We start from the raw sequence: 144179 nt of genomic DNA, 5'->3' as shown, positions 1-144179 counted from the left end.
TGTATGAGAGAGATTCCTAATAAATACATGATGATGATGAATAAAAGGATATCATGCGCAGCGTTAATTACCACCCCTTTGTCTCTCTTTGAGCGCATATATTTGACAAGAGCACTGTCTGCAGTAATCAACATGGACACTGGGAGTCACTGTAAGGACATGTTTCATATAATGGACACTTTCCTCACAAGGGGGTTCTTTCTTATTTTAGATGATTTATTTCACATTATGCTGTAGATAAAAACAGACACATTGAGTTCAAATCCTTACCTTCACATTGTTTTTTCCCAGTGGTTCCCAAACCTTTCTGCCACTGACCCGTCATCACGCGTTTAAATTTTGCTTGTAAGTATTTTTACAGAGTTGTATTGTAAAATATATGATTTCTTCTGTCACCACCAACATGTTTTATCTGGTTTCCTAGTCACCTAGCAACCCCTTCAATGTATCTGCTGACAACTTGTAGGGGCCCTGAGACCAAGGTTGGTAAACCATTGCTCTAGACTACCCTTCATGCTACCTTAAGGGTGAACTAGTCTGATACACAAAACAGCACAGAGCCATGGTCGGGTGGACATTGTTCAAGATAACATTAGAGATCGGTTGAAGATTTTGTTAAAACAATATCACGAAACATTCAGGAACCGTCATTGAATTGTGTGTGCTATGAAAAATGGTCTATAGTCAAATGTAAACTTAGGTGAAAGTAGAAATCCCCCTTGGAAGAGAATGAGTAATTAAGGACACAATTAGGTGCTTTAAAGCTGCTGTACTCGAAATGCTGAAGAAAAAGTTGCTTCCACGCAGTCCTCAGCAACCAAACCGTCAAATGCCGATGTTTTGGGACACCCCTCAGCATCTGATATCGATGCACAAGGCACATACAGTGGTGGATTAGGGTGGTCAGGGGCCCCATGGCTACTGTTTGTTTGCCCCCCCCCCCCCCCCCCCACACACACACACACACATTATTAATCAGGCTTTATCAGAAAAAAAAACACTAGAAAAGAAGAAGAGTCCGCAACCTTGGAAAATCCTGTCCATTTAGAAATTTTCTTTAGTAGATCTTGGTCCCGTTGTTAAAAAAAAATGAAAATAGTCTAGGTAATCCGGGGACCCTAGGCTGCAGCCTGGGCCAGCCTATGTATTAATCCACCACATACATGCACTAACATGCACGTGCAGCCCGGCTAACTATCATAAACAAACAACAGATTCATTCAGATGGCAACACACACACAGTGAGATAGTGACTTCCTTCTCTGCTCAGGACGCCATCACTCCACCATATCTTTACATAAGAAATATGTTTGCTGCTCGATTAGTAGAGTACAGAACTTTTACTTGTCATTCTGTCTCTCTCAATATACCCGTATTCACGCTCTCTCTAAAACGCTCTGTTTTAGTCTCCTGCTTGACACTTGGACCAAATATTTCGAGTCAAGTGTCTGGTTGTGTCATCACAACTGTAAAGACACAGTTTCTGAATACAGGCTGAGTGCATTTCTCTGTGGATTGAGTGTTTTGATACTTCACAGTATAGCACCTCAACCTGCTTTATAATAAACAAAAAAGACATAGGAGACGCCTATTATTCACTCCTTCACAGCCTGTGATCGAAATGGAAAAGGAGGCGACTCCATGAATCTACCCTATAGTCTAAGCTTTGCACTCAAGTGTACACAGGAATTTGTTTCATCATTTCTATGTAACCTTTCTGTTCAGACTGTGTTATGTTACATGTTACAAATGGAGGAAATTATGGACACTGGTGGCCATAGCTTCCTACTGTATGTGTGATAATCTATGGTTATATCATTTCCCTCCCAGCCATTTGATATGGATTAAGAGTGCCTACAATTGACATCACCATGGCACGCCTCTTTTCCTGGAACATATCAATTAACCTCAGTTGTACTGTTGGCAGTTTAGGAATGTGACCACAGGGTGGTACAGAGTGCAGCAGAGGACACCGAAGGTTGCATGTAGGACAGGGCTGTAGGATTATTTTATCATGGTTGTTAAGTGATTCCTGGGAATGTGCCATACTGTACAGGGAAGAGAGACAGGGGTCACAGAGGCAATCAAGAGAGAGCTGATGTCCTGTGTGATCAGGATACATGAAGCAGAGGCACGTCTCTGATCAGCCCTCTCACCTCCGGCTCATAATCCACGCTCACCAGCTCAGGGGATTTTCAACACTTCAGCAGAGTGTGAATGTCGACATCATCACAACAAGCGGGTAAACTGTCGACTGAAATGTTTATGAGGCAAAAACAAGGAATTTGCTTATATCTTGGTTTATGCCTGACACTGTTCGCACAGCACGAAGGGCCTCTTCTTGTCCCCACTCTTTTTTTATGTTGACTTTGTTTTTTTTTTTGTTTTTTTCATGGTTTCCAGAGGATGAATCTCACTGACTTTGGGGATGCTTTCACTTTCCCTCTCTTTCGCCACCATCATGTTGACCTTTTTTAGTCATTTTTATAGTATTAGAAATATCTCAGCAGCTATGGATTAGCATCTGGTCCCAAGATGATTAACCCCAAGGAGTCTTGGACAATCCCATGACTCAATTAATTAATTTATGTGGTAAAACATCTCAACATTTACAAAATAGATTGGCACTATATTTTGCACATTCATATTCCCCAGAGGATGCATCCTACTGACTTTGATGATCACTTGACTTTTCATCTGGCGCCACCATGAGGTTTTGTTTTGGAGTGAAACATCTCACTTTGGTGTATAAAATACAAAAACAACCCAGGCTCTTTGGCATTGGTCTTTACCAGCAGAAGTTCCTGACTCTCACCAGTTAGACATTTTCGTTGTGGTGTTTGTGTGAATTACCCTTCTTCTTCACCCTCAGATGCAATGGTTATGTTTGCCATAACTGCGTACAGACATAACTATAGACTTAAGGCTTATGATGGTTATTAACTTGAATTCTTCATTTATCTGTAAACCACACAAATTGGTGAATTGCAGACAATTAGCTATACTGCATTAATTCACATACAACATAAGTTAATGAGGAACATTTCCTAAATTTGTGTGAACTCTTACATACAGTGGGGCACTGAAATTACCATTATTGACTGGCATTTCAGTTTAGTCCCCCTCCATAGAAGTCACCTAGAACCAAAGACCAACCTAATCTTAAAAAGTGAAAGAAAACATACCTGCGTTGCATCAAATAAAGCAGGCCAGCGCTCCATGATGTCTCATAAATTTCATTTCTTGCCTATGAAGAGAAGATTGTTTGGTTAATTTTCTTAGCAACCACCTGAGGCAAGGCTGTGGCAATTTGCCTACAGTGAAACTACAATGATATCCCTGTGAATGAAAAAAGTATTTTTAAAAACGTGTCCATGGATTGATTTGAATCAAAGAATGTAGCTGATGGTAACTGGAATAAGCAAAAACTGAATCATGCTTTTCATCCCCAAAACACAAATGAAAAGCCCTCTTTAGTTGAGCAGATTTGTCAAATTAAATGTTATCATTTGTATCCACTGGTATGCTAAACTAATGGGTAGGGTGGCTTAATCCATCCATCCATCATCTTCAACCTCTTGTCCCTATTAGAGTCGTGGGGGGCTGGAGCCGATCCCAGCTGACATCGGGCGGGAGGCAGGGTCCACCCTGGACAGGACGGCAGTTTATCGCAGGGCACATAGAGACAAATACAAACAACCATTCACACTCACATTCACACCTACGGCAATCTAGAGTCATCAATTAACACCTGCATGTCTTTGGACTGTGAGTGGAAACCGGGAGAATCTTGAGAGAACTCACACAGACACGGGGAGAACATGCAAACTCCACACAGAAGGGCCCCAGCCCGGATTCGAACCAGAGACTCAATTCAATTAAGTTTCTGCAACTTATATTTAATTTAGAATCAGTTCACACAGAAGTTTGAGTTCAAATGACACACAAATTGATGTAGTTACCAACATTATTATGTCAACACAACTCTTGTTTGTGTCTTAAAAGTTGTAACTTAATCAATACATTATATCAGATTAATGCATTTAATTAAGTGGTAGTAACAGGTCCCCTGAATTACTTTTTAGAGTGTAGGCGCCACATGCTTCAGATGTGAGAGAGACCTGAAACTTTCAACCATTAATATTAATATTATTATTATTATCATTATTATTATTATTATTATTACTACTACTACTACTACCACTACTACTACTACTACTACTACCACTACTACTACTACTACTACTACTACTACTACTACCACTACTACTACTACTACCACTACTACCACTACTACTACTACTACTACTACCACTACTACTACTACTACTACTACTACTACTACCACTACTACTACTACTACCACTACAACTACTACTACTACTACTACTACTACTACTACTACTACCACTACTACTACTACTACTACCACTACTACTACTACTACTACCACTACTACTACTACTACTACTACTACTACTACTACCACTACTACTACTACTACTACTACTACTAATAATAATAATAATAATAAAAAAAAAAGGAGGAACTGGAAACTAAATACGAGTAAATGTTCTCCGCCCAGTGTTTGTCCCTGCCGTTTCTGTTGGATGGATTCCTGTATCAGTGGGAAGTTAGACAGAAAAAGAGCAAAGATGCTTTGGCTAAGCCACGCCTACGTGATAGTTCAGAATGGATCCTTTCAATGCCTCCACCAACTAGAAGACAGATGGCCCTGGCTCACAAAAAGCTTTCATTGGTTTTGTGCAATCAAAAGTGATGCGGTGCATAGCTCCATTGGTGTAAATGAACAAGTCCTCAAGTCTTGCCATCAAAACTCTGAGTGAGAGGACAGGCTGCAACAAGGCTTTTAAAACATAAACAATTCCCATAATCCAGCTCTCTGATGGCTTCATTGGACCCGATTGTTTACGAGGCAGCTTAGGAAATTGAAAATGTCCTGATTTAAGCTTGTTAAAACAATGGGTCATGAAGCGGGTCAAGGCGACATTAATGACCAGAATCAGTGAAGCTCCTCTATGATAAAATGCAAATAGACTGCCGCTGCAGAATCGTCAGACCTGTCTGTAGACTGCAGGTAATCAAAAAAGTAATTAGAGAAAATGAAAGAAGACGAAAGGAGACTTTGAGGAATCCTTGCAGAGGAGCCTGTTTAATTACATTATCAGTCTTTCACATTCATTCTCATAACATAATATGTGACACGTGCAACAAAATCCATTTTTTATCGCATGTGCTGCTTATCTAATGCCACTGAACGCAGATAAATCACACAAAATATTGTTGTGCAGAGAGCAAGTCTTTGCACAATGGCACAAAAGTTCCACACGTACACACACAGTTTGCAGAAAAAAACAGCTGATCAATCCGGCTGGCTTACACTCGGGCTTTGAAAGAGATGGAGAGAGCAGCATGGCGAGGGTACAGGAGTCATCATTATCTCTGCTCTGCATATCTTCAGATGAGGAATCTGCTCTGGCAAAGTGCAGCGGCGGTCACTAATTTGGCTGTCCCGTTGCAGTGGCTTGCTAAAGGCGGCATCAGCAGAGCGTTGTCTGTCCCTTTTCCCTCAGTGTGCCTTAAAGGAAACATTAATAATGTCTTATCCCTCTAGAACGCCATTGCAGATGTTACACACAGTGGCTAGGCAAAGGCACACCGCTGCGGCACCAGGCCAAAGATCATCCATCTTCTTAAGGCTTCTTATATCACACCTTTGAACAGATGTGTTAGGGAACAGAGACACGGAGAGCTTAATTCATGCAGATATACTGTAAATCATTGAGGCACAAGACCACCAGCTCCTCCGGAAACTGGAGCCAGACAGAACGTATTTGAAAAGCAAATGAGGCCCGTTTCACTCATGCACTACAAAACCTGAAATGATCTACTCTGCCAGAGCCCAAGTACAAAACCTATGTAACCTCTGATTGAGCCCATGTGTGAATAGAGCTGCGGAGAATTCATGGCCCTCTTAAGACAGATGCTTTAAAGCTGCTTCGGTCAAAACTTTAGCCCCCTACAATTAAAATGAAGTTTTGAACCTCATTAACATGCCTATACAGTGTTTTTTATATGCTTCAAGACGTATGAGCAAAATGAATGGTCAGGGACATGGCCGGGCATTTCTTCCCTGGAACTGCAGCGTATCAATGACTGTCTCAATAAAACATGGATTCAGACAGTCAGGGTTTCATATGTCACACACCTAAGGAACCAATTCTGCCAACCTGGGACTTTCTACTGGTATATCATTAGCCTAACGCTACAGCGTAATGGAGAAGCTAGGTGTGGCTACGTAAAGGTATTATGCAAGATAGATTTCACTATTTTAAAATGATGGCAGAGGCCTGTTTATAAATGTTTTGTCATGTAATAACAATGTACAATATGAAGGTCCGAAAAAAGGCCTTTGGTCATATTTTTTTTGTCGTTCTAGTCTCATTCGGATGGGATTAGTTACATTTGGGGTAAGGTCATTTTTACCAGAGGTTTTAGTCAATTCAGGTGATTTTCACCTTCTGTAAAACAGTCCAGAAAAATCCCTCAGGTAAAACTAATCCCATCCAAATACGACCCTCTGTAATAACACATGTTGATATACCGTCCTCATCAATATTTAGTTTCCACATTTATTCGAGCATGGAGGCGATTAAAGAAGCACTTTTAGATTATGGATTTTGTCCTTAAGTTTCGTGTTTACTTTATTTTGTGATATCATGAAGCTACGTAGCACGCACATGGCGACTAGGAGGTGATGTAGTGCGTAAATCAAATAACCCCTCCAACCTCAGGTAGAATACTGGGATTTCTAAATCCTGTGAGAATAAGCCGTCGATATTACAGACATCCTTAGGTCAAACTATTTTCCCCCACGTCCCCACATTAAACTAATCCCATCCGAATAGGGCTTTTGTGATCATTTTGTGTTTTCTTCAGCAACATGTTATGATTCTGGGCCTCTGGGCCTGTGTCCGGTCCTCTCAGTAATCCATCCAGGACCAGAGTCTAAAAGGACAGTGAATACTGGAGTTACATTCATCAGGTGGGCAAACATGACTTGAAAGAGACCAAGTTTGCTCCACATCTGTTGAATGTGTAATTAGGTTTGCAAACGAGTTCACCATAACAAATTTATACAGCGATGCTATGACGGATGTTTTCAGCTTCTTACACTGGCCAGAAAAACAAACAAAAAAAGTGGCAGTTTTAATACATTTTTCATGTTAATCTGCGACACGCTTTAATATAGTATAACACAAGGAGACGAAAGGCATTCTGTAACAGAAAAACACATAAAACCTCAATTAGGACACACACAAAAAACAGAATGAATTCCCAATAAAATATTAAAGCACAATATTTTTGTATGCCAGTCCCTTGAGACTGTACTCTAGATATATTGCAACCCAGTTTGAATGGAGCGACTTGTTGAACTAGCTCAAAATAAACCCCAAGCTCAGCTAGAGAGGCACACTGATCAAGTCAAACTCAGCATCTGCAGTTTTACTGCAATAACACAAGACAGGCTGTGCTTTGAGCTATGCACTGTGGTTACTTGAAGAAGGCAGGTGAAATCCAAAAAGAATTAGACATTTAGACAAAGAGTGAGACATTTTATTGAGCAAAGAGTACATTTTCCAGGTAGCAAAGGATAAATACTTTATTATAGTCATTTTATTTTGTTCACAAGTAGACATGGTACAAGTAACCTCCAATTACTCAAAGGACAAAGAACTAAAAAGAAAAAATGTGTAACGTTTTTCCCAAGTTGGTGTTTGTTGCCGTTGTGCTACAATCTATTTCTTTAGAGAAGAACTTTGTGTGATCTTGGGTCTATTTAATATCTAGACCAATACCTTGGCATGATACTGAACTCAGTGATTTAACAGCAGATCACAACTGCAATGTAAACGGGAAACTGACAGGAGGCTTACCTTGTAACCAAAATACAAAAAAATGTTCACGGCCATGTGCAGTGAAAGTGAAAGAGCTTGTGTGGAATTTGTGAAAACTGGAATGTTGGAATTCAGCAGTAAATACGCTCGAGCTTCATTCTGGCACATTTAGTGTGACGCCGAAAGCACTGAACAGACAGAACCTATAAAACAAAGTGGACAGACTGCGCAGCCAGAATGTGAATAACATGCCGGTAAAAGGCACCGTGTGCAAAAACAGACAGGAAGAAAGAAACCACATAGAATGTAGCCTCATAAATATCATCTACACCAACACAAGTTGCTCCTCATTGAACAAAGATGCATCTTTAAGCAAATACAGCTTCAGCATCGGAAACAAACCCTTAGATTTGTAATTTCTTATCCAGTGTTAAGGCACATACTATTGCTTAAAAAAACACAGAAATATAAATGATCTTTGGTAAATGATACACTTTATAAAAATGTACTGCAATGACACAAGAGATACAACAATCTTAAAATATTAAAGGTGCTGCTGCTTTAGAGGATCAACAATTAAACAAGATGTAGCATCTATCCAATTTTCCATACTTTTACTCGTTAGTTTGTGCATGATGAAAGAACATGTCCCAACCTTTTCATACTGCACAGAACATGGCGCCAGCACTAACAATATTCCATGGCAATTCTAAAATAATGCTTTCAAAGTGCAAATTTAAATCTTAAAGCCACTTCTTTTACATTTGAGCTTTTTGGTTTACAGCTGAACACCAGCAGAAAAGAAAGACTGGATTGAGATCAACTCGGCACGTGGAAATGATCCGTTCAAAAAGGACTTTCAAGTAAACGTGTTCATGAAACGTGATGATAGCTTGTTTTCAACCTACTGTACAGCGCTTAAAGGAACAGTTCGACATTTTGGGAATTACTTTTAGCTTGATACCACTCTCGTGTCTGTGCTCTAAATATGAAGCTACAGCTACGACACAGTAAGCTTAGCGTTAGCATGGCTCTGAACTGGGAATGACGTTACATCCAAGTTGCTATTAACATGTCAGAAAACCATTATATTTAACAGGGTCTAGCCATGTTAGCAATGCTAGTTAGCACTGTATTATGCAGTATTTTGCATATATTTACACGGTAGCAACATGTCCACCGATAGGAGTTGGACAGTACTTTGTGTAGGACTGATTTATTGAGACACAAATAAGACAGAAGTTCTAATAAACAGTATATTACTACAGCTGTCACAGCTGTCGATGCTTGGAGCAGCCATGTTGGATTGTGATGTTGGGAGTTGGTGAAGTTCTTCAACTTCCCAGTTCACCTGGAAAACACCAAAAACCTCCAAAGCACAATAGTTAACATGTTATATTTTGTCTATTTAATCCCTATAAAAACATAATTTTATGGTTTTACAGGGCCAGACCGTCTTTCGTCTTGGTACAGTGACTTCTAGGAGTTTTCAGTGGTTGCCTGGCAACCTCACAGTGATAACAAAATGTATGTTTTTGTATGAATTAGACAAACAAGACATAACATGCTGATAAGTGAGCTTAGAGGTGCTGGGGTAGCTTTGGAGAGAGCTAGCTGCTAGCCAGGTTAGCCTCTAGCTTCGAATTTAAAGAATGAGAATGGTATCAATCTTGTAACTCTTGGTAATAAAGCTAATAAATTAATTTTCTCTAAATCTCAAACTATTCTTTTAAGGTGAAACTGGCGGACACTGTTAAAACAGATTCAACACGCTCACACACAGACACACACGCACAGTACTTTTCTACCTTTGAGAGGACACCCATTGACATGCATTCTCTAGCCCCTTAACCTAACTTTAACCAGCACTACCAAATGCCTAACCCCAACCCTTACCCAAAACTAATTCTTACTGGAACTTTAAAACCAACCTTAAGGTTAAAAGTGAGGACTGGCCAAAATGTCCTCATTTTCCAAAAATGTCCTCACTCTGTAGGGACACTTCTTACGTTGGTCCTCACAAAGATAGATGTACAAGCACATACACACAAAGTTGCACTCAAACAGAGCATCATTACTGGTAGATTGTTGCTGTATAAAGATTGAAATTAAAATGTCTCAATGAATTCTCATAATGCACGGTCATATTTAAGTCAACAGCTCTCATAATTATTCAGTGGAATGTACTGTATGACAGCAGAGCAACAACAACATGCTTATCAGTCTTTAACATTTAGCAAACAAATGTTTGCAAACCCATCAACAAGACCGAGATGTGCACTGAGCCAATGCCACTATTTGCTGATTTATGTTAGGCTAAATCTCTTTAAGAATCTTCACTGACACGTTGCTGGGGAACTTATAAACACATCAGGAATATCAACCCTGATTCAAGGCCACGCTGGCATCTGATCCTGGTCTTAATGCATTTACAGGCAAAACTGAAAGAATAAACTGAGAAACAGTTCAGATAAAGAAATAAAACTCCCAAACAAGAAAGCAGTGGAATGTCTGAAAAACCTGCTCTTCCTTACATTAAAACCTGATCAACCACTGAGATGCATCTTAAAAAAAAAAAAAAAGTTCCAGGATTTAAAAAAAATGAACAGGAGATATTCCAGTTCTTCCATTTTCCAAACCTTTAAAAATATCTTTAGCTTTAAAACATCCAAAATATAAAGTACCTATTTGTATCTTCTATAAAAGAATCTCCTTGAAAAATACAATAAAATTATATATTTTTAAAAAACTATCGTGCAAATTGGAGTTTGAGTAACATACTTAAGACTGAAAGACATCACAAGGTGGTGTGCAGTGACTGTTCTGCCACCTGCTCTGTCCTCTGTGCTGGATGAACGGTGTGGTCAGACTGGAGTCTTTCCTCCGCGCTCCTCGTGTATTTGACACACTGGGATTCTCCGGCAGGGGGCAGGTTCAGCTGGATGCTGTCTGTCTGGGAGAGCACAGGCGTGGATGTGATCCAGCTGGACAGGCTCAAATCTGATGCCTCTAAAGTCTTATTGAGACACTCGGAGTCTTTGGTGGAAGGAGGCTGCGGCTCTCCTGAGAGCTTAAGAGCGTCTTTGGTATAAGGAAGAGTGTCTTTTTCTGTAGGAACTAATGTGTAGAGGTCTGAGAGGCCCTTCTCACTGTCTGTGGGCCCCCCTGGGCTTATACGGCCCTGTTCATCCGTTTGCAAAACGGACCCCTGTGATGTCTTGGAGCTGGGGAAGCTCCTCTGGTCTTTTTTATTGCATCCTTTAGGGGAAGGTTTGTTTAGGGACAGGAAGGGGGGCTTGGGGCTGAGCGGTGACCCCGCCTTGACCCTGCTGAGACTCAGAATGTTCCTGCGGGTTTCAGTGGGGAGTTTATCCAACTGTCTTCCAACTTGGACTGGGCTGGGAAACAGCGTGCCTTGACACGCCCTGTAGAAATATCTGGAAAGCAAAACAGAGCCAGACATCAGGACAGCACTGTTCCAAAGACGAATGCCAGGCTCTTGGGATGAACATGAAAGACATCTGGTACAGATAGAAGTCATTGCACGGGTCATAAATATTTGAGAAACGGGCTCGTGTATTCAGTCAAACAAATCATGCACAGTGTACCTGGGCAGCAGCGCTGATACAGGCGTGATGACACAGAGCAGGTAGAAGAGGGGGTCCTGCAGCAGCCTCTGCATGGTCCAGTAGGGGTTAGAGGGAGAGTAGCAGGTGGGACAAGAGGCATTGTAGCACAGAGCCACTGTGAAGAATAAGGCTATACTGAAGGCTATAGTCAGCCAGTTCATCCAGGTCTACAGGGGAAGGAAACAAGGACAAGAACTGTGAATTATTTTTCTAAAAAATACTTGATTTGGTTTCCTAGAATAATTACAACAGATCAGGCCGAACATCCAAATCCTTAAAAAAGATCTAAATCATAAAAAAGAAATACCCTATTAGTCACAGTTTTTTTCATAGTTCGGCCGGGGGTGCGACTTATACTCTGGAGCGACTGTGAAATTATTAACACATTACTGTAAAATATCAAATAATAGCCCGGGCTATTATTTATCTCAGTCACGTAAGAGACTAGGTGTATATCAGCAATCGTCACACACACGTCAACCAGTCAAAATTCGGCGGGGGCGGGACATGGCAGAAGTGCTTTGTGAAAAAAAAGATGCTACCTTCTACTTGGAGTTGGCGGAGTTGTTCAGAAGTGACACCGAGGAAGAAGAGTTCAGTGGATTTAGTGATTAGGAGTGACGGAGTGTTTGGTAAACGTATAGCATGTTCTATATGTTATAGTTATTTGAATGACTCTTACCGTAATATGTTACGTTAACATACCAGGCACGTTCTCAGTTCGTCCGTATTCAGCCTGTTGTTCTCTATTCAATTTTTTATTTTAAATTGCCTTTCAAGATAAAATGTCGTTTCTTGGTGTTGGATTTTATCAAATAAATTGCACCAAAAAATGCAACTTATCCTCGAGTGCGACTTATATATGCTTTTTTTCCTTCTTTATTATGCATTGTCCGCTAGTGCGACTTATACTCCGGAGCGACTTTTAATCCGAAAAATACGGTAGTCACAATTTGATATACATATGAACAACATATTTATGGTTAAATGTTAATCAGTCCAAAGCATTGCAATACTGTATCATTAAAGGTTACATAGAAATGATGAAACGCATTCCTGCGTGCACTCAGGAGTGTAAAGCTCAGGCTGTAGTGTAGATTAAACGAGTTGCCTCTCTCAGACGGAGGGTGAACACAGGTATATTCAGACAGACCGTATGATAGAAATAATGCTTTTTGAACATTAAAGCATGCAAACATGTTCTAGTATGTTCTGAAAATGAGCATAATATGAGATCTTTAAAAAATGCATTGCATTGACCTGAATAAATAACTACCATGGCAACTTTAACAAAGCATCACGATTAGTTAGAGCAACTTAGTCCACCCAGTGTCCATCACATATTCTGTATCATATGAGGATTAATAATTATCTATAAGGGGATGATAATATTTCATGATTTTTGTTGACTATATACCCAACATCACTGTGGATGAGCTGTATATTTTAAACCCATTCAGTCACAGTTGTGGCATTAGCTTTGACTGTAAAAGTTTCCGCCATCATGCTAGAACTATTACAATCAATCATTTGAGTTTTAAAGGGATTTTATTTTTTAGTTATCTGGGTCTTACTGCAATACTGTAAGTTATGATTCTGACATAATGCACTCAGCCGCTGCAAGATTCTCAAGACGTGGCACAATAGATACAGCACAGTCCAACAGGGCGGGAACGTGGCAGACGGTTTATCACACAGGTAGTAAACAAACAGTCATTTAGACATTCGATCCAAAACTAGATCAGAAACAAAACTCGAAATGAGGGCAGCCAAATGTCAGTAACAATGACTTATTGCTCCAAAAGCATTTGCACACAACTACTGTGGGTCAAATTTGAACCGGGAAATGAGTCTTTAAAATTTCATAGATGTGTCCAGTAACAGACAGAGAATATATAGTGACATAATTTGGAATTCATTTGTTTGTTGCCACTTGATGAATTTAAGTCACTCCTTAAGCTCTTTTTTAGTCTCCACCGACTGCTGAGGGAAACAACTGGCTCTTTATCTGCCAAATGCTCCACTATGTTCACTAACTAGTTACTAACTTAAAAGTTAAAGTAGGTTTATCAGAGCTTTTTTGCTGAAAACAGCATCTAAAAATAACGCTATGATGTGAAGAAAGTGAACCAAAACAATGAAAGATGCTAGACTGCTTCACCAGCTGAGGGGAACTGTAGAGTCGATTGCTCTCTTTGGGTTCGTCACTACAGACCACCTGTTCATATTACACAAACTCATTTGATTATTATTGATTGGTCCAGCTTTAAGCTTTAAAGAGGACATACCATGGTTTCCAGGTTCAGACATGTATTTTGTGTTTCTCATAGGTCATTTTTGCTTTAATGTAAATGGTTTTCTCATACTGCCGCACCTGGATTCACCATGTCTAAGACACTCTGTTGCAGCGCCTGTCTCTTTAAAGACCCCCTCCTGAAAAAAAACCCCCAGTCTGCTCTGATTGGTCAGCACTTCCTGGTCTCTGCTCTCCTGTTCTCCATGTCCATACTACTGCAGAAGACTGACAACAACTAAGTGTAAAATGTGATTTTCTACATTCAAACGTCACAAATAAAGCTTTCTAAACCAAACACAACACATATGGACATGTTGCAGCAGGACTATGATAGGAAATTAGGGAACAATGAACAACGCAAGCAGCCAATATTACAGCTTCGTCTGCTGTTAGCATGTAGCTACATGTAGTATAAAGCATGTTCTACCGAAGCAGTGCATAGCTGCCCGGCGTACCGTGCCTGGAGCAGATGATCTTATTTGAAAATCCGTTATTTGAAAAATCTTGACGTCAGACAGCCGAGAAAGTAGAAAGAACTGTCTGAAAGGAGGCGTTGACAGCAGTCTGAATCCTGAGCAGCTCTGCTCATGGGGGTTAGACTGAGTACATGTAAAGAGATTTTGGTCATGTTTAGCATGAACGACTTAGACTTCTCTTTATTGATCCTTTGGGATGACTCCCGCAAGGAAATTGAGTAACTGATCTGACATAATTACATATTTATTTACATCTTGTCTCTTCGTCTGACCACCTGTTCCATACTGGACTATTGTCCATGTCACCTGAAACTAACGCATTAAAATCCAGATTATATGTAACTGGATTTTACCTTTAAGCAGGAAAATAATAGCAAGGCATGCATTTAAAAAGGTATTAACATGAAAAGTCCGCACACAACAGATTTTATATGGACATATGTGCTCTTGCGCTCTTTAATGAGTTTTGGCAGTTACAGGAAAAACTGCCCTCATGTCACCCTGAGGCCTTGTTGAGTCGGCTGGCTGATAGACATCTGACAAGGTGAATTCTATAAAATGGTCCACTGGAGTATTGTCCCTCCTGACACATACACACACACACTGAAGCACATAATTAATTACAGCCTCACAGCTACTGTATGGTAGAAGAGACAGAGCGCTGCCTGCTGTCATCTCAGATACCTTTAATTGACTTTCACAGCCATTTACCCATCATGCATGCATTATGTTCCTCAGCAGCCAGAGAATGAAGCCCCTGCCAGCTGAGCATTTGGAAATGTTTACTTTCGGTCGATGCTGCTCACTATGAATACTTCTCTGCACGACGAGGGGGGCCATCATGTCCAGGAAGGTAGTTAGTGAAAAGGACATTTTTCATGTACAAAACTTGTCAGGCTAAATTTACAGCCTCAGCATAATGGAAAAGACTCTGATTCAATGCAGGGTCATAAATTTAAAATGGCTCATGACCAAGACTGCTGGACCGTTTACGAGAAGCACGCATGGTGGATACCTGAGGATAAAACCACGGCAGGAACAGAATGTGAAGAAACACTTGGAGCTCTGTGGCAGTGTGAAGTGGTGGTGTGTTGTGATGTGGTGGAAACAGTTTGCAGAGTGCCTGGATGGAGGCAGACACACTGTCAAGCTGATATATAGGCTCTGACGCTGCAGAGCTTTTTGGTTCAATCTAATCAGTTAGAGTTAAATATCCACATGACTGTCAGCCTTCACACTGCTCTCACAAAGCAAGATGCTGATTTGGGTTAGAAAAAGTAGCACTGAGAAAGAGGAGGCATTTCAAAGTGGAGTATTCATCAAGCCATCAATAAGGAGCTTCCTTACCCAGGTTTTGGTCTCAATGCCCAAGTGCACCAGAATGGTGAATAAGGCGAGGGTAGTGATGGGCGTTCCCCATGTAAACAGGTCCACGTCAGAGTCAGCGTAGGCCTGGGGAGGAGAAGAACGGGAGGGGACGGGGGGAAAACAGTGGAAGTGATGAGTAAGACAGAGCAGCAAGTCATTACTGAGTGACGACAAGCTGTTGGAAATTAAAACCAGACTCACAAAGTAAGGAATGAAGAAGCAGACCAGACTTTGGTAGAAGGCATCAATCATGTTCATCCAGAACATGTATGGCTTATATTCCTGCGAGATAAAACCAGAGATTTACAGTCACGAAACTCATCAATATGACTGAGCAGACGTTTAGATCATACCAAGGTACAGTATGATGTAGAATCCATGAATCATGAAGTTTAAGCTGAGCTGTCAAACATATGCTGTATCGAGTAAACACTAATGATTACTGACATATCTGCGAAAAGAAAGTGTTAGTTGCAGGTTTTCTCTCTTCGATTTAACAGCCAACAAAAACTTTGAAATCAGCTGTACTTAGGCACAGTGCAAATTAGCTAACCGCTAACATCAGCATGCTAACACTCTCAAAATGACAAGGCTAACAAGCTGATGTTTAGCAGGTCTAATGTTTTAGCTCCATCCACGCTTCACCTCTTTGCCCATTTCTTTCAATTAGCCCGGGAGTTAGGCGGTGTCTCGTCTAGCATTGCCAAACCCATCTCCACACTACTGGAGTATGATCTGGCTACACTGGCTTATCATTCTGGGATATGGGATGAAATGCTCTTGCATTGTATTTCTTTTTAAATCACAATTTTCTTGGGTGGAGCTAGGCGGACGGTGCCCCTACAAAAGGAAGGAGACATGTGCCGGATGTCAGTCGTTGTTACGACGCTGTACATCTGATGAACCGTGTCTGATGGCATGGACCAGAGCACAGAGACATCACAGAGACTATGTCCCTATTTTATACAGTCTATGGTTAACGTTTGCAAATTAGCCCTCAAGTACAGCTGATGTGGATCTCATTAATTTAGCAGGTATCTGGTCATAAAACTCTGGACATAAAAGTCTTGCGCAAATTGAAATTTTGACCTTATGAAAGTGCTACAAACATTAAGACAGTTAAGAGTTATTACAATTCATCCTGAGAGGGACAAGTCTATATCAAACTCAAAAAGAAAATAAAGTTTGGTTTGTATATGATTTAGGCAGTGTGTCTCAGTGTTAAAATGTAAACACCATAACCTACGACTAAAATTGAAATGTTTCATTGTATCATAACGTTTTTAAAATCGTAACACTTTTTACAGACATTAAAAAAAAAAGTTATGCCCCGGTAATGATTACAAGTTTAATACCCACATTAGATATTTGATAGATATGATGAGCTGCATCAGTTAAGGAAAAATACTTCTTTGATTTCACCAACAGCATCTCTAAACAAAAGATCTTTTCACACTAAAACAAGGACAAGGACAGAGAAACAAAAACACAAATAGACTGGACCTCGGAGTTCTGGCCGTTCACATAGAGCTGAGGTAGTTGTTGCAGAGTCTCTGCTGACACGTCTTTGTCCAGAGTCCCAGTGATGAGTTGTGGGAAGGCAGAGAACATCAGGTTGAAGAAGATAAGATACCACTGGTCAACCATGGCTGAACCGGAGAATCCGCAGTAGAACTGATACCAGAAGATGAGCGCTACAAACATCTGTGGGAACATAAGATAACGCAGGAATTCACACGAGGAGGCAGGACAAACAAGAGAACACAGTGGGAAAATACTTTCCTCTCTTATTTGTCTGCTGATCTAAATCACATATTTATAACCCTGTATAAGGAAACAATACATACAATAATAAAATTATGGAGCAAGGAAAGGAGGGAAATATTTTGATCGCAAATTTACGAAAAGAAAAACTTGAACATCCTCTGAGATTAATGTGGTAAATTAAAAAAAAATAAGAAATATACATACATATATATATATATATATATATATATATATGTATATATATATATAAATTGTGTTTTTTTAATTAATACATACAATTTCACAAGATTGGATTAACTTCATCACACCACGCTGCCACTTGCCGTGTTTTATACCTGCACTGGCGTGACTGAATCAAATTCTACCTTTCAATCAAAAATGTATGACTTTATAACCTCAGAGAATAATCAAGTTTTTTTAAAATCATAAATGTTTTTCCCTGTAGATTTACAACTTTAATATCCAATTTTTTTTCTGCTTACCCCCCCCCCCCCCCATGCTCTGTAATTGATTTAAAAAAAAAAAAAACTACAATAGCCCTAACACACCGTCGTACATAAGTGCATGTAACGGACTGTTGAGGTAAGGTAAGTGGAGTATGTACAGAAGTAGAAGTGTCTTACAGCATTCTTGTAGAAGAAATAGAGAATCATGTTAGCCAGTCGAGAGTAGCACCAGTGTCCGTGGACCAGCAGGAGCTTCTGGAGATACCGGAATCGTGGGAGAGCAAAGTCACTCGCCATCACCGCCTGCAAAACACCAGAGGGACCCACCGTTCAATCTCCTCCATCCTGTACTTTCTCCCTCACACCATCAACACACATATGGCTGGCTGACATGGCTGACTCTGCTACACACACACACACAAGCCTCTTTTTAATGGAACTTTAGTGGATATAATCTTTCCAAAGCAATAACCCTTAAACGAGTTGTCCACCTTTTGGGATTCACCGTTACGGCAGCAGGGAGTTGTCATTCTCATCCATCAACATCTAAAACAAAACCCTCCCTGTAGTCGAGACAGATTTATAACTTACATTTTAAAAACGGTGCAGCTGACCCTTTATGGCTCGTCTCAACTGTCAACAGTAGCTGTCAACAAGAAAAATAACAGCAGATGCCTCGTTGTGCGGCAATTTAGATTGAGCCGCGCTATAATTAGGGGCTCGTAACGGCTACATGGGGAGTGCGCTCCTGACAGTAGAAAGGTGTGTTAATCATAATGCAGTGTGTACTGGCCTGAGAGCAGAAATGTGCGTCTCAGCACCCTGTGGAATCCCAACGAGTGACCGCTGTCTCATTAAGAGCAGATTTGATTAACAATGATAAATCTAGTAGTCCAGGTAAGGACAGGATACGGAGACTTTAACAGATGTGCTACACAGCAGCGCGCCTCTGAAGCCTCCCCTGGAAGTTAATTGGGAATCTCCATCATTGCTATGCAGGATCACCTTTCTGGAACAGTGTGCTTGAGTGGAATGAGAAGGGGGGAGGGTCAGTGGAGCTTTTTTCTTTTTCAACCGTGCTATCGTCTACCTCTGTGGCATTGGCCGTGACCTCAGAGCAGAGAGAGAAGCTGGTGTGGATGGAGTCGAGACTAAGCGCCTATAAAGTGTACTGCTTCACCGCAGGATACGGGACAAGCTTCCTGACTCAGCAACACACAGGCAATCCTATTTAGAGGATGTGTATGGATGTGGGTTGAAACACACACTTAAGAGTAATGAAAAGCCATTAACTATCCTACGGAACGCCAGAGTCTTCCCTTATTCCCTTATTTACCATCCCATAGCTCCTCTCACTCTGCTCGACCTCTCAGGATCTCTCTTGCTGTATGTTTTACGATCCCGCAACAACTTCATCCACTCCCCCATCTCTGTGTCACCCGCTTCGTCCGTCCCTCCCATTCCCATAAGGTCCCGCCCAGGTTTGTCCTTACCTGCATGCCCTCCTGTCCCGAGATGCCCACGCCAACATCGGCTACCTGGATCATGCTGACGTCATTGGCCCCGTCGCCTGAGATTAATGTAGCGAGAGAAAGAATGACTACACAGCCTCGAGAAACATTAATACATAAACTGTAATCAGGAGATCAGCAGGGCGTCAGTTTGCCAGCAGCCTGGAAGCAGAAGGGACTTTATTGACCGTGGTGATGGCAAGATAGAGCTGTATTGTTGTGCATGTGGGAGGAACGTCAGGCTTTCACAGGGCTGTCAGTTTCTTCAACTGTTACATTAGCTAAGTATGTGTTTGTTATTCACTGCTTTTCACCACGTGCCCTTCCCCAGCTTGACTGTCCCTCTGGTTAGGCAGAGCCAGGGCTGAGCTGTGGTTTTGTTATTGCTCCACGTTGAGGACGGCGGATGGTTGTTGTTTTTTTGTCTGCACAGGTGGTGGTGTGGGAGATGAAGTGCTGGTGGGCAGGAGATTTTTGTTGCTGTGATAATAGCCTGACTAGAGTGGGGGCGACGGCTCAATAGGAGAAGTAGTTGGTTATGAGCTCCAACAGAGGTTTGTGTTAGCTGGCAAATACTGCTCCTGTATGACAGAACTGATCTAAACCCTACACACACACAGCTACAGCAGCTGAGTGTTAACTGGCAGGTGAACAGGCCCACATTAGATTTCAAATAGTCAATTCAGACTCACATTTCTATAGAGCTACTGTACAATATCCCCACTGCCTTCTATTACAAAGGTATCTAAAAACATTGGTAAAACACAGTAACCAAGGGTTACACAGTAGTACTTGAATGCGGTCTCTTGCACATCTGTGGACAGTGTTCAATATTAACTTAAAATCAACTGTCAGCAAACTAGCTAGCTAGCTCGATCGATCATGTTAGCTACATCAACCAAAGAGAAAGACCCTGTGTTACGAGTTGTGTCTCTTCAGAATAACAACGATGCTGAGGTTACGCTGAATTAACCAGCTCATTTTAGCCTCCTCGCTTTAATGCTCAGTAATAGATCCAAGTCAACCCAGCTAGTTAGATAGCATGTGCAGCATTGTTAAGCTAAATTTAAAAAAGAGTTTAGTTACTGTAGCTGCATACTGTTTTTTATTTTGCTTTTTGATGGTAGCTAATTAATAGTTAACTTGCTAAATTTGGTAGCCGCGTGCTAAGAGGCTGAGGGCACACAAGATGAAAGGTGAGGAGGGCAGGTGATGGCGACAATGCCACGCCAGATGAAAAGGGACATTGGAAAAATTACGTAATATAAACAGATAAAAATGTCTACATTTTCAATAAAATTACTATTATTATAATCATTTTTAATTGTAATAATAATAATAATACTACATTTAATCATCAATATGTTGCTTTATTGCTTTATTTAAAGTTTTTACCAATTCATATAATTATTTATTGTATAATCTCTTCACTATTTAATATTGAAAACTTTGGATTTCCAAATCGGGATGTAACTAACTAATTAAGTTAATTGACTAGTAAATAGTGAAAGAAAAAAATCACAATTTCCCAGAGTGATTTTGTCAGACCAAGAGTCCAAAATCCAAAGAGATTGTTGGCATTTTAATTGATTAACGACATCAATAACCATAATTCAGGTGACACCTTTTCCACCTTTAATCACTAGTGATGTGCATTGATATCATTGCCCTGTTCTGACTAACTATTTAGCGTGTATACAGGAATGTCTATATTATATCAACATTTGTTGGTTTTTCTGTCCATCTTCAAACAATTTGAATCGCTGCAATAGAAAGCAAAGAAATGACACACTGAATTGTTAAGGAGCAGCTGTCGCTCAGTGGCTGAGTGGATCCTCCTCCATTCGAGACATTGGTAGTTCGATCCCCACCTCCCACGGTCCACATATCCAAGTGTCCTTGGGCAAGACACTGAACCCCGAATTGCTGTGAATGTGGTGTGAATGGTTAGATTAGGTAGTATGTAGATGTCTACTGCCATCAGTGTGAATGTCTGTGTGAACGGGTGACTGTGACAAAACACTGTGCAAGCACCTTGAGTAGTCAGAAGACTAGAAAGGCGCTATATAAGTACAAGCCCATTTACCATTTACGGGAGGTAAAATATTGTTTACATATAGACTGCTGTAGGTCTTGTTGGCGTTGTAACTGCACATGCGGTCTAAAAAGGTGGTGTTGTAATAAGATAAGATGAGAGTATGATAGCTTCACCATCATGTGCTATCCCCACAGAGATTCATAATAAAAGTGTGAGGAGCTGTTTGTTTCCTCCACAGTACTGCTAACATAGCAATGACGGAAAAGCGCTTGGCTGGCAAAAACAGGATCCTCCTGAGTGCAGCAGGAATAAACAAATGGAAAAGACAGTCGTAAGTCACACGGTCATCCTCATGTCACCTTCATTTCTACAGCTTCATTAAGCCAAAGGGTATAGTCACTAAGGTGCCTTTTAATAACATTGTTTGTACTCAGTGGTCACAGCCAACGTGACCACGGAGTTGTGTATGATGATAGTGCACACGTTTCAAAGTCAACTCATATTGACATCAGAGCAAGAGGAACATCCAGGAGCTTCACTACATCTGTTTTATAGTGACACATTGAAGTGCCACACAGGAATACACTCCACTGATTATTGAACTGGAAAAGATAGATCTTCACGATGATTGTAGACTTGTTTGAGTTTGTCTGGTTTCCAGTAATAACTGCTGCAGGGTCATTTCATAGTGATGCGCTGTGGGAGCTCATTATGAATAATTAAGTTTCTACGATGGCCACAATATTTTAGCTTCTGACACTAAAATCATCAGCTGCTCAGATTTGTGTTTCGGACACACTGCCAGACCATAGAGTACATAAAAGTGCCTCGTAACCGGAAGGTCGTCCTGCAGTGGCAGGATAGATCTGGGTAGGGAAGGAGAAAGGGCAGCGCTTGCAGCTCTATCATTACAACCACTAAACAAAAAATGTAGTGGCTGCCAAAAGGTATCACTAAAGAGCAATAATTCCCCAGGAGCCTCTTTAAGTCCAGATAACGCCTCAGGATGTTTTGTGGAATTCTGATTAAATTCTGATGCTGGTTCCTGTTACTCCTCATAAACAGTACATGTGGAAAACAACTTTTGAGAATCATAGCAGGGATTAAAGGAAGAGATGATTTGATAGCCTGAAAGGTTGCCCTGGAAGAGATGTGTACAATTTATGAACTTAAAACTGCTCTATGCCTGAAATCAGGTATGGTACCTGAAAACGTTAATACGTTATAATTAGAAAGAGAAAATAGTTTTACTTGAGGAACTACTTTGATTAAAAAAAACAAAAAACCTAAGGTGAACCAGTTTTGAGCATTTTCTAAGTTGATACCTCTCCTGTCAGCAGCTGTGTGCAGGGCATGTTTTGATTTGTCTGGACGCTACTGGAGCTTACAAACAGGTGATAGCCTAAAGGTTCAAGACTACAGCATATACTATAGTATAACGTATTAAATTATACTTTTAGTTCCTTCTAGCCTCCATTTCTTATGAATCTGACACCAAAAACACCTACATGCATGACAAAAATTCTCAGACACATCAAACATGCATATCAACTGCAAAGGTCTAACTGATCTCCAGGGGGGCCATGAACATTGAACACTTTTTTCCCACTGTTTGACTTACCTATGGCTAGAGTCATGACCTTCAGCTTGTTCCGCACCAGTTTGACCACCATGCTCTTCTGCAGCGGCGTAGAGCGGCAGCAGAGCACCGAGCGGCAGCTCCGTGCAACAGCCAGAAACTTATCCTCCAAACTCTTATCCAGGGCATAGGCCAAGGTCCGCCCATCAATTACCAAGCCGAGCCGGTGCACCGTGAAAGGAGTGGTGTGGGAGGATGAGGAAAGGGATGAGGAGGGATAGATCTCACAGGGTGCAAAGTTACTGTGGAAGGCCTTGGCAGCTTGGTCAGTAGAGCTGCAGAGGAATTTGGCTTGGATGTAGTGTAAACTCTCCTCCAGCAACAACGCACATGCCTCCTGGTTCAGAGACAGGCACAGAGCGGGGCGGAGTTCAGGATCAGGTCGCTAAGTTGCTTAATATCAAACTGCCTGACCTGCTTCACATCTGGCAAACAGATGCTTCAGCAGCACAGAATTAAACATCGCTGGTCCTCAAATGACCGTGATCTTTAAGGTAGTGTTTACAGCGAGGAAAAGCACAATATTATTCTAAGGAAATGCACGTATTTACAATCTCTCACTGAGAGTAAGATAAGAAGATACAACTTTCATGTCTGTGCAGTAAACATGAATTTATTTTTGGATAGAGCCAGACCAGCCGTTTCCTCCTGTTTCCAGTCTTTATGCTACGCTAAGCTAAGCTAAGCTAACTGTCTGCCGGGAGCTGAAGCGTAGTATTTACTCAGGGTTCCTACACCTTTTCCAAAGTCAGATTCAAGCGCTTTGCAAGCATTTCAAGGTGAATTTGCATGCTTTTCAGCACCTTACAGCTGTGGTAAACTACGTTTTTGTATACTAGTACATACAGTATATTCAGATACTGATTATTGCATGTGTTCATCACATTAAATTATAAGTTATTGTGCTATAAACAACCAAAATGATGTATCATGACAAAGGTTTCATGTTTGTAAATAGACTTGCTATTAGAGCTGCGACGATAAGTCAACTAATAGATCAACAGAAATTAAATCACCAACTATTTTAATAATCTCTTAATCGTTAAAAGTAACTTTTCATGCAAAAATGACAATGCTGTTTTCAATCTCTTAGATATGGAGATCTTCTTTTCTCTATCATATATGCCAGCCGATATAGTGTTTTCAAGGATTCCCTGCACCTGTTAGAGCCCTGTTTACTGCCCAGGCATGTGAGTGGTATCTTCTCATCCAACACAGAAAGTGCCATTCCTAAAATGTCAAACTATTCCTTTAAGCACATGTACATTACACAGTGGGAGACAGTAGCATGTGTATCAACCGTTTTATTAAACTTTATTTAAATATCCAACCCGGGGGTTCGACTCTGACCTGCGGCCATTTGCTTCAAGTCTCCCCCTTTCTCTCACAGCCCATTTCCTTTCTGTTTATATAATGAAAGGCTTGAAAACTGCACCCCCAAAAAATCTTATATCTCCCACCCAAGTTAGTTTTTTGTTTTACATTTATTTTGGACGAAGAGTCTATGTCTGTGAGCTAAACGCTAACATGGTCACGAAGCACAAACCCCCCCCTAAAAAAACACTCTTCCTATGCCGCTCACCTGGGAATCAGCGTTCAGTGTCAGGATCTCCTCTTCAGGGTCCAGCAGCTTGCAAGCGTACGCAATGTTAACGGCCGTCTCCTGTTTGTCGCCCGTCAGCACCCATATCTGCAGGCCGGCCTTCCGCAGAGAAGCTATGGTTTCAGGCACGCCGTCCTGCAGCCGGTCCTCGATGCCCGTCGCTCCTGTGGGTGAAGAAGCAGGACGGTGACATACGCTCCAACATCCACACAATGGCAGTAAGACAAAATACACATTCAAGTCAGCATAATGAAGTGTAATACATAACAACTACCCAGAAGCTGGAGGTTTGTCTCCAGTCGCAGGGCCGAGTCAAAGAGCAGCTCCTCTCTTCCCTGGATGGCCGTCTCAGCCTCCAGGTGACGCTGCAGCCAGCAGGCATATTGCTCCTTGCTCAGAACCTGACACATGAACACAGACACACATATGGTCTGTTAAAGTATTAGGGGGAAGTTTAACAGTGGAGCAGCTTCTCCTCCTTTGCCTACATGGCAGAGGAGGAACCACAGGAGAATGTGAGATCTTGAGAAGGTGTTTTATCACATCGCTTTGGTAACGAGCTTTGCACAAGCGAGGATATAATGAGCCCGGCTTGTCAGAGCATAAATTAACAGCCTGGGAAAGTGACACAGATTGCAGCTGAGTCACGAAGAATGTCACTTTGGAAGGGCCTGTCCATGTGATCATCTGTGCCGGGCTACAAACACAACCTGTCAAAATCCACTGAGAAACATCATCGCCGACTAAGGCTGTTTAATGAGAGAGGGCGTTTGTTCAGCGCTTCTTAAGAGGTTTACAGATCCCCGTTACCTTTTTCGCAATGCAAAGTGTGCGAAGGCCATCTGCAGCATACAAGTTCAGGTAGTTTTGGGTCCGGCTGACAATCTTTTTCTGGCGTTTTCCTTTGGAGTTTCCTTTGAACAAAAAGCAGAGGAGAGAAGAAAAGATTTTTTAGGGAAATTGGATGAGTGGTTCCAGACTGCCAAAGGCTTCTTCCAAGAGGCACATGGAAGCCATCTGTCTTCACACCTAAATTAAGCATGTATGCTGCCCCTCAATATTTTTCCTGTATTCATATTACTCATCAAGGCACGTCTAGACTTCACTATGCAAAATGCAATCAAATAATTCTTATTTTACAATAACTGTCTAAAGGATTTTACTATGATTGAATATTACATTTTGTTTTAGATGCTTTCAAGTGTCATGTCTCTCTGGCGCAGCATCTTTCTGGCAGGGGGACGGTGTACAGACAGATTGGCTTTATCAGTCTCCTGACACAGATGCACCAGCCAACACTCTGATCGCAAGCCTTTCACTAATAGCGCAACAGCTTGGCAGGCACTGCTACACATGCACCGCCACGCTCAATTATTTTTACTGAAAAGAACAAATTAACACAATTTGTCAGAAATCTGGCGAATTCAAGCCTAAAAATGCATGATTATTTATGTTCACCGTGTTGAAGAGCAATTCAACACTAAAGGATAGTCGTCTCATATAGTAGAGTAAGTTAGACGGTAGTTTAATCTCATTCACAAATGTTCTTGTTGTTTGTGACAGAAACTCTTTCCTCTTTTGAAAAAGTATTTCCAAGAAAACAGGAGTTTTCCCTTTTGGCAGATAGCTGCAATGACCAGACGGCCTTACAGGCAGACAGAACTTCACATAGTGTTTATTTTTCCTATTACAGAAAAATGGGGAAAATCCACCTAAAATAGGATTTGTGTCCTGTATGTAAAAGGTTCCCTGAGGAGTTTTGGACCACTATAAACGTTAAAGAGCCATGTTTTTATGTGCAGCTCCCTGTTTGCGTCCAATAGAGTGACGTGGTCGTCATTCCAGCGAATTGTTTCACGTGATTCCACTGGGCAAAAGAAACACAGCAATGCGCCAACAAAGGCATTGAAGGAGGAGACTTCAAGCAAGTTTACATGGATTTAAACAATGTAGGTCTCAAACGCTGTACTATGAGGAAGGAAATACATGAAGCACGTTTGTTAGACCTCAAGGACACACACTCTGTCTTAGGGAGTAACACTGAATGCAAACAAAGAGCAAAGAAACACAGCACCTTTAAAGCTAACTGATGTTCTAGAGCCATGTGAGGGCAGCAGAAACGAGCTGTAAACACAACTTCTGATGAATGCAGTGCATTGTTTACTTTCCCTTTAGCTCTGGTTGTTCCCTACCAGCTCTGGAAGGTAATCTGGCTATGTGTACCTGCTAAATGTTTACCTGCTAGTTGCTAACTGTGTCCGTGTAATGTCTTAGTATTATGTTATACATAATACTGTTAATATGCTTGTTTTTTTGCATCAGATAAAATACAACTATTTAACAAGAAGAACGAATTAGACACAAAATTGCTGAACTTAAATGAACATTTATCTAACAGTTATGTCTGCACTGTCTTCCATAAAAGGCTTCACACTTGCTTACCGTCCAACAACCATCCCGGATGATAGATCGGATAATTGGTTTAGTCGTGGAGAGTAGCAGTCAGGTCTGGAGAATAGATACCCTGCAAACTCGTTTAGCTGGCTGAAGGCTTGTGTCTGCAGACATTCTTGTTAATCTGCCTTGTGAGCGCAGGAGTTGGCCGATGCCAATTATGTCAAAATGGCAATAATCGACCAATTGATTAATCGGTCTATCGCTAGTTTCTAGAGCTGATTTGACCAAAAAAGCAGTTTGCTGTGGCTGAAAACTGAATGAGAGTTGTGAGAGTGAACCAAATCAGTAAAGTTGCAGCCGGAAAACTGAAAGACGCTTAAAACACAGAGAAGAGTGGAGCTGAACTACATTGGGTTGAAATTATCTCTCTTTTTTTCACAATACAGTCATTTGATCCACTGTTAATATGGCAGCTTTATTGTAATAAATAAATGATCATAATTAGATTTAGTTTATTTCAGAGAGCCAAGATCAGAACACAGAGATCTGCAGTGTCATCACAATCTAATCTATTTAAATGTACTAAAAGTAAAAGATTTTCTATCAGTGAAAATGGCAAATTAGGATAAAATAACATTAAAACGTAAATTCTGTTTTAAGGTGGAATTTGCTATTAAACAGGACCCTGCAGAAGGAGCGAAACTAGGGTTACATCATGAAACACACACTCCAACTTCTAAGCCCCGAAGGTCTGCCCCACCATGTTCACTGTTATTAGAGTGTCACTGAACAACTCCCTCATCGCCTGAATGGAGCCTTTATGGAGGTCTGCGTTATGAGGAGGCCCAGCTCACGCTGCACTCTAATTGGCTGGTTTTACCCAATGGTAAAACAAAGTAGTGAGTTGTCTGTGTGAACACACACCCAGTCGGCCACTAAAGTTGCTGAACTAAGACACATGGTGGAGTAGGTGTGTGGGTGTGTGTGTGGGTGTGTGTGTGCGTGTGTGTGTGTGTGTGACAACTGTCCTGATGGAGTCTCTCTCCTCTAGTGAGCCGCTCTGAATTTTAAGTAAGAAAAAGTAAGTAAGAAAATACCACACCTTCCCAGCTCACACACGGCTCTATAGAGAGCATTAAAAATGAACAATCAGCACATCCCGCAACCTCAACGCATAGGGAACTCATAATGGAAAATCAATACAATAAATCATATTATAATTCAGAGTTCCTTTAAAGAATAGGAATGCACATCAGCTGGAAAACACAGAGAACACGATGGGAGTGCTTTCCTCCACTGATGTGCTGCAGTTAAGTATTCATTCAGCAAAGCCGAGCAGCCCTGTTGAGATGAACTGCCCGCATCTAATAATCAGGAAGGAGACAGGCAAGCAGGCATGTGAAATAAATGAATTACCCATATCACATGACACCACGCTTTTACTGAAAGGTCACACACAAGTTATGTGAAATATGTAGAATATATATGACCGGTTTAAACAGGAGCTGGGAATTGTTGTGTGCCGTTTTGCCCTTAACAGTTAGTTGTGGGTTATTAATTGTTGTGTTAAGAGTCATAACCATGAGTAAGAAGGGCGGTCAGTTAACAATACACTCACAGCTTGCATTGGCCGTAGCGCTCGATGTGGCAGTATATGAAGAAAAAAAAAATTAAATACAGAGTAGGAGTACTTAATTCCTTTTCACTGTCTGAAAATTCTGCACATGTTGATGTGCATACCATGGATAACCAAATAAATTATCCTATGTACAATCTCTATATCATTGACCAGATATCAGGGTTCATACACCTTTTCCAAGGTCACATTCAAGCACTTTTCAAGCAATTTCAAGGTCCATTTTCAAGGTTTTCTAGCATCTTACAGCTGTGGTAAATTACATATTTTTACAAATACATTCATATTGAAAAATGCTTATTTCACTTTTAAAAAATCATGTTAAAGGGACGATTTTAACGCTATATACAAATCAAATTGTGTCCAGTACACAGAAGGATAAGAAATTAAATTAAAAGTCTATTCTGTAGCTATTTGTTGCGAAAGAAATGTGGATACATTTTTAAGCATTTTCAAGCACTTTATCCAAAATTCAAGCACTCTTTAAATCTTCAACACACAACATTAAAATTCAAGTATTTTCAAGGATTTCAAGCATCCGTACGAACCCTGAGACATGGAGATCACCTACCTAACAATTCATGATCAGAAGATGGATTTAAATTCCTAAAATAAATATACACATATAGAGATAGATATATATGTATAATAGATCCCTCTCTTGAGTTGGTCAATTGACAGCTTTAACACCAGCATGAAACAAACCAACCCATATGAGCAAACACACCAGAGTTCATTCAAAGTGAACAAAACAGATCAGGTGTGAAAGCACCTCTAAACTTTAAGTGCCCACTTCGTAAATCATACTCCAAGAGTTCCCTCACAGAAGCCACACAAAACATTATACAACTGCCAATGACCAGTTAACTACACTTCACGTTTAAAAGCAGTGAAGAGGTCCTTTGATGTCTAATTTTTACTTAAAAAATGTCACCAAGAAAGGATTTCAAAGTGGTGTTAAAACTATTAATAGATTGACAGATCTTTTGAATTGAACTATTTTGATAGTACATTAATTAAACAGTCATTTGCAGCACTCCAAACTGTGTGTTGTGTCAAGCATTCAGTCTGTGGGGCCGAAACAGTCCCTGTTAAGTACCCCTGGGCTGATGTCTGGTAACTGTGTACAAAGCATTAGTGAAAAGTGCCTGTGTAGCTCTTTGTGTGCCTGGAATACTAACAACCTGGTACACCTTTGCCATTAGGATGCGGAAGAACTTGAAGAGTATGGAACAAGGTTTTAAGATCACATAGGGGGAAAAAAGGAAGTGGAAGGAAGTGTTTTTTAAGGAACCAATAAAGATTGGCATTGCGTTTTGCAGCGGTGACATGTTCTAAAAATACTAGTTCTTGCATAACGCGTTACCTTACATGCATGAAGGTTTAGGGGACGAGGGGGTGAAGTTAGTCATGTTAGTCCACAAACTCAGTGTGATCGCAAATTTTCCACATAACCTAAAGCAGCTACAACTAAAAAACACTCCATCTGGGATTGACCAGAGTTTGCTGACATGTCCGGCAAACTGGTGTGCCATGTGGAGATTACATCAAATGATTTGTAGCTGATCACAGGTTCACAGCCACGATTCATCAACTCTGGGGCAGAGGTCTGCAGACATGATACAGCGCCGGCAGCACACCGCTCCAAACCGCATCATAAGACCATGTTGACAGCAGTGTCATCATCTATCAACAGTGTACCAGCACTTTATTCACCTTCATGTTATGATTAATTCATACATGGACATATGGACGAGAATGGGCCCCTAGGTGAAGACATGAAAGAGGTCCCCCCTCTGTCCACGTAGGAACAAGATACTAAGATTCTAAGACTACTTTAAGTTGTTTTGTTGTAATTTTGTTTCTATTTGTGGTCATTTAACGTCTAGTTTTAGTTGTTTTTGTATGTCGTTTCTTTGACATTTTACGTTTCTATATTCTATATATTCTATTTAGTCAATTTACATCTACTTTTCATTATTTTGTGTGTCTTGTCATTGTTTTTTGTCTCTTTGTGGTTGTTTTGTATCTATTTTCAGTCATTTTGTGTATATATATATATATATATATATATATATATATATATATATATATATACACATTTACACACACACACAACTATATATATGAATAAATGTTATTTAGCATCTCTGTGTTTGTTTTGCATTACTGTCTTTGTGGTCATTTTGTATCTGTAGTGACTTTTTGTCTCTTTGTAGTGATTTTATGTACCTGTATACTTGTGGTCATTATAGCATCTCTTTGTGATCAATATGTGGGTTTTTTTTCAGGAACATTTTATGGGCTCCTGGCACTGTACCCGGTGTTCAGCCATCCATCCATGACTGGACATAAACTAAGGAAATGCTAAAGCGACTTTATGAAGTGTTTCTTACCTGTGTCTGGGGGTTTGATGAGGTCCATGATGACAGAGTCTGCCCCTTTAGTGTAGACCGTGATCTGATCCGTCAGAGGGTGTCTAACCACCACAGACATGCGTTTCCTGGTGGAGTCGAAGCCCAGTGTGTGCAGCAGCTCAAAGCTTAACTTCCCCAGGTGTGGCAGTTCAACGGTCACCTGGTCGGGGAGGCGTCCAACGAGGGAGCACTTGTAGGCCCTTGCAGCGTAGACCAGCGCAGCCTCGTCAGGGGACTCGGCCTCATAGCGCAGTTCGCCCTCCTCCAGGTTCCAGGCCTTTCCGTCGTAGCAGAGTGGGATGGTGCTAAAAGAGTTCTCCAGGCCTCGGGAAGTCTGCTCCTCTTCTAGTTTGGTAAGCGTGCTCTCTGCAGAGGGCGAGGACAGCAGGCTGGAGCATCCCTTGTTGGAGGAGCGGTTGGTAATGAGGCTGGAGGAGCTGCTGCTGTTGGAGCCTGAGGTCAGTCGGCTGGGCGTGAAGCGCTTAATGAAGTCTTCGATGGTCTTAACTGGGGACTTCAGCTCAAACCTCACCCGGACCTGGATGGCAAGGAAAACTGAGTCAACCAAGTAGCAGAACTCATTCTCAGAATTATACAACAACAAACATCATTAATATGAAGCTTAATGTTCATCCTTTTATAGTTCATGTTACTGGGTGGAAGTACATTTGATCCATCAGCTGCTGGCTAAAGGTGCCAGTATACTCCATCAGAACTGCTTGAATATGTAATGTCTGTAAAACGGTCATTTCAAGCAAGGGTGGGAACAGCAGCATAATGCTGAAACATCTTTTTATGCATGGGCCCAACTGAGCAGCAATTAATATCCTGTTTATTACCGTGCCAAGCAAACTAAATTGTTTTATTCTGAATAAATGCTATTCTCTCATTTTATCTACATTGTGTTCAGACCTGTGTAGGCTGACTTTCTTCCACACAGGATTGATCAGGAATCAATAAAGAATCGGGTCGATATGCAGAATCAATTTCAATCCATACTGCGTACGAACCATTTTCGTCATTTTCAGACCTTGACACCCTGATTGGCGTGTGGGGTATGTGTGTGTGTGTGTGTGTGTGTGTGTATATTAAACCTAACATCAGACTGTGGCTGTTATTCTAAGTTAGCTGCGTCATTGAAGGCCCACTGTATTCTGGTTTACCAGCACTGGGGTAAACACTGTGGTAAACAGCATAAGGAAACTTAAACAGAACAAACTTGTGTCACCTACTACCATTAATAATGAACAAACAAGAAAAACTTCAATGCAACATTATATTTGATTCCACCTGAAGTAGGGGCTACTCATGAATCTACTATTGCGACATCTATTTGGTAAACAAATACTGAGCTTAAGAAAAAAATGTGTTTTATGATCATTTAAGCTTGTGAGAAACCAGGCCCAGCTTTAGTGTTACAAAAGACTTGAGTACTTGTTAAAGTGCCCCTGCTGACTACTTTCCTCTAACCAATCCTATATGCCAAGGTGGTGAAGCAGTACAATAGCAGAAAGAGTGACTCGAATTAAGGACTCCTGGCAGCAGGAGCCACGGTTCTCACATATATAGATATAAATCATTCAGGGGCCGGGTTAGCCACAAGGGCATCACAATAAAACAATTACATTGGCACAAAAAAGCACAAAAAATAAAACAGAAGGTAGACTGTATCAAAGCTGGTGCTTCAGTGCACATTTACATTTCCTCCCATCTTATCAGATAACCTCCAAACAGAAACACAGAGACCATAAATAATGTGTCACTTCGTAAAAGCTTAATCTGAACAGTCTGATTTGTGCCTCTGACTTGCAGGACAGCGAACCGGTGCTCACAGTGTGTGTCCAGGAGAGGATATCGCCACAGAACAGGACAACCACACCCAGGCTTGCACAAAAACAAAACACGGATACACAACTGGGACTGGACCGAGCACATGACAGACACAGGCAGCAAAACAGTGAAAGCCATTTGAAAAAGCAGACTTATAATTTGTTTCAAAAGATCAATATTATTCCCATGTTCAAAATCATATAAAAAAGAGGGGTTAGTGCTTTGAAAGGATTTCTGCAGAATCAGTTCCTAATGAATCCTCTACTGATGCTCCTGATAATACATCCCAGCTTTCTACATATTATTCTTGTTCTACAGCCAAACTCAGCAATACCACCAGAATACAGAGCAGCTTCTTTCCTCGGGCTGTAAGAGTCCTCTATCATCAAAAATAGATTTTGTTTACTTTATTTATTTTTTTGCAACATAAAAGGGACTACAACTCCCATTTCATTGCTCAACCCTGCGTTGTAGAATGCCATTATACGGTAAACCCTGTAAACATTTTCATTTTAGGCGCTTATACACGACTTGTTATTCACATACACATTCATACACTGATGACAGAGGCTACCGGGACCTTATCTTATCTAATCATTCAAACTGAACGCACAGTATTAGGAGCAGCTTGATAATGTGCAAAGACAAGCGGACCGGAAGACCTGGGGATCAAAATGCTGATTTTTTTGAATGGAGGACGACCCGCTCTCCCTCTGGGACACAACTCTTGAGATATTTTAGTTGGAAAATGGCGAACAGACCGACTGATGGATCAGAGGAAAAAGACAGGCAGGAAGAAAGGCAAGAGGGTCAAACCAGAACCAGGAAGTGTTAAATATATGAGCTCCAGAAATAGTTACTGTTACGACTACCTGGCAGCCGGTCTGACCAAATCAACCATCTCATTCATTTTTTAATGGTAAAAAGGTAATCCCTTATTAATAGGATAGATTTTTTTGAGGCGACCCTTACCTTCTGCCTGGGCTGGTTCGGGGAGGAGACCACAACCGTGTTGCAGATGGTGAGAGCAATGAAGAAATCAATGATGTCAGCGAGGTCAGAGGGCAGCTGGGACATGGGCTGGCTGTGGAATCGCATGAAGTCCATCTGACTGCTGCATTCATTGACTTTGTCTAGGAGTTGAGGGTCAGGGGTGATATCTTTCTCCTGGAGGACAGAGGAGGGTTTATCAGAGAAGAGCACACAGTACAGAGTACGAGGACGACATGACAGTGAGGCGCACTGACCATGGGGCTGCTGAAGGCCGTGTGCTTAGACAGGATGCTGGCTCGCTTGGCCTCTGCCCTGCTGCCCGTTCTGCGGTGGGACTTTGTGCTCTGGGAACGCAGCACCACCCGGGCACTCTGGTGGCTGGTCACACTGTCCCGCCTGGGCAGGGTCCCACCGTGAGACGTACACTCTTCCTCCTCAGAATCCATCTCCTGGTACATAGCAAGTCTTCTAGCTGGATAACAAGCACACACCATTAAGAGCAATTTAAAAATCTGATAACTGATAAGGGTGTTTCTGTGTACGTTTGCTGTCTTGTCTCACCATTAGCATCATGGGAGTACTCAACCCCTGCCACGGTGCAGCGGCGAAACACCATCTTGTTATCCGTCAGTGTGCCCGTCTTGTCAGAGAAGATGTATTGCATCTGGCCGAGATCCTCAGTAATATTAAGAGCTCTGCACTGCAGGTGAGAATCTGTCTCCTCGTCGTACAGATCCATGTCCTGATGGATGAAGTACACTTGACAGATCTTGACAATCTCAATCGACACAAAAAGGGAGATCGGTATCAGCACCTAGGAGAGGAAAGAGTCTTTGTTAGAAAATATGTTATCAGATGTTTCCAGTCGGCTTTGTGAGACTTTTACAGTATTTACATGGAAAGAAAGTGGAGTGTCTATGCTATAAAAAATATAAATTATTGTGTATATACACACACACACACACACACACACACACACACACACACACACACACACACACACACACACACACACACACACACACACACACACACACACACACACACACACACACACACACACACACACACACACACACACACACACACACACACACACACACACACACACACACACACACACACACACACACACACACACACACACACACACACACACACACACACACACACACACACACACACACACACACACACACACACACACACACACACACACACACACACACACACACACACACACACACACACACATATATATATATACACATATATATTGAGGCAGCTGTAACACATGAACACTAAAAGTTGTGGCTGTGCATTAACCAGCTAGCAAGCATGTTGAAACACTTAGCTAAAAGTAATGAATACATTAGTTACTAGTTAAATGTATTATGTTTGAAATAAAAAGCTGAAAGTTGCAGAAATAGTTTGGGAAAAGTATTGGATTAAAATCTGAAAAACCTATAAGCATATTAAACTATTAAGAAATTGTGAGCTAAAACTAGATAAACAGTTAAAAGAATTAGCTCAAATTAATGGGTAAACAGCAAATAGTTAAATAGATGGTTACAATTACTAGATAAACTGTTAAAATAGTTAGCTAAAATAAAGGATACACTGTTGAAATACTTAGCTAAAAGTAATAGATAAACTGTTGAAATAGTTAGCTAAAAGTAATGGATAAACTGTTCAAATTGTTAGCTAATTAACAGATTAATGGTTACAATTGTAAGCTAAAATCTAACAGTTAATACAATTAGCTAAAAATAATTTATATACATATAAATACTCGGCTAAGTAACAGATTGATGGTTAAAATAGCTAAAATTGAAATAGTTAGCTAATGTTAAAGGTAATGGATAAACAGCTGAAATTGTTAGCTAGTAACAGATTAATGGTTAACATTGTTAGCTAAAATTCAACAGTTGATACAATTAGCTAAAAGTAATTGATAAACATAAATAGTTGGTTAAAATTAAAGAAACAGTTGACAGTTCTGGTATGTAATAGGCAAATCCCAATTTTCCATCTCCAGGTGATCTTGGGATCCATCAGAGTAGATCTTTAGACAATGTTTCCAACTGCTTTGTAACATTTTCTTCACCATGTGCAGTGCTCTCATGTGTTCTTATGCTTTTTAATATGCTGAAGTCTATTTCTGGAGTGGGTAGAATCCACTGAGGTTTCCACAATCCCAGCTTATCCACTTTTTTATTCATATCGTATATGAAACACTCTTTCTTCCTTTTCTCTGTACCCCACTCCCAAGCATTATCCAACACTACTCTTGCTCTGTGCTCTCCGGGGGTCCCTTTGGTTTAACCATGTACTGCATTTCTACTTTTACTCTACCAATTGTTTGTTTAATATGTCTGCCTCTTTTCCAAATTGCTCCGTCATCTGTAAACAGAGAGAGTCCAAAACCAGCCCCAGTGTCTCGAAACATATCATGTATCGCAATATTGAATTTTACTGGGCCGATAAGACTTCCCTGGGGTTCTCTGTCAATCTCTCTACAATCAGAAATGAGTATCTCCAACTTTAACTTGAATTATCCTGTTCTCTAGGAAGTCATGAATTCAGTTGAGCATACGCTGCTCGTATTCCTGCCTAATATAACTTTATATTTAGCCCCTCCTTTGTAGCATTTCTTATGCCTTCTCAACATCAATAAATACAGCCACTTAACCTTCTTTATTTACTAATGCTTTCTATATCTCACAGGAAAGCACAGAATCCATAGTGTTCCTCCCTTTACGAATGCCTCTTTGTACTGGTATAAACCAACCCTCCTTCTCCAGCTTATACACTAATCTATCAGTAACCACTCTTTCCATTATTTTGAACAACACTGCTGTCAGTGCAAGGGGCCTGTACGCCTTCGAGGCATCTTTCCCTGGTTTTAAGATTGGATCCACCGCTGCTTGTTTCAAGGAGCTAGGCAGAGTTCCTTCTTGCCATTTAATATTTATAAGAGCCAATATTTCCTTCAACCCTAAATCACTCACTAAACCTCTTAAAAATCTCATAGCTAATGCCATCCTTTCCAGGCGCTGTTCTCTCCCCTTTTTTAATAGCTCTATACAATTTCTCCAATGAGAAATACAAATTACAACGTTCAGTGTGATGTCTCATTCCTTTTCCCTATACCTTCTTCACCAATGTCTGCTCCCCTGTAGCCAGCCTTAAACTTATTTTCACACAATTTAGCTTTTTTCCAAATCACTTTAGCCACCACCCCACTCTTCCTCTAATACTGGTATTTGTTTTTCATTACAATTTCTGACATACGGTGCAAAGCCTGCCATATCTCAGCATCCGATGTCTCTACACCTATAGTTTTCCACAATATCTTCTCCAGCGATCTTTTTTGGCCATCTTAATTACTCACCCAGCCTTTGCTCTCAACCTTTTATACTCTATTGCCCTATTCTCTGTCGGGGATTTCCTCAGTGCTCTATAAGCAGGATTCCTATCTCTGACTGCTTTATCGCATGCTTTGTTCCACCATGGTACACTGTTTTTTTCCTTAGAGGGATGCATTCATATGCACTGCACATAATCATTTCACATAAGCTGTAATTCCAGTCATCTGTTGTCCGTTCCTCCCCCGACTTTATTACATCGATAAGATCACTTTTCCCAATCTGTTTTGCTGTATTCAAAGTATTTTGGTCTTTCCTGCTCGTCAGTAACTAAGGTTTTCCAAAACTTTAACAGTATTGGCAAAACGATCGCTGCCTAATGTGTACCTGTCCATAAAATCCCATTTACCGACCTTTGCCAGTTCACTCGATGCTATCACTGAGTCTATGCATGAAAAAGCCGTTTGTAATATCAAGCCTTGTCGGCCTAAACATATTACCCCCATCTGTCGATACACTCCTAAAGTGTTACCATTAGTATCCCTTATACCACTGTTGTGTGCATTGAAATCACCCACACAAGTGACTGGAGTCCCCTTTGCTCCACAATCCCCTCTAATTCACTGATTTTAATTTCCAATATTTGTAATAGTCGTTCTAAACATTTAAACACATCAACAAACCTGTAACATTCCTACGCACTGGCAACCAAACTCCTTTCATTACATTGCAATAAACATCAGCAGCTTAATAATCATCTTGATCCATTGATCCATCTCCTTTCCCGTCTCCCATCCTTATATACTTCAAGCCTCTGCTTCATCTACGAATAACTCCTGTGAAGATGATGCCCTAGTAGCCACTGACCCGGTAGGTTCCCCTAATCCCCTCACATTCATAGGGGCAGATTCTGCATAAGGGCACTTTCTGTTATCTCAGGACTTGCTTACATCACCGCTTTAACATTTTGAGCTTGGCCAGGTTTGTTTTAAATCCACCTTCCTCATCAAATGCATTTTCCTCATTTTTTGAGCACCATCACTCCCATCCTATCTCTTTTCTGACTGTTTTGACTTGCAGTAGCTTTAAGACGTTACTAGTCTTTCCCCCCTCACTTTGACCCCCTCCAGGTGCATTAGTAACCCCTTGCGGGAAAACCTGGCTATAAAGTCTGTTATTCAAACTCGTTAATGTGGTATCAAAAGCTCCAAACCCGACCGCCACTCTTGAATGTAGACTGTATTTTGAGAAATGTTTGCTGGAGAACTACCAAGCTAAAAGTCACAGATACACTGATGACAAAAATGGTAGTGTCGATGAAGGGATAAAGGGATAGATTGAGTTGATCTGAATCTCTGTTTTTAGATTCATGCTTTAATTATAACTTTTCTATCACTTGTTCTATTGGTCAAGATCTTAATAATTGAAGAAGTTATACACAAGTGAACTGAGTATTTGTTTGATTGTTTAAAAATGTTGGTGTAATCCCCAAGTGAGACATTTCCAGGCAACATTTCTGGAAAGTAGCTCCGGACAAATGAGTCATAACTTTTGGGAGGGCAGCTCAGCCCGCACTCTTAGTGTGCCTGGACGCAACAGTCATGTGTTTATTTGAACGGGTATCAAGCAATGTCTGGTAACCCTGGTAGGTCTCCAGCCTCCAACAGTTACTGTTTGCACAGTGCGACCTAACTGCTATCTTCACTGACTTCTCATATATTGCTAAATTTACCTGATACCAGGGGAACTAGGTGCAACTTCTGACACACTGGACATGGTGACATTTTCACTGACATTTCTGCATGCAAGCAAAAAAACAAAAAAACACACACCAAACAAAACAAACAAATCAATAGCTGTCAGGTGGCACTTCTTCCTCTTGTTAAGATTATTTTGCAGTATGAAGCGAGTACTTCCTCACTGCTTTTCCAGATTAAATGTGACGATAAAGATCTAGAGGTCACACACCCGGGGACTGAAATAACTGTAAATGCTTTGATTTACAGCAATGCCTGTGTACAGTGGGATAAAACATGTTAAACTTAATGAAACTGTGTGTCTAGTTTATGTCTTTATCTGTGCCTTTGTTTCATTAGGCTTCTCTCTCCGGTTCGTACCTGAAAGACGATAATCAGGGTAAGGAAGAGATAAATGGCTGACATGATGGGTGATAAGTCTGTCCCCTCTGGACTAAGAACGTCAAACACAGGTCTCTTATCTCCGTACTGAAACATCCACAGCCCATGACCTGGAACAGCAACACCACAAGGTCAACTCATATAAACACTGTTATGAGAAGACATAAATAAAAAGTACAGTCGGTTATTTACTTTACACATATGTAAAGATATTAAGGTTTTAAATAAGTTTTAAAAACCACCATAGAGCTTTCCAAAACATTTACATGACTGTGAACTGTTACGCACCAACAGCAGCAAACAGGCACATGACCAGCAGGATGATGACACACCAGAACACATCTACATTCATCTGTCTCTCCAGTTTACTGCGCTTGTAGCGCGGCCCGTTGTTGTTTAGCATGGCTTTGGTCTCGTGACCTGCGAAGATACACGGTGTGTTAGCAGGTCCGAGGTCAAATACGCAGCGTGACACCTTACAGCACGGTTATTTTCGGGGGGCCAACCTGCGTAAATGACTATCCCCACAGCCTCTTCTGTGTTGCGGATGGTGCAGCCTCTCAGCAGCAGGTTGTCTTTGTAAAGTGCATCTCGTCTGCCACTTCGATGTAGTCTGTCAGGTTAGAAGATGCATGAATAAAATCATTATAAGTGCATGTCCAAAATGTTAACAAACAAGGGCAAAATTATCATGGTTATGTCTTTGCACTCAGGTGAAAAATACTGATGCTGGGAGAAATTGAATATCTCTCTGTACCAGTGCCCCCAAGACAACATCAGTTTATTCTACTGAGCACCTCAATCGATCACGCTCCAAAGCATCATGCTCTTCTCTCACCAGGAGCCCTTATCTCAGCACAAATTCCCTCTGATACAGAAGCACTGACTGTGCTGCCGCTCCACGGAAACCCCTCGGGCTTAGAGTCAATCAGGCAATTCACTGCTTCATCGCTGACCCTCAGATCTCACTTCAGACTCTTAAATTTAAAGCTTGTCGGGCTCATCTAGAATATGGATGTTGTACAAAGACCGTATTCAGCTGTTAGCCAGCCCACTGTGGACGTCGAAACCCCTCTTAGAAAAGGCTTTGTAACTAGAAGTGAGATGTATGTCGGGCTGTATTAACTGAGGGGCAAATATGCCTGTTGTGGGGGAGAGCTGAGCTTTTAATGTCAGTCTTAATCCTATTACTAAATCAAGGATTACAAGTGTGTTAGTTAAACAGCTCCGCAATCTTTAGCTGGAAGCGGCGCTTAATCATCTCGGTTGTAGCTTCTTTCAAAGTCACGCAACTGTCAGTGTGTTTACTAACTCCTTTGGCCTCTGACAGCAGGCCTGGCTGACATGTCACCACCATTAAAGATTAATAACTGTGTCCCTGAGCTCTGAGCAGCCATAGTTCACACACTGCTCGTCCTAGTTCATAGCTCACACTGTTCAAGAAATTGATAACACTCTGAGACGCAGAGTGCTTTCTCTCCCAGAAAGGTAGTGAGATTAGACTCGGTGCCATTGGCTGTAATGTAATAAAACACTGCTGAGACAACTGCCCCCCCTTCCTCTCAACTCGCCGCTGTGCCCTGTGCTCCACTGTAGCCTGGCAACTGAATAGCTGCAGCATCTGTTCTCCTTCTGAGCAAAGAATAAATGTCATAATCATGTGAGTGCGGGTCAGTACGGACGCTTTACTGTAAGCTCAGAGGACATTTCTCATCTTCTCACAGTGAGGAGGGGACAAAATGAAAAGACAGAGTGGACACACATGGCATAAGCCAGGTTTCTGAGAACTCTGACAATGAGCAAACACTCTGCACCCCACTGATAAACTTGACCATGAATAGTTCAACATTTCGGGAAAGGCACTAAGGGCGCACTCACACTGTCCTTCCTTTCGGCTAAAGCCTAGTGCGTTTGACCAGTGTGAGTGCAACAGCTCTGCGCATAGCTGCGGCCAGCTGGCCGTCCACGGCCCGTTTGAGAGAGGTGGGCTTTTGTAGAGCGCGTTTGCACGAGCACGAGCATGTGTACGAGCACGAGGCCTACGGCGGTTCTGACGTCATTTATGTGCGCCTGTTCGGACATAGAAAATAGAAGGACGGACCATGCGCGGACATTTAACAACAACAACAATGGCGGCGAAAGGTTCACGTTGGTGTGATGCGGAGGTGGAGTGTTTACTGCAGATTTGGTCGGATGAAAATATTCAAAAACAGTCGACAAGACGCACAAAAACTAACTCTGAGGTCTATGGAAAGATTTGTAAACAAAGCGACGCATTGCGATGACGTCATCCATGCGTGTGACGTGTTACAACGTGACGATGTATAGGCAGCAAGAAGCATTGGCCGAGGCCCAGGCAGTGTGAGTACAAACGGGCTGGCAAGCGGGGGGAGAGGGAGGGGGGGACAAGTACCCTAAAGCCCGGGGCGCGGTGTCGAAAGGACAGTGTGAGTGCGCCCTTATTTGCCTCCTCGCCCAGGATTAGATGAGAAGATTGATACATTTCTCTCACATGTCTGTGTAATATATATGATTGGGTTGGCTTAGCTTAGCATAGAGACTGGAAACGGAGGGGAACTGCTAGCCTGGCTTTGCTCAAAGGTAACAAAATTCCCAGAATATTTAAGCTCATTGATTAACATGTTTAATCCCATTTTCTAAAAACTAATAACTACAGGCGGAGTAGAACTCTTCTTGGCCAATATAAAAACACTACATGTGGATGAACAGACGTCACTAGGCACATACTGGTTAGAGGGTAAGAACTATAGTACTACAACAGGATGGGCTATATCAAGCTTTTCCTACTTTCCCATGTCATCTCCAAACATTTCTACAGCCAACACATGCAAAAGGAAGCAGGTTGTTGCTGCTAAATCCTCAAGGTGGAACCAGGAACTACATCTTCAGTAACCAGGGTGCAAAGAGCAACTCATGCTTCAGTTTATTCTGCTCACGAGGAAGCACACACATCTTCACAAGTGCCATGGTCAAAGGGGCAAAAACCGCGCTGCAACCACATCCCAAGAAGGCAAATCTTAATCCTGACTTGGAAAAACCGTTTAGGTCATAATTATAAGTTGGAAACTCCTGGCGTGTCAACAAAACGCAGTTTCACATTCGTTCATTCTAGAGCTAAAAATGTCACTGCGTCACTTGACAGTTAAACTTGTACTCCGTAACATTTCCATCTATTTAATTGCCTGTTAAGTTCCTATCCATCACAAAGTGAGTTAAAGCAATTGTGATTGATCACATGACCCACTAATGAAAGCACTCCACTTGTCTTTTTGCCAAGTATTACAATAGCCGTGTCTGTGGTGAGATTTGCGGGTTAAATGTAAATACGCCGTCATGTTAATGACGCTGCTGACAGCAGTTGGTCTGCCAGCCTGCCAGCTGCGTTCACTTGGAATTGGAAATCGGGAACTTCCTACTTCTGAGTCAGGCTTGTAGTAAGGGCAGAAGTATAATATGAAATTGTGTGTGTATGGATTTAAGAGGGTAACATATAGGGGGCAGACTGGAAGTAGAGAGGTGAATGTGTGTCAATAAAGTTAAAACACAGAGTGACCGTGAACGTGACAAGACGGAGGCACCGTAAGAACAGGCTTGCAAATCTTATGGAGTACAACTTTAAATGAAAGTGAAACTTAAAACCAGTTGACAAATAAAGTTGAGCTTCTTTGGGTTCAAAACAGTTGCTTTTAAAAAGTTAAACCACACTGTACAGAGCTGGCTACACAGGAGAGTACTCACATGTAGCCTCGGAATCTGTTCAGGTCGTTGTTGGGCTTTTCACATTCAATTATGCTGTTGTACTTTAAGGGGTCAAAATCACAATCCTGTAAAGAGACAACAAACAGCTGATTATTCAGGCAGTGGCTGCAGCTTCTTATCAGATAAGCGCCAATTAAAGAAAATGAATGGGACCCTGTTCGGTTTTGCTACAAATACATCTATTTACACAAAAAGATCTACCTTGTGGAGCCCATATGAAGTGAATCATATTAGTGTATTTCCTTATTTACCCCTCTTAGATGACCTGAGGTACATACAGTATACTGATAGACGCTTGTTTTCCATAGGGCAGGTAGCATGTCAACAGCCTCATAGTGTCTTAAAAATATATATATTTTATGCTTTTCAAGTTTGATATTTACATTTGATTAATTACTAATGGATTTACTGGTTATAAACACAATTATGCGTACCGTTCTACCACTTATACTGAAGGTCAATGTGAGGTTCTGAGCCTACCTGAGGGGAGGGTTTTATACAGGGGGTGTCCATTGACCAATCACAACAAAAGAGTTAAGGAGCGGTCGTCTCACCAGGTCAAAGAAGCTGCGGACGACCTGCCTCTGCTTGAGGTTGGTCTCTCCGTCCAGCGTGGCGGTCTCGATGTGGCACAGGTGGTCGGGGTCACTGGAGCTCAGCAGCAGAACATCGGCGGGGAGGATCTCGTTACATCGCAGCCTGATGAAATCGCCCACCCGCACCTCCTTCCAGTACTTCTCCACGTATCGTCTCTCCGCTCTGCCAGAACAATGAAAGGGCAAACGGCTGGCGTAAGCTGCGGGGTGAAAGATGTGGAACTATTGTTTTCAATAATTGGTGGTTCTATAAACAGAAACTTCAGCTCCACTTCCATAAATCTGTACAGGACAGTAAACATGTTCTGCATAAAAAGAGGACAGACCGTTTGTTGGTGCTCAAGCTGGTGTCAACAGCTGCCAAACTCCTTAATATGTCTATCAAAATCCACTAAAAAATCTTAGCAGACCTTGAGACCTTTCCAGAGTGTTAAAGCAACTGAGGAGGAATAATCTCGATTGTTTGTCACAACACTGTTTTAAGTCAATCTCATGATGGTTTTCTTTTCTCTGTCCGAGTCAACACAACCAATCCAATATTGAGTTTGTGGTTTCACGCTGGGATACTGTAAGTATGTTAGTATTCCGGGGAACTTGCTACTCTCTAATGTGAAAAAAACTCATGAATGGACAGGACTAATGGTAACCATGGTTCATTTGTGAACAATGTGATATTCCTGGTAACAAATATGCTAAATAATGCATACACCCAAGCTACAAACAACAGAGGTGGAAGGAAAAACACTCATGATGTTATTTATTCATTACAACCCCCCATGACATTAACAACTCACATCAGAGTATAGAAAAACATTCCTTCCCTTGAATTCTGTGACTGAATAATGTGTTATTCAGTCACAGCATAAAACTTTTCCCATGCACTGTGAAATCAACTGGACAACAGATGGTGACGGACTAAAAACGTATTTTGGATTGTCTGAGAATGGATCGATAACCTGAGAACAAGGAATAGACTTGCCAAAGTTAGAGCACATAATTGTGAAATAAATGACCAGATTTGTAAAGTTTGTTTTCGCAGTAAAGGTAGTTTCAGAGCAGGGTGTGAGGCATTGATACAAAGGTAATCTATATAAACAGATATCTGCATATGAACTCAAATTCTGTAGGTAACGGGACGAGAATTTGGCTTCGGAAGAGTTCTGGTTTCTGTTTGAAGTCCAAGGCGTATTGACCAATCACTGGGGGTCATTTTTTAAAAAGACTATACCAGTACCCTTCAAGGAGGTGTCTCAAACTGATCCAGTAAAGGACCGCTGCGGCTGCAGGTTTTCATCCCAACCAAGCAAGAACACACCTGACTCGCCTTATTCAATCATCTGAATTGTCTTCACACACCTGCCTTAAAGTGATACCAATAAAGAACTTTGTCTGATTTTTTCCCCCTATTTTATTAGATACCCATCATGCGAATGGAAACATTCAGTTGCATCAAATTCCACCAACACTTCTCCCCATCCAAATAATTTTTACACAAATACAATTGTTCAAATGCGCTCGACTTCCCCACAAAGCACACGCTGTAGGACTGTAGTTGCTGAGGTAGTACGCCAATAGCATGCTGGCTGCGGGCAAAAACATAAACAACAAAAAAAAGGATGTAATGCAGGTATCGTTTGATTGTTTCTCTATAACTTAAAAAAGGTACAGAGTAATGATAATGGTAGAAAGTTGGGAATGGGCCCTGGCCCCCAACGCTACGCCCCTGGCCTGGTATCCTAGCCCCGGGAGACCTTCTGATCTCACGGGCTCCATTGTATTTTACTCACAGATCAGTCTGGTAACGTTCAATGTAGAAAATTTGGAGAAGTTTGCCAAGCGACCAAACCAATCGCCGTTGGTTTTGAGGTGGGTTTAAGTGTGACGAAACAAGAAGCAACTGTTCAGTGTAAACAACACGGCAGTTTCCACGGATAAGATGAGCGCAGCTATGGAGCAAGCCGCTCACTAACACTTTTTTATCTTGGATCCTTCTCTTGGAATATGGACCGGGCACCTGAAATTGTGCCTTTTATCCGTAAAGTCACTTTACAGAAACGGCAAATAACCTTTACAGACATGTTGTTTACTCTCCGAGGTTTGCCTCAACGTTGTTAGTACGTCATATGCTTTTTTGATCTGATTGGTTGATTTGTATGTTGGTGATAGACAGATGGTTTATCCAATTAACAACCAGTATTTTCACCCCTTCCCAAAAGATCTCCAGATGAGAGTTCCCAGATATATATGCAGAGCAAATGAGAATCATGTGAATCAATCCATCTGGTGGAGTCAGGTTACCGATATCCCTGCAAGTTGCAGTGTGCAACTTTACAGGTTTGTAGCTGGGATCAAAATGAAGTTCAAAGGTGGGTACGGTCCGAGCAAAGGCGGTGGAAGTAGAGAGATACTGAAGGACGCCACAAATATTCACCAACTAAACCACAATAAAAAAAAAAAATGATTGGATGAGTTTACATTTTATATGCATGAATCTAAAGAGCATGTGTTATCTTTGACTTTACACTTTATTAAATTTCCACTGTAACCACAACATACCAAGATGTATATCTATGAAGACTATGTCGGTTGGAAATACCACAGGGCCCTCTTCTTACTGGTGATCTTTGTTTAAAAAGGTCACAGCTACCGCTTAATCTTTACTGTTAAATTTAGTCCTGAATAGATAAGAAATGACTGATCCTTTTAAACTCACCAGAAATATTCTCAGAAATAAGACGATCTGTCCTCAACTCAAATTTATCTTCCATTCTTTGTGCACGACTAAATAACAACTACAGTAAATAGAGCAGAGAAAATATGGCCCACACACTCACTAATTAATTTATTATCCAGTTATGGAGGAATAGATCAGCATAGATAGAGAACAGCAAGTTAAGCTGTTGCAGTCAAACAGGAGTCGTGCTGGTTTCTGGTCAGCACCAGCAGATGTTGTTAGCTCTCTGTAAAGCAGATTAGGAGAAAACTGTCTAAATTCCAGTGAACTCAATTTATTAGACCAAATGCCTATTTGACTGTGTGTCTCTGCACTGTTGATATCTACATCTAGGAGGACTCCTTGGAAGTCAGTCTGTCATGATAAAAGCGAAGGGATTTAACAGCACATGGCTGTTTCCATCATTCTGACTTTGTAAATATTAGCATTTTTTGATAAAAAATGGAATCATAACTAGAACCTCTCCTTCTGATGTGTCTCAGCGTAAAGATGAAATGTAGGTAAACCATTCAGACATGGATCACCTGCAGATTCAAGTTCTTCATAAGGGAAATAAAGTGACAGTTTAGGCGAGTGTGTATTTAACCCTGAGAAGAATGAAATAACACTGCCATGTCGTCAAGTCAGCAGTTACCAGGGTGAGAAACAGGGACGTTTTGCACAATATTGCCACAGCACAAGAAAATTCAATTATGTTCAACCTTGACAGAACAACTTGGGTAAAGACTTGGCTAAAACTGTGTCGCCACTAAACACTGAGCCTTTTGATTACCATGAATTATGCTCTGTACATGGACGACAGTGCTGCTTTTCATTAGCAGAATACACTCTGCACACAGACGAGGGAGTATAGGTATTGGTAGGAGAGAAACAGGTTATGGGGTAACATAATGTCTCGATTAATACGGAAACATCCGTATTATCAGAAAAACAGTGTCATGCCTCTCTGACAGATAGGTGGGCAGACAAACTGGAGGTGTTGTGGATTTTAGATTCCACATGTGATATATACGTCTTGTGTGTTAAGCCAGGTTTTACTCTCTGAGGCCTGACATGTTATTTTTTCCTCCATCCTGGACTCACAAATGATGAATATGTGACTGTGCGGCTGACAGCTGGGTCCAAGCATGAAGGCCAGTTTGAGGCATATGGGCGAGGAAGTGAAGAAATTGTGACTGTTTTCTATCCTGGAACAATCTGCCTTTATCAGCTGGTGTGGACGTGTGTGAGATGCATTGAGGGAGGACAGTTTGTACACTGAACACTGATGGAGAAAAGCACAAAAGTTTCATTTGGACACTGCTGACTGCTGGGACTTAGAGCCAACTTACCTGCTGTAGACAAGACAATCCATGTGATTGATTTCTTTATCCGACCTGTGTCGTCTGTAGTCCTCCCATAAGTCTTTGATGGCAGTGACAGACAAAATGAAGACTACAGGGGCCAGGGCCAGTTCTGGCTGAAAGGCATTGACGACTGGGACAAAATTCAGCAAAGCGATGAAAACAAAGTAAACATTGGCGAACCTATGAAACTGTTCAAAAAGGTTCTTTGGCAGGAAAGACAGCACGGTGTATTTGGTCGTCTTAATCTTGTTGTTTGCATAGTGTCGGTTTGGGTTTTCCTCCCCTTTGGCGTGGTCATACAGTATGTTTGCGTGGACAGTCCTGGTTTTGTTCTCTTTGCTTCTCTTCTTTCTCTGCCTTTTGACTTTAGCAGCTTTGGCCATCCCGGGGTCGTCGCTCTCCCGCGCCATAGCCAGCCCCTGCTCGAAACTTTCCCACAGTTGAGGTTTTCGTGTCCTCTCATACAAAACAACACAGCGTGCCAATGGCTATGTTATCATTCTTTTACCGCGTGAAGCATTGTCCCCGTCAGTCTTCTCGTTTTTTCACACAAACAGTTCTTTTCCATCCATGTCGACTCCTCTTTTCGCGAGTCAGAGGAAAACTTTTGCTTGTTTGGCTGCTCCTTTTTCCCCCTACTGCTGGGAAGGATGCTGAGATAGTAGGGAGGGATAACTTGGACTTCCCACAGCCCGGCAGATGATTTATAAATCATGTGGATAGGCCTCTGCCACTTGTTGCGTGCTGGCGCATTGTGTGTAGATCAGCGCATGCGCGCAAGCCGCGCAGCAGCAGGACGCTCGTCAGCGGTCAGGGGTCGCACTCCTGTGGAAATCTGACCCTCTGGCCCCTCCTCATCCGACCTGGGTTTTTTGTGTCTCCAAGTGCCACGCGGTATTATTGGAGTTTACACTGGCTCACAGGAAGCGGCCACACATCCAGAGTGTAGTGGATGGATTCAGGTTTTATACAAATAAAACAATTTAATGAGAAAAATACGAGTTGGACCACATATAAAGGGTAACCCGTTTTCATTTGTATTTTTCTGTCTGTGACGTAAAAACGCTGTGTAGAATTTGAGTATTAATATACCACTATAATATGAATGGACCTATATGGGCCAATTAATAATGATACTCATAATAATCACAATAATGTAAGTTAGATCGAGGTATAAAGCTATTAATAATAATATCATAGCCTGATTAGAAACTGAACTAAAACTGTCCAAACTCTCTGCACTAAATAACAGTAACACACTGAATGTAAAAATACACAATAATGGTAGAGTTCTGTAGATGATACCTGTAGGCTACTAATAAATGATCAGCTGATAACGGGAAACCTATATCATCATGTATTATTCACATAATTAAATTATAGCTGATAAATTATCCGCCAATAATAAGAAGCCAAATTGCTTTTATTGACATAACAAGCACAACATCTACACACTGCAGTACGGTAGGTGACAGTTTGCACCTTTAAAGTTGGTTTGCCATCCACTAATTACACATATTGAGTTTACATATTGAGCACTGACATGTCTGATTTGATGGATTATGTCAAAGCCTTTATTTTGAATTTTGAGGCAAAGCGATCAATAAAAGCTATAACCCTTCTCCTCCAGTATCACCTCCAGCAGCAGAAATCACTTTCTTAATCTCAATCAGGTGTTAAGATAGTCGTCCGTTTTTTGTTTTAATCAGCTACAGTAGGCACACTAAGATCCGGTCCTTTCTGTCTCCCTTGAAATTGTCATTCATGCATCCATCGCATCCCAGCTTGACTTCTGTAACTCACTCTACTCATGCTTGAGCAGACTTAACCCTCTACCCTCTAGTTAATTCAAAAGACTCCTCTTTTTATATTTTCATTTGATTGTAATTTTACTGTCTGCTCTTACTTTGTCTGTTGTGAAGGACTTCGTAACGTAAAAGTTTCATTTTCAACATTAAAGAAAACTGTGGTCGCCTGCTTACACCTTTGGCCTCAGCTGCTCTGTGGCTACTAGTGGGTTGCCAGGTTTGCATGCGGTGCACTTAATCACCCAATCATGTTTCAAAAACACAAAGCAACTTCCCAATACCTAGAAAATGCAAATATTTAATCAAAAAAAGTCAAGTCCTTTCGAATCCTTTCTGTATCAAGTCTCGAGTCGTGAATACCAAGTCAAAGTCAAGTCGAGTCTTTTGTTGATGTAATTCAAGCCAGTTTAAAGTCCTCAAATTTGTGACTCGAGTCAAATCATGTGCTAAATTTTAGCATGCGAAAGAGCTACAAGAGTGAATGTTGGAAACACAGCTCCAGATGAATGCTAATGTTGCTCCGTGTGGGCTAGATGTGGAAGTCGCCAACAGTTTGATAACATGTTAGCTATACTAATTAAATCTGTGGAACCTATTGGCTGTGTACCTGTCAGTTTGTTTTGATGGTTTACTGCCCCCTAGTGGCCAAAAATTGATGACTGCAGCTTTAAGTGACAAAGACTCTCTGAGGCATATACAGTATATACCACAATCTACCTGATTCATTATCCTGTGGTCCTTTTTCACACGCTATCATGTACTTACGTAGAGTTTCATGCCACTTTGCTCACTGTTTTGCCATTTCATTGCATCATATTCACACGTGAAAAATTATTTAATTTCAAGAATTATTTACAACTTTACCCCATCAAAGTCAACAATCAAACTTTTTGAGCGGGTATTACTACAAAGGCTTATACGACTTTACAGTCTATAAGTTTATCACATGATCATATCATATCATATCATGGGAAGACATTCCAAAAGGAAACGTGAACTTATGAGCCCTTTAATACACTGAATGAACATGAGAAATATCAGCACCTCCAAAGACCAACCGGCCACTCAGCCAGCAGCAGGTTCCCCAGAGGAGATAAATCAAAGGCCTATCCCAGGGCAGTCTACAGCAATTTGCCACAGGGGCATCCAGCTGTTGGGCTAAAAACTAATGGTGGCATCTTGGCATGGAGAACAATCCAATTTCCCCGTGATGAATGACCAGAGCGAGGTGGATGTGAGACAACAGGCCGACTCTGGCCTCAAAAAGCCAGCCACGGAGCAGACAATAAGAACAGAACTAAATCAGGTTGTGCTCTCAACCGGAAATAAAATCATCCCATACTTTTGTTGTCTTCTGGAAAATTAGGTTTTGTGTATCCGGTGTTTTTCAGAGGATCAGACATCACAGGGTCGACTCATCCTCGTGTAGTTTTATTTTCTTCCTATTATCTGCACGTTATGTAGTTGAATACACTTTCATGTTCTGTGTGTTCAATCTGCTTTTTGAGTGTTGATACTTTTCATTTTGTAGCTCATTTTTCATGGTTTCTGCCTCTTCACCATCCTTGCTGTGATGCAGCTGGCCTCATAAGTATTTCAAAGCTATTAAAAAAAGATTAATTTCTTGTCTGGTTGTCGACATCGAGGCAGAACATTCAACAAATGTAAGTCATATTACACAAAGTGCTTTATTAATGAATATAAAACACTCTCTCAGCGTGTCTCCATGACGACATGAGATGAGGTGATGAGAGGCTGACACTTTTCCAGTCCTGTTTTAATACCAGTTCACTCTCCGTATGTGTTCACATGGACTTCATCCTGGTGTCCTTCAGTGTAACATAAAATTCCATCATCAGCACTGCGTCCTCCCTGAGAGATCTGAAATGCTGCCCTTGGAGAGAAACTCACAGCTCCTGGTATTACCATAGACTGTATAAGTTTATGGGTATTACAGGATATCATGAAAGGCATGTGCGTATGTTCACTCATTCACTCCCCGTTTTATGATACAGCGAGGTAAAGCTGAAGGAAAAAACATACTATGCAAAAAAAACATACCATGATTGGATTCCATCCAAACTATAAACTTTTACGTCTCTTACTTTAACTATATAAGGCCTTCATTCACATCGGACAATATAATAATGTGAACGGCACTAGCAGAGCGTAGTGTACAAAATGTAAGAGTTGATAACTGTGACATACATAAAGATGACACATGAGGCCTCAGACACAAGGCTGTAGCCACTATTGAGGACACTCCGCTGTATTGTTTTAAATAAATGTTTTTATTAATTTGTTTCTTGAATATTTTCTATGGTGGCCCTGAGAGCTCAATGCACTGCAGCTAAAAAGAAAAAAAAAACCCACACAAATAGACATACTAAATGTTACAAGTTGCACAACCGAACAGAAATGAGTTTTTAAAAAAAACGGTTGAATCAACTGGATGTAAATGTGCTGTTTTCCATGAGTGTTTTCTGTGCAGCATTCTGTATTTGGTTGCGTTTTCTCTCTTTGCAGCTTTATGAAAATGCCTCTTATGTGCTTTCAAACTGATGAAGATGTTTTCTTGATTTAGTTGTGACTGAAGTTGCGTTCAGCCGTCAGGTCCACTGTAAAATTTTGAGGTTTTAGCAACTTTGTGGGAGATTACATCGCTGGGTGTTTTATGAGATTTTTAGACTTAATATGTTTCATTTTTCTTAACAGCTGTTAACCTGACAAAATAATTAACAAATAAATGTACCAGCATTTCCCCCACAATCATATATAAAATGTACTTTTACAGAGGGGCAATTTTCAAGAGAATGTTTTATGCTTTAAAAACAAGGCTGTTTACAGTCTTATTAAAACCCATTGATCAGTAAAAACATCCAAAACCAACCAGTGTAAGTCTTAAATGTGTTACATTTAGCCAGACGTGGATAACTACTCGGGTTCTTAAGCAGCATTTCACCGTAAGGTTGAGGTGGAGCTTTAACTATTTACAGTTGGGTAGTTCAAGTCAGTGGTTCCCAACCAAGGGTCAGGCCCTCCAAAGGGTCACAAGAGACATCCGAAGAGACATGATGATTAAAGGAATATTTTATCTTTTTTTTCCAGCTCTGTGTCATGGCAGCGTGGTCATTGTGTGCAGATGACACATCCTTTCACCTCAACCAACCATTTTTCACCCTTTTCATTAAAAAGTTCTATAAATTCAATCATCTGAGAAGTTTGCAGTAAATGTCTGCTGAAAAGGCTTTCAGCTCATAGACATTTGGACAAAGAGCCTTCACCAGACAGTGCTTTTTGTGTGAGTTGTCAATAGCGTAAACGGTTGGTTTTTTTAGCATTGTTTTGTATTTTATTATCATATCAATTAGAATGTAATAAGTAAATAAGTAAAGTAAAAAGTAGAATGTTTAGGAGGTCTATAAAAAAGTACAATATTTCCCTTTGAAATTTAGTGCAGTAAAAGAAGCATAGCATAAAATAAGCAATTATAATACCTAAATAAATCACAAATTGTACAAACTTATACTTAAGCAGTGTACTGCACTTGAGTGAATGCACTTCACTTGTTCTGAGTGGTACTGCACAGTAGCCTCAGGTCAGACGGTAGGTCAGATACAGGAAAATAAACAAAAACAACCCTATAATAAGACTAAAAACCCCAAATTGAGAAGGTGTAAGAGGATGCTTGCACATGAAATACACCAAGCAGACTGGAAGTTAACAGAGACAACAGCTGTAGCTCATTCCCTAACAGACAGCAAACAACCTGAAGAGGGCATGATACTCACTAGTACGCACTTGGTGCTTCACTACTACTTTTTTTTGTGTGTGTTTGTGTGTATGTGTGTGTGTGTGTGTGTGTGTGTGTGTGTGTGTGTGTGTGTGTGTGTGTGTGTGTGTGTGTGTGTGTGTGTGTGTGTGTCTGTGTGTGGGTGCAGAGAAGGTAATGTTGTAAATGAGCATACTTTGGGTGTAACTGACAAATGCAATATCTTCCATCATAGTTCTTTCTTTGTTGTATAAAACCTAAGTCAACTCATTAAGAAGTCGATCTGATGATCCCATGAATATGAGGTACAGAGTGAAGAGTATTCAGATCACCCCAAGTCACACAGGTCAATGTGAGAAGTCTCAATTCACATTTCTGCACTCCTGCAACATTTGACCGTGACAAATTAAGAGTGTCACGACATGAATTGTCATTGTGTGAAATCATCATACAATGTCTACAATGAGAGTAGCATACTCCTGTTGCCTAGAGACAGTGCAGTTTTTGGCACCTCAGCTTGTCTGAAGTAATCTGAAGGTGTTAAGAAACCACAGGGAAGCCATAAATGTAAATTAAGTGAATGATATTAACTTCTTGCACAATAACAACTTTTTTTTTTCTTTACCATCTGTCTCACTGCTGAAGAGGTGACAGAACTCCCGCTCTCTCTATAAATTGAGGCAAATGTTAGTAAGGTCCTTTATATTTGGTGGTTACGTGTACTTTACATGATTTCCTCTAACAATATGAAGTCTAGTGTTGTCCGCTGCAAAACAGATAATCCCCTTTCACAAATGTAGTTTATCCCCGGAACATTTCCTGTATGGGGTCATGTGTGAATGGGAGAAGGGATTGATATTCAGGGTAATCGATACCTCCAAATTCCTGGAATAACATTTCAGGGAAAATGCTGGTACGGCTGGGATGTGAAAGCTGTGAAGTACGTAAAGGGTTCTATCAGTCTGACCAAAGACCCTTTCATGTGGAGCGAGCGAACCAATCACAAGACTAAGCTGATAACGTATTTGCCACCAAGAAATGGCCGTGTACACGTACATGGGGCATTGCCCCATTTTGTTCTTCTTCTAGTTTTATGGTGATTGGCATCCATTAGTGCCGCATTACCGCCATCTGCTGGACTGCCCCTTGTCCCATATTGTCAGGCATTTCAATGGCAAGTGTGAAAAGGCACAATATGGAAATATTCCTCAATGCACTGTATGTGTGAATGGAGAGTATAACTTGCGGTGCCTGAAAGGTTTTCCCAGTAATTTACAGAGAACTATGTGCGAAGAAGACAGATACACAGGTGAGAAGGTGCGACTGAGCATCTGTCTCACTGACCTTAAATCAACTTATTCACCCTCTTTTCATAATGAATCCACAGGATGGATATTACCTTTGTCACAGGGATAAGCAAGAACTGTCTCGCCCACTGATTTCTGGGTAAGCCATGAGCAAACCTGCTGATTCTGTTGAAGCTGCAGATCAATCTGTTGGAATGATGTACAGTGGCTCAAGGCCGTTGTAACAAAGGTAATCAGTTAGTGCAGAAGGCATCCATAACCCAGGAAAAATGACACTTGTGCTGCAGAAACAGCAGACGGATGATTAAACTCCCTAATGTAACTTCCATATGCAGTGTTGAAGCAATTATGCAATGTTTTGTATGTGCAAATACATGCTGGCTAATAAATTATGTAAATTCTGCCTCTTACACTGCACACACTGTAACTGCAATAAATGGTGCCAGCAGGGGTGCAGTTCCGATCTCACAAAAGGGATTTTTTTTTTGCCCGTATGCAACTCATACCATCCCACCATAAATCAGAGTCTCGGCATATCATTAAAAAGTACTGCACAGGGAATCATTTACTGTCCTTACCTTTCTCGTTTATTTGTCCTAAACAGCCAAAAGCGTATCACTGCTTACATAACTGTTATGTTAGTAAATCATCATTTTAAGGGGCTGGGTCATGTAATGTCTCCTCAACACACATTCTTCTCACCATCTTCCTTTTCTCCCAGTGTATGGGATTAATTTATGATTAATTGATATGGATGAATATCAAAATGTGAAGCCCTTTTTTGAACCCATGGTTGCCAGAGAGGGTTACACCAACAGTAAGTGTTATATGCGGAATTGGTAAAAAGAAACACACTCCCTAATGTTCATTCTGTGTGTATTCATATATACAGTAATCAAGTATTAATACTTGATTTATTATGAAGTACTGTTATTTTTTACTGTTCAGAATTTGATCATTTATCCACTGTTGCTATACTGTTTTTCACTCACTGATGTAACATTCTTGTTCCGCTCAGATAATACCAGCTTTATGCCTGCTGTTTACGGGTCCAGTGCAGTGGCGGCTGTTGGTCTTTCAAGGAGGGGAAGCTCGTTTTTCCAGCCTACATCATGAATGTGTTTGTTTATTTATATATAAACTCTACTCTTCGTTCCTTTACAAGAAAATGGTCTCTGACCTTTATAGTCGACCAATCGTTAGTCGACCAGGAAGGTCACTGGACGCACCATATTTCAATGGTCGCTTGGTCGAAAACAAACAAAAAAAACTTAATGCGGAACTGTGCCTTGTCAAAATAAATCAAAACAATCTTGTTCGACCATGGGGGAATTTATTTTGAAAGGACACATGGACACATCAACTAGGTCCTCGCAATCAAAATATGACTGACTGATCAAAATCCTCAGCCTGGTTACCTGGTCACTAATTCGTAAAGGCCACCTTCATTCTTTGGCCCAAACAGCAAAGATCAGATTTGTATAGCAAGAGGAGATGTGCTATCCTCTCATTGGCTATAACGCATAAACATGACTTTAAGGAAGTGACAGTGAGTGTTATCATTTAAGTCTGCAAAGTCAGATTGAAGGCGCCAAGGGAATCATGGCCTTGGCAGGTTTCAGGGAGTTTTCAGGGCAGCCTGACTGACACAGAAATAATCCAACCTAACTGACAAAGAAATAATCCGAACAGAAGCCCACTATACTGACGAGAATTGGACATTAACCCAAACTGTCTATAGGGAAAAATGTAAATCTCCCTATCAACTTCCATACACCATATAAACCTTGTAGAACTGGACAGAGGCTCTTTACAAATCCTTGACACAGAAATGATAAGCAGGCTTTTATGACCTCTGAACATCTGGATTAAAATATAATGTCAACTAGACCATCGACACCATTCCCACAATCACAAACACCTATCCAACTATGTCCCCAAGTTGCTCTGGGAAACAGGAGAAGCTTGTTTGGAAATTAACGTTAAAATAATCACAAACAGAGACCTCCACGAGGCATTACCAGAAAACCCTCAGGCAGAAAAGACTGATTAACAGCATGACATGAATTTTAATAAAGTCAGGGACGTCTTCTGGGTTTTCTGGACATTAAGGCTACAACAGCATGCTTTTATTAGCAAATATGAAGTGCGGCAGTATTAAGCGAAAGCCTGTCCACAAAGAATGCAGGGCCTGATTGGTGTTTAATGAGAAAGCTCATTGAATGAACATTTCTCTTGAGAGTTCATGATGTGGATACTGGTCTGCCTAATTAAAGAGACATGTTGCCATTTTGATGATGATGGGTTTAAAATTAGTATCTCCCTTCGAGATCGTAGACTGATGCGACACAAACAGGCTGGAGAGTAGAGCAGTGATCATTTTGTGAGATGAAATTAAGCACGGTAAAAGTACTTTGATGCCTAATGGAGGGAGGCCAAGGAAAGATGGAGATTCAGTTGATAATTTCTTGTTGGTCAGTTATGAGCGACACCTTTATTGCAGAGGTTTGCACATTTCGCAAGACGTGGTGTTTTGGTGCAACATCGTCCAATGAGACCAGGACCTGGAGCTTCAGGTCAGTCTCTAATTAGTTCCAGGTAAAGGGAGCAGAAAACTTTGTTTATTTACACTTGATTATAAGATGTCAGTTGGGACCTTGTGTAGTTAGACAATACGGTTACATTCCATATTTTATTATTATTAAAATCACAATACTTGATTTGGACTTGCAAACGGGGACTTGTGACCATCTCTGCTAAGATCCTAAGTATGGAGTATAAAGGAACAAGTCAAGTACATCCTCTGCTAATATTGGGAAAGTATTTTCTATTACAGCTGCTGTAGGTGAAATGTATGTATGAGTATGACAAAATCAGAAAAATGACAAGACTTACATATCCTTTTCTCCAAAACTGCAATATTGTGTTCAATGTTGTGAATAAACAGTTTGTTAACAAAAATGTGACGTTTTAAGTTTTATTTTTGTTTTTCAAGAACCCGGAGCACCCGGAGAAAACTCACAAAGACACAGGGAGAACACAATCACTGTGTTCTTTGTTAATGTAGGGTTGGGGGGAGGATCAGTGGGGGTCGAGGAGGTCTGAGCGGGGCGGTGTGGTACCCCTACATCTGAAGAGCCGGCAGAATCTTTTCCACAGAGAGCGCTTTTTAGGTTTCTCCTCCACCTGTTGCTTGAGATTGGCGATTCTTTCCCTCAAGTCATCTCCGGGGGTTTTCTGCTCGAGGACTGGCTGCTTCTGTTTGATAGACTGGAGGAAACTGGTCTTCTCCTCTTCCCACTGGAGTGTCTCCTTCTTTAGGTTCTGCTCTGCCTTAACCAGCAAAGCCACCGCCCTGGCTTCTTTTTGATGTGCCAGGGTGTCCACTTCTTTCTTTTCTCTTTCAAGAGCTTCCTCTAGCTTTCTGGTTTTACCGGAGGCCTCATTTTCGGTGCTCTCCCTGTCAATTAAATCCAGCTCAAGGATCTGGACCATCAACGTCGTCGGTTTAGGATTTGCCTCAGCATTCAGAGCCATCTGAGTTTGTAAGTTTTCTTTTAGATGCTCTACCTCTTCCAAAGCCGACGGCTCATTATCAGGTTTGATAATCTGCTCACCTTTGTCTCCCAACACCTCGAGCTTGGGGGCTTCTGCTGTTACATTGAGGGCCTGAGAATCACCTGTCTGATTTCCCATTTGGAGGTTAGTTCCAATAGACTTTACTGGCTGGGGCTGTTTCCTCTCCACTGCCTCTGGACTTTGCAGTATTTTAGCCTCTGGATGGGGCAGTTTTGTAACTGCTTTTGGGCTTTGTAGCATTTTTACTTCATCAAGCCTTTGTAGTATCTTCACTGCCTCCAGACTTTGTAGCGTTTTCACTTCATCAGGCCTTTTTAGTACCTCCAATGCCGCTGGACTTAGCAGTATTTTAGCCTCTGGATGGGGCAGTTTTCTAACTGCTTCTGGGCTTTGCAGTATTTTCACTGATTCTTTGTTTTTCAGTATTTTCGCTGCCTCTGGCCTTTGCAGCATTTTAAGTGCCACAGGCCGAGGCAGCATTTTAAGTACCGCTGGATCGGGCCAATTTTTAGCCTCTGACCCCGACGGTATTGTCACTGCCTCTGGCCGTGACTTGGGCCGGGGAAGTATTTTAACTTCCTTGGGCCGTCGCAACATTTTGAGTTCCACAGGCCAGGGCACCATTTTAAGTACCTCTAGATCGGGCCAATTTTTAACCTCTGAACCCGATGGTATTGTCATTGCCTCGGGCCGTGACTTTGGCTGGGGAAGTATTTTAACTTCCTCTGGCCGTCGCAACATTTTAAGTGCCACAGGCCGGGGCAGCATTTTAAGTACCTCTGGATCGGGCCAATTTTTAGCTTCAGGCCGGCACGGTAATTTCACTGCTTCAGGCCGTTGCAGTATTTCCACTGCCTCTGCTTCCTGTTTTACTACCTGTTTTTCCTGGGGGCCAGGCTGTGGTTTCTTGGTCTTCTCACAGAGGAAGCCATCTCTGCCATCCCAGGAATTGCCAGTCATCAGGACGTTTCTGTTTGAAAGCATGTTCCTGCCTTTTTTGATTTGTGTTTTTCTAGATGTGTCCATCTTGAAAATGTTTCTCGATGCTCTGGTTGGCTGTGAATGTGTTATTCAACTGTGTGTCTCACTGAGGAGCTAGAAGGCTGCTGTGTTCTGTCAAAGGTTCTAGAATGTTGTTTTCAAAGAACAGAGCCAACTGATAATTTGATTATAGAATGTTGTCTGTACCGAAGCCTGATTTGCATATTCAATATGGCCGTTCGAGAATGATGTATGATGACGAATCATTTTTTTCGTAAAAAGTCTTCTTGTTTAACAAAAAACAAATATTTTCTCTCAGTCCAATGTCCAATTTCAAACCCACAGTTACAATGACCAAAACTAATTGAGTTTTTCTTCTCAAACCAAAAATAGTCCTCTTAAAACCCCAATAAACAAAGAAAATAATCAGTCAGTTTCAAAATAACCGTTGGTCGACAAAAAAACCCCAAGTGATACATCTAATGTCTAATAGACCAGCTACGTAAATCTCTGTTTGTTGGCTGCTTGCCTTGACAGCTGTCTGACTGCCTTAATCACCATTACCTTAAAACTGGCACTCCTCAGTTGTCGGCTAACTTGGTTGATTCCTGAGTCACTTTTGTCGGGACGACCACTGTATCTCTCCATCTTTCAGGCCCCTGTCCAAGGGCGGGTCCAGAGAATTTTCTGGTGGGGGCACAGGGGATAACAAAAATCCATCTAGGGGGGTCGCCCAAAAGTAACAAAAATGAAAGCTGCCACGGATCGGCCACCTCAATATGGGCTATCACTTCAATTATCTTTGTGCAGCTAGACACTGTTTGTTTTCACTGCGTATTGTTAACAATTCAAACAAATGTATCTTGCCATTGCTGTGTTTGCTCCTGAACAACCTTACAAATGCATCTATATCCAAGGCCTTGGCTCTCTTGGACTCAACACCAAGATCACTCAGTCTTTCATTGTTCATGGTAGGGCACAAATGATTTTTGATCAGTTTCAATGCAGAAAAACTGCGCTCACAGGCAGCTGTGCTTACAAGTAGGGCCAAGGCAGTTTTGCAGTACCTGAACAGTTTGTAGAAGACCTTTTTAAATGGCTCTGTAAACTCAAGCAAACTGATGAGATTCTTCATTCCAGCTACCTCCTTTTCAAGATCCGCTTGGCTTCAGTGTGAACACGTTTCAGTCTGTAAACGTTGTTTCTCTACAAATTAATGAAGGCAAAGTTTATGCCCCTTCAAACTGATCATCTCTTTCTCTCTCCTTCTCACCACCACCTTTCCAGTAAAGAAAATGGGATTCCGTATAGGCTTCTCTACATGCTAGAAAACTATTTTTTTTCCCACTTGCAGTGTGTAGAGTCTAGTACTGGTCTGACAAGACAATTACTAAACATCTGTAGTTTAGCAATATTTTAGGGAACATGTTATCATGCTGGTTATATCTCTAAGCAGCCTCACAGAGTCACTAGCGTGGCTGTAGAGTCTTGTTTTCACAAAAAGCTATACTGGTAAATTATTCACAGCGCTCCTGTTTTGTTATTACTGTTGATCCATAGCATTCGTAAAAGCACCAGTCACTCTCTGCTGTGTGTGCACGATCTGGTTATCAAAGGATTTAGCTGACTGCTTCTTGAATGTATAATGCATTCAGAAGTTCACTGTGCAGAGGCCCAAATAAATCAAAGTAATTAACTCAATAATTGATTTGATGAATTTCCCCGCAAAATGCAGACATTTCTGCTAAATCTGCAGAAATGTGCAGCTGGTGGGGCTCTGGGAAATCACACAAGAGAGAGATCTTGCATAAACAATGGGCACATTGTGCCAGAGGGTAAGACACTTTTAATTACAAGACAATGGAATCTACAGCCACGTTATGACCCGTTAATCAATGATTGAGTAGTAGATACATGCCTTTCAGATGTGAAAATTAAAGAACAGAATGGACGACACTTGCTGTCAAGCGGATAATGATCATTCTCAAGTGTAAGTTTCTTTAAAAAAGCGTATTCTAATTATTAACGCAAGTTATATAAGTTATATGAATATGAGAACGTAAGAGAGTGTGTGTGTGTGTGTGTGTGTGGGGGGGGGCTGACAGTTTTAAGATGATTGCTTGCTTTATAATGTTATATTCTGTATGATATCATGATGCCTTTCCCTATGACACACACACAGTGGAGAGCATCGAGACACCCCCATGCATGTACAGTAAAGAATAAACATAATAATAATCATGGCAGTGTAATGAATTTAAATGTTACTTTGATGTAAATTGCTTTTTTTCAAATGAAATATAGCATGGGCACTGTTGTTGTTGACATTGTTGAATAACTTGAATCAATATTTAATTCCAGATAAACAGCAGTATGTTTTTGGGCAGGTATTGATCGCATAGACCTTAAGAAGAGTTATTGCACACAAGTCATTAAAAATTATTTTGCTATTCCTGCTCTGATGGCCCATTGGGGCAGGGTACTGTGGACATATGTGACAGCGCAGTGACTTTCCAGGCTGAGCAAGGAGGATTGTATTTGCATCCATTCAAAAGTGTTTGACCCGAAAGGTAGAAAGGCAGAGGAAATGGCCACCCATTATTACCAACAAGGAAGTGCACTGAAGTCACCATTAGTCATATTATAAACCTGAAGTGCCCCTCATTGTGGTATATTCTCCATGGTATGCAGTGTTATTGCAGGGATGTTAACGGGGGAGCTTCTGCAAACTAAACTAAGCCTGGATGATTACTTTGTCTTTCTGGTCATCAGTCTTAACTGTCTTAATGCCGCTCTTACTTAATGACACTTTAGATGTCATTATGGTTAATCTAACATAAAATTGCTGAATCTCATTTGTCATGGCGATGATGGAAGCTTTCCATTTCGAATGTCGGTGTAATGAGTGGAAAATCCATGCTTCTGGTCAGGGCTGCCATCTATGAGAGGCTGTTGAGGCCATAAATCATTGCACTCACGCACAGCATTGTAATTTGGCACATACGCCGCTATACTCTCCCAAACACTGTAAAATCTCACATGCACTTTCATACTTACTCTACTAAATAAAATGAAATTTTTTCCATAACAGCAAAACTCTCTTTAAGAGTGATTACAACCTTCTGCTAGAACCTGTTGTGAGAATGGATTTCTTCAACAAAGATCAACAAACAGGTTTCAGATTTTTCTCCGTGTTTTTTTTTGACAAGGTATTTTCCTCTGCAGACAAAAATGCGTTCACCCCTGCTTCCTCACAAAGCTCGGAGTTTAGCAGGAATGACCCTGAGCCCACTGGTGCTCAGCCTTTTAGAGGAGGAACGAGCTAAGCCTTGGTTGGGTGACGTCATTAGACATAACAAAACACGCCTTAGACATTACAATCCCCCTCTGAACTTCTCTCATCACAAGGTCTCTAAAACAGGGTCCACATAAGCCGTAAAAACATTCATGAGTTATCTGCAACAAACAGGATGTACAGAAGCACAAATATGCCATTATACCGTCATGAGGCAGTTTTTTACATTATATCCATTAAGCACAAACAAGCTATGTACTAGAGATATGATAAGGTTTAACAGAGGAGACACTGAACTGCGATTATGAATTACAAATATCCAAAATCCCCACAACAAACCCGAGCTCCAGAGACATTAGAAAGTCTTGACTATTGTGCCATGGTTAGAGAGTGGCGACAGAATTCAGCTGAAACCCTTGCAACAGGAGTCTGTGGTCACATGACTACCAACTTTTGTGCAACCAAAATAATTTTAAATACATGATACAAATGGCAGTCACACAATAGCCTTTATGCTAGTACAGCCGACATTTAAACTAATCTGTCTAAATCTGCAAGTTTGTGAAACTTTGCATTACTAAAAAATCCTAGTGTGTGAGTTCTCTGTCCAGTCAGCACATCTTAAACACTGGTGCTCTACTCTCCATCTGTCGCTCCTGTACTGTAGCAGTTACAGTTTTACTGAATGCTTCCTGTACATTATCATGTATCAAGTACATTAACATCCAGCCATTATTACATGCATAACATAACATTACATTACATTTCATTTAGCTGACGCTTTTATCCTCTGCTTTACCACAAGAAACCAAATCATGTGGTGTGTGTCTAACTCTTGAAGATGGTATAGAAACATTAAAAAAAAAAAAAGAAGAGGTGCGACCAGTATAAATCATCAGCAATCGATAAGCTAGCATACTTCATCAAGTTTCACAAGTTTGAACTCTGGATACTCTTTTAATGCATTCTTAATCTATGGTCCGTGCAACCAAAAATACTCTACAGCTAAAGATAGCACATTACTAGTCTCACTTTGCCACACCCTACTCCAGTGCTGGAGTTTGGGGATATTTTGTTCTGGGATAAGGGGGAAAACCCCTGGTTTGTGTGCTTTCCTTTAAACCAATCACACTTGTTTTTGGGTGGAAGTTGCTAGCTCTGGATGTAGTGCAGTGCCTCTGCAAAATATTCTGTAGGAACTGAAAATGCCACAAAAAATATTAAAATATGTATGTCAACTGTGTGGTGAGACTTTTACAAAAATAAAAGACATAAATATAATAGGATCATTGTTCACCTAGAGGGGAAGACTGCCCATGCTTGAGCTTGGGAGGAGCTCACTGGACTCCTTAAAACCACAAATGATCGCTCGCACTTACAGAAACTTATCAAACTGTTATGCAACTTGTGTAAGTGATGGAGTCTGGCCTTTTCCCAGGTACGTTCACAAGTTGTGTTAGTCCTGCAAGTGCAAACTCAGATGCAAAGCATGGCGTGATCCCATTCCTGTTCTTTCATTGAGCCAACCTTGTGCATTTCAGGCTGTGAAAATGGTATTTAATTGTATACTCTGTCAGGCGCAACATAAGTCACCCTCAGTCAACCAATTGCTAAATAACATTCAGTGAAAGTAGGAAAGTTAATCATACTTCCAGAATACTGTTAGAAATGTTAGAGGTGAGGCCTACATAATGCAGTAAAATTATAATAAAATGAATTTTACAGGTCATTTATTGGCATGAAGTCAATAATTAATGTCTCATTTGTGAGCCAAAGGGAATATCCTTTCTCCTCTCCCTGTACTCTCCTCTCTGCTATTCCTCTCTTCTACTTTTGAGTTATTTCCTGTTAGACAAGTAGTAAAGGAAAAGACAATATTTTATTTTGACATACTTCTCAGAGAAATTAACTCAGGGTCAGTTAACATAGTATATTCTCTGTGCTGGGTTGTGTCATGTAATGTGGAGGACCTGCAGAAGCCGAAGCATGGCTGGATGAATACACATATTAAGGGCAAAATGTCACACTGAGGAGAGTCCGGGCCCTTGGGGCGTCTAGTAGTCATTATTCCTCAATGCGTACTGGGAGCCGAGCTTATATGGAATGGCAGGATGGGGATTTGGTGGCTAATGTGAGGTTCAAAGAACTTAAACATCTTGTAGAAACACACAAAAGGTTTCAGAAGTATGAAAAAACTTCAATAGGTTTTTTGGATCCATAGGTAAAAGAAATTCCATAATTATAATATTCAGCATTTCTGGGTATGGATGCCAGCGGCTGATTTGTGAAGGCAATCATTCCAGTGACATTCTCTTCTACTGAGACACAGAAGCTTTTACCTGAGGGAGACGTAGCTTTGCACTGCAAGACTTTCATGTGAAGTCATAGAGCAAGTGATGCAGCATAGGAAAAAAGTGGAAAAACAGAAACTACCTCACACCTCTAACATCAAGCTTTTGGCTCTGCTCTGCTGTTTGTGCTGCCTCAGAGGCAGCAATATTGATACAGTAACCTCTGTAGAGGCAGTTTTTGACTGTGACACGTCTCAGAGGAGAGGGAAGAATAAAATAAACTCTGCCATTGCAGACCGCTGCTTACAGTTAGTTGTGATGAACAAGTACAGTCATTTAATTAAAGGGTTTTGTGTTTCCAAATACATAAGGAGTACATTTGAGACTTTATTCAGGGTGACTACTACAAGGATTTCCAACCTCTTTGGCTTGTGACCTCCTAAATGAATGACCATATCTACGTCCCATGTCGTGAACAGCTCATTCTCAGAGTATTTGTATTTTCCCTTCTCAGACTTTACTTGGAGGCAAGGTAAAAATATCAGTATTTGACCAAAAAAAACAAAGCAGAAGTTTTCCAGAGCTGGGAAATTCTGACATTCCTGCACAGCTGGAACGCACCATTAGTTGCACACAAACGCTGGGCTCTCAATTTACCGGCGATGTTTGTCGCCTTATGTAGGGAAAGTGAGGGGGTCACTGTGAATCTGAGGGGGTCATGTTTAAACATAAAACATAAAAATGATTACAGCCGGTACAAAAACTATACTTTATTTGCCTTTTTGGCCGTTTCTCAGAGATGCTTGTGGGTGAGGTTTGGCAGTGTGTGATAGAAGACGTCACTGCCAGAGCATGTGGCAGTTAGGCAGTAGGAAAATGAACAAGGCGGACGTGAACGGCATATAGAAAGGCTTGCTGTTGAAGACGCTATTCAGACCACACCACAGTCACACCGTTCCAGCCTGTGGACACCGGCACTATTGTTTTTGAGGATCCATCCAACAAAAGCCTAAACTGAGCTGAAGCAAAGCCATGGAGCTCGCTGCTCACAAGAGCTGACACCAGCTGGCGGGGCCTGGTTGGAGAACGAGCTTTGCGTCTAAGCTAACACCGGCCTGCTTACCTGTTAAGCCTACCTGCCTCAACCTTCTTTCTGGTGTTTTGCTTTGTTTTTAACCTCTTCAGCTTGGAAATGTGATAAGAGCCATAGCTAGCCCCTAAACCAAACTAGTTTGTAACAACAGGTGTTGAATTTTTATATAACTCACTCGTTTAAATAATATAAAGGCTTAAATGTATGCATATTAAAGGCAATGGGCGCTTTGAGTGACAGGTGAGTGTCATCACAGGTGGTTAGCAAAGACTGTGGGTTTCATTTGAATTGTCCATTTTTTGGATTAGCCAGGTGGCTAATCAGGTGGTGTCCGGCACTGCCAAGATGGAGACGAGATGGAGCCACCCACTTTGAGTTTCATTTTGACTCCTCAGGCACCAATGGATGACGTCACAGAGACTTGTTCTATATGTTAATGGGAAATATTGATTATAGCAGCTTTAAATTTTCGTACACAGCCCTACTTTCTTACATGCATAAGGACTATACCTGATAATTGATATGTAAATTCCCTTTTAGATCTCTACAAAGTGAATGCTGTAGGAGAAATGCGCACTTGCAGCAACAGCGCAGAGAAATCAGGTGAACACAGCATATGTACAGTTATCTCATTAATTTAAAGGGTTTCTGGGCGTCCCGCCAGCTCAGATGAAGTATGCCAAGGTAGTGGAGCATCATAGAGCTAATGTTATTTAGAGGTATTACAATGATCTACAGTATGCTTCATTACATGCAGGGTTAAGGGTGAATGTTGTACAGGGACGACTGGGGCTGGAATTGCTGCTGTTAAAATGATCCTGTTATCTGGTGTCGTAGGATCGTTTACAGGCAGGACAACAAATCTGTGATCTGTTGAGTGGTGTTTGCTCTCCCACACCACAGGAAGTTGGAAGTATTTCAGTAAGATATCCTCTTAAAGGTCAGGACCCAGGATTAGATCAATATGGCCAGTGGCAGGTCGAGCCTGAGCAGCTGATATCAGAGTGTGGTGAGCCTTGAGGTTTAAGAGACAAAGTAGACCACGAGACACACTTGAACTGCTATATATGCTAGGCCTTCTATATCAGTGTGTGTGTGTGTGTGTGTGTTGATAACTTAAAGCCGGTTTCTCATCACTGAAAAAGCAAAGTCAGACTCTTGTCATTTGCATTTATTGGATAGAGGAAGTCCTTTACGGGCTGTACTGTGGCTGGAATCTTGGGATGTTATACACTAAAAAAATTGCAAAAAATGCAACGTAAAACACAAACTATATTGCGCTTTTCTTTGTATATTGGTGGCTTGAGAGAAAATGTAATTTGTGGTTTATGTTTCTATTTTACATGGCAACCAGGATGAAGTTGGTTGAATAAGTTATCTCTTTTGGTGGATTTGTGTTAACTGCTAGTAATATAGCCTACATAGTGCCTGATGTATAGTTGCTTTTTTCCCCAGCACCCATGTTGATGGGTTGGAGATAGCCACACACCCACATTTACTACAGTTTCAATGTGTATTGTAAATGTCACAGACATCAACAAAATATAAATATTGATATTTATCTCAACTCTTTCAGATTCCGGTTCAAATTAAAACCCTCTAGCGTTTCTGTGGACATAATCTTAAACTTCTCTGTCTAAAACAAATCTAAATGACATTATATGATATATTTATGGCCATTATTATAGGCAAACTCATGTGAGCTGCAGTACTTTCAAAGAGACTGCTCATGCGGCTATGTGGCTTGGGCATAACTAATCCAAAAATGGGCTGAAAGGGTGAGGATGGATGGAGCTGAGGCAGGCTGAATGAAGCCTACAGTCTCCTGTGACAGCACCTGCCTGTCACTCAAGGCCACACGCCCGGGTGAAAGTGTTTTAGGACCCATCTACCAACCTAACCTATCCTTAAACGGAGATTTTCTGTCTTATACTACATCTCCTGTTTTCAATATATCTGGAACACACAAAATAAATACGTGGAATACACAAAAATGACTTACAAAAACTACACATGAAAGAAATACATTGAAAATGCACAAATTACTGCACGTTACTTTTTGTTGTTATATATGAGAAAAATGCATGAGAACAGCATGATGGATCCTAGAAGAGCACACAGACGAGAAATCTCAGAAAAGCCGTGCATTTGAAATGTCTGCATCAGATTCCAATGAAGTCAAGTCTTTTCTGCTGGATGTTGATGTTTCCCTGAAGGCCAGTTTTCTGAGCGGGCAGGTTGAAGTTGGAGGAGTATCTGAATAAAAAGAAACCACCATCAGAGCAGAGGGACACTTCAGTACAAAGCTACCACTAGGCTAGCACCACTCAGGACATCCAGGGCAACGTGGAAGCTGGGATAAAGGAGATTTCTGAGGATTTTTTGAGATGTTGAGGGGGACATTGATATCAAGCTTACTGACAAAGAAAAAAGTCTGGCAGAGAAATTGTCCTGCAAGTTCTGGGGCCTTCCTTCATGAAAGCATTCCTGCAACATCTGAAAGAAGCATACAGAATTCACTGTGTATTCGGCTAAGGGATGGATTGTGCCTTTAAGAATACAAACTTAAGTCAATCGTATTATCGCAGTGGTTAAAGAAGCTCTTACTGTACATGATACAATGAATTATTGAACTCATTGTGCTACGTTTTGTGATTCTGGCTGCCTTTAATTTAGAACCACTTGATTAATCACATTCATTTTGCCTTCTGCCAATCAGGGCAAATGCACAAAGTCGAAGACCTGGGCATTACTGCTGATTGTAATAATGACTGTATCGTTAAAAGCAGGAGAGAGACTAAGACGATAGAAAGGATGTATTGTAAAGCTGAGACATTGTGCTGGCCAAAGACTGCTGACGGCGCACAATCAAGTCCAAAAAGGTTCCACATTGAGGCGTCGAATCAATTGTAAAGGAGAAAAGGGGGGAATATATCACAGTAGCAATGGTATCGCTTTGCAAAGATAATGGGATTTTACAAGAACACCACCACTGTATCCTAATCTTTTATAAGCTGATTTAAATTCTACAATGAATAACTTTGTTTCCTCATCAATGAATTGTGTGTGAAATTCATTAAAAAATATTAGCAATCACAGTCCACTTGCTATGTTGGTTACTGACCTTGAACTAATGGTGAGTTTTATGGAGCGCACTGACTGCTTGCCAAGCCTTTTCCAACTCCGTGCATGAAATGGATGGAAACGTGAAAACTGTGGACATTCTTGTTTTTCGTGCTCTGACTGCTCACGGACACTTACCTTCACGTCAGCTTTAATGTTTTCATCCTAATAAGCATGTTTTTCATGGTGTGCTGATATAAGCAGGAACAGTTAACCTGTGCTACATCATCTGAATCTTAAATCAACACAAACAAAAAACAAAACTCTGCAGTTGGAAATAAAGGAGGATGAATGTTCTAATCCACAGACAACAAAGGCAAACACTAGTCCTGATCCTTCACCATCTGGATATTTAAATCACATGTTCTAGAGTATTTTTAGACTGCCAAGTCATTGAATATAGAAATATTCCCACTGATAATCCATAACTAATCCAAAATAAAAAAAAATTCTAAGTTTTGTTTCATGCAGCGTTTTTTCCTATTTGCTGAAACTGTGTCTATATCCTGACGATATTCTGACGATCTGTGGAAAAGTAATGTATCTCTTCCTCCACATTCTGTTCCTGTTTTGTTATCGATGGTAGAATTTAGGTCTAAATCCCGAACTTCACTCTGACACATTTTTTTTTTGAAAGGGATCACTGCTGTCTTTTTTGTGTTTGTTTAACCGGAGGAGGTTTTGGAACAATCACTGATACATGTGAAATGCAATGGTTTAGCCTTCAGTTGACCTGTATTGTGTCAGTGACACCCCTACAGTACATTTCCCAGTCATCTGCATAATTACAGTAAGACATGCTGTGTTGCATAATTTGATCTAGTAGGAATATGTAGAGATTAAACAAAAGAGGCCCCAGAATCAGTCCTTGGGGAACTCCTTGGGGATTGTGTAAATAAGAGTTCACTGTGTTGAACACACTGAACTTGGTTTGCCACAGTCAGTCATTGAAAGCTTCAACAAGAGCAGTCTCAATGCTGCAGTATGATCAAAATGAAGATGAAATTATAGCAGAACAACTGTTTGATGCAATTCTTCCTCACTTTCTTTTTTTTTTTTTTAAATCTAAAAAGCATATAGAAGAGATTCACTGAAATGTGATAGAGAACCACCTGTGAGGGGTGCATGTACTTTGTTCAAATATTAATTTTACAATGTGTGTGAACACAGTGAATATGTGAACATAGTAGATGCATGTTTTAACCCGGATTTATCTCGGTGGTGCTGAAATATGCATGCACACAGATATACACTCTATAGATCAGTGTCAGAGAAGTCCGATGAAGGGGAGGGTACAAATTGTTTGAGTTCATGGGTTGTTTTTCAGAAAAACACACACACGGACAGATCATTTTTCTTTACCCAGCAACAGCAAATGGGCTAATAGTTATCAGATAGAATGTTTTGCATTATATCACTGATTAAGTGACACATTTATTAGAATAAAATGAGATTTCCATTTCAGCCCTCAATGCATCTATAACGATGGACTATATATCTGGGTGCAAATGCAGCAGAACCATCTGGACACACCGCAGCCCAGCTGGGGAGCAGCACTGCACTCCTAACAGCCAGCTGAGGTGTGCTAATAAAATACTAAAAGTGATGAGTTCAGGTGGTAAGCTGTAACCAGCGTGGCAGTGATGCTGTGAACCTGCTGTACATTTGTCTGAATAATTAATTTTCTTGTCAGTTTAATGCTGTTCTTGGTAATGGGAGGGCGTGGCTCCACATCTGCAAGGGCATTTGCATGAATCACAGAAGGACACAAGGTCATTAAAGCTTTAGCATAGTCAACGTAAAGTCAGGGTGGCATTTTTACTGTTTTGTTTTTTTATTAATGATGATTGGACATTTTTGAGCCTTGCATTGCTTTGCTTCACTTTGCGTCGACTTTTACCACATGACGATGCTTTAAAGAGGCACTCCAGTGATTTATTGTTGCATTTTCATAAAGTTGGGAGGATCACAACAAGAAATTGTCAGTGTTCTGAATCGCATACTGACGTACAAATTTAAGTATGACATAACACTGAGTAAGAAATGCGTTCCCAGATGTAAACTACATGAGACGTGTGCTTACCAGACATACTCAACCACCCCAAAATGCATTATGTCTCTTCAGACTGCACAATTGAGATTTTGAGCCAGTCAACATGTCACTTTATAGAGTGCTGCAGGATGAGTGCTAAAACCCAGAAATTAGTGAGCATTTTTGCAGTGAATGTTTTTATTTTTTTAAATGGGTTTTTCGGTTAGATGCCTGAAATAAGGTCTAAACTTTAGAGATTTTCACATTTCGTTCTACAATCCAAAATGTGTTAGTAAACACGTCAATTGTGAACCCTGAAGCTTGCACGTGTCTTTTAAAAAAACTTGGTTGCAAAAAAAAGTGGTTCAATAAGACTACCAACGTCATCACGCGGAACACTGAATTCATTCAGAAACTGGTGGCGTCCCTCATGCGACCATGGTGTAGTTTGTTTATAGCCTAAATTTTAGCACTGTCGCCTCACAGCAAGCAGGTTTCTGGTTTGAATCCCGGCTGGTGCCCTTCTGTGTGGAGTTTGCATGTTCTCCCTGTGTCTGCGTGGGTTTTTTCTAGGTTCCTCCCACAGTCCAAAGACATGCAGGTGTGAATTGATGACTCTAAATTGCCCGTAGGTGTGAATGGTTGTCTGTCTCTGTTCGTCTCTATGTGCCCTGCGATAGACTGGCGTCATGTCCACAGTGTACCCCGCCTCACGCCCAATGTCAGCTGGGATCGGCTCCAGCCCCCCCACCCCCCGCCCCCACGACCCCGATAGGGACAAGCGGTTGAAGATGGATGGATGGATGGATGGATGGATGGATGGATGGATGGAAATCCTAAAAGAAAGAGCTAATTTATGAGGATTTTCTTGCAGAACAAAACGTATAAGTATCCTCATATTTGATTGTTTTTCACTTATTTTCTGCATTAATCCAAACTCCGATGGAAAAATCCCATCGGCTTTCTGTCGAGGGAACCAGGGAGATATTAAGTTCTTGGCCAGCCTACAAAAAGACATTGAAATACATTCATCCCTGCAGTACTCTTTCAAGTTTGAATCAGGCGAGAAAATAACCATTTAGATTCCCAATAACATGTTGTCATTTTTTCCCCAAATAAGACAGTCAAGTAAAAGTGAATAGTCTGACCAAGTGTTTTTAAACAGTTTGGGGAGTTTTACACCATAATTTCACCAACATTCAGAATGGAGCTGCTGCTGTTATCAATATCGTACATCTTCGTTGAACGTTCACACTCCGTTGGTGATAAAGAGCTTCTTTGATGAACCTGGAGATCCAATTTGTGTTGGCAACGTTGGCTCCTGGCTATTGGTCCACCTGCTCCTGGGGGGGTTACTCACACGGCAGCTGCTGTTGTTGCTCCCACCTCCAGTTTTAATATCGCTCATTTAGGTTAATTATCCTGTGTGAATGTACAGATATTCAAATTGTCTGTCTCATTATACCCAGAAATTTATGATTGCCCCGGTCTAATTATCTTCTTCATAGTCTCTGGCTTGTTTCCTTTATTGCTTTTATTGCACACACATGCCCCGAGGTTCATAAGGAGAGAATCTTAAGACACGGACGTGAGAAACAAACAGAAAAACTATGTTTGCATTAGAAAAACTAGTATAAGTGTATATATGTATTTATATATATATATATATATATGTATATATATATATATATATATATACATATATATATATACACACACACACACACACATATATATATATATATATATATATATATATATATATATATATATATATATATATATATATATATATATATATATATTTAAAAGAGTATTTTTTATTTTATTTTCATGGTTAAACATACCTGACGACGCTGTAATTTCTTTCCTTCTAGCCTTGCATCATCTGATCCATGATTTAAATGCCAATCTGTAATGTCTGACTTTTTTTATGAGAGACACTGTTTCCCCCACCCATCTGACGTCTCCCAGTAAAAAAAAAAAAACATAATTATACAGTCAAATCTTCAAAGCAGTGTTTTACAGTCTAGCGTCCTCTGGGATTTCTCAGGGGACCCTCATCTCTGAACATACTGCACGCCTGCTTTGATGTTGCAACTTTATTGCATTTCTATTGTCACTGTGCAGTAATTGGTTGATGGTTTTCCTGCCTCGTTCCATAATTTAAATCTCAGTTGGAACCAGATACTGTTTGTTTGTTTGGCAGTAAGCTGTCCAAATTTTAAAGATGAGACAGTGACCACTTTTTGGACACTGTTTGTGTCGATCTTACTTCTTACAAACAGCACAAAGCTGCTCATGAAGTGCTGCAGAAAGAAACATAACTTGGCACTATAAACTTCAAGTTATCGGAGTTTAAAGGACAGGTTCACATTTTTTCAAGTTTATCTTAAAAAAATACTCATGCATATATGTACATTAAAACAGTTGTTGGCCGTCGTAAGTCTTCCTCGTGTTAACACATCCCATGACTTCCTGCTATTGCCATGCAAGTTGAAGTGATGGGGAATAAAATGGGATTGACAAAATGGCGGATGAAAAAAGAAGCCAACACGGAAGTGCCAAAAACTGCAGGCTTATTAATTGGTGGCCCCGGTCCGATCTGGCCCACAAGGGAATATTTTCTGGCCCTTTGAGTAAAAGCCTCTGTGAAAAAGTAAATCATGGCCGCTGTCCTTTCTCGTATCTATCTAAGTGCAACTGTCTCAGGGCAACATTCTCAGTGCAACTGTCTCAGTGCGTCAAATACCGGCGCGCGGGGGGACTCCCTGTAGCCATGGCCCCAACGCTCTGCACGCTCCTGCTATGTTCTTCTTCATGGGTCTCTGAATTCTTTTGGCAAGACCACGCCAAGCTCTGTTGTTTTTCTTGCAATCGTTTCAGTCTGGTTAAATCCCTGGTTAAATCACCACAACAATGTCTCTTTCTACTAAAAAGACAATTGGCAATTAAGAAATTCAACAGAGAATTGACAGAAGTTAATTTTTACAACTATTACTGTGAAGCCTGCTTTTACTCCATCATTACGTTTTCTTCTGAGATCGTAATACGACTTTAATGTAACGTTAAATAGTTCAGGAAACTCGGACACACAATAAGTTTTTCCTCCATCTTTCTAACTGGCCTGATCGCTCTCTGATTGCCTAATGTAAACGTCACACTCAAAGCTTCGATCTCATTGTTTGCGCTTCTGAAAGGTCAGCGGCAACAAGGTCAAAGTTCAACTGATTTGAACTTTGAGTGCAGCGGCAGAGAGGGAAATCTGAGCGCCTCTTCCATAGGAAATGAATGGAACGGCGTATCATGCGTAGGGGCCTTAAGATGTGTACAGTATACATCGAAATGAAGCAGAACATACTGTAAATATTCTCTACACATGATCTGGAATGAAAACACACCACATGTTCAGCACAAGTGTGCAGAAACCTGAACATTACACTCATTTGAGAAGCGGTGTCTTAAACCATATACTGTATGCATCAAACTAGATTAGACCCCCCATGGCAGCGATCCATTCTCCTCCACTCTTCTAGTTTCAGGCCCTCCACATGGAACCCGGCTGCAGGGATTCACTCCCATCCAGCCACAAGAGCGTTAGAGAGGTAGGAAACTGATGTCGGGTGATAAGGCCTGACTCCTGAGTCTATGTTCCAGGAGCTGGCTCGGTGCACCTTCCCCAAAGTCGGAAGCACGCTATTATCTAAAATGTGATCGTATATTGTAGCATTAAGAAAGAAAGGGCACTGCTACATGTACGATATCCCTGTTTCATTCAACTGTTATTAGTCATTACATCCAGGAAGTGTTTCACTGGGCTGATTAATCTCATCTGTCACCAGAACAAAGCCATTTAATCAGAGTGCAGGGGACCGGAGGTTGCAGGATTAAGATTTCATGGTAATGTAAGAGAGAGAGAGAGAGAGAGTCCTAAAATCTGCCACTCGTGTGTCACATCATCATAATGTAAAGCACACAGGGAAACACACACCTGCTTTTCATTTATCTCAGATATGCCACTATAAATCAGATGAAATTTGTAATTTGAGTAACTGCAGCTCAAGTGTATCACACGGACAAATTCTCCAACCAATTCATCCCACATTGGAACGGGCTGGGGGGCAGAAATTAGATTAGAATGACTAATGTTTGCGGAAACATAACACAGCAGAGAACGAACGAATGCAAATGACTTATGAATGATTACGTTCATGGTTACAGTTGTCTTGCGGTTTATGAAAATGATTGCAGTGTTGCTAATTCAGGAGCCACTGTGCCATGGTCTCACTGGTCTTGGTACACACACATAAAACAGGGATCATATTTCTGTTATGGTCGTTCCACTCGTGTTTCTGCTGACGACGTTCCACAAGAAAATTGCCTCTTGTGGCTGGCTCATGAGATCCTCTGCTGAAGAAGATATCATTTATGCTTTGACTTTATTATGCTCTAACAGTAAAACCATGATATATGAAAGGTGTGATCCAACTCTGGATTATGTCGGAGTATATTTTTGGGATGTGAAATATATTTGACATGCCAGAGCTTGTTCAAATGGAGTTTTATGCCAGCAGTGTTGGTGGGTCGGACCAACACTTTAGTGCTGACTGAAATATCTCAACAAACACAACTCCTGGGGTGGTAGGTGGCACAGTGGTTAGAGCAGTAGCCCCACGTAAAGAGGCTGAAGGTCCTCGAGGCGGCGACTGCGGGTTTGACTCCAACCTGCGGCCCTTTGCTGCATGCCCCCCCCCTCTCACCCCATTTCCTGTCTGTTCTATACAATAAAAGGCTTGAAAACTGCCAAGAAATAATCTTTAAAAAAACTACTGAATGGATTGGCGGTAATTTTTTATAAAGGCCTTCATGTTCCCCAGAAGATGGATCCTACTGACTCTGAAGATCCCCCGATTTTTCCATTCTATTCTAATGTTATCACTCAATTAAATGGGCATTATCACACCACACACACCAAAGCAATAATAACACATTTCTCAATGTGCAATAGTAATATTTTTTCCTCTGTGCCTTGGTAGGATTTTTTAAATATTTGAAAATATTGTATATAATGTTCCTGTTATTCTTATTTTTTACATTTCCGTGTGTTAACATTGTTCAAAGTTTTTTCTACAATTTATTGTTTCTTACTGATGCTGTTTGCTATCCACTTGCTGCTGTATAAAGGAAATGTCCCCTTTGTGGGACTAATAAAGCAACATCTTATCTTATCTTATTAAATGGCCTACTTTATTTAGGTTTATTGTTAGGCACCGCCCTCTATTCAAGTGTGAAAAGTCACTATATAAGTCATTTAATTATCCTTAAAGTGTCCCGATGTATGAAGGTACAGTAACGTAAGGTATTTAATCCAAACCATGATATTTTTTCATAAATTTAACCACATAATCCACATAACCACAACCAGCCATTTAATAAATATACCTTACTGTAAAATATCCCAACATCTATAAGATGGATTGGGACAAAATGTTGTAGAGACATTCATGGTCAGCATGCTAACGTAAGATAGTAAACATTTAACCTAGCATTGTTATTGTGTGCCGCAGTCCAGCCTCATTCAGGACCTATACCAGTCCAGAGTGAAGAAACGGGCAGGAAGGATCGCTGCAGATGTACACTAATGGTTTGAACTTCTTCACCTCTGGTGGGCGTTACAGAGCTCTGTATGCCAAGACCACCAGAAACAAAAAAACAGTTTCTTCCCCCAGGCAGTCTCCCTGATCTCCCCATAATCCCCCTGCCATTGCATGCCCATTTGCACTAAACACACACACACACATATATATATATCTTTCATCTTGTCTTCTTTGGTAAATACTTAAAAAAAATTTTCTGTGCTTTTTGTATTTTTGTGTATTGTGTACACAGAGGAGAGGAAAACTCCAGAGTCAAATTCCTTGTATGTTTGCACATACATGGCGAATAAAGCTGATTCTGAATATCAAAACCCTTTATTTTGCATTTATGAGCAAAATAAATGAATATTATAATGTAATGTTGAGCATATAATTAACTTTTTGTTTAGTAATGCATGTAAACAACTATAACTTTTCTTGTGAAGCACCTGTAACCAATTAACAAACACACATTTCTGATCACAGAAAATTTGTCTGAAATTATTGATTTTATTACTGATTTTATTAGTTATAATATATAGATTCATTTAACAAAAATGCTTATTACGTTTAATTTAATTTATTTATTTATCAATATTTCTTCTTCTCTCTCAGTGGGGACCAGGCAAACACCATCCACTGATGTAAACCATGAGATGCAGCTGAGAGATTTTTATATATGCTATATCAATATATTATTGAACTATTTCCAAGGTCAAGAATGAAACACTCAAGTTCTACATGTCTTTAAGAGTTTCAAACACATTTATAATGGTTTAAAGATGCCTGTGAATGATTTGTATATCCATCTATCATCCATCATCTTCAACCGCTTGTCCCTAACGCGGTCGCGGGGGGCTGGGGACGATCCCAGCTGACATCGGACGTGAGGCGAGGTCCACCCTGGACAGGACGCCAGTCTATCACAGGGCACATAGAGACGAATAGAGACAGACATCCATTCACACCTGCAGGCAATTTAGAATCATCAATTAACCATTGGGGACACGGGGGAGAACAACTCCACACAGAAGGGTTCGAACCAGCAACCCCCTTGCTGTGAGGTGACAGTGCTAACCACCACACCGACCTGTTATATCAGCTACAAATGCTTCATAGTAGACGTGTGATTATTGGAATGCATTAATATCCTTATATCGAGTTGCAACTAGATTACAATGTGTGATAAACATCATGAGTCTATTCACTGCTTATACATGCTAAATAGAGGTAGTTGAAATAATGGGTGAACGTGACCCATTCAGGTTTGTCAAGTCCAATCTGTACTCTTCTGTATATGACCCACAGCAGTATGTGTTTTTGTGGAGTAAACCCAGAATGTGTGGGTATTAGAAAACCGTAAACAACAGTGTTAAAGGAGCATGTAGGAGAGTCAAGTGTAGTGAAAATTCAAGCATGATACATTAGTTGTGCGTTTGATGTATAACGGGATGTTGGGCTCCGTCACTCGGCTGCACATGGGTGCCGCTGAGCTGAGTGGACTTCTGACAGGTGGTGTCACTCCTACGCGCTGCGAGTTGCTCAGCCAAGCAGTGCAGATGGTGTGTCGCAAGTTGCGTATGCCAACAGTTGTTGCTTTGGAGATACTACTGTATATACGCCCCCGCTTCGTTCTTCACTTATGGTATTTCACATGATCTACTTGCTTTTTTTTTAGAAAAGAATGAAAAATAATCACAACCTGTGATATTGTGTTTTATATTTACAACACAACTAGGAAATGATAATGTCGTAAAGAAACAAAACAAACAGCCAGGCCAGAAACCACTGAGCAAAACACTGCTGACAACAAAAAGGCATGTGATTAATGTGAACTGAAGGAAATGCAGTTACAGTATGTACAGTAAATTTAACGGATAGTCAAGAAATCTGAATGTGAAGGTTGATGCAAATCTGACATGTCTGCAAAAATAAGTCTGCACTCAGTCCCCGGTACAACATGCAGTCTGAAAGAAAAAAAGGAGTCGCCGTGTGAATGATACTGTATTGAATACGTGTTTCACAATCTCAGTAAAATATTGTGACAGCAGTCCTTAAAGCACTATGACAAAAGAGTGAAATAGTGTAAAATGATCAGATATTGTCTACTTAATATAAAAGCCCGGGAACATTTTTCCAACTGTCATTTTCCACTTGTATGTGACATTCTTTTTGAAAACTGAAAAGCAATATGAATGGGTAACTGTAAATGTTACAGGAATGGTTTGATATTTTGGTAAATACTCTCATTCACGTTCTAGTTGAGAGTGTGTTAAAAAGATTGATACCACACACTCATGTCTGTAAGGTAAATATGAAGCGACAACCAGCAGCAGCAGACGACGGTTAGCCTAGCTTAGCATGAAGACATAGCTAGCTTGGCTCTGTACAAAGTTATCAGAGTTACCCCACCAGCACCATTAAACCCCACTAATTAGCATGTCAAATCTTGTTTGTTTCATCTGTACACGCACAGAAATGTTTAAAAGACAAAGTTGTAGAAATCAAAGCTTCGGCACATTTAACATTTTTTGTTCATGAATGGATTAAACAAATAGAATTGAATGTGTGAGCTTTAGAAGTTCGTATCAGTGGGTAATTCCCCTTTGGACAGCGCCAGGCTAGTTGTTTCCCCGTTTCCAGTCTTAAGTGCTAGACTAAGCTAACTGACTGAGTGAGTGGTATTGATCATCTAAATCTTGGCAAAAAAGCAAATATGCACATTTCCCAAAATGTCTAAGCTTTCCTTTCATTAATGGCAGTGAATGACAGAATGACAATTTTCTAAAATGCTGGTATGGATTCCGTCGGCCTCTCTCTTGTAAGTAAACTTTGAAATCCGAGTTAGTTATTGACATCCTTACACAGTGTTGAACCCCTGTAAATCAAGGAGCAAGGTCACAGTTCTAGTGTCCACTTCAAAACAACCAGTGAACGGTCCGGCATCAACTCCAAGGCAAATTAAAGGAACGGTTCAAGATTTTAGGAAATACGTTTATTGTAGCGGTTTCCCCCGGGCTTCCAGTCTTTATGCTAAGCTAAGCTAAGCTAAGCTAGCAGACTGATTGCTATAGCTTCATATTTATCACAATACACAAGAGTGGTATCAATAAGTGTATTTCCCAAAAGATTGAACAATTGTAGTTTCATTGCAAATCATTTCCGGATCATGAACTCTGGTCTGTTTACATGATCATATTAGTCCATGTGTAGCTTGACAGACAACTGTAATAATACAGTGGATGTCAGATGTCTTGTCATTAGCAATACGTTGTATTACAGCCACTGCGTTTAATTCTTCAATAATGGGTAGAGCTAAAACTGACCTAAAGCAGTGTAAATAAATGGATTTATAACACTGCGAAGTGGCTCAACCCACGAGGTACAATGTCCCAGCTCTTCACAGGGGTGAGAGCACAGAGTACTTTACAGCTCATGGAAGTCTTTGTAAAGTATCTTCTGTAGATAATTCCCTGTGCTTGTCTGAGTGACAGTTCGTTCATCAAAGTCTACGCTCGCTTTGATTAAAAAAAAAAAGGTTTTGACCATGTTATGTTCTTTAAATAAAGAAGCCAAAAATGACACAGAGACAGAAATGGGTTTAAAAAACATCAGTGCGTTAGTTGACATAGTAAAGCCAGTAGATTACGTTGAAGAGGGAGAAGCTGAAGGGGAATATTATCCGGGACCATCTGTCGATGGTGTTCACATCAGTGAGGTCTGGGATTTTGATTTTGAGTTGCGATGATCGTCTCCGCAGACGGGTTTTCTTTGGATGTGTGTTCCTGTCCAGACTGTGGCGGCCCGCGTCGTGCGGCCCGCTCGGCTTCCTGCACTGGACCCCCGAGTTGTCAAACACCATGGAGGAGGAGTTGTGGGTCTCGCTCACGGTGGTTGTGATCTCATTCGCTCCCACCTCGTTGTGGATCTCCAAGGTTGTCAGCAAAATGTTCCCCCGGGAGTCGACCTAGGCACAACAGACAGGAGCGGTGTTAAAAATGGACTGAGGCTTCAGTGACTGATGACACATGCAGCATGCGTCAGGCCCCGGGGCCGACGTCTTCCAACAGGCTGACAGATTACAGCCTGGGAAACAGAGAGCAGCCTTCAAAACCAGGTTTCCTGTCCCAAAGTTAAATCACTTCTCACAAATCAGCTCAAGGTTGGACTGGATGGCTCTAATACTAATGTCATGACAGATACTGCTTCCCACACCAAAACACACAAAAACATACATAAATCATTCAGACGTATGTGGCAAAAATAGAGGCCCAATATGTACACAGTCATATAACAATGTGTTATATAGTATTTATTTTCTGACTGTGTCAACTTCAAACAAGGGACAGAAACGGGTCTTTTTCCATAATATATAAACATCATGGGATCCACCATGTATATGATGATTTAAAAGCTCTGATTAAGTCCTTCAGATGATTATTTGTAGGCCGCATGCGTATTTAATATAGAGATACATTTTCAAACAGCTTTCAAACCGGGTCAAATCCTCACCTACAGATCAAGAAAAACATCCACAACACTGACACTGCTGCCAAACAGTGTTCAGATTTGGAAACGGTAGCAACAAGCTGTGAATTACACTGAAATACTCTCTCCTTTGCTTCATTATATGTAATGGTGATGTGTTTGTTTATAAAATAGCATGCTAATAATAATAATAATTGATACATCTCATTTATTTAAAGGTCTCATATGCTGCTCATTTTCAGGTTCATACTTGTATTTTGTGTTTCTACTAGAACATGTTCACGTGCGTTAATGTTCACTCTGCGTCTCTGCACCCTAACGCAGCCGCAGAATGACTGTAACGTCATTGTAGCAGCACTTTCTACAAATGTTTAGTGTAGTTGTGACATCACAAACGTACAGAAGTCCTGACGGCTCGTTTAAAGACACAGTTTCTGAATACAGGCTGTGTGCATTTCTCTGTGGATTTGATACTCTCACAGTATTTATATAGTACCTCCACCTGCTTTATAATTAAAAAGACATGGAAATCTCACTTTTTACTATATGGGACCTTTAAATAAGACACACGATTAACTCCACTAAGGGTCTCTTAAATAGCCGTTGTCTTTTAGTCGGTTGGTTGCTTTCTTCATAACCGGGAAGATAAGATCACATTAATATACAGTAATGTGCATTTTATTAAACATACATCAATTCTATGAGCAATTCTTGGCTTTAATAGCAATTCGTGCTGGCCAAATAAAAACTGCCAAAGACATATTTCTGTCTCAAAGTTCATATAATTCACAACTTAAGATGCATTTTATGATATGCAGCAAAGGATGTCTTGCATCCCGGAGAAGACACATACGGTCCACTGAAATTTTATTCTTATGTCAGTGTTCTAAGGAGCAAAGAGGTGGTTTGTTTTGGATGTTCAGATGGCTATTATGATATATAAATACTCGACTTTGCTTATCAGGTAATAAGACAGTAGGAGTCACATGAAAATATATATTGATCTAGAACTATTGGCAGCTACGACATGCATTGCATCCTTCAAAGAGGTCGATTGAGTGAAAAAAAAGGAGAGAAATGAATTCAATCTTGATATATGGATGTCAAAGTAATACTTATTATTGTTAAATGTATTACGTGTGTATCTGTATACAGTAATTTGTTAGTGTTTGTGTAACTCACTTTTCGATTCCCTGTGTACACTGAAGACCTTGTGTTGTGCGCTTTTGTTTTTTATGGTTCGAAGTAGATGTAAGTACTTAATAAGCTAGATGATGAGTGAGCATTCGGTGTGTTCTACAGCAGCTGTGTATGTTGTAGGATATGTCTGTTCGTTATAGAGTGTTTTACATTAACGGTACAGGATACAATGGACACAAACACATAAAGATGATATACCACAGAGGAAAAGGGAATGTAAAGAGAATTGTATTTATATGAGATGGTGATTCTGGCACAAATGAAAGCTTCAGATGTGATGATAGCATGTTCCTTGGTTAAATGAGGAGGTCAAACTTTGCCCTGCAGGCTGCAGCAGCGAAGTTTCAGTGGAGGTTTCACAGATGTGACACAACAGCCAGTGACAAACACTCACCCGCTGTGAGTGACGACGCCCTTGTACCTGATTGGACTGTTTAACAGACGGAGACTTGCAATTGCCTCCTTCCAGAGCGGACTAGCCAGGAGAAACACAAATAGAACCCCCCCTTTGTCTGAGCTTTGGTCAGGTGTTAGCTGAGACTTTTTAAATGAAATGCACACACAGAGCAATAAAGACTTGCTTTACTGAAGTGAGTTAAAAGCTTGAGCTCTTAGAACAACCGTTGTTCTGAGTGTCACTTGATTCTTACCTTGGGTGCGTCAAATTTATCCCGGTCGTTATTTGCCTTCAGTGCCTTCTCGGCCATTCTCTTCTGCATCTGAGGACCTCTGCCAAAGAAGATGTAGTTGACAAAGGCATATTCCAGCAGAGCCAGGAAGACGAACACAAAGCAGCCCATCAGGTACATGTCGATAGCTTTGACGTAGGGGATCTTGGGCAGAGTCTCTCTCAAATGGGTGTTGATGGTTGTCATGGTCAGAACAGTGGTTATCCCTGGAAGACAACAACAAAAAACATTTATTAGAATCACCAAATTAAAAAAAAACACACACAATTAAGCTCAAATATAAACACTACCGTTCTGAAATCATACAGACGCAATCTTCCGGAGAAAACTTTGATGAAGTCCAAACGTTCATATATGGGGCGAATGGTCTGCAGGTTTAGATTCCAACCCAGAAGAAGATCCTGGCTCAATTTCCTCCATAGACCAGTACCATAATAAAATAAAGACCCCTAGTGGTAAAGCAGGAAGTAAGAAAACTTTTTTGGCTTTGATGTCCTATTTTGAATTAAGTTATCATGGGGGAATATATCAATACTGTGTCACTGTGATCAAAGACGAGAGGACATCAGCTGCTATGGTGTGACAGTGATACGACTCGTGGTATGTGGGAGACTTCACAGGTCGTATTCCTGCTGACTGATCTCCATGTGAAAAAGTCAAGCTTGCCAGGCAAACAACTCTCTTTAAGAGTTTCTCTAATTAAAGCTTTAATTAAAAATCCATTGGTGTAGCACTGCAGGGGTTAAAATGAAAGTATACTCATCAGAGTGCTATTAACCAAATGAGAGAGTACAGTCTCACCATGAGTCATTTTCATCAAACCTGATTATAATGTACGCTAAACGGTTAAAAGCTTTTAAAAATGGATCTGATGAAAGTCCCTGAATCTGGTTCTTGACAAGTTGGAATTGACTTTGGTTGGCTAAGCAGAAAACACTCTACTATGTGACTATCAGCTCATGTAGCGTACAGCGAGTGAACAGAGTCAGCAAATGCACAATAAACAGCAGCGTAGTAATTCTCTCGATAATGTGCACCATCAACAATAAATGCGTCTGTGTTGTTTTGTGTCTCCTGGATGGCTAACCAACCTGTATGGCGTGTCTATTTCTGTCGACTCAGGCTTACATAATATAACCAAAAATGTTGCCCTGTACAGTGCTGTGTGTGTGGGGGGTGTTAAGAGCGCTGAGGGTTTATGGCATTGATTTCTGCAGAACAAAAGGAAGAGCAAGATTCTAAACTCTTAGATCTCAGAGGAGAGGACTACTCAACAAATCCCAGAAATAGTTTCAGTGCAGCACCGTAGAGTTTCCTCTGTTAAAATTACAGGGACAGATTACGAAAGGATAATCACAGATGACATTTTGTAGATGACTGCGGCTCAACTGTTAACTCATCTGCGGCAATAGTAGACGCGCAGAGCAAGTGCTTCAGGATTAAGCGTGACAAGGTCGTGGTGGGGGACACACCGGACTTTAACCCAGAAGACCTGACTTTGTCTCCCGTTCATGTGACGTGTGCCACTGTAATTACCTTACAAACACACTTATTCACCCCACCCACAATCTTTTCCTTACCAACCCTTACCAATTAGTTTTGTTGGAATTCACAACGTTAACCATACATTCCCTTTGTTTACTGTCACTGTTTTATACACAAGGCTACCCAGTACATTGACAAAAGACACCAAAGCGTCCCGACAAAATAGTAATGTGACAAGTTGATGAGAATGGGCTGGACTTTTACCCAGGAGACCATTCCTAACTAAGATCACATATGTAAGATACGTAACAAATGTGCTTGCCTTAACCTAACTCTACCCTGCACATTGATGCCAAAAGGGAACCCAGTGTTAAAAACTTGACACCAAGGGGTCGGTACCAAGTGGCCTTAGTGCATAATGTGTTAACCATAACTAGGCAGGTCGGTTTAGCTTTGCATTTGCTAGTGAAAAAAGCACATGAGGGCTAGCACTAACACCGCAATGCATGGACGATGCTGTTTCTGTATTTCCATGCCAACGTGTAGTCATTAAACATCATATCATGTATGTAGCAACAAGGTTAATTCAAAACCTGCTTTACATGATTCTCATTTTAAAATGAGTCAACAAGAAAAAAGACAAAAATCAGCCGGAGATAATGTGTGCAGCATGGAGCGAACATTGTCGTATTAGCGTGTTAGCTACAGCTGTTCAAACCTTCCAGCAACAGTTGCCATTTAAGCAGCAAAATTGATGGCCACCGACTTGAAATGAGAAGGTTGTTTATCTCAACCTCACTCTGTTATCAGGAACGCATTGTCAAGAATGTTGATATCAAATTTGCAAGCTGATATACTCAATCTACTTGTATACACAACGCAGCAAATGAGATTCCAAGTAAATAAACAGTAAGGTCTAATTTTCCACTGCTCACATATAAAGGCTGATGCGTAACCCTGCAAATGTAGTTTCCCTCAAAGCCTCATAGTGCCATGAGAATTGAAACCTATAGAAAATCATCACATAGACAGTGAATTTGGATAGTACAGTAAGTGTAAATGTCCTCTATCTTCATTGATCTCACAGTGTCTCAGACAGTGGTCATCTCAATGTGGAGGCCTTACAGCAGCACACTAACCATCCCCTCTTTGACTGACAGTAGTGTCCCTGCCAAATTGAAGACCTGATGGTCGACAATCTGGAGTTATTAGAATCCATTTGTAGCACAACTAGCCCCAACTGCAACGCCTGTCTGCATCCAAAGGGAGCGTTAGTCTGTGAAAACGAACCATTGTTTTGATTCACAATACTCTCCCTCTCTTAAGTTACACTCTGGGGTCTACTGGCAACATCCCGCAAGATCAGCACTTTTAGTGGATGTATATTTGCGAAGTGCAGGTGTTCCGTTTGATTACATTGCAGCCTGGTTCACAGCGTCCAGGCTGCAGCGCCAGGTTAAAAAATACAGAAATTCCCCTTTAAAGGCAAATACTCCAACAAAGATCAATGCAGTTAGAGATGGTAGGGTGTTTTCAAGTGGTGAACCGGCTCTCACTCGATTCCTCTTTATCCAGCCTGGAAATCCACACACACATCTAGAAAGACGTAGGATCTTTCAATGAGTGATAGACCTTCGCAGGAGGAGGAGCGGCACCAACACATGTTCAAATACCACTGCATGTGATTGGATAGCACTACAACCGACTACGACCAATCAGAGCAATAAACAACGCAGCACTGTCGTCATACAGCTATACCCGCCAATAACAGATACGTTACGATTAGTACGATTTGATTGGTGATTAGGGATTTTCTCACATAGTTCATGAGCTCCGATGGTTTATGCCCAGAGGTCGGGATTTCAAGGGTGGTTGGCTCCCATTCTGCTCTAAAACATTTGAGTTGAGCACACCAGTTCTTTTGTTTGAGCCCCCCTAGACATGTCTTAAAATGGCAAGGCTAACAATTTGAAGAACAGACTGAGACACGTATCTGTAAAGGGGGCTCAGAGACAGATTGAACCGAAAAACCAAGCAATAAACTAAAAGAGGCTAAAGACCCTCTATAGAGTTAAAGAGGACTACAGATTGGGGTTGATGATTCTCTGTGGAAGTGGCATCTTTCATATTTTACATGTTTGATCCATTGTTAATATAAAAATATTGAACAGAAGACTCGACTGTCCTCTTCACTTGCAGTCAGAGATATTTATTCAAACATTTTTAGTACACAGACCTTCACCACCATTGTGTTATTTGAAAATATACAGTATGCATTGAAAAATACCTGATGAGGGTCTGTATACCGAAATGTTGTTAATAAATATCTCTGACAGTGTGCGGGAGTCTTCTGTTCAGTATTGTGCACCCATGGTCCTCTCCTACGCACCTGTCTGCCTCCAGGTGTGCAAAAGCTCTGCCCTTTAATATAAAAATATTTGTTGGTGCAGCTTTAACTCCAAACACTGCTTTGAGGTCTAAAATGCATGATGAACTTTTAGAATAAATAATAAAGTTAAGCTCTGTCCTCATTTTGCTATGCACTCCTGAGTCTCCACACTAACAGTGGAAAGGAAAAGATCTTCCAGTCCGTTTTAGAAACATAAATAAAGTGGAATTGTAAAGGTCAGATCCTTTGTTTATGTCCCCTGCTGGCTGACAACATCCAACATATCATCCTCTTAGGTCACAGGGCGGTAAATGACATGAACTTGACATGATCTTCCGACAAACACTCAATCAACTGGGCAGCATCTCTGAGGGGGAAGAGAGGCCAACAGTCATAACTACATCACACATAACTACACAATTTATTTCTTGTTTTTCTATCTTATTATTCTAACTAGGTTATTAATCTATCCCTTACTACCTGTGTGAGTGAGATGGTGTATGGCAATAGTAATGTATTGGCAAATTGTGTCTTTTTGTTCTTCTTATCGACAAGTTGAACATAAAAGTATAAAAGTGCTTTTGTCAATGTTTATCACGGTAATCTTTCGGCGGGTAATCTATGATTTTTCTTTTGACACAGTATGTTAAGAGTATGCACTGTAATACCTTTCCTTCTGAGATCTGCTATGTGTCTGATTTGTCTTTAATTTATTGCCTGATCCTTCCCACCTGCTCTGAATAGGCTGAACTATGACAGTCATTGAGTTTTATACTGAGGAAGATTAAGATTAGCTGAAACATTTGGCATCATCAATAAATAAATGTGCAAGTAAAAAGAGCTCTAACATATTTGACCCAGAGATGTTTTAAACTGACCCTTCATTTGACAAAATTGAAGACTTGTTATAGAGAATGATTTAAGAAAACACTACACAGGACCATATATAAAACATTGTCTTCTCAGTCGTAATGTTTATCATATATCGTTTAAACAGCTGTGCCAATCACAATGAGCATGACAAAAATTGCGTAACATCACTACAATTGCTACAATTTAAATACTGTGTTTGTGGCACTCAAACTCACACATGCAGTTACTAACTGTTTGACATGTACAATTAAAGTAAACATAAAATGGATATAAATCATTTTGCAGGTTTCAGAAAAACTGTTTCCATTGGTAGACTCAACTAATCAACAGGTATCTCTGTATTGATGAATAAAAAAGGAGACGTTATTTACTTTGCTCATTTCATCCAAATATGTCAGATTTTCTTTGTTTTTGGATCACTGGTGCCCCACACTCTGTATAAAGCACCCAAAGAGTGTTTTGTGCCTTTTAAATCCATTCTCTGTGGACTTCGATGAAATCATAATTTAAAGTCTGTTTCTAGCTCTTGGGCAGATGTCTGGGGGTCATCCCTATGGTCCCCTGGTCCTATGTTCCCTGGTCGCATAAACCTATGCCTCCGCTGATTTAATTTAGCATTTTGTTAGGTTAGGAGGTATTGTTAGGGTCTTCATAGGCCTATTTGCCGGGGAATTCGGCACTGATTGTTCCCCGGTCACATACAAAGCGGGGAATATAGGACCCGGGGAACAAAGGTACGCTCCCGATGTCTGCAGGCCCAGACTATGAAACACAAAAGACATCTGACTGAAGGTGAAGCCACAGAGCTGAGGTCAATCTACTGCACAGGACACATCATACCTAATGCAACTCTGGCAGCCGAGGCATCATAATTTATCCAGAACGACACCCAGGATAGGATGGTGATTAGGATGGAGGGCATGTATGTCTGCAGGATGAAGTATCCGATGTTTCGCTTCAGCTTGAAGCTCAGAGACAGTCGAGGGTAGGCACCTGCAGTTGAAGACAGCCAAGAAGAAAAAGCCCTCTTTAATTCAAGAGGAACAAGGGAATGTCTAGCACTTTGTTTTGGTTCCTATGGAGATGGCCTCATGAACAGGTTTCATCACCATGGAAACAAGCAAGCGTGGTTCAAATTGCAAATCCTTTTATGAAACTTAGCCTTGAGATTATCTGTGTGCAAACGCCATAATGCAGAGCAAAATATAACAGAAACACATACAAAATGTTAAAGACATAGTTTGGCACTTATGAGCTTTCTTGTTTGGAGTTAGGGCCTGTGTCCACATTTTTCCCAATGAGAGAGCATATTTTTTTCCTTTTTCAGAAAACTTCCCCTTTTTTGGGCGGCCTCTGAATGCAGCTTGTTGCTAGATGTCAAGTCGACACTCTGTTAATGTAGAATAAAGCTGGCTATCTAGCTAATGTTAAAATTGTTGTCATAGGAATAAAACCCACGGGCAGCGCTTTGAAGTGCTCCACAGCACCCTGCACGCACCTTTCTGCCAGAGAAAGACACTTTGTGGACACAGGCCCATAGAGAAGTTCACCACCACTCTCACCCCTGTAGGCGGAACTACAGGCCTGAGATAAATATGCATCTGTTCCCCGCTTTGTACGTGAACCTAACCCTGACTGTAACCTTTAGCCCTTAACAAAATGCTGAATTAAATCCACGAAGGCAGAGGCTTATGGGACCGGGGAATATAGGGATGACCCCAGCTACAGCTAGCTTAGCAGTTAGCTTAGCTTAACATAAAGACTTAAAGCACATTGGAAACAGTTAGCCTGGCTCAGAAGTGTTGGTAGGCAGATTTTTGTTACCTTTGGACAGAGCCAACATAACATTAAAGCTACATTTAAGCTATTCTACGGTAGCCCTAAAGGGTCATACATTACATACATTTGATTTCCTCTGTTTTCCCGTGATAACGAGATAAAACCTCCGCTTTCTTGTTATAACAGGATCATTTTCTTCTGTTTTCTCGTGATGAAGAGATAATTAATGTGAGGCCTGGAGAATCAGTGTAGCAATGTCAGAGGAGCAAGAGAATATCAATCAGCATCAAATATCTCTTCAATCAAGGCCTGACAGGCTGAAATAGCTTTATGCCTTTCTATTACAGCTAATGTTCACATTAGTGTGCGCCATCTAAGAAGTCGGTTAGTAAGGATCAGCTTTATCAGAGGTATGAGTGAGCCTGATGTCCTCATTAACTACCTAGTTGTTTTTTTAAACAAACTTTATTACAACAACAATACCAGTACAGGGAGGAGTTTCACAATGTGCACATAAACAAACAGATTACAGTTTAATTCCATAACAGTAAATAACCAACTGAAATCATCTGTCAGTGTTATCAATAGTGTTCTTCAAGATATGAGAAGTTCCATTTGGTGAAGGGTGTAGTTTGGGGAAGATGAGACCATTCAATTTTGAAGCGGATATACAAATTATTTTCACTTTGTGCGATGTTTCACGTTGCGAGACAATGCATTTGTGCTGCATTCATGAAGGCCTAGTATCGGATTAATCTGAACAATTGTAAAACCTTTTTTTAACCAAGAAACTACATTGGGATTTAAAGCAGATCACATTGGCAAAGATAGGTACAAGAAATTACATAATAAACAGTGCATTAACAAGGCAGCAATATTTAATCAAATGTTAATTGACGCAACTGCAGTTAGCAGTGACTACTTCCTTTGAGTCTCTCCGACTGGAAATAAAATTCACACTGCATTAACATTGGGAGACAGGGCAAGCCTTGGCGCAGCCTGTGCTCTCAGAGTGCCCTTCTAGTTTAATATCATTTACTGAATGAACGAATATATGAATGCATGCATACACTTTTTTGTTTATTGTGAGATATGACCTGAAACCCCCTGTAAACACTAGATGACCTTGTGGTTGATTGTGATGGCTGAGTGAAATACTCAGCTGCTCCTACTAAGAAGATGTTAGAAGCATCTGTAGACATCAGAGAGGTTATTTGCATCAAGATTTGACCCTGATTGTAATGAGATCTAATGGCTCTCTCTGCATTATTTTCTCAGAAATGGTCAGACAATATCCATCCTACATTAATTTGGATGTGGGCATAATCAATGTTCGGGTGCCTTTGAGTTTATAGTATTATAAGAGAATAATTCATGCTGTCGGAGCTCTGCCTTGTAAAATACATTATATTACTGTAAGTACGGCCCCCGTTCTTTCATCAGGAGCTTGAATCATTATTCTCCATCCCGATGTTATAGTGAGAAAGGTCATGGTATGATGCAAATCCTGTAATTAGGGAAACCTTAATGTGTGCACGGTCTCTTGCGGGGAAACACAGCACAGGAGATTCACTGATGTTTGGGTGCCTCAGGTTAAAACTTTAAAGACACTGAAAATGTATATTCTTAATGGGCTTCTTACCAATCAGGATTCAGAGTTAAAATCTGCGGAGAGTTGTTGGGTTATTTGGCTACGGTCAATCAAATCTGATAAAAGCACACCCACACACTCCTGATAAAGCAGATCAGCAAAGTGTTTGAGTGTTAAACTCTTTATAAATAATAGGTAAATGTTTTTAACTTTGATGTTGCCTATGTAGTCATGAATATTTAATGTTATGGAGAACTACTTTAGCGCTCCTTTAAGGGCATGAAATTGAACATGAACACTGGTGCAGGGGGATTTGAATTTTTTAGAAAATGTGAAGAAATGTGTCTGCATTGCTGTGAACTCACCTGTGGAAAAGACCACATTTCTAGAAACCAGTTTGTAGTCGACTATGGAGAACTGAGGGAGCTCGATGCGCGTCACGCCCGTCACGGCGGTGTCTCCTCCTTTCCAATAGAACTCTATATCGTCTGTCGTGTAACCATCTGCGAACAGGGACACAGGAAAAAAGGCAAGGTGTGATTCTTATGAGCTGAAAAGCACTTAAAAGTGCAGCCGGCTCATTTTGTTGGAGGGCTAAAATGAATCATGTCTGCGGGCCTAATAGGAACAGTTGATTTACAGTAAGTCCTATAATTCACATAGACTCAGCTGGCTGTAAGTGCTGATTGCATGAGATGTAAATCTTCATTGAGATGTCAGTGTGTCGTTGATGTATACCACACGCATATGATGCATAACTTTCAATAGTTTTATGACAGCACAGACAGCCAAACATGTCGTCAAGATGGATAAAGTTGGACTAATTATAATTTTACTCTGCTATGGAAATCACTGTCTGGTTAAAACCCCTCTGAACTGACGCAGTAGCTCTAACTGGAGAGGTTGAAGCAAGCAATCTCATTGAGATACGACAGCTTAATAAATCGAAAGCAATTCAGCGGTCGGAGCAGTTTCAGTTTCCACGAGGTGGGGAGTCTGAGAACTTTTTTTCTGAGAATCACAGTGCTCTTCATATTTCTAAGGAGGAAAAGCAGTAGAGCTGCCCGCTGGATTTCTTCACTAAAAACAAGATGTGAGGCTTAAACTTACAACTCTCAATTTCCAGAGTGCAGTTCTGTTCATCCAGCGGGTACCTCCTCAGATCCATCATGCAGGCTGCGGTTGTCGTGATTCTGAAGCAAAACAAAACCATAAGAGAGGTATACATTTCTTGTGTGACCTTGTTTCAAATACTGTGGCATAGAAAATGAGGAAGATACAATAGCAAATACATAAAGATGTGCTCCCTTACAGTCTGTGTAGAGACAAGATACAACTCATTTCAAACAGAACAAATCATTACAGCAAGACACAAACATCCTGGCAGTGCAGTGACATTCATTATTATTTGTTGGAAAGTCAGACTCTGTCAATTACTGCTAATGACACTTCCAGGCTTTTCAGAGATGCAGTGTTATATTGAGAATCTAATCCTGAGCCGCTGTGCAAATAAACATATGAGACGAATTATGAGATATGAGCTGATGTGAGACCTGCTGTATTAGCGTTAAGTTGGGAAAACTGATGCTTTAATGGTTTCGTCAAAACAAAACATTTAGCCACTTCTGCATCTTGGACAGATTGGATAGCTATGTGATAGCCTTAAAAGCCAAGAATAAATGCAACCAATAAGCATTAGTGATGAATTGCTCGCCAACCGTTGAAACCACCGCGGAAGGGGTTTGAGATGTTGTAAATATCTGTTTCTTCTTCAAAATGCAAATGTAATCTTTACTGCATCAGATGCATACACTGTATTTGTAAGTATAAGTGTCAGTGAAAGTGATATCTTTTATATCTAAGACATACAGTATATCATATCTTGATTCGGTCAGGATATGAGACATGAGATGTAGGCATTTAGCTTCAATGAATGCTTAAATACATCTTTGCGTTGTTGCTATTGCTAGTATTCAAATAATGTAAATATTATTAATATCGTTTCAATGTAAATAATATAAGAATTCACTGGATTGACCAAATAAAGACAAACCGCAAAAAACACACTGAAGGGGGTGAAACTGCGTGTACATGGCTCATATGGTAAATTAATTTCCACAGCAGTAATTCCATAAGTACAACAACAGAGTCAAGTTATACTCATCACTCTGTTGCTCTCACGTTTCCTCTTTTAAAATAGTAATAATGATACTTATTTATTCCAGACGTTTTATCTTTGGAGTACTCCTGATGGACGTTAAGCTACCATCAGCAATATTTTTCACATTAAAAGACTACCTTTAAAGGGAAAGGCAAGACTTTTACTGTGCAAAGCGTGGCACCGCCTAGCCACCTCACGTGCATATTACATAGAATTTCACACACTTTTGCGTCACCATATGCACGTAGATTCCTCCAAAAAACGCTTGTCTAAACGCATAATATAAAGTGAGATGCAACGCCACATTTTCGCTTCCTTTCTAGATCATCTTTGTCTAAACAGAGCCTAATTTTTCTCAGTGTTTTTTTTTTTAACAAAATAAAGGTTTTTGTTGAAGTGCCTTGGTTATTTAAACAGGACATGCTAGTACAGCAGCGGTATGGCCACAGCGGATAGTCTATCAAATTCTGGACCATAAAAAATAATAAATACATTTTGATCTCCAAAGTATATATAATTTTCCTGTTTTTCTTTTGGTTTTGCTTTTAATATTTTATCGTACTGTAACCTAACGTTTTACTTAATGTTTATTTTCCCTTTAGTTTTTGGCTCAACATTGTTTTTAATGTATTTTGATTAATGAATGTTGGGCTGCATATTTGCATGAAAGGTGCTATATAAATAAAGTTATTATTATCAGTATCAGCTAAACTTGGAGAAGGTTGTGAGTTTGCATTACCTGGGGCACAGGTTATACACTGTGGTTAATAAAGGTTCTTCCTTGCATTAATGGTAACGACAGTGCTTACCTGAGGCCGTAGAGAACAGTGCCGTCTGGGTGTAGTCGAATCATACGGTTCTTAACGGTGACACCGTGAACAAAGGACTTCTTGTCATTGAGGAAGTAGGTGTCTGGGACCCAGAGCTGGTCTGCTACTCTGTTGTCCAGTGTCAAGTTGAGAGGGATCCCTGCATAGGCCAGTCTCTTATCTCTCCAATACTGCTGGAAGTACATAGTCAAAGTGTAGTCCTGTGGGGAGTAAAAATAAATAAAAAAGCATCAATAAATATGAGTCAGAGAAATGCAATTATACTATATGGCAGATAAAGTATAAATAATGTAATATCGTTCCAGATTTTTGCAATTTCTTCAGGCCAGTGTTGCCAACATTGCCCAAACTGAAGCAAGACCTTTTTAGAAGATTATCAAGTTAAGCACTGAATGTCTGCAGCCTAGAGCTCTGGATGGATTTCTTGTAACAAAGGTGATTTTTATAGAATTGTCAAACAACTCTGATTGTCATCAGTCTGCCCGGGGGGACCATATTTCAAGAACTGTCTCAACGAGAAACCTCTCTCAGCTGTTCAGTGCACAAGACTGGCACTAGCCCTCAGACTATAGATTTCCATTACTGCAGGCACAGCATCAACACTAGGATTCAGCTTAGTGTCTGACCACTTTTACCAGCATGCCAAAACTACACTGCACATCTCAGAGACAGACAGACAGACAAACAGATAGATGGATAGATAGACAGACTGATACATTTCATTTCGTATTACCAGCTATACATGCAATGACATGAGGCTGTTTCAATAATTTACTGGACGTTCATTTGCAGCTCACTCCACAAGTGGATCCATCAAGCACAAAAGCTTTTCGAGGCCTTTAATGGAGCTCTTTACTAGCTTGCTTGGCTTTGTTCTGCTGACTAATGTTCTCTTGAATAAATAAGCAGATCTCAGGAAATAAACAAAAACTTTGCAGTGCAGAAAATGCCTACATTTCAATCCTCTGGTGCAATCCCATATTTATAATCAAGTGTTCAAAAATGCCTAGAGGTCTTTTGGATCAAAAAATCCATACCAGCATTTATTTCTTTTTAACACAAAAGTCATTATTACCACGAGGTAGTCCGTGTGGCTCCTCACTTCAGAAAACTGCTGACCATATTTTGACAAAATAAAGAATTGCATTATTTTAGTTGATTCTGTTATTAAACACGCATGACTAACAAACTGTAGGCTTATGTTGTGTTTGGAATGAATTACACTATGTGGTTTGACTGACAGTACAATATAATAAAGTATTGATTCCTATGAATAGTTCAGTGTGTGTGTCTGTGTGCGTGTGTGTGTGTGTGTGTGTGTGTGTGTGTGTGTGTGTGTGTGTGTGTGTGCGGGTCAGAGGATGTATTTATTCTCCTGTCCAATATTAAAATTTGCCTTTAGTCACTGAAACTCTGTTAGTTTTTATCCTATTAATGTGTCTCATGAACTGACTACATTTCTACTAATTCTGAATGTAAAAAGAAGGCAATAGACATTTACAACAGTAGCACAGAATGTTGACAAAGAACCCTGGCTTTTCCCTGGCTTGAGACTTGAGTATTTCACTTTTTAGAGTCTTTTTAGCCTTCACCCTCCCAATTCGCGTTCACCGCCTCTGAACAGAAGATGGCCTCATTACGCTCTCTCCCACATACAGCTGAGGTGTGGGCTGGGTGAATCAGCTTTACACAACATCTCTTATACTACAGAGATGGAGCCTATCTACCAACCCTCTCACTCAACGTCTGCACCACAACTATTTTAGTCCATTTTAGATCTTCAGATCCCACCTCAGCAGTAGTCCTTGACTGCCTTAAACATTGCTTTAGCATCAGAAACACATCTATTCCATGCTCACTGTACATGATGTACAGTACGCCCTTCTGCTCCCAGTACCCTGTGTAACCTGCAGCGTCCCACAGGGCTCTATTCCAGGCCTCAGCATTTTCTCCAGAGGGTTTTCACTTTGTGTACAGGGAGACACCCTTTGGTAGCTACATTGGAGGTCAGTGTTTAATGCTCAGGAAAATCTGACTGTGCTCCCTAAATACACTTCAAGGAAAATATTCACAATTCATTACCAGACAGATACAGTTGAGCTCGAAATATCAGCCAATGCTATCTTATTGCAGATTCATCAGTATAGAGTTCAGTTCTTTAGGTTATTCCAAAGACAGTGATGCCATTAAAGTACATAGTCTGTCCACCAGAAGGCACTGACAAGTTTAATGTAAAATATCCCGCTCAGTAGGTTATATATGATGGTCACAATTCTTAAAATAAATAAATAATTCTTTGTTGTTTCAATTATGAGGTTGTTCCTTCAGTTTGTCATCTGTCTATATCATTTGCAAACTGTTGTTCTAGGGTCACTCAGATCTGTGTCAATACACTGATCCGTGTCAAGGAAATGACCACTTATAGCAAAATGTTAAGACAGTTGGATTTGCTAGAAAACACTCAGAGAAGAATTTGAGTAGAAACAAGGATTCTGTTGGGAGAAAAATTCCCCACAAATGCATTACATTTCCATTCTACAAATCTGAACGATGTAACACACAAGGATGATGAGGCTGTGTGGTAGCACGTAGTGTTGGCGTACAAAAGCATTTCAGCACAGTCATAGTGAGAAGAGTCAAGTCATAATGGCTGTAAATGAATATGATATGACTTGTCTGCCGATAACCACAGAGCCAGTGATGAATGAATCAGCTAATGCAAACATGACTCCAGTGCACTGTCTGAACTAACGCGCTATACTGCATTTATGATTACAACTCTCTTCTGCTGACAACAGAATGTTGCAAAACGCTAACACAATAACTTCATAATCACGATTCCACTAAAGGTCATTAACGATAAAATCGAACTATGTCCCAGTTGTATTTAGAATTAACCTACAGTACAGACCGCCTACAGAGTTTGAATGTAATATTCCATCAAATGGAAACTATATTACCAATAGCCATATCTGATAACCAAAGGCGTTTAAAGCTGAAGATAGTAACTGTCTGTAAAAAATATTTAGTATCATTTTTTTTCTCATATTTGCTTAAACTGTCACTATATCCTGACAGCACCTCCACCTCTCTCTCTTTGCTTCTAATGTCATCTACTAGATCCACTGCACCTACCCATCAACCAATCAGAAAATGGGGGTTTTAGCGCACAATGGATTTGTCTTCTCTGACGTGGTGTCAAAACCTGCTCATGAACTCCAGTCAACATACACTAAAATCTGGAGTTCAGGAGTTCGGTGCAGTCATTGACACTACATCAGAGACTGCTCGGCTCTGATTGGTTGTTTTTTCTCGGACGCGGTGTAATCTAGCAGATAACATTGGGAGCACACACAGGGAGGTCAATTCATTGTGGTGTCAGGATATACTGACAGTTTCAAAATTATATATTTTCATAGAAAGTTACTAACTTCAGTTTTAAAGAACATCCCATGTTGGATTTCAAAATGTTAACTAATGGCACAATTTAAAAAAATACATTCTCCCTACTCTGATTTGTGGTGTTGTTTGTTGTCAGTTATTTAAACCACAAGAGACAGAAAGAGGTTTCTTCTCGGCACCAGTGAGTAAATGAGGCCCAGTGGGAGGATAAGATTGTCGTGTCATTTTCGGCTCGGAGAGTTCACAGTCTCATACTCTGACATGGTTACTGTGTGCCAGTCAAACATTGTCTACGTCAACTTAACACCAGGGTGTCTGCTGGGATTACAGGAATAGCACTCCAGGATGCTTGCCCCGTGCAAGAGGGGGGCTTTTCATCACTCCATGAGACAGATAAGTGTTCCCATTAGAATCAAAAGTGAACTATATATGTTTTACAAACCGTGTCTCTGCATCCTCCCACACAACATTGTACAAGCCTTTCATTAAAGGATTTGACTCCTATCACCACCTTATAACAGTATATTGTCTTGTGGGAGCAAAGTCACAGGTGAGCTATTTTTGTGGAGAGGAGGGATGGGGCTCAAGAGAAATCTCTCTGTTAGATCATTGTGAGATTTTCAATCAGAAGTCATTCTCCACAGAACCATCATTGGTTCTGACAAACACTGGATCTCAGACAAGCCGAAAAAAAACCAAGTCTTTTATTTAGATGAAAAGGGATATAACTTTAGTGTTAGATGACTTTTATGCGTACATACATCTTATAATGTTATAGGCCAGGTGACAGGTTAGATACTCAGCCCTTTGGTTTAATCATGAAGTAGTCGTAAGAACAACAATGACAATCTTTATCATAATTTAGCAAAAAGTGACGAATTATGAAGCAGAATAACCATGCATCAACCAGCTAATAAGAAAAGTATCTATGGTACATTATTAGATACACTTGGATAGTTGATCATAGGGTATCTCATCAATATATCAATGATTGAAGAAACTAAAAATATTTAACTACTAAAGTCAGAGAAAGATGAAACTCTCTTAAGCTTACTACTTTGATCAGATCAATCAACTATGAAAATATGCTATTGCTTTATAAAGCCTTAGCAAACGTGGGCAAACATTTGCTTATCTACATACTTATAAACATTTGACAATTTGTGTTGGTCTCTACCAACTCTTGGAGGAGATATCTGAGTGTTTAGCTGCCAAATGCTCTTTAATGTTCACGAGGTAGCTGCTAACTTTGTCTGTCTGCTGTTTGGTTCTGGGCGGGTAGAATACACTGGGTTCTTAGAGCTTGTTTGTTAAGAACAAAATGAGTGAGAGAGCTCAACGTGACTAAAAAAGAGGCGCTCGTCGTGGATCTGAGGAGGGTAAAAACACCTGTGACCCCTGTCTCCATCCAGGGGGTCCCTGTGGACACTGTAGAGGAGTTTAAAACTGGGTGATAATTCTCTGTGAGTTCATCACTAAGCACATCCCCTCATCCCCTCTCATATTATAAAAGACAGAATTCTCAACTTGATACACACTGTTTACATCTTCAGTCTGACATTGTTTCGCGGCGCTCATTGGATGGAATTTTCAGAGAAACCGCTGTTTCATGTCATGATGCCAAACAAATCTGTCAACTCGGTGGGGCGGGCGGATCCAAAAGTGTGGACACAAGTAAGGTCATCTCAGCTCACTTAAGGCGCTAATAGCAGATCCTCACATTGTACCCCCTCTTAAGTGACTGTACAAATCACAAGTTCTTCAGCCACAATGGGTTTCACCTAAATCAGGTCCTACATTATCCTTTTAGAGTGACAAGTAGAATGCTTGTGCTGCACAGAGGGTTTATATAAATAAATGCAGCCTTGTTCCAGTGCAGGAGAAAAGTCAGCATGTTCTATAGAGACTACACTAGTGTTTCTAGCTGAGTAGCTGAAGTCTGAAGCTATTTGATGTGTTATGCGGCTGACTTATTAACTAAGCCCTTCAATATAAAACAGGGAGAACATCTGTAGTATGAGTTTTTTAAGGGTAACACTTCCTCCAGGCAGAAGGTGGATAATGTTAAAGTGTCAAAACGGATGGGGTTTTAGCACATGATGGATTCGTCTTCAAGCTGACTCATACTGTGGCTACTGAATAAATGTGTTACAACACCGCTGGGAGGATGTGCTTTACAGCTTAAGGACTTTGTTTGTGCCTGGACAGGTGCTTCTTTGCAAATTGTAGAAGCTCTGGTAGGATATACCTCAAGGGGTGATCCATAATAAAGTCCCCAATAAATACTGGATTTTGTTCCGACAGTGCACTTATTTAACTGAACGTCTAGTTTAGTTGGAGTTTTAAAAATATCAACAGAATGGAAAAGGGCACAGAGCATTTTTAATTTTCAAGCTAAGAATAAAGGAGAGTCGCGAGTAAAGAGAGAAATATATTTATAATCTGATTTCCTAGACAACAAGTTCTGCAGCTCGCCCACACAGGCTATATTGGGCCAATACCTTATGTGGCTGGCTGTTTGAAAGCAAACCGCCAACAATTTTACACTCGCCGCTTCTCTGAGGGAGAGAGCTCTGCTTTGGTCTGTACAAGGACTAGGACTGGGCAGTCATCAAAGTCTTTTTCATTGATTTACCACTGAGAACAGCTCTGAATCCTGGATCCTAATTTTTTTTTTTCAAGAACAGGAAATTGAAATGAACTAACCTATGGTTGCTCCAAACCCACACGCCAAAGGTTCAAACTCATAGACTGTATATAATGATGGAGGACGCATCTCCACTCCCTCCCACTGTACAAAAGTGAAGACAAAATATGGATATGAATACTGGCACTGATGCAAGTGTCCGCACTCCGTCGTTTTCTGAACTAAACATAAATGAAAAATGGACACTTGAACATACATCAGCATGAACTAGAACAGGGGTGCACAACTGATCCAGGAAAGGGTTGCTGTGGCTGCAGGTTTTCATTCCAACCAAGAAAGCAAGCAAGAACACACCTGAGCCAACAAATCAACTGTGTGAAGGCAGTTCAGGTGATTGAATAAGTCCAGTCAGGTGTGTTCTTGCTTGGTTGGAATGAAAACCTGCAGCCACACGGCCCTTTACTGGATCAGTTGTGACACCTCTTAACTTGAAGAACAATCTAAAAAATGATGTACTTGACTTGGGGTTTATAACTCCAGCCAACCACCAGGGGGCGATCCAGATGTTTTGGCTTCACTTTTGGGGAGCTTTCATGTTATCCATCTTTATATATCCCCATCAGCCGATATATTTTTTTTCTACCAGAGAGCACTGACAAGATGAGTTTTACACTTTAAAATATCCCTATCAGTATGTATCTTGGTCACAGTAAAAAAATAAATCTGAGGGATACGTTGACATTTTGGAAAATATTCTAATTGTCTTTCTTGCCAGGAGTAAGATAAGAAGATTGATACTACACTCATACCTGTCCATTAGACGAGCTACAGTAACCTAACTTCCCTTGCGTTTTACTTTAAAGCTACTTTTGGTAAAGTCACACAATTCCCAATGGGAGAAAGCTTCAACTAAGTAAAGCACAGTCTGGTTCAGGGTGAGGTATGTGGAACAGAGCTGTGTATCACATCGAAAAGCATCCAGCTATTTCTAAAATGTCAGGGAGATGAACTTTATTTAAGCCAGTTTTTCTCCTTTACAACCTGCCTGTGTTAGGGAATCAGACACTGCAGCACAGACCGCAATCACAGGTCTTTTCTCAAAAAGCCAACTCAGTTTTCGGGTGTCCCCCAGCAGCAAAAAGAAAACACACTAAAAACACCTCATTAAATAAAAACATCTAAATTTTTGTAAATTTTAAACATGAACATGAACAGAAACATGTCTCACGATAGAGCATTGTTCATTAGATCTTATTGACTTTTTGATGCAGAATTAGCTTGAGATGATATTACATTTCAAAATAAGAGAGGGTGCGATTGGACAGCAGATCATCCAGAAAAACACAACTTCCCTGCTCTTCTAGACAACATGTGAAGAAAGTAAGTCACGATACTAACCAGACCTTATTGAAGTATATGAAAAGAGACAAGACATGCACTGCATTGCGGATCTACTCTTTTTCCCACTTCTCTTAATGCAAGACTCTAAACTGAGCACCAACAACTGACACTGGTTTACTAAATATAGTCTCCTATCCTATTAACAGATTAAAAGTTACTGCAAATAACACACAGAGTGCACACTACCATGCATGGGGACAAATACACTTTGCAGGCAACCAATCAGCAGCTCTTTCATTTCAAAGGTGAGCAAGAGGTCATTTAACTCAAAGGATTCATCATCAGATAGAGTAGTTTGTGTTCAGCAGTAATGAAAGGTTTGTTCTTTTTTTAACCTTTCACATCATAAACTGTGTCTATAGATGGATGAAGATGAAGATAATTGTCTTGTAATGTAACGAGTATCGCAGAACCGTGGTGCCATCGCCAAGTCGGGCAACGTATCGTGATTTTATCATACGGTGAGGGATTCCCACCTAGAACTGGGATAGGGGGAAACGCTGTGGCTTGTGTGTCTTTCTTTAAACCAATCACAATCGTCTTGAGCGGAACTGGTTTTATCCCAGCACTGCACATCTGGTGAGCCAGACTACTGCTGCGCACGCTCTGGCTCCAAATGACGCCACCAGCGCGAGAAGGCATCTCCCGTATGCAGGATATTTTGGATTCCATTTTGTACAATCTAGTCTGTGGTTCACACACATAAAAAATAAAAATAAAACCCAAATAATGATTTAGACAGAATACATTGTGTTTAGATCAGCTTTGTTTTTTTCTCAGTGTCAGCACAAAGTTGTTGCTTCTCTCTATGTGGTATTGTAAGGCACAGCTTTTGCCCAGAACAGATGTCTTTCCAATCAAGCTGAACAATAGATGAGTGACAGTTCTCATCTTCACTCAGACATCCATATAAACCCTTCAAGGATCTGAGTGAACACTGGGCACGCCACTCACTGGGCTGTCATTTGTGTTTGCTTCAGATTTCACACTGGAGTGACGTGGCAGCTGTTCTCCAAATGTCACATTTTCTACCACCAACTATTCATCACAATAGATTTCTGAATACAGAAGGGCCTTCATTTAGCTGAGGAATGTTTTAACAATTTGCAAGAGCTCAAGAATGTCTTCATCTAAACAATCTCCATACATTAGTTATTTGCTACAAACTTAGGTTTATTAAATTGCTCAGAGAACATCTCAAAGGGCTCTAGAAACAAACTTAGAGCTGTTTAGAGACGTGACAAAGGCAGCAATAACAGAGTCTAATAATCAATTTTTAAGGGTTTAAGAAGGAGTTCAAAAACAACAGTTATGTTGACTGGAGCGAGATGTGCTACAGGTACAATAAACCAGGGGCCTGTTTCACAAAGCAGGTTTAGTGAAAACTCTGAGTATGTTAACCCTGAAATGAGGGAAACTCTGAGTTTTCCGTTTCACAAAGGGAGGTAACTCAAACCGGAGAAAGAGGGGTAACTCTAGCCTGTTTCACAAAGAGAGGTAACTTAACCTCTCAGTCAGTTACCATGGTAACATGCTCTCTGAAACTAACCTGGTCGGGACCAGGTTTTTCTCAGAAAACCTTGAGTTTCTCTCTGTCTCCGCCCTCTTTCAGCCACACACGGCGTTTGATTTCCTCATTCATTCAGTCAGCGGGCGAGTTTTGGCGTAGTATAGTTCTGTCGTCTGTTTTTTCAGAAAATCACTGCAAACATCAGTCATTAGAACTTATATTAGGTGGTGACTATTTCACTACCATGGCGTGTCCTTTTGATAACGATCCCGTGGATGAAGCTGCAGCATTACTGCGCAGAGAATTATATATTCGTCGGGAGATGATTATCAAACTATTGATTATAGATGTTCTTGCATTTCCAGGCAATTCTCTTTTTGAGCGGTACCGTTTCATGTCACAGCAGATATTCTGTGTTGCGCTGCGTTTTTTTTCAAACGGGAGTTTTTGTATACAACGTATAAAAATCATTCAGTAGGCCTACATTAGAAGTTATATTAGGTGTTGAATATTTCCACTACCATGGCGTGTCATTTTGATAACGATCCCGTGAATGAAGGTGACACATTTCGCAAAGAGAATTAAATATTCGTCGGGAGAGGATTATCAGACCGCGCATAGACGTCCTTAATATACTGCAGCCATAATTACAAAATGAATGAAATGGATCTTTTGAGCAAGTTGAATGTATTTGACTCAGCGTTTTCTAAATATAATCCCAGCTTTTCTTGCAATTCATAGGTTCAAAAGTGTGTGCTTTTAATTGGGTTACCGGTATATAAACTACTCCTATAGGTGGAAACAACAGCCTTCTGATCCAGAATATCACCTATAATGCGAGGGGGCTGAATACGAACAACACCGTTTCATGTCACAGTCCATCTCAACCCTCCTTACATTTCCAACATAAACAACCAGTCATGCTCTCATATCACAGCAGATATTGTGTGTTGCGCTGCGTTTTTTTTGCAAATGGGAGATTTTTATACAACATTGATATGTTGTTTAAAAAACAGCCACTTACGGTAATATTTACTTAACGATGTAAAACATGCTCAAAATGAGGCGTCACCATGAGACTGTGCTGAGGTTTTACCTGTTTGAAAAATGTTTTTATGTTTCATCTTAAGCTGCGCTTCTCCCCCGTGGGGTTGCACTTAAATGAAATAAACTAATAGGCTCCCGCTCATGCAGTTCCCCCTGTGATATTACTGTGATTGCAACTGGACTACATTTAAACTTATGCACTGACCCGAGCCGCAATGTCCTCCAGCACCGTCTCCCTCTCTTTTGCTGCTGCAGTGGTGTAAACCTGCTCAAACTCTCCGTATGAGCGCATTAATATTTACAGTTGCAGTTGTAGCGTAGCGCTCCGCTTCCCCGTTGCCATGGTGACTCGTCGAATCAGGGCTCCATTAATGCTGTCTTTTTTTACTTGTGGTGCACGCGCTTAACTCCAGGTCAAACTACTCTGAGTTGATCAACCTAACGCAAATCTGCTGTTCTGGAACCGAAAACTCAGAGTTTCCTATCTCAGAGTAGATCAACTCAGAGTTCCGGGTTAGACTCAGAGTTTTTTGAACCTGCTTTGTGAAACAGGCCCCTGGAGTCAGAATGACGTCATCATCCCCAAATAGTCCAAACAATGCAAGAAAAGAAAAAACATCCTGCTCAGCTTTTCAGAAAATACGTTAAGTAACTGCATTCCAGACTGATGATAGATTCTGTTCATGTAGAATTCATATTTGCCTAAAAAGACTTTCCAAAATATTACAACAGGGTTTTTTTTTTAATTACAATTCTGTAATATATTAAAGTTTGTTACAGATCAGTAACACACCTAACCAACAAATCGGTGTGGTTTTTGGTGAAACATATAGCTTCTATAGCCACGTGTTCCTTTTACACTTCTACTACAAGCCTGGCTCTGAAGTTGGATTGTTCCCTATTTCCAATTGAAATTGAATTGACAATGAAACGCAGCATAACCGGCAGTGACGTACTCGGGCAGCAGACCAACCGCTGTCAGAAGCATCACTAACATGGCAGCGTATTTGCATTTAGGGAGGGAATGTCTCCAAAGACATGGATATTGTAATACTCAGCAAAGAGGCAACAAGTGCTTTCATTAGTGGTTCATATGATCAGTCACCATTGTTTTAACTCACTCTTTGATAGATTAAAACTTAACAGACAATTAACTAGATGAAAATCTTACGGATTATACCATTCAGTATTTGGGTCAAGCAGTTTATAAAAAAAGGTGTGTCAGGTTAAGCAGGCTGTTGTTTTAATGTGTCTGATACATATTTTTTGGCAGTTTTCCAAGCCTTTATTATAAAGGACAGATAGGAAATGGGGTGAGAGAGAGGGGGAGACATGCAGCAAAGCCTCTCTACATAGGCGACTGCTCTAACCACTCAGCCATAGGCTGCCCCGTCTCATACATATTTAATCACAATTTAAGTACATATAAGTATCGGATTGGGAAGATAGCTATACCCAAAACTAAAGTAGACTCGAATCGGGATTAGGGGCAAAAAACCTTGATTGGAATATCCCTAGCAACCAATCCCGTTGCTAATAAGGACCAGGGCTATTAATATGTTGATTGACAAATTAATGGACCAACTGCTTTGTGTGTAAGCCTCACTTGAACAGTGGCAATAATACGGTTAATTCAACAGAAACTGATACACTGCCAATCTGAAACGCTTACTCGGTTTATATATAAATTTACTTCAGCAGCCTGCCCAAATATAATCAATACATGAAAATCCTGATCCAATTTCAGCGCAACCTCCCAAAATAACATACCATATCTAATCCAAAGAGTTGTGATAACTGTGAAACACTGCACTTTTTTAAAATACTGTAATTGACTCACTGTAATCCATAAACACGCAGGCTCTCCAGAGGGGGAACTGGAATGCAGGTTTGACAGAAAAAAGTTGTTCAGGTCTACGGATAAACTACCACAGTGTTTGGTGGCTCTGGCTACTCAGAATCCCCTGTTAAAAATGATCTATGCCTCCAGCAGCCATAAAAAAGTAGAATAAAAGTAGTGGTGCTTATATGAGGTTATATAATGCTTATGAGCTGGTTCCAAACAGTCCCTGGTATCTATTTTTTATCATACGTAAATCTTCTTTAACATATAGTCGAGTGCCACTGGGAGTGTTTATTTCCTAGTTGTGTCCAATTCCTCCGGCACTGAGGAGAACATTATTTTCCACTGCCCCATCTGCATGCCTACTAGAACCATTAACACAGACAGTCTGATATGGCTTTCATATAGTATGGCTACGCAGGCGGCTACTCTCAAGTTAAAAGCGGGTGTGGTCCGGTCTCTACTACAGAAATTAGGTTTGGTCCATTATGTGCTGAAACTTGGTTAACTGCTTATAGATTTTCAAAGCTAAAGTGACAGTGTACTGTGTACTTGCAATCAAAAGCTTACCTTCAAATAGTCTGAGTTAAGAAGAACATTTTGTACTTATGACTATAATAACAGTTGCATAGATTATGAGGTTGGTGAATTATTTATGTACAGTATTCAAACAGGAAAGCTGGCTGACTAAGGACGGTATTCCTCTTATACATAAAAACCAATAAATGTACTTCAGAAGTTGTGCAAGTCTGATACTAGCCTCCCCAGACAAAATTGAGACAACTGCCATTCTCAAACATTTTGGCAAACTGGCACCATTTAAAAGGATGCTGAATTAGCTATTATCAGCTCCTGTTTGCAATGTACCCGTTGATTTGCATACAACTATCACTTGAGACTGAAGAAAAAGTTATGATGCTCAGGAAAATAATTAAAATTTCTAGGATTTCTAAGCAGATTTGTGTGTGTTCAGTGTATTCGCAATTGACATCAGAGATATAGATATACTCTGGAAATGTAAGTTACACAAAAGTCCACAATCATGTCTATTGTGTATCTGTGTTCAAATTTGACTGAGTTATGACTTTGAAAAGAAGTACGGATTTTGCAGCTCGCACCTTGCATCAGCCCCCCTGGGGATGCGAGCCTCACAGTTTGATGATCTTTCATATTAAATCATTTTAGAAATACATATACAAAATGCTAATTAATTGTACAGAAAATTGTCTTTTTCAACTCTGATAACACAAAAAAACTGATCCAATTTACACTAAAAATAAAGTATACTTGATCAGTACTGTCTTAATATAATCCCACTATTTAACATGACAAACTGAATTTACCCAAAACTCTTTTACAAAGTAGGAAATTGAGTTGACAGTAGCGTTTAGCTTCTCTGTGGTTTGCACTGAGCCACACTCGGCGGCTGCGTACAGATGCATCTAATGCACCACGGGTACATTTCATCACACATACTTGTCAGGACAGCATGTCGGGGGCTATTTCCTCTCGGTAGCATGTGATGGGGCATCAAGCTCTGTCAGCAGTTCAGACCGATGATAGATGACATACAGGCATTAGAGCTCATGGTGTGCCAACCCCAACGCACATACACACTGACTACCACTTCTGATGCTCTAGCTTGTTTTTTAAATTTGAAAGGAGAAGACACTGGACTTACTCTTTTAACAGCACCATTAGGGCATCACTGCTAGAGTCACACAGCTAGTGAACCAGGATGTAAAACCGTACAAGAGCCATAATCTGATACAGCAGATTGCCCAAAACACTCTCAATGACAAGACAGCCTCTATAAACTGCTTTCTGTCTACAAATTAGACAGGAGCTATTCAGGATGTTGTATAGATTATAGAGTGTCTGTTCTAGATTTGAAACAACGTTCAAAGTCACAATTTTTTTAAGGCGACTGTAACTACAGGTGGAAAAACATATTCATTTTATTCACTATAATTTCACTTGAAACAGTTAGGCTCCTCATAAAAGTAAAAGAAAGGCTACTTTTCATTTGTCAAGTATTTAATTCACACAGCAGTATAAAAACATAGGTTTTACCATGTGGTTATTTTATATAGACTACTATTATATGAAATGAATTCCGGAAAAGAAGATTTTGGCCACATCGTCAAGCCCCAGTTATAAGCTATTACTTAGAACAAATTCAGGATTGCCAAGTTAGTTTGCCGAGAATTTGGAGCAAAAGGAATTTATTGACAACTTATCAACATTCACAACTGCAGACTGGATGGATTATTGTGAAAACTCTATGTACTTGTTACCATACATCACTGCTGACATGATGGCTTGAGAACCCCATGATGTATTCATGGATTACTTACTAACATGTATCCCCAAAGCAATTTCAGTCAACAGCAACTGGACTTGGTTATGTGTCTAGACTAATAACCAAGTTGCTTTTGTCCGGTTGCTTTTGACAGAAATGTATTTGGGGATAAAGATGACCTGGACAAATGAGAACATTCACAGGCTTACTAACATGTACTATGTAGCAAATTGGGTAAACACCCACTGAAGGGATTTCTCACAGTGCCCTGGCAACCCAAAACTTCTTAATAATAGCTGAAACTTCTCTACACAAATTAGCCTAAAGGCTTATTAATAATTAATAAAGCCATTAGTTACAACGTAAAAGCCCTTTATAAAGGGTGCGCCCTTTAGTATATTAAGACACTTTGCATTCATCTAGGTCTTTTTACTAAAAAAAAAAAGAAAGAAAAAGAAAAATCAATTGAGGATTTTTATTCTACTTACCATATTGACTTCTGACACCATGTCTATGCTTGCCACGTCTATACTCATGCCAACAGCAACCGGTGCACCTTGAAATACATTAAAGAAAGTTAACTATGCACTGTGGTAATGCAGCAGTAATAAAACAGCCAGGTAAAGAAACATATCGGGGAGCCATTAGGGTGAAACACGCGAAATATAGGACCCCAGACATACCTCCAAAGTCCGGCCGAAGACGAATGTCGTATCCTTTCAACAGTCTGTCCACAGTCTCTTTGACGTACGACATGTTCCCCGGCTCGTTGACGCTAAAAGACAGAAGACAACAAGGACGGTAACTCTTTTGGAGGACAGACACCCGCAGTTGTTGTCCGCTTTTAACCCGCATGCACTCACCTCTGGGCGCAGCACATCAGTGCCACGACCAGCGGCAATGAAAGGATGTCAAAGAGCCTGGTTTTCTGGGGTCCCCGCATCCCTCGTGTGGTGTCTGGATGGGTGCGTGCCGTCCGGTGTTCAACAAATGACTGAATGAAGGAGCCACGGTGCTCACACTCCCGCCGAGCTCCGCTAAATCAGGTGAGACTTCTTCCACATTGTGTCTACCTCTGGCGCAGCTCGTGTTAACATGCTTCATGGGGCAGAGGTGCCTTTTCTTGGCTTGTCAGACGTGTTCATCGCTGCCTGTGACACGGCAGCGGAGCCGTAAAGCCTCACACAGGTTGCTGATCCGTATCTCCATCCCGCAGCTCGGCGTAGGTTAGCTCACTGTCAAATGTGCATTCGTTTGACGCACTTGTGGCCGCGTATCAGGACACAAATCCACAAGTCGAGGGAGCCGCATGCGTAAAATATTGTCGCCCGGGTTCAAAAGAGTCCCTCGCACACCGAGCCGGTTCAAACTGTGGCTAACTCTAAAGTTTTCAGAAGGACCCTTCGTGTCAGTGTGCGCGAGGCTGCTCCGGTAATCATTACAGCACGTGACAGACCGCACATCAAAGCTCACCTAAGAAGCGCTTTGTCCTGAAGTGTTCAGCTATGTTCAGATGCCGAGGGACGGCCAAGGTAGGAGGGCTGAAACCTTTTACAACAATACTAGGTTTGTGTACCATAATGACACCTCCATGTTTAATTTGAATTTCACACCAGAGGGGCGTTCACGCAGCCACGCAAGTGTCTCTTCTTGTCAACCCAAGAGACTTTTTTGGTGGATGTCTGAAATGCGCCAGTGGTTACCGGTAGTTTAAGTCCCAATTTTGACAAAAAGCAGTTCAAATTGAGGCATGTTTCTTTTTTTCGAGACCCCCGTCTGTCTGTAGACCACTTGAATGAAACATAAAACTAATGAGAGCATGTAACATTTGCAAGAAGAAATAAATAACACATTCTTCCCCTTTCAAATGAAACGTTTAATACAGTAACGTTAGCTTATGATGGATAACGTTTTGCTAGCTATTGCTCTCTTGTCTAAAGGACATTACTGAGCCTCTGTTTACTTCATTCCTCTTCTCTATGTGCTACTATTGGGCTACACAACGTTTGAGTTGCCTAATTACCACCTGAGACCACATCAACTGCTGTTCAGAGAGTCAGAGGCTCTCTGTACAAGAGCCCAGGTTTGATGTATAGAGATATAGAGAAATCCCTTGATACAGTTTTGAGGTTTAATGACAAAGAACAGTGGTAGATGGACAAAACAGGTTTTGGAAGAATAGATGTACCCATTTAAGAGTACAAAATAGTATTCATTCTAATTTTGGTGGGCCTATAAAAACTCCTATTGTGTATGGAGTTGCTTAAATCTACTCTACTCTTTAACTTTCCAAGTATTCATTCATTCGTTCATTCTCGTCAGCAGAAGTGAGAAAGAATCTTTGGATGTGGTGTGAAATACTTTTGTGTCACTGAATTTCATTTATTCCAGTGAAGATTTCGTGGAAACGCTATCTGCATTATAGCCTACTTTCTCTCTGAGCTTTTTATCTGTTTGCTACAGTATTTGCTGTAGATCAGGGATGTCCAATTCTGGTCCTGGGGGCCCACTGTCCTGCATGTTTTAGGTTTCTCCTTGCTCTCACACCCCTGAGTCTAACTATCAACACTGTGACAAGCTTCAGCTGCTTGATAACGAGCACATCATTAGAATCAGGTGTTGGAGCAGAGAGAGACCTAAAACATGCAGGGCCGTAGCTCTCCAGGATCAATATCACTGCAGGGAACCAGTGTGCTTGAACTGGACTCTTCCTAACAACTTTCTCACATTGATTCAAGAGATAGACTCTGGTCTTTGGCTGCATATCTGAATTAACACTCTGCTAAGTTTTACATAACTTTATAGGGAGTGATTCTTACCTCGTATCATAGATGGCGTACAGCTTTTTGTTCCCATCCACAGCGTTCCTGTAAATACAAAAGAAGGAGGAATTACCATCTGTGACTTTACCTGACTTTTACCAATATTCCAGCTGGAGATTGGTATCTGAATCCCCACTGTCGGGAAACAGAAGTACCAGAAGGCTTTCACATTGAGTCCAGATTCATAAAGGTGCAGCACTTTCACAAACACCTATTTGCACTTGTTCTTATCTTATAACATTTAAAAGAAATCCACCTCTCTAACTGAGTCAGTTGTGAGTGACTAGACCCTAATCCTGATGGATATGAATGTAGAATGATGAAATATTCGGTAGAGTTTTATTTATGCTGTTGGCACAAATACTGTCCTCTCCTGCAATTTGGACCATTAACCAAAAAATAAATAACTATATCAGGACTCGTGTCTCACATACTGCAAGACAGGCCTACAACAGGTTGCACTATCAAAAGTGAAAAAAATGGATGACGTGTATAAAAAATAGTTTTACAAAAAGGAAACCCAACACTGGTGACTCACTACAAGGGATGAACCAATCAAAATGTTTCTCTCCCAATACCGAATCCTATACCTACAATCACTATACATTTTCACATAAAAACAATTGTGTTTGGGTTCAGCAACACATACAATTCATAAAACACACACGCACACACACACACACACACACACACACACACACACACACACACACACACACACACACACACACACACACACACACACACACACACACACACACACACACACACACACACACACTGTTAAAGAAGTGAGGCATACAAGCCTTACCAGTGATATCCTTATCCATGTTAGCTTCAGGGCTGTTGTATATTGTTAGTGCAAATTAAACCCTGACAGGGGGACCCAGGACTGATTGGAGGGGTTTCATTTCTCCATTTATTAGTTACAGTAATAAACAACAACTGACTATGATTTGTTTATTTCATCATTCATTTTGCTGCGCCAACACAAATAGTTCTGCAACTGGACTGAAACTGGACTGTTGCCAAGCAACACAAACATTTTCCTGTGCACTATCTTGCTATTTTGTGTAAACTAGGTCTACACGTTACTGCAGGCCAGCTACTTTGTATCATGGACATTTATCTGTACGTTTCCATTTATTGTGCAGCCAGCAGCTGTTGCTGACAGTCACTTTGGAGGCATGTGTGATTCTATCGAGTTCAGCTCGATCAGACTGCAATGATGCGTTGCTCCATCGTTTCATACTCTCCTGGCTGTTCAGCTCGCTCGGACTGAATGTGGATGTATGTTTTTGAGACTTAGCCAAGTCTGAAAGCAGCTCAGCCGTATCTTGATTTTTGCTCTTCTTTCATTTGTCTAGTGTAAGGTCAGCTGATGTCGGTATAGTTTGTTGATCATTAGAAGAAAGCTTTTAAAGGGATTACGTTGTTGCAGAGATCCCTGTTATGGGTGTCATTGTCACTACTGCTACTTTATAGTGTCTCTCTCTCTTTCACACACACACACACACACACACACACACACACACACACACACACACACACACACACACACACACACACACACACACACACACACAATAAACAATAATATAATAATTAACAATAATATAATCATAAAAAACAATCATAATAAGTGGTCATGAGAATACACATAAATAAACCATAAACAGGCTTACACTGAAACATTTCTTGATGTGTGACATGCATTGACATATTGTCCTGCCAGTTCTTCTTTAATATCTTTGTATTTCGGACACTTTGTGAGAAAGTGAGTTTCTGTCTCTACTTTTCCTGTTTCACAGTGGACACAAATTCTTTTTGCTCTTTCTAGCCATTCTCTTTTATGGCGACCAGTTTCAATGGCAAGGTTATGGTCACTGAGTCTATATATTGTAAGGGTCTGTTTTTTCCGGGGGTCTTTTCATGGGTTAAATATTGGGTCAATTGAAAATCTCTGTCCAGTAGATTTCAACAGTCTAATTTATTGATTGTTTGAGTTAATGTTTTTGTCGATTTGTTTTATCTGTGAGAATGGAACCTCTCTCTCTCTCTCTCTCTCTCTCTCTCTCTCTCTCTCTCTCTCTCTCTCTCTCTCTCTCTTTCTCTCGCTCTCTCTCTCTCTGCCATGTCTCCCCCTCCCCTATCTTCCTCCCCGTCTCTCTACAACATCTCTCCTCCACTCACGGGCCATATATCCTCCTGCTTTTCTGGCCGCACACGCTTGTCTATTGAATTCGCACCAAAGTCTATTACCATTGCACTTTGCCTTTGGAATATGTGCTGGCTTTTCTGCAGAGCTTGCTGTGTGCTTGCGGCTCCTCGGAGACCAAACTAGAGGATGGTCAGTCAGCAGAAGTGTTGGGAAGCCTTTACATTTTCTCTGCCAACCTTTTAATCGTTCTGGGACGAAATAAACCTCGCTGACAGTGGAATTAGTCCACATCTATTTTTTTTTCTTTCTTTCTTTCTCGGTCTCCCTCTTCAATATGCAATTATTGTGCGCGGATGGAGGTGACGTTGTTCTCAATTGATGCCAAAGCCCAAACAGTGCAATCCGTGTGCGAAAAATCTACGGAGCTGGGAGAAGTTTGACTGCGCATCGTCTTGTGTGGTAAGCTTTGGAAACTGCGGCTCGATCAGCGCCTGTGCAGCAGCGTGTTGTTATAGGCCAGCGTACAGTACGAGATGTAGTGGGACGTGTGGGCATTGGAGAAGAATAGGCTACAGTGTATACCCGAGGTCTGCTGCTGCTGCTGCTGCTGCTGCTGCTGCTGAAGGGACCTGCACCGGGATACTGTAGACTTAGAACCACGGACGGTGGTAATGAAAGCCGGAGGAAGGGAGGTATTCACACTTCCCCCTCCCACTGAAGGGAAACTAGACAGCTTGTAGAGAGGCGAGAAAATGTGTGAGTCGTGAATAAAGGGGATGCATTGCAGGGTGCGTACAGTCACAGCAACACTGAGGGGGTTTAGCCTACTGTACGTGAAGAGTCCAGCTGCGGTGCGGGACGCGATTGCGGGATTACAGCTTTGCTTGTGTAGATATCTAGAGCCTACGGTATACAGGTAGAGGCATTTCACACCTCTGATGGTGGTAAAAAATCAGCTCAGCCTGTGTCCTGTCAGAAGTCATCAACTTATAGAGAACGTCAATTAGTGAAACAGAGGCTCCTGCAGTGAGACGGTGGGCTGGGAGAGGGTCCAACAAAGAAAGAACACCTGGACGCAGATCTAAGAAAGATTCTCTTTTTGCATTATTGCCTCTTTTTTTTTTAACACAGACGTCAGCTTACATCAGTACAGATGTTGTCCTGAAAAGGCAGATTGCAACTGTATACACGTTCGGGTGGATGTAGATTGCTGCATTGGGTGTAGTGATACTGCCAGCATGCTTTTCTTCTGTGGTGTAGTGAAAATATTTGTGCGTCTGGTGAAGATTTACTGATCACTTTACACCCACATGTATGCAGCGAGGAGGGTAGAATATTACAAGCTGCAGGTAAATGCCAGCAAGAAAAGCTGATTATAACGAGAGCGATATGTATGATTTGTTGTTTATTATTTAGAAACTGCTTCAAGGGAGGCTTTACAATTTCAAATTCTAAAATTTAATTCGATTAATGCTCCTTTAATTTGAGATAAGCGTAACCAGTCAACAATACGGGTCATGTAGTTTTAAACAAGTGAGGATGTCTTGTTTCAGGAATGGGCGATGGAATGTGCTACAGCTTTGCAATGAGACGTCTGTGGGTCTGTGTCTTGCTTGTGAGCATCACCTGCCGTCTGAGGTAAGGAACTGACTCCTGTTACTTTGCAATAAAGCATGTTTTGAATAATACACCTGGCTGCTTCTGTACTATTATTTTGAATGGTTGAAATGGAAGTTTTAAGTTGGATTAGGTTACCTCTGGTTATTAAAAGTTGTGTCTTTTCTTCTAATTAGTTTCTCTTATGCGCTTTTATCCAGCCTCTCCCAGGATGTAGCTGGAACTCCCAAAGAGGCAGAATTAAATGACAACATTACCATCTTCACACGCATCCTGGATGGACTGCTGGATGGCTATGACAACAGACTCCGCCCTGGACTGGGAGGTAAGCCCACTTGACAAACCTCAACACCTCTGCCATTTAGGTAATTAAACACATATGCAAGGTGAGAACTGGCTATGTCATTATGAAAATGTCTTGGGAGGTCTTTCTTTTCTAATAACACCTAATAGATGAAGCTCTGTACTTTTGAAAACACATAATAGAAAAATGTGTTGTTAAGCGTCTGTATCGATAGCTCTGCACTGCAACATCTGTCTTCTGCTTATTCCAGACCATTAAAATGTGTCTGTGTTCCTGAAGTCTTTGACAAAGAGACACAATTAGCTGTTTACATCTCTGCTAAGTATGATTTAATGGCACTGTGAACGCACGCTGAAGCAGATAGTGCGCCGGTGTGACCTTGAGAAAGCCATTATTGCTGTCATAAAACAGCAGCTCCATTGTTCTCAGTAGACGCAGCTAAAGTAGGAAACACCTGAGAAGTTCTCATCAGAGAAGAGGAATGAAAAGACACTGAATCTGGTGTACAATAGAAAGAGAAAATGTTTCTCTTCTACCCCTCTGTGGTGTTAGTTTGCAATGTTTAATGAAACAGTACATTGTTTTGATGATTACAGATAAATACCATTAAATGATTATGTATCATGAACTTGATTCGACCATATTAAAGTGCAAGTGTTGTACTTAATGTGAGCAAGTGCTGCTTACACTCTGTCTGTTTCACTCAGGTCCTGGACATGTTTGCCCCCCGAGCACTTAGCTGCTCTAGCTTCAGGATATCAAGGCTGTTTAGGACATGCTGCCTGCATTTGTGCCAGTGAATACAAAATAGTTACAGCAAAATCAGGATTCTCTTTAATAGCTATCAATATACTGTATGTCTAACCATAAAGCTAAGTTGTTAATTTTTAGGACCCTTAAAAAGTTCTCAAACAGACAGGAGTCCACACATTCAGCCTTCTCTATTATGGGAGGAAACTATGACGAGTAATCCTTGTGTATCTGTAACTGAACCTACAATTGGTCTCAGAATTTATCACATGGTACAATCAGTGCTTCTTTACATTATGGAAATTTTCTCAGGACAGCTCCAAATGTGTGTGCTTTCATATTTCACGAAAAATATTAATGAACAGTGGACACTTCTGATACTGATCACCTCTGTCCGTGTCAGATTGTTTTAGATTTCATGTAATTGACATTTGTGTATTAAGTACATGATTATGAATTCATGAAATAGACTGTAGGCATCACTGCCGATGTGGTAGCTCTCCAGATCTTAGTCCAAAAATAAATTTATATCATGAGAGTAAAGTTAAAAATACAATAAACATAGTTTCTTTTTTGTCCTCATACTGTATGTTCTCATGTATGTAAAGTCCCAAAATGAAAACTGTAAGTGAACTACTTTATTGTTGTGAATTATTTAAACAGCCTTAGTATAGGAATGATTCCATCGCAAGCTTTTTACCTCCTCTGCATTCGAATCTGAGCATTTTGCAATGTGTTAAACAGACTTCAGGGTCCAATCCAGATTTCTTAACTAACACAACCTTGTGGTCCTCAGGCCCTATTACCCAGCTCTAATCACTTCCAACCTTCCAACAACCCAAAGTCTGACATTTTGGGGGCAATTCATCTTTAGCAAGTCCCAAACACATCATTATGGAAATGCATCTGCCAGTAAAAATATATATTTGTTCCCTGCTGCATGTACAGTAGATACTTTAATAACTTGTACTAAGTTCAGGGTTAGGGGGTTTGGTTTATTATTCTCATTTAATCTCTGTAATGACACAGAAAACAAAAACCTGCATTATGCCGTTCATTTTTAGAATGGATGTTGAACTGAATAGTATTGCATGCACTAATCAAAATATGGATGTATTGTTAGGACTCACAATATTCTATGTATTCTTACAGAGAAGGTGACTGAGATCAAAACCAACATCTTTGTCACAAGCTTTGGTCCAGTCTCTGACACTGAAATGGTAAGAAGCTCCTTCTATTAAGTTACATCTTCAATTTACACTGAATATTTGATTAAAATCCTGCCATAATGCCCTTCCTATAACTATGCAGTTATGTTAATAACAGATGGAAACTGATTGTTGGATCTAAATGTATTAAAACAAGAACCTTAAACATTGCAACTTTAAAATGCATCCACATTCAGTGAGTGTGTTTACATGGACATGAATAACCCATTTTATGATCGGGTTATTGGAGTATCCCGTTTATGAGTTTAACCATGTTAAACGCCATATCCCGTTTTTAAGAACCTGGATTAGCCCTTATCCTGTTTTTGAGAAACCCCAATATGCTACCTGGAGTACTCCACAATAAACCGGGATACTGCTAAATGTATACACTTTATCCCCTTTATTGAGTGCCACTGTGGCTGTTACCATAGCGACATGATAACAGACATGGGGACCATGACACAAAAGCGGCTAACTTCTGGGGCGACGAGGAAACAGAGTTTTGTCTTTCTATCATGAAAGAATGAAATATATTAGGTAGGTTCACTTAGATGGGAAAAGGCATTGAAATGCTGACCTATTTAAGACTGTTTTGGACAGGTTACTGGACGCCGGCTTCCCGAGGTGTATGGTGGAGCAGATTCAGTCACGGTGGAAAGTACTAAAGAAACTGTACTACATAAAAACTAGGGAAGTGACAATAGAACAATGCAAGAATTTTAGGTTAACCATTACATGAATGTTAGTAAACAGCAACAAAGTTGCTTTTTGTATTGTAAACATCACATCGCACGCGCAAAAAAGAATGCAGTAATTAGTAACCAGGTTACATGTATTTATGATGTATACGGAGAATGTGAATAACCCGATTTCTCTGTGCTCATGTAAACACCATACCCCGAATATGATCATAACCTGTATAAGCCTCATAAACGGGTTATTAATTTCCATGTAAATGCACTCAATTCAATTGTATCATTCTATCTAACTGGCACCCTGATCTTTCATAATGTACCATTAAGGAAATATTTCAGGAAAAAACTCCACATCACTTCTGTGTAACTAGTGGAAGGTGCAGTCATACTGTGTATACAGTATGTCAAGAATAAATACTTTGTCTTTAAAGGGATTGTTCTGATTTTTTTAAATGGGGTTGTATGAGCCATTGTACACTCTCTTCAAAGCCCCCAGACTGCATTCACAAAAACAGTTATTTTACCTCACAGAACAAGGGAGTTGCTGGTCTACCGCTGTCTTGATTTAGTCCGTTAGTTAGTTTGTGAATTTTGTTGTTTCCTAACGCTCTAAAATACCAAAGTCACACAATAACACAAATAAACTAAGCGATCGAATCAGCGGTAGACCAGCAACTCCTGTGCTCGCTGTGGTAAAATTACTGTTTCTCAACAGAGTTTGAGGGCTTTAAAGAGAGCATAACTACTTCAGTTACTTCAGCATACATTTAAACTTATGGCTGAACTATCCCTTTCAATGAGGTGATGTATACAACATATGACATACATGTACAGTATATATTGGGCTAATCAACTGCTGTGTTTTAATTGTAGCATGTTGATGGTGTGTTTTTTTTTGTAGGAATACACTATTGACGTGTTCTTCCGTCAAAGCTGGAAAGATGAAAGACTTTGCTTTAAAGGCCCAATGGAGATGCTCCCCCTTAATAATCTCCTGGCCAGCAACATCTGGACTCCGGACACATTCTTCCTCAACGGGAAGAAATCCATCGCACATAATATGACTACACCTAACAAGCTCTTGCGGCTGAAAGATGATGGGACTCTGCTCTACACCATGAGGTAAACTCTCCCACGTTTGACCTTTAATCCTGCTTTGGACCACAGTACATTAAACTATTTTTTCAAATCAGTCTAAAAAGTAAACACTGAATCATGAGAGCTAATGAGTGCGGTGTTCGAGATATTGTTTAATCCAATTTGATATGACTAAAACATTCATCAGCCTGTAATACTTCTTTGGTAATGGTTTTTAAGACCCCTGCTGCACTAACACAGCCCACACACGCAATCTGCATGTCTCAGTGGCGCATTGATGCGTCATCATGTAGTCCTAATGCTGTATACTGGAAGTCAGAGGAACTTGAAATGCTTCCTTTGACCCTGTGCTCTGACACAGGGAACTGGGTGTTTCACTCACATCGTGATGCTCCACCAATACCTCTGTCTCCACATCACAGAAACCTTTACTTACGTATTCAACTAACAAGCTGCAAGCTTCTAACATTTCATATAGTTGCCATCAATTATGTGTAGTATGTGACAAGTTGTGATGAGAACGGGCTGGTCTTTTTTGATTATAAAGCAGGTTCAGGTACTATATAAATACTGTGAAAGTATCAAAACACTCAATCCCCAGAGAAATGCACACAGCCTGTATTCAGAAACTTTAAACGAGTCGTCAGGACTTCTGTAATGTTGCGATGTCACCACTACACTCTATATAGGTAGAAAGTGCTGCTACAATGATGTTCCAGTCATTCCCCGGCTGCAATGACGCAGATGTGGAAATGCTGTCCAATCAGAGCAGACTGAGCTTTTTTCCAGAGGGGGTCTTAAAGAGACAGGCGCTAAAACAGAGTGTTTCAGACAGAGAGTGAAAACAGGTATATTTAGACAGACAGTATGAGAGAAATAATGCATTTTCTGAACTTTAAAGCATGCAAACATGTCCTGGCAGAAACCTAAAATACAAGTATGAACCTAAAAATCTGCAAAATATGGGGCCTTTAAAAGTAATTAGATTAGTCTGGTTAAAGTATACTCATCAATTCATCATTAGTACTGATTTATGGGTGTTTTTTGAAAACAACACATTACAGTCCACACTGTCAAAAGAGATATTATTTCCTAGATAGAAACGACTTTAAATGTACACCCACTTTCATATCAGTGCTGCGTCATCAACTTATCATAACAATAAATCCTCTGAATCAAATATTAACAAAGGAAGGTGGAGGAAATGAACGTGGGTGCATGTCAAAAATGACAACTGATCCACAGACTTTTTTTTTAAATTGCTATAAATCTACAACACATTTGCAAACACTACAAGCTATTAGAAAGGACTTTACAGTGGCCCATTAATGCATCTGTGTTCTGGGAATAAGGTTATTAGAGAAACATTTTACGCATGCATTAGTCACTACATTGGTTGTTCACAGAACAAGTGGTGTGCAATGCCTTAGCGAGTGTACCACTCTTGGAGAAAGACAGAATTTAGATCCAGGCAGTGCATGCCTTACAGTACTGTGTATTGCAAATTACACTAATGTCCTATTAATCTAAAACATAAGATGTACAGTACCTGTGTGAAATAACAATGATGGTTTATAGTTGGTAATTCATCTGAATTTCTCTGCCCCTTTGTGGATATTAGTCATGCTCAGAAAAATGTCAGAGCTATACAAAGCTAGACTCACATGGATATTACAGTATCTTGTAGTTCTGCTCCTTGATAATAGTATTTATTATATATTATGAGATAATATAGTTGAAAATTAGCAATAGCTATAAACTCCAGTTCAACACACTTTATGTTATTCATCTCAAAGAAACACTTATTTATATATAAAACACTCTACTATTAAAGCAGTGACATTTGTTTTTACTAAAATACAGACTTTCTTGTAAACTGTGTCTATAAAATGTGATAAAATAGTGAAAAAAGCCAATTATGAACCCACAGCCCAAGATGCCAAATTCCAATTGCTTGTTTTATTTAACCAACAGGCCAAAACCCAAAGACATTCAGATAATTTTCACAACTGAGAAGCACGAACCAGACCAAAAATTAGAAAACAAAACTAAAAAGAGTTGAAAATTCCTTTTCTCAATCCACTACTCAATAAATCAAATACTGTCTCTTTGATTCCTGTTAAGCTTTGCATAATAGTCCACTAGGGAGTGATGTATGCCATAACATAGACCCACTGAATAGGCCAGTAAGCAAGGACAGATTATTATCCAGTATACTATTATGCTCTGTAATATACTATGTTAAGAATAATGCAGTGAATCCCAGACTCAGCAGTTTTTCTATTTTCTTTCTTACTATTTACATATGGAGGCTGGTGTGTGCGTGTTTGATGTGATGTGGAGCATATTTTTACCAAAACAGCTGAGACAGCAGACCACCTTTAATATACTGAAATCCCTCTTCTGTGGGCACTTTAACTCTTATGTATGCATTGTATTAGTATAATATAGTGCAGGGTATTATCAGCGGTGTTAGATCTTATAGGATGTTGATTCCCTTGTAGCAAGACAACACTGGAAATATTCATTTACAAGCGATGGTCCTGCATTCAAGTACAAACTGTAAGTTTTATTAGAATCAAACGTGAAAGGATTCATTATGGAAATTGGTCCCATTCACAGTGGTATCTTGTTATAGTGGTATATTATTATATAATATTAGGGTGAAACATCATGAAGTGCATGTGCACATACATTTAGGTATCAGGAGTATCTACTAACAGAAACTTTTTTGTGGGCTGTCTAGATCAGAAAACTTGGAATTCAACAAGCCATTCAGATTTGGCTCCCTTTCCTAAAATACTGAGCTCCCTTTGTAAGGGTGAACCATTTTCTCGCAAGCCAATTAGGCCACAAGGCTTATTTGGAGGGGGGCTTAAAACAGAAGGTTTCAGATAGAGGGTGATTAGGTATATCTAGGCAAAATAATATGTTTTTATAAAACAAACAAAAAAAAAAAAAACATAAACATGTTCTAGTAGAAACCCAATCTGACAATGAGCATAATATGGGACCTTTAATGTCATTGTGGGTCAATGTGAAGCTATTTTAGCTGTTTCACACTACTGGTTAGTTTAACCCCTTACCATAAAACCGTCCATTAGTTCCACCTTGTTAAAAATGATCTTACTCCACAGAGTGTCTTGCCCGACAGTGTGATATATAAGATTGGTTCAGCTCTTTATTGAGCTAATCTATAAGCTGTTTTAAGTACAATCTTAAAAAAATATAAAAATAAATATTCTAGATATCTTGTGCATCATGTCATACAATTGTACATAAAATTAGCCAGACATATTTCAGATCCAAACTAGAATTTGTAATAAAGTTCTTTGGGTTTGAGTAGTAGGCTGGTGCTTGTTAAGGGCTGAGTTGTCACAGAGTACAAGTATAAAGTAGCTGAAAACTGATATAAATAACTACAAGAGTAAATTTTGAAATGTCTTTCAGTCTGTGTGGATAGACTCATGGTGATGACAGCTGCTCTGATGATTATAAGTCTGGCCAGCAGAGGGCAGCATTAGATAAGGCTGTGGAGTTCACTGTCCCCTGTGCAGACAGGTCGTGTCCATACACTATACTCCTTATGAGCTAATTTTTTGTTTCCAATAAAGCAATTTCACAGACAGGTGGCAGCCTGACTCCGTGAAATAATCCTCAATTGCTTTCTCAAATAATTCTCAAGCTCATTTTTGAACATACTGTATATTGCTTCACTCTTCCTAGATGGATGTAACCATAGGTCCCTCTAGTGGCTAAGTTGCTTATTGCCCTGTGGAAGGAAAATTTCACTTTACTCTGCTGTTAACTGAGACACACTCGACGGGTTATGATTTTCACTGGTTAATGTCTGTATACAAAATTAAGCACAACCCAAATTAAACAAATTATTCATAGTAAGAGAGTATGTTAATTTGTGGACATAGTAATCATGATGATTATGATTGGCTCATAACACAGTCAGTTTGCTTTCTGACTTTGAATGACTTCTTCTTTCAGACTGACGATATCAGCAGAATGTCCCATGCAGCTGGAGGATTTCCCAATGGACGCACATGCTTGTCCCCTTAAATTTGGAAGCTGTGAGTAAACACACCTTTAAGTGAATGCATATAGTAAGTAACAGCATTAAATAATGCAGGAAAAGGTACAGTGTAAATGTTTATGTCCGCATCCAAAGACATCAGTGTAAACACTTACAGTCTCACCAAATCTTTCTAAAAATACATGAAGTGAGAAAAGTGGCATGTACAGTACTGCAATTTTGACATGGTATCAGTTTCAGTGTATTTATCCATGTAGAGGATATAGGGATGGATGTACCAGGGTGTGTTTGACAGCCTGTGTCCCTCAGGTGCAAAGCTATTGTTGTGGCGGTGCAGGATATAGCCATGTAGACACTGACACACTGCTCCTGATTAAGCCATTAATCAACATGTCAGGGCTGCTCTCCTGCATCCTTCACTGCCTCAGCTACATTTAATGAGAAATATTTGAAACACACAGAGTGGAAACAGCTAGAGGCACACACACACACACACACACACTCCAAACCTACATTTACCACCAAGGTAACCTTTAAAAACCCAATGTTACACCTCACACATGCACAGCTATACCATTCTCGTGGCTTGTGTCCAGCCTTCTAAGCTAGTTAGGTTGCCTGACATAGCTCCAGTGGTGTAAAAATATCTGGGGATCTCCTGTCGTGTAAGCTTAAGATTAGCATTTGAGGTCTTCCCTGCCACTGACATATGGAGGGTAAGCTCAGAGGGAGAGCCACAGTATCCTGCATGCATGCTCTGTGTCATTTAGCAACTCCCACTCCTGTTTTGGTTACCTCCACCCCCAGCTGAGACCAGGGATGAGGATAATCAGAGCAACTAGCTGAGACTACCTTGTGTGTACTTGATGGCAAGCGATCTGATGTCAATTCACTTCTTAGTGATTTCAGAAAGTCAAAACCTTATACAAACAGAGTTCTTTACCTGGTGTCCTACAGCTCTACCCCCTCTGTCCTAAGCCCCTCCCTTCATACTGTATGAGTATAAGTCAAGTTTTATTTCCTAACTTGTGGTCCTGTAAAGCCCTTTAAGATGACACACTGTGATTTCAGTCTCTAGCTCGCTACATAAACATGAATTAGCTGCAGTGGTGAGCCTTTGGCTACTGTTAGCAGAAGGCTATGTTATAAGCAACATTTTCTCTCTCTCTCTGAAACACCTAAAACTGATATTGACACATGTTCTATTGCATTTATTGTCTTTCTTTTAGACTCTCTTTGATAAGTCGGTCTTCATTGTTGGGTTGCAGTGTAGGCAGATGTTGCCAATGCTGGAAGAGCAACTTTTACACAGGATTTTCCACCATTGAATCAGGCTTTCACTGTCTGAATGGACGTGCATGGGCATCTGCATTTCTAGAACAGCCAATGTTCCTATTGGCTGTACGTCCTCTCTCTCTCTGAAATGACCTTTAATTGGCTGAGGTCTCCCATCATGGGCTAGATTTTCTAAAGCCTGAAAACAGAGCCAAGAGGAGGTGCGGGAGTCCAGTTTTCTTTCAGACCACTTAATTTACAATATGCTGAAAGGTTATTGTGGAATTCTAGCCCACGAGACCAAGGCTATAGGCTTAAAAACTAAACATGTGATTGGTAATATATACGTTAATACATATCCAAAAATATGTAAAAAAAAGCACATAAAGTAAGCCATACAAAAGGACTGATAAAGTACATATTTAGCAGCATTTGACATGTTCATATGTCACTATTGTGTATTAAAGAGGAAGGTTCTGTATGTTCATCTAAAGAGCTTTGATAAGTTGTGGGAGAGTAGTATCTATACCAGCTGTGGCAAAGTGAGTTGCACCATATGAGTACCAACAAAACTATAGGATGCTACCTTAAGAAGGAGAAGTAGGTGTACTTTGCTGACCATAAAATGATTATTTAAACCTCAATCTAACCTTTACAGCCCATGCAAGGTTATAAACTGTAAAAGTTATCGTCGTGTTTTCCTGTTTTCTCCGACTCCATTAACCCTAGCTAATCCTTTGACCTAATGGACAGCACTCACCCATGAGCTCAAGGCTTTCAAAGCTACAGTAGACCTGTCCTTTGCCGTTAATCACCTCTCATGGACTGAACTCTACTGTCAGTCTCACTCTCTGCCTCATTTTACTGTGGCTCAAAACTGTCTGCGACTGTTCTGTTTGGATTATGTGAATGCACTGCAGTAAAGTAGATTTACTGTATATATATATATATATATATATATATATATATATATATATATATTATATCTACTTTATATATATATAAGACTGTGTTGATATATATTAATGCAATACTGTTGTCGTGTGCGATAAATTTCCATTTCCCCCATTTACTTTCTCTAAACCTCTCCACTGTGATTTTCTGAAGAGTTTTGTCTTGCTGCTCTATTCACCTTCACAGTTATTTGTTTTCTGTCTGATAGTTAGACAAAAAGATCAATACAACTCTGATATCTGGTCTTTAAATATGTAGCTACAGCTGGTAGATGTTAGCTTAGTTTAGCATTAAAAATAGAAATAGGGATATAATCAGCCCGCCAGAAGGAAAACAACCAATCAAAGCCGAGGAGTGTCTGACGCCGTGTCAATGACTGCTGTGAATTTTGATTGAACTGTAAGACTATGCAATGCTAGTCAAATTGGAATCAATATTCTGTTACTGTATTGCACATTTCTTGCAAAAGTGTTTTCAGAAACTGATTTTAGTGTACTGTTTATCTGTAAAATGAGAATGTTTCTGACCCATTTGTGGCTGTGACAGTCAATTCAAAACAAAGCATTGCCCACTGGCTGATAAACAGTAGGCTACACTAAAATGTGAATCTGAAGTGTTATAAATAGGCAATACAGAAACAGAGATCTTGATTCAGATTTGATCAGCGTTGCCTAGTTTGACAGTTTGATCCAAGTTCACAAGCAGTCACTGACACTGCGTAGAGACTCCTCGGCTCTGATTGGTTGTTTTCCTTCAGACGTGGTGAAGCAGGAGCAGGCAGAGGTGAGGTTTTCACAGGTTATCTGTCTCGTGTAGTACTGTCAGGATATATTGACACTTTCGGTAAATTCGACAAAAAAAAAACTTTTTTTAAGCTTCCCAACTGCAGCTTTAATTATATTTGGGTCAAATATCATAGTAAAATGTTGATTTTAATGTTCTTGCAGCTCTCTCATTCATAGCTGGAAAGATAGCTTGCGTCTCACAAATAAACAGAGCAGGAGTCTGAAAATGACCCGTAAATGACCTGAAATGCAAATATAAAGCAAAATAAGATAGATAATTGTCTCATTTTCAGACAGTCGGTGACACTCAATACATCTAATGGCTTATTTCTTCTTTTACATCACATTCTAGTGCTTATTAAAGTGTGTCTCATGTGGAAATTATGCAAATAAACCACTGTTTATTGGGACATTTGCGTTTGCCCATATGTCTCTTTGCACTTAATGGACAGAAAACATGGGCGGGAAAGTCATATATAGACATATCCTCATTTCAAAAGACAGCTTTTACTATTTACTGAGATGTATTCTGAAATAGCCTGTGGGGTGATGGAGGAAATTACCAAAAGTGTGCACAGAAGGTAAAAGACTTGAAATTATGCAGAGACCTGGAAACAAACTGTCTGCAAACACACAATTTGTCCACCAAGGATCAGACATTTTGACCCATTTGATACTTCCATCTTTCTCTATAAAGACCAAACTTGCCGTATAGTGTAGCTTTAGGTTTTATTGCTTAATTTAACTTATGTGACTTCTGACACTACATCTTCACAGTTTTGGATAAATGTCCCTGGTATTTCTCTTAAGGATTACTTGTAACCATCAGTATGCAATTTCAGTCTTCAACATTACACGCCTGCTAAAGGTCACAAATGATTGCAGACTGTATTGTATTATAATTATTGTATTTAGCCAGAGCTGCAACGGACTGGGAGGCATTTAAAATAAGGGTCTGTCCCTAAATGTCAATGACTAAACATTATAGAAACAGCATACAGTATTGCAGTGTACAGTACATCTGCAGTAAAGTCCTGTAGTGAGCAGATCACAGCGTTGCATAAAGTCCTCATCTGCAACTACTACCAGGTTTAAAATGATGATGATGGATGCTTAATATTCAACAAACATGTGGACCTGCTTGCAAACATGAAAGGGCAGTATGTGAGAGCAGGCTGTTCTAATTCACTGTTCGTACTTATACCTATGAGAAAGTAATGCACTATTTAATCTGTACATAACCCACATAATCGCGAGCCAGGACGTGCAGGGTTGCCTCTAAGGAGGAAGTCAGGTGTATAAAGAGAGACAATGTGTGTGTAGGCAGGAGGTTGGGGTTGATGGTTGGTTAAAGAGTCAACGCAGACTTATTTTTATTTACTTTTGTTACGTAACTTCTCTAATTAACTTACGCCCCATACAAAAGTTACATAACAAACAAAGTTATTCTAATCCAAACCACTATTTTTTCCAGGATCTAACCAAGTACTTTTGATGCCTAAACCTAACCAAGTAGTTAAAATGGATTTTTTTTAACCCAAACTACCATTTGTCTGGACCTAACCAAGTTTGTTGGAAGTTCTGCACTGCACTTGCACAGGTGCACTAATCGCTTGTGTTGCTGGAAGTATGTAGGGTAATGCATTAAAAATTCTTCATAATTTTTGGTGTGAAATATGACCATACCAAATAGCACAGGGGTAGACAGTGGAGAAGTCGGTGATGTTGCAGGAATTGTTTACAAAGGTACTATGGATATTGACAGGGACAATACAAAGTGGTAATTGTTGGATACCATACTAACATCAGAATCAGAAATACTTTAATGACTTCAATTCAGTAGCAAATAAAATAAATTGAAACTGACCTCAGCCTTTTTTCCACAAAAGTTCAACAAAAACACTCTAAACAGCCCAAAAATATATTGTAATTATTCATGCTGTTTCTGCTTGAATGCAGAACGTTACATGTTTCCTTTTTGTTAGATGTTGTTGGAGGACACAGCACTGCAACCTGCTAACATGATTTTGTAAATGTTCTAAACTAGTTACTGGTGACTAGCTTCAATGCTACTGTAACCCTTTAGTATGCAATTTTAATTGTAATTCAATTAAAAGGACAGATGTAAATCTTTGTTTGGTATCTTTGACCAGCTGTCTGTCCAGTGAAATTGAAAAAACATGCATTTTATAGAATGATTCCTCAAACTCGAAAAGTACACTCTACTGAAAATAGATATTTAATGTGTGACAGCTTAGCTTGTGTGGCTTGAGAACACATTTATAGTGCATTATTGATCAAAAATACAATAAAGATATTGTATGTACTTGGACTGGTGAAGAATGCAGGAACAAAGAGTTGTTTGCCACACATGCAGTGGCCCCGCCCCGCATTTTGCATTTCCAATACAACATGTACTAGTTCACATAGTTGTGTTTGGAGACACCTGCATTTCGTTTATCTGTCTAGAGTTTGTGCTCCCCTTTGTCATATTCCACACGTGCTGCTTTTAAGTACAATGCTTAAAATATGTTCCCATGCAACAGAATTACATTCCTAATTATGTTTCGAGAGAAGGGGGTTTTGTCCCGGAGTTGTTTGTTTTTGACGTATCACAAATTAATTTCAATCAAACGAAAACAGGACCTTTATCCAGGAGACCGCTGTTTGTGCGAGACCAAAAGTCAATGCTGATTTGTTTACACAACTATGTCACTGACATAACTTGAGTTTTGTTTCAATTTACAATGTTAACCATGTGTTTAACACAAATGTAATTGAGAATGTAGTTTCGTTTTCGGGAATGTCATTTCCTGAGACAAGGTTGGCTGACTGGATCTAATAACGACTGAAAGATATTTCATTGGGTTTCTTTTCCAATGATAAGTCTGAGGGTTGAATGGGGGTATTAATGTATATCTGTTAACTAAATCGAACCAACTGCCAGATGTTTTACAGTTGTTTTTGACAGGACCTCATAGAGTCTTTTAGATGTTAGAATGAGCAGCACTCTGTTTTAGACAGATCTTCATCAGCTTGAGATTGTATGGACCAATCACAACCATTACCTCATGTGGGGCTAGTTTAAGACGATGACTGACAGCCGTCACCGCCCAGGCTGCTGGTTCGTCCAGCACAGTTAACCAAGCTCATGTAACTCAGATCAAAATGTCAAACTAGGCAGTGCTAATTAAATATGACTCCACATTCTGTTACTGTATTGACTTTTTCTTGCATAAATTGTTTTCAGAAATGCATTTTAGTGCACTGTTTAACTGTTATTTCAGTTTGAGACCCGGTTGCCTATTTCTTTTCACAGACCAAACACCACTGTTTCATTGCTGTGCCTGGCTGTGTTTGGCTTGGTGATGCCATCCTTATAACTTACTACTAATACTTACTATTACTTACTAAATCCAACAAAAAACATTCTTTTCCTTGTCCAGAACACAGCGTGCCACATGTACCCACACTGTGTAAGCCTGATTAGGATGGCTTTTAAGTTCAGTTCTGAAAGCATTTTGAGGACATAGTCTACTTTTAAAACAATAAATGTATCTTTTATATTTACTGCATATGTACAAATTGTAGTCTCAATCCGCAGAAACAACTCTAAATCATTAGAGCAGAGGAGATTTACAGTAATAGTCAGTTATTTACAACGTGAAAGTAGTGTGTGCTTGTAAGAGAAAATATATCCAACTGCTCACGTAACACAGTTCTACAAAGACCTATTTGAGACAATGCAGTGTCTTTGAGATGATAATCCACAGACTGGCTGACTGAGGTCAGTCTAAATTGCTGTCTTCTAACACCACAGTTGCTGGATTAATGCAATACTGTTAGATTGGACACTGCACTGCAGTACGATTGAAAGAGACACACACAGATTTAGTACATCTACAGTATGTGTGCAATATGTGCCACAGTACAGTATGAGCGAGTGACGTTGTTTTTGCATTTTGCAGACTGTGTTTGGAAGAAGCTTACTATCAGCTGTGCCTAACACAAAACCGTAAACAAGTGACTACGATAATCTAGAACCTTGAATCTTTCAAGTCAGTCTCTCAAACTGTGCCAACATTCACACATACCACACTTAGTAACATCTGCGTATTGTGATACGATCATACTGATTACAGCAGATCCAAACACGAGCTCTTAACAGTGACACCAAGTTAATCTCTGAGTAATGAGGCAAAGTGGGTGAAAGGTCAAGGGTTGTATCACAGCCACACCATGTTTCTTAGCTAGAAACATTTGAGGAACAGAGAACCACCAACGTGTAGACACTTGACAAAGTAGTTGACTGATGTTTCTGAAGATCCATCAACAAATCCTGCTGCTACTGCACGTTTCTGCACTCCTACGGTATAAACTGGGTTGACAATAAATGTATCCTACTAAAAAGTATGGCTAGGCCGTGATTCAATTTGATCATTTATCCTCTTTCAAGGGAATCGATGTGGTGAAAAAAAAATCATTATTTCATTGGATGTTTCAAGTAGATTGTCTAAATTGACAACAACAAGCAGGTAAACTAAATTGTGACTGAAATACCTGAGGGAATGTCATTTCAAAACAGCAGTTTTGGTTTTTATAACAAAACACAGTTGGACAACACTTTTCGTTCAGATCCGTCATTTACTTATGTCATTTTCATTTTGTGCACTAAAGTTCTTAGTAAAATACTCAGTACTTTTCATTTGTCAAGTATTGAATTTAAATAGGAGTACACAAAGATAGGCTTTACCATTGTGTTATTTCATGTAGACCAGGGATTTTCAAAGTCTGAGACTGTGGGCCTCCACAAAATTCCCCAAAAAACTGTATCTCTGAACCGTCTATTTAACTAAATCACACACATAAAGGCTATTCTATTTGATCTTCTTCTATTGACATCTAATTTAATAACTAATGAATACCTTTTCTCTTCCATTCACTAAGTGTCCCTTGAAACAGTTTAGACCCTGGAGCGGCCGCCTCACACTTTAAAAACATCTGCTTACGTCTATTTTCATGATTTAAATTGTTATCAAGATATAAAAAAGTCCATAACGGGATAGAAGACCTGATACGCTGTATTCCTAACAAAGAACTGTAAGTCATATAAGTAGTCATATAACAAAAAACTCTGAAGTTGTATTTAGTGACATGTTACTTATTGTAATTGTGTGTTAAAACAATTGATTTTGAAGAGGAATGAAGTGGCATGACACATTAAGAAGGACTTGAGGATGTCAAACGTATTATAATAATAACTGAACTAAGTGTGTTAGTATTTTTATATCAAAGTTATAAGTTACAGGGTCAGACAAATATGACAGGGTATCTCACCTGATAACGTGACTAAAAGAATAACTCTTACATAATTGTATTCACGTAACATGTCATTTATCAAACTCATCCCTGCTTGAGAGGAAGTAACAACAAAAGCTGATAGAGAACATGAGAATAATATAAAAAACATGAACATTTCCGTGCTGATGGGGCATTACCTGATTTTAGCTCTGTGTACAGGCTTACAGTACATTGGCAGAATCTTTTTAGTTTTACCCTGCACACATCATCTCTTTTTGTCTTAGGAAGAGTTAAAGATAAATTATGTACTTGTTTAATTTTAGGTGACATGATGAACAATTTATTGATCTTCTGATCTGATACACTGGATCAGTATCCAAGTAACCCCATGTGCCAGTTTATAAACTTTCTAGTAGAAATTCATAACAGGGAGGGGCTTTTACTCAGCTTCTCCTAAAGCTTTTACCGTTGGGGTATGGTAGAAAACGTGAATGGAACTTGTTTTCAGGATATTTTCCACAGATGTGTGTCCCTTAGGTTAGTGGTCCCCAACCTTTTTTCTTAAGGGACCCTTCTTTCTATCAGTGAGTAAATTGACGAGCCCTGACTACTGGATAGTTTGTTTTATATTCAAAGCACAACAATCACAATAACGGTACAGAACAACTGATAAACAGCAGGAAGTTTGTGTAAAACAAAAATTTGGATGCATTTTCAGCAGAATATTTCAGTATTATGTATTTTTTATTTTTTTATTTTGAACAATCATACGAACTTAATGTGCTTCTTTTTGGACAAATTTAGTGTTTCCCTGGTGCTTGTTATTGTCATTGTTCTGTTAGCTCTTTGGTAGTTTACTTGCTTTTCTAATGTTGTAGTAGTAGTTTAACGCAGAGGGAAGGCTCTGTGAATGTAGCTTGTGTTTAGGTCTTCATTGTTCTCTTATACTGTTTATATCTTAAATAATAATCCCAACTTTAAAAATAACAATTTAGTTTTCTTCAAAGAAATGAATGAAATGCTAAGATATAGGCCAACTGTATATTTACAAAAAAAAAACCCAATAAAATGAAAAAGTCTTTCACATTCATGAAGCTTTCAGGACTCTTAGGTTGGGATCCAGTGGCTCAAGAATGAATCTTTATGGTCAAACATAGTAATATGAATCTGCTCAAGCATGCAAAGAATAATGTATGAACTTGGGCCCGACCATATGACCAACAATAATAATATTTTGAGGCCGATACCAACTTTAGAGGGGGAAGAAAATCATATAGTGGATTTTTGAGCTGGAATGAAAATGTGGATATTACTCTGCAAAAGTGCTCAGGAGGCTGCTTTTCTAAACAAATGACTTTATAAAAGAATATTTAACATCTTAACACGTTTCAAACAGAAACATTCAAAACAATGGTATCCACTTGGTGTTGCTCTAACAATTATTTTAACATTGATTAATCTGAACATTATTTTCTTGATGGTTTTGTCTCTCTCTCCCTCTATGTGTTTTGCTTAACATATAATATCTCCCCTTGGTTTAAATATGCCATATCAATATTTCTGCTAGCTTTCATGCTCTAAAATGTCCAAAACAAATAGTGAAAGAAGTAAAAAAATACATATAGTTCACCACCATATATGATAAAGAAACGCATCGGACATCATACCCTCACATTTGAATTGCTGAAACCAGTGACTGGATGTCATTCTACCTCTACAAAAAAGTGATAATCTAATAATTGAATTAAAAATTAAAACAAAGGACTCGCAACAGATGCAAAAATGTGTACATCTGTCTTGTTTTTAACAGATGCGTATCCAGTCTCGGAGGTGGTCTACACATGGACTCAGGGAGCAGCCAAGTCAGTGGTGGTGGCAGAGGAAGGCTCCCGGCTCAATCAGTATCATCTGATTGGTCAGACTGCAGGAACAGAGGACATCTACACCAGTCGAGGTACAGTGAAGTATGCTGCCACCTGACCCCAGATGATCAGGCCTCTGTTTAAAGATGACCTATTCTATCATCAATACAATAACCAGACTTCATGTGGCTACATCGCTCCGTTATCTTCTATCACTCAGTTATTTCCTCCCTTACAGCAGCGGTAAACAGTAGCTTCAGGCAGGAGCCGGGATGTTAAGCCTCTGCTTCAACCTTATCATTCAGCTCTGTGTTATTACAGTGTGTGCCTTCCAAAGATGTTGTGAGAAGATTTTTTTTTTCAAATCAAGCTGGATAGAGACAATGAATGAATCACAAGGATTTGAGAATGCCTCCCACACATAGCCAGCTGTCTCCGGGGCTGCCAAGAGAAAAGAAAAAAAATCACTTATCCGTGGTCTGAGCCATTGGGTCTGTAGGGTTAATCCGTATGCAGGCCCATCAGTTGTGCTTTTACTGAGTGACGTCACAGCTCAGGGATTGGCTGCTGCGGCGGAAACACGTGGGGGTGGGGGGTGATGGGGGACACGGCGCGAGCGGCATCTGCTTAATTCTGTTATGTAAAGAGGTATGATAATACATTTGCTGCTTGTTGCGCTCCTATAGCTGCAATGTATACAGAGGTAGTTGCTTTATCTCGTATCTGCCAGGGAAAGAAGCTCTTGACACTGGATTATGTCCAAGAACTAAACGTGTGCTGTTAAGTTTGCCCCGGCGCTTTTTAAGCAGCAGGAGAAAATCCGACAGGACTGCTGGTGAGAGACAGAGACTCAGTTCAGATTAACACACAGGTTGCTATATTTCTGTGTGTAAGTCCATCCTCACCCGCACTGCTCAGACACACAGATCCAGCCTTAATTAGCATTGCTAATCTGAGGTACAAACCCTGTTTAACAAGCCAAGAATAGCTCAGCAAAGCGCTAAAACTGGGCAGAGCTGACCTTTGACCTCACAGGTTAAGCCGAAGAGGATGGAAATATAGACAGAGGAGTTGAATTGATGATAGGCAGCGCTTGTAATTTCATTACATTACACACACGTGGGCACTTTTAGATCACAGTAGAAAGCGGCAAAGCTCAACAGATGGTTTTGATCTGTACTTACCAGTTGACCAACATAGCCGCATTGTTCTCCGCTATGAATGGCAGTTCCCCACAGACACTCCAAAAACCAAACAGTAAAATCCACCACAACCGCATTTTCACGCCTTGGAGATTTCCATCCACTTCCAAGCCCAGCAGGCAGTCAGATCAGGGTAGGGGTCGCCCAGTCGTGCCACCACAGAGCAGGGCTGCTGGCCAGTAGTCCTCGGAGCGAAGACAGCACAGGTGCCCTTTTCATTAAGGACATGATGCTTGTCGCATTGCACAGATCATCCAAACTTTCCCCAGAGTCCCTCTCAACCCCCCTCTGCTTCAGTCATCTGTGCACCTGCTTGTAATCACTGCTGATCCAGGTCTGTTTTAGTGTTCGAGCTCAGGCAGGCAAGGATGTATGTCGCCAATCAAGAGCGGCCTAGCCTGACAGAATGGGATGGACTGTCTGTTGCGACACACACACACACACACATACACACACACACACACACACACACTGAAAGAGAGAGAGAGAGAGAGAGAGAGAGAGAGAGAGAGATACAGGATGCAGATTGTGACAAGGGATTAGTGAGACAGAAAAATCCGATTTTGCTAGGAGAAAGCAGCAGTCATCCGTGGATTTTCTATAGTTTATCAGACTCCATGGCTCGAAAGGATTTTTTGAGAAAGAAAAATCCTTCAAATGCAATCTTTAGTTGATTAACAGGATATGATGATTGCCCCACAAACCTGTTTTCAGTTATTTAGTTCACGCTTCCACATTTAGAGGTGGAGTCTGGTAAAAAAAAATATGCCATCACTACATATGGTTCAATATTTGAAAATTACTTATGTTTGCAAACCCTAGCACCAGTGTCTAAGTCTTTCTTGTATTGTTTTAAAATAAAATTATATTCCAGATACACTATATATTTTACTGAATATTAAGTCTAGTGAACTAAATACTTTTGTTTTAGTAATAAAAAACAACGATCAAATACCAAAATATGACAGCAAATAAACAGCTCATTTATATTATAGTGGATTTTCACTTAAAGGATAAGGCTGGTGATATTAAAAAGGTTTTTGTTATTGTCAATAAATCACATGAAAAGATCAAAACCAAAAGTGTGTTCGACAATCTCTTAATACTCTCCTGTTCCCCTCCGGTCTGTGTAATTTCCTGAAACAGTTGTGAAGCCCTGTAGTTTTTTCCCAAACATCACTCAAACAGGCGTAAAATAGTGCATTTGTAGGGGACTATTTTAAATTGCAGATTATTGCACTATTGCATTATTTGTTGCTCTAGTGAGGGTCTACAGCAGCAGGTATGTGTGTAATTAACGGTGCTTATGTTCATGGTAATGAAGATAAATGAAGAATACGGGTTAAGTCTCTTAATAGCTTTTAAGTACCCAGGGGTTGTTGGGGTGGGCTTTGCTGTGCTGTTTATGATTTTATGATAAAACCACGATGAGTATTCGAAATATAGACAGGTAGTTTTCTGATAGACACATAGTTGTTTGTTGGATTTTGTAACAAATCATATACATAACAACCTGTCTTCTTTGTAATCCAGAATCACTTTGAGCATTTCCTCCCCCTTTGTCCTGCTGTGTACTACAGGTCAATACACCGTGATGATGGCTCACTTTTACCTGAAGAGGAAGATCGGCTACTTTGTCATCCAGACCTACATGCCTTGCTTCATGACAGTAATCCTGTCACAGGTGTCATTTTGGCTCAACCGGGAGTCTGTGCCAGCGCGCACCGTCTTTGGTGAGCTCGAACAAACCGACACATCAGCCAGTTCTAACTTAAGAAATGACCAGTGTTGTGCTAGTTACTGAAAAATAGCCATTAGTTATAGTACAAATTTAACTTTATCCATACTACTACTCTTATCGATACACGTTATCAGTTTGGTTCTTAATTGATACTTTTAGCGGTTCTTTTGAATTATTACAGGATTCTGCAGGGAAACGTTGGAGTAACATCAGAGCTGATCAATACTACAGTCTTGAATAATTTAGCCCCAAAGCCCGGTACCCATCCCCATTGAACCTGCAGAAATGTGCACAAAAATATTAGGCTGATGTGTCCAGTAGTGTGCAAGATCAGCTGCATACATTAATAGATGTAATTAGCCATTTCCATTCTATATTAGTAGAGCCATAAGACTGTGTTTATCTACTGTATAAATATTCCTGCTGTGCTTAATACATGAATATAACTAAAAATTGTAGTGTAAGTTAAATAAAAAATTGTAGAGATGCACCGATCCGGGTATCGTATGAATGAGTGTCAAGCCTGATGCCTTCACTGACATGGCAAAGTATTCGCTTCATTCATTCAACAGTAGTACTGGATTGGTATCGGCCGATAGGCTCTGCCCTGATTGGATGGGAAAAAAATGGATCGGTGCATCTCTAAAAAAATGCATGCATAACCTGGTGTTGCTGCTGCATGATTGGTCTATAACACTCTGTGATGTGCCCTCCTTTTTTACTACACACTAATCTGACACACTAAACAGAATAGTAAGTCTGGTAAGTGAAGTGACCCAGTGTTCTCCACCATCAGGTGTGACCACAGTGCTCACCATGACCACTCTTAGCATCAGCGCTCGAAACTCGCTGCCTAAAGTGGCTTACGCGACGGCCATGGACTGGTTCATCGCAGTGTGCTACGCCTTTGTCTTCTCCGCCCTCATTGAGTTTGCCACAGTCAACTACTTCACCAAGAGGAGCTGGGCCTGGGATGGAAAAAAGGCAATGGAGGCCCAACAGCCCAAGGTATATACTTTGATTTTGTGCCTTCAAGTATTATGATACGTTTGAAAATATGAGCAGACATTAAATAAGACTATAAATATATTTTCACACCCATCTTAGACCTAAAACAGTGACTATGTTTACATGAAAACTAATATTCCACTATTATTCTAAATATGACAGCATCCTGAATTTGACATGGGACATGCAAACTTTATATTTTGTTTGGATAATCAAAATAAGGGCTTTTTTTGAACAAAGCATTTTTGGATTAAGGCTTGTTGGATGTGCTAGTACTAATCAGGTTTAGAAGCATTCTTTGGACATGAATACAGTACATTCTTAATATGCATCTCAATTGGGGTCTTTTTCCCTGCAGTTTGCAACATTTTATGGCCTCTTGCATGTTTATGATCTGCTTTATTGCTTTGACTATTGTACACAAACCAACAGTTTGCAAAGCTTGGGTAGAGATGCATGCAAAAGAAAAGCCCATATTTCTGGTCAGAAGGAGAAACACATTTATATATATTATAAAAACTTAGATATCACAAAGTTTGTGGATATGTGCAAACATCACAACGCCAACCTTTTCAAGAAGGTGGTTGCTACCTACTTTGCACAGCTGCATGTAAACAGAAACATAAGTGGAATATTCAAAATCATTAACCATGTAAATTACTTAGTAGGTCTATTGTTTTTTTGTGCAATGAGGGCAAAAACCGTGATATTTTATGCATGTAAAAGTAATCAATGTCACACAAGGTTTTCTTTTGACACTTAGTTACGATTCTTACCATCACACACACATCTGACATTCTATGGTTATACAGTATAAAGTTAATATGGCTAACATGTTAGGAAACATTTGCCAATCTGGATCTTTAGCTGCCAAGGGCTTTCATTATGTTCACTAGCCAGTTGCTAACTTTATCTTTGTGACGTTTGGTGCTGGGCAGGTATTTTACACGCCTGGAAACATGGTGAGAGTGAACCAAAACATTCAAGTTAAAGTTACGAGCTGTAAAACGATGACAGAAAATATTTATTCATCTCCTGAAGACTGCAATTATCCTCTGGACACATCCTAAAGTTCCAAGACGTTCTCCTGGCCTCTAAAACTGATATTTTTGGTAATTTCAAGAACATATAATAGCAAAAACTAGACAGCTGTTAAAGGAAACAGCTGATGTTACTGTTTTCTAGCTTGTTACATTACTAGTTAATGTCATAGTAGCTTTAAACGCTTCTGTGGGTTCAGGCTATGTAGCTGTTTGAAATCCACTCCACTTTGCCTTTCTTTTCTTGTCTACTCTGTCTATTCTCTCTTCCCTGAGTTACTTCAAAAGTGCTAGTGTGGAAATCGGGAAAAGGAGAAAAGTGAAGTCCATGACACACATGATAATAAAGTACAAGATGAATTAGGCAAGACATAAAAGTCCAGAAATGGTGCATCAATAAATTTGCAATTCAGTCAGCCAGTGTTGTAGCCCATTGCAAGTTCATTACTGCCCATCAACATTGATCCCGGCCATCTTTTATTCCTCTTTGTATTTATGTGTGTGTGTGTGTGTGTGTGTGTGGGGGGGTGTGTGTGTGTGTGCGCCAGTGTCACAAACTACCTGTTTTATTATGTCTGATGAATGCACAGCACCTCTTTTGGGCAGAATTGAGTGCAAGCTTAATCAATGCATTTCTTTCTCCCCACAGAAGAAAGACCCTTTGGCTCTGTCGAAAAAGCCAAACAACACCTGTTCTGCTGGTGTGAATTATACAACCAACCTTACAAAGGATGCATCCATCTCTACCATTTCAAATAGCACGGCTGTTCAGCTCAAACCCTCTGAAACCAAGGCCCCGGACCCCAAAAAGACTTATAACAGTGTCAGCAAGATTGACAAGATGTCCAGAATAGTGTTCCCGGTGCTGTTTGGGACCTTCAACCTGGTCTACTGGGCCACGTATCTCAATAGAGAACCAGTGATCAAAGGAGCAGTTTAAGCTCTGCGATCAGGATCATTCATCCTCCTGACAACCACTTCAGGATTTCATAACTGGAACGCAATCGAAATCAACGCCACTTGTATCTTAGTTTTTTGTAGGTCATTGGATAACACTGCATGTCTGTGCATCTCTTGAAGAAAAAGTTGCCTTGAGTTTGTAAATGTATGAAAAACGACTTTCCCTAAGGACAGTTTTACTTATTCTCATTTTAGAAGTCAAGTCAGCGATTAGTTTGTGCCAAATTCTGATATTTCAAAATTTTAGCATTTGGCATTTATTTTTTCTCCTCGAGTCTACGGTAGATGAAGGTACAGCAAGGCCAAATGCTATGCAAAACAACATTTTTACTGTGTCATCACTCCAAAGCGGCTTTTACCTTTGTGACTCTTACTTTGTACAAATGGGCTGGAGGTCCAGGCACGCGAGGCTGCGCCCAGGCACATGGGACTTTGCTTTCTTGTTGAAAGAAGATGAATAGCCATGCTAAATGTGTTGCCTTCAGAGTGTGATAACTCATTATGAATGCACTGACATTTTTCAGAGGCCAGATTTACAACTTTCATTAAATCATATCCTGGTTCTGGATACCTTTCTCTCCATTTGGCCCGTTGTTTCATAAATGGGGACAGATTTCAAGCTACAGTGGCAGCTTATGTTTCCAGGTCACCATGTTGAGAATCCTGTATGTATGTTCGTATGGTCGTAGTTTAAGTAACATGTATATATGCCCTGCTTTTAGAAAAGTACCGCTAAGCCAGTAAGGTTAGCTTCTATGTTATGCATATACAGCAACACAGTGTTACTCTAGTCTAGTGCTTCATTGACTGGATATTGAGAAATGAGCAGAATAGCTTGAGCTTTAGCAATTTTGATGGAATATACAATGCTTTTTCAAAAACATTTTGTTTTGTTTTTTAGATCAGTTTGTTGTTTCTAAAGGCTTTGATGATACCTTGGAAATATTCTTGATAATATTTGGATGCTTTGAGCAGGATCACTTCTTTGACTTAATTTAGAGTAACGGCTGTATTTAGGTGACTGACTGGAGCTTATCAGGTTGTCAGGCTAATCAATGAGACAGAAAGTCACAATGACCAGGTCATTGCAATTTGACCGATTTAATTTTAAATCATGATTTGCTATATTTGTTATTTGTCAGGTGAACTCACAAGATCAAATGTTAACACTAAGTTGTAGTTGTAATGAGTTTTATATTATTGAGTTTGAAAATTTGGGAAATTTGCTTTCTTATCAAGAGTTAGATAAGAAGATTGATACCACTCTCATATCTGAACAGTAAACATGAATCTACAGCCAGATGACAGTTAGCTTAGCATGAAGATGGAAAAACAGCTAGCCTGTTGCATCTTGTTTGTTTAATACAGTGACAAGACTCCAACACGTTGTGTAAGTTTTGCAAGCTTCACAGTTCTCACAGACATGAACACTTATGGTCTGAGCTTGTTGTCTGTCTGATTGGGTAAAGGATTGGAAATGAATGTGATCTACTCATGTGACTTTATGCCTTCTGCGTGGCCTGCCTCTATTTAATACGTTTGTAGAGCTCACCGGTTATATTGTATTATTACCTTTCAGTGAATTTTTAGGTACAGGCTGTTCTTGAAATGCAAATATCTGAAGCAATAAATACTGCTCATATAATGAATGACTTCTGTTTATGGTAATATTTGACTTTCATTTTGTTCATTTTGTCTTTTGATCCAGGTTTTATCCTTTTGGCAATAGTCTTTTTCTACAGTATATATGGTTACACTCATTTTAGCTCCGCCCCTGCCTCTTTGGAAGCACAGTGCTCTCTAACCATGTTTAATGTATTTGTTTGATTTAATTTATTTATTTTTGTATAATACTTGTGCAGATGACTAATGTAAGGGTCTGGGCCACAATGAAAACCTTTTTTCTTTCTAAATTGTTATGCATACCTGATTCCCAATAAAGCTTCACTGACTCCATCAGTCTGCTGTTACTGGTCACAAAGCGTGGTGATCAAAAAACGCCACCATGTCAGAGATGTCTGCTTAGTTTTCTCTCCTGTGAGATTCCAGATAAATACGCACAGAAAGAGACAGCACGATCCAATCATAATGTATAAATGTACAGTATATATTTAGATACATTTATGTAGTCAACGTGATAAAACACTGCCTTAATCTTGCTTAATGGAACAACAGTCTGCACGTGCTGCTTCTCCTTTGATTGAATGAATCCAGATCATGCAGCTTCTACAGTTGGTGGACTGGTAAATCCATCTTGGGGGTCCTTGTGGCAGTAACATCTGGCTCGCATCTGTTCGTCAAGGATTTAGCTCCATTTAAGTTGCTTTTTCCATTCAGCTGGCCCATACTCTACACCAAATTAAGCTGTCACTGATGGCACCAAATGACATCAATCATAGCATATAGCTTGAGAAGTAAAGATGGGTTAGAGTACATGCTGGTCAAGAGGACCTTCCTCTCTCATCTACCATCATAGCTCTGTCCGAAGATACTGATCAGGCTATCACAAGGTACTCCAGCTCGCTGACCTTTATAGACACGTTTTACATAATGACACTGATTCAGCAAAAATAGGTGAGTATACTTTAGAGAGGGGAAATCCCTCACCTTCCAGTGGACCACCATGGGACCTTGTTTTGGGAAAAAATATGTACAGTAGTGAAGAGACATACATTTTTGATACCATTGCCAGTGACATGGATTACACATGATGTCTTTCAATTCAAAACACAATTTTACCAGTTGACAAAGTCGCAGCATGTCGTAAAAATGTTTAAATATAAATATTTTGCTCCCTGGCGAGATCAGGATGGTCTTGTGCAGCTACTTTTTTTCTACTATACGTGTTGTTTGGTCAACATTTAAGTTTTTTTAATTCCCCTATATTCCACTTTCAGATCTTTCAGTCACAGTGAAAACTAGGGACGTCTGGTCACCCTACTGTTCGGAGCAAATAAACACAAACGGTCCAGCAGTATAATTCACACAAATGACTTTCTACCTGAACCCACTTTTATAAGTGCTGGTAGGGTGATTGTGTTACCTCTAACAGAGCAAGGCTAGCTGTTTCCCCCTGTTCCCAGTCTCCATACTAAGCTAACCAGCTGCTGGCTGTAGTTTTACATGTACGGTACTGTACAGATGTAAGAGTGGTATAAATCTTCTCCCCCCACTCTCAGCAAGAGTGTTCAGACATGACAGATGTTTCTGGAGGAAATAGGCTATACCAGAAACGGATATCAGTAAGGCTGTGGCTCAGGGCCAATTAAAGAATTGGAAAAGTGTTGAAAACTTGCGGGGTATGTATAGGCAATTCTAATATAGGCACTATTCATTATGGGCACTATCTATGACACGTCTTCAGAACTGCTTAGTCAGTATAAATGAGAGGACTTACATACTACTGCAGCTACTTCATCAGCATATAAAATATCTGTTGCTAATGCATGTGGCTCACTGAGGTCATTTGATTTCTGGATTGCTGAGTGAGCACTCTGCTGTTACTACAGAGAGTGAATATACCTTGCTAGCATGCAGTGGCACAAAGTTGTATCCATTTTTTGTATGTAATTGACGTTATATTTCCATAAACCTGATACAACATAAAGTCTCAGTTACTTGCTTCACCATAATCAGATGTTTTTGTTCATTACATTAGGCTACTGAAATGTTTTTAGGAAGACATCAGACCTATTGCTCAGTGTCACTGGCAGAGAAAGTGTACCAAAAAAATGCACCATTAAACAAGTTAATTATATTTCTTCTAAAATCATCAGGTCACCTTGATCCAAACTCTGCATTTGTATGCAGGTAAAAACCTTGAGATTAATAAAGCACTTTCGATCCATAGTCACAAAGTGCCAGATGAAGGTTGAAAACACAAATTTGACAGCAAAGTAATAAAACAGGAAGTAAATATAAAAATACTAAATAAAAGGCAAGCATCGTAAAAAGGAGGTCAAGTTTAAAGGTGTTATTTGTCAGTTAGAGTAAATCCTTCAGCATTACCCTGTTTTTAACGGACAAAGCCTGAAACCTCACGTGAAAGAAAAAAAGATGTGGCTTTGTTTGACAGACCGAAGATTTGATTGAAAAGGCTTCAAAAAGAAAACGGTCTTTTTTACACCAGTATTTTACATACTGAGCCAATTTTACAATTCTGACGTTATCTGTGTGACCTTTAATCAGATCAACGCAACATTCTGCTCCCTTCCCGGTCAATGCACACTGCAGGAATGTTACAATAATGCCTATTTTAAATTAGTGGCTGGATGGTATGCTCAGATTGCAACAACTTTTAAAAGTGTCACGGTGAATTATTGATGACACGTGTACAGTGCAGATCTTTGTGCACCGATGCATAGTTCATAAAGAAGCCCTTTGGAAGGTCAGAGGAAAACTTGTAAAAGCTTAAACTATTTCGTTGTAGCTCTCTATAAATTCTAAATTATGCATGGCAAAAAATGTCACCATGCCTATGAAGATAAAATAGAATAATAAAACATGTCTAAAAGAGCTTTTTTTAAATAGTTTTATCTTATTATTTCAACTTGCAAAACTCTAAAAGTTCTATTCTTCTAATGTTAGTCCCAAAATCTCACATAGCTCAAAAAGAAAACACATGCATCGTAATGAATCACGCTTGAGCGTTTAAATTTTCTGCTACTTTATATCCGAGTTCCTCAACTACCACTGCAAATTCTGCACTGTTAAACAGCACTGTCCACTCTCCAGCATCTGCATTACTCTTTTGAACCAGCAGAGGATGACAGCATGCAGCTACAGCAGCGCTGCAGACAGGATGGACGTCAGAGGATCACACTGTCTGTTAAACAGCGTACAGCCGTGCCAGTCTCATGATGCCTCT

General features: G+C 40.2%; 3 protein-coding genes across 4 annotated transcripts; 1 reads left to right on the top strand and 2 right to left on the bottom strand.

The window, feature by feature from the left end:
* Positions 1-10716: 10716 nt before the first annotated feature.
* Positions 10717-48364, bottom strand: atp10a (ATPase phospholipid transporting 10A; the record flags this gene model as incomplete). The annotated part of the gene is made up of 21 exons (XM_083940752.1): positions 47913-48364; positions 43806-44010; positions 43231-43316; positions 39978-40084; positions 39760-39891; positions 39451-39581; positions 34527-34779; positions 34220-34437; positions 33945-34139; positions 31122-31680; positions 25503-25606; positions 24967-25093; positions 24672-24856; positions 23072-23426; positions 19395-19471; positions 18079-18204; positions 17192-17392; positions 15890-15970; positions 15668-15772; positions 11528-11715; positions 10717-11356 (listed from the first exon to the last, which is right to left on the bottom strand). Exons 1-21 carry the CDS (start codon positions 48335-48337, stop codon positions 10717-10719), a joined length of 4500 nt encoding a protein of 1499 aa, XP_083796878.1. The 5' UTR covers positions 48338-48364.
* A 32099-nt stretch (positions 48365-80463) lies between these two features.
* On the bottom strand, positions 80464-134640 carry gabrb3 (gamma-aminobutyric acid type A receptor subunit beta3; the record flags this gene model as incomplete). 2 transcript variants are annotated; one of them, XM_083911200.1, is made up of 10 exons in its annotated part: positions 80464-80811; positions 83183-83427; positions 88809-88961; positions 91704-91841; positions 92449-92531; positions 94309-94529; positions 108970-109037; positions 109165-109256; positions 111301-111348; positions 134546-134640. In XM_083911200.1, the coding sequence occupies 10 exons, from the start codon at positions 134638-134640 to the stop codon at positions 80464-80466; spliced, it is 1491 nt and encodes a 496-aa protein (XP_083767326.1). The 2 variants fall into 2 exon arrangements, with proteins under 2 accessions (XP_083767326.1, XP_083767327.1); XM_083911201.1 differs by lacking the exons at positions 111301-111348; positions 134546-134640 and adding an exon at positions 109345-109424.
* gabra5 (gamma-aminobutyric acid type A receptor subunit alpha5) lies at positions 115020-139292 on the top strand (the record flags this gene model as incomplete). Its single annotated transcript, XM_083911199.1, has 9 exons — positions 115020-115102; positions 115282-115406; positions 117288-117355; positions 118943-119163; positions 123139-123221; positions 133310-133453; positions 136144-136296; positions 137101-137312; positions 139002-139292. 9 exons carry the CDS (start codon positions 115020-115022, stop codon positions 139290-139292), a joined length of 1380 nt encoding a protein of 459 aa, XP_083767325.1.
* Between the last annotated feature and the right edge of the window lie 4887 nt (positions 139293-144179).

The sequence above is a fragment of the Echiichthys vipera genome, assembly GCF_963691815.1.
Source record: "Echiichthys vipera genome assembly, chromosome: 3".
Taxonomy (NCBI): Eukaryota; Metazoa; Chordata; class Actinopteri; order Perciformes; family Trachinidae; genus Echiichthys; species Echiichthys vipera.
Note: the sequence above shows the minus strand (reverse complement) of the source record. Positions and strands in the feature narration are given on the sequence as shown.